Source organism: Buteo buteo, chromosome 19 (genome assembly GCF_964188355.1).
Source record: "Buteo buteo chromosome 19, bButBut1.hap1.1, whole genome shotgun sequence".
In the NCBI taxonomy this organism is placed as follows: Eukaryota; Metazoa; Chordata; class Aves; order Accipitriformes; family Accipitridae; genus Buteo; species Buteo buteo.
Genome location: NC_134189.1, coordinates 2,039,748 through 2,161,643, shown reverse-complemented (window position 1 = coordinate 2,161,643; position 121,896 = coordinate 2,039,748). Strand labels below are relative to the sequence as shown.

The 121,896-nt window shown below is 53.1% G+C and overlaps 7 protein-coding genes across 17 annotated transcripts; 1 reads left to right on the top strand and 6 right to left on the bottom strand.

Moving 5' to 3' along the window:
• The first annotated feature begins 205 nt into the window (after positions 1 to 205).
• Positions 206 to 20,231, top strand: GTPBP1 (GTP binding protein 1). 2 transcript variants are annotated; one of them, XM_075051372.1, is made up of 12 exons: positions 206 to 437; positions 6,047 to 6,158; positions 8,698 to 8,878; positions 9,931 to 10,279; positions 10,720 to 10,843; positions 12,816 to 12,930; positions 13,398 to 13,542; positions 13,684 to 13,866; positions 14,671 to 14,806; positions 15,389 to 15,567; positions 16,082 to 16,279; positions 17,420 to 17,867. In XM_075051372.1, exons 1-12 carry the CDS (start codon positions 246 to 248, stop codon positions 17,615 to 17,617), a joined length of 2,112 nt encoding a protein of 703 aa, XP_074907473.1. In that variant the 5' UTR covers positions 206 to 245; the 3' UTR covers positions 17,618 to 17,867. The 2 variants fall into 2 exon arrangements, with proteins under 2 accessions (XP_074907473.1, XP_074907474.1); XM_075051373.1 differs by lacking the exon at positions 17,420 to 17,867 and adding an exon at positions 17,903 to 20,231 and having other exon boundaries at positions 207 to 437.
• Positions 20,232 to 21,777: 1,546 nt separating this feature from the next.
• Positions 21,778 to 33,055, bottom strand: SUN2 (Sad1 and UNC84 domain containing 2). The gene is made up of 18 exons (XM_075051371.1): positions 32,982 to 33,055; positions 32,535 to 32,687; positions 31,648 to 31,820; positions 31,385 to 31,519; positions 31,102 to 31,197; positions 30,817 to 30,910; positions 30,526 to 30,596; positions 30,158 to 30,282; positions 29,563 to 29,793; positions 29,397 to 29,474; positions 29,266 to 29,309; positions 28,626 to 28,791; positions 28,323 to 28,550; positions 27,191 to 27,275; positions 26,964 to 27,079; positions 26,615 to 26,782; positions 26,078 to 26,170; positions 21,778 to 25,966 (listed from the first exon to the last, which is right to left on the bottom strand). Exons 2-18 carry the CDS (start codon positions 32,657 to 32,659, stop codon positions 25,853 to 25,855), a joined length of 2,142 nt encoding a protein of 713 aa, XP_074907472.1. The 5' UTR covers positions 32,660 to 32,687; positions 32,982 to 33,055; the 3' UTR covers positions 21,778 to 25,852.
• A 2,167-nt stretch (positions 33,056 to 35,222) lies between these two features.
• Positions 35,223 to 43,497, bottom strand: LOC142041929 (extracellular serine/threonine protein kinase FAM20C-like). The gene is made up of 11 exons (XM_075051181.1): positions 43,046 to 43,497; positions 40,383 to 42,498; positions 38,706 to 38,881; positions 38,540 to 38,618; positions 37,951 to 38,043; positions 37,650 to 37,765; positions 37,164 to 37,344; positions 36,933 to 37,042; positions 36,153 to 36,234; positions 35,957 to 36,016; positions 35,223 to 35,869 (listed from the first exon to the last, which is right to left on the bottom strand). Exons 2-11 carry the CDS (start codon positions 40,859 to 40,861, stop codon positions 35,635 to 35,637), a joined length of 1,611 nt encoding a protein of 536 aa, XP_074907282.1. The 5' UTR covers positions 40,862 to 42,498; positions 43,046 to 43,497; the 3' UTR covers positions 35,223 to 35,634.
• Positions 43,498 to 46,248: 2,751 nt separating this feature from the next.
• On the bottom strand, positions 46,249 to 50,210 carry DNAL4 (dynein axonemal light chain 4). The gene is made up of 4 exons (XM_075051219.1): positions 50,155 to 50,210; positions 48,722 to 48,951; positions 47,815 to 47,898; positions 46,249 to 46,559 (listed from the first exon to the last, which is right to left on the bottom strand). The coding sequence occupies exons 2-4, from the start codon at positions 48,791 to 48,793 to the stop codon at positions 46,395 to 46,397; spliced, it is 321 nt and encodes a 106-aa protein (XP_074907320.1). The 5' UTR covers positions 48,794 to 48,951; positions 50,155 to 50,210; the 3' UTR covers positions 46,249 to 46,394.
• Positions 50,211 to 56,344: 6,134 nt separating this feature from the next.
• Positions 56,345 to 67,090, bottom strand: NPTXR (neuronal pentraxin receptor). Its single transcript, XM_075051111.1, has 5 exons — positions 66,361 to 67,090; positions 59,387 to 59,609; positions 59,029 to 59,273; positions 58,520 to 58,699; positions 56,345 to 58,136 (listed from the first exon to the last, which is right to left on the bottom strand). Exons 1-5 carry the CDS (start codon positions 66,943 to 66,945, stop codon positions 57,912 to 57,914), a joined length of 1,458 nt encoding a protein of 485 aa, XP_074907212.1. The 5' UTR covers positions 66,946 to 67,090; the 3' UTR covers positions 56,345 to 57,911.
• A 3,978-nt stretch (positions 67,091 to 71,068) lies between these two features.
• CBX6 (chromobox 6) lies at positions 71,069 to 89,157 on the bottom strand. 2 transcript variants are annotated; one of them, XM_075051112.1, is made up of 5 exons: positions 88,834 to 89,157; positions 88,603 to 88,646; positions 88,359 to 88,424; positions 88,080 to 88,146; positions 71,069 to 79,970 (listed from the first exon to the last, which is right to left on the bottom strand). In XM_075051112.1, the coding sequence occupies exons 1-5, from the start codon at positions 89,089 to 89,091 to the stop codon at positions 78,999 to 79,001; spliced, it is 1,407 nt and encodes a 468-aa protein (XP_074907213.1). In that variant the 5' UTR covers positions 89,092 to 89,157; the 3' UTR covers positions 71,069 to 78,998. The 2 variants fall into 2 exon arrangements, with proteins under 2 accessions (XP_074907213.1, XP_074907214.1); XM_075051113.1 differs by having other exon boundaries at positions 71,069 to 79,916.
• Positions 89,158 to 89,163: 6 nt separating this feature from the next.
• Positions 89,164 to 110,638, bottom strand: CBX7 (chromobox 7). Of its 9 annotated transcripts, XR_012653580.1 has the most exons (9): positions 110,343 to 110,637; positions 108,816 to 108,859; positions 104,692 to 104,757; positions 104,107 to 104,173; positions 103,152 to 103,491; positions 100,955 to 101,089; positions 100,368 to 100,487; positions 91,761 to 91,919; positions 89,164 to 90,540 (listed from the first exon to the last, which is right to left on the bottom strand). XR_012653580.1 is itself a non-coding variant. In XM_075051115.1 (8 exons), exons 2-8 carry the CDS (start codon positions 109,162 to 109,164, stop codon positions 100,453 to 100,455), a joined length of 756 nt encoding a protein of 251 aa, XP_074907216.1. In that variant the 5' UTR covers positions 109,165 to 109,176; positions 110,343 to 110,638; the 3' UTR covers positions 93,971 to 100,452. The 9 variants fall into 9 exon arrangements, 7 of the variants coding, with proteins under 7 accessions (XP_074907222.1, XP_074907216.1, XP_074907217.1 ...); XR_012653581.1 differs by lacking the exons at positions 89,164 to 90,540; positions 91,761 to 91,919 and adding an exon at positions 93,971 to 99,475; XM_075051115.1 differs by lacking the exons at positions 89,164 to 90,540; positions 91,761 to 91,919 and adding an exon at positions 109,096 to 109,176 and having other exon boundaries at positions 93,971 to 100,487; positions 110,343 to 110,638.
• Positions 110,639 to 121,896: the final 11,258 nt, after the last annotated feature.

Here is a 121,896-nt window from a genome sequence, read left to right as displayed (position 1 = left end):
GCTGGCAGTAGTTCTCCTATTGGCTTCGCGCGCTTCGAGGGGGCGTGGCCCTCCCTCATGAATAACAACCACCCCTCCCGCCGTCGTCATGGCTACAGGCTAATCGCCCCCCCTTTCTCCGCCGGTGATTGGCTGGCACCGCCTTGGCGGGCGGGAGGCGTGGCCGCCGCACCTCCCCGGGGCGGAGGGGCGGGCGCGGGGAGGGGAGGGGAGGGGGTGGGGGAAGGAGGGCCGGGGCAGGGAAGATGGCGGCGGCGGAACGGAGCCGATCCCCTATGGGGGGGTCCCCGGTGCCTGCCTGTATGTTCGCCCCGGAGCCCGGTTCCCCGGGTGGGAGACCTCGCGTAGCGGCGGCCGCCTGTCCCCTCCGCGCCGCCTTCGACGCCGAAGACGGCGAGGCGCTCAACGGCGAGCCCGAGATCGACCTCACCAGTAAGGTAGGCCCGACCCGGCGAGCTGAGGGGAAGGGGGGCGGTGGGTCGGGCGGTGGCGAGCGCCATCACCTCGCCGGGCCCCGCTCTGCCCTCTCTCTGGCAGCCGCCTTGCCCGTGGGGCTGCTCTCCCCCCCCGCCCCGGCCCGGCCGAAGCGGGACCAGCCCCTTTCCTCACCGCTCCCCCTCACCTCAGGGGCCGCCTTGCCTCCCCGGGCTGGGGGTGTCACCTCAGGGCTTCCCCACTGGAGCTGGTTCCCCGAGGGGGAACCAACATCACCCGGCCGGGCGACAGAGCCCGCCGTGCCGTGGGGTGGCGGCCGGGAGAAGGACGGTATTAAAGTTGAGGTACGAAGAGCTGAGAGCGAGAAGTGCCCCGGCCGGGGAAGGAGGGTGCTGGCAGGCTTGTCCTCCCTGCTCCTTCCCCTCCTCGGCTCCCCCGGGGAAGCACCTGCAACGGGTGTTGGATCCTCTCAGCAAGCGCAGGGAGGGTTTGAAGCTGACAGGTGCTTTAACGTCTCGCTAACGTTTTTCCTCTGCGATGGTTCTCTGTACTTATCTCTGCTGCCAGTCATACAAGTTCCTGGGGCTTTCTTCACAATCTTAAAAGCAGGTCAGAGCTTGTAACTTTTGAGCACAAGGGCTCGGCAACAAGGGTGCCTTGCTCTTGCAAACTAGGTTAAGTCAACACAAAAAGGTAAAGGTTTGTTCACGTTGTGCAGTTCCTTTCTAGCATCCAAGTGACAAAACTGTGGTGGTCTTATTTCTGCCAGAATCCGTTCTCATTTCCGTCTTGCAGGAAGGTACATTGTAGTAATAAGTGCATACCAGAGCCTGCCACAGACTGCATTAGCTGCCTTTTCACACCATCTTCTATTTTTTCCCAATTGGCTGATCTCTTTAACCGTATACCTTTTGCTGACAAGGGTTTGATGTATTGTGATACCATCTCCTGCTCTAAAGTCTCCTGATTACTTGGTTCTGTCCACTTGTAATTATGTGATCCAGAAGTCAGCATAGCTGGTGTTGCCTTCCTGTTCTTCTGCCATCCCTCCTCTTCACACTTCCAGCTGGAGTTGTTCCAAAGTCCTGGATTTTCTTGCCCTCTGTGGAGAAACAGAGAGAGAGGAATTGTGGTGTGTGGATGTGGATGTGTTTGTTTTTGAGGGGATAACCAGATATTTTACAATGTGGTACTGTATTAAGATGTCTTATAAGAAAGTAAAGAACAGAAATCAAACCTGCAGTATTTATTGAGCCACCTGTTCGTGCCTTAATGAGCTGGACAAGATTTTGATACAGGATGCCAATATCGATCTGTGCTTTGTCTTGGACGTGGCTGATGTGGAAGAGGGCCCAGGAGGACGCCAAGGCCTGCGTCACTGATTCTTGACAGCCAGGAACCTGACCAAAAACTCTGACGAAGAGAGAGGAATGCTTTTCTCCCACAACCTCCATTTGTGTTGTCAGCCTGTCTTCCATTCCTAGAAATCTGCAGGCACTATGGAGGTGATAGGTAAGCATTTTTTTGACCTTTATTACAAGTTACTTTTCCATACAGCAGTGTACACCTGCTGTCTTTTCCCTAGACCTTTCATTCATCCCCATCTTGGATGAGAGCTAAGACTGTGATCTCTGCCCCATCTCTCCAAGTTAGTCTCCTGCTGTGTGCTCAAAACAGCAATCCTATATGGTGAGAATGCAGTAGCTAATGTGTCCCCCCTCCCCGGTCCTATCCCCCCATCTTGTCTGTCTTCCCAGTTGAATTGCTGCCCTCCAGTTCCGGCTTAAAATGGTGATTCCCACTGCAGTCAGTTTGTTTGCTAGTTGCTACTTCTGTCCTGGTCTGACCCACCCCCTCACTGTTCTCCCAGTCCTCCCCCAGTGTGTTCATTGTAAGGTGTGCTCTTTTTAGAGAGGAACACTTTGGGATTCGGTTGTCAAGTACACCTTGTCAGCTGGTCAAGCAAACAGTTCCATTCATCAGCACAAATTCGTTATCATGTCAATCTTAATGGGTGTTTGTTTTCCCTTCAGTACTAACACACTGCAGTAGCAATCGTCTTTCAGGTCAAAACCATATCACGCAAGGCTATTAGTGAAACTGATACTTATATTACATCTACATTGATAACAGAACATTAATAGCACTTGAACTGTGTCTGTCCACAGGACATAGAAAGCAAAATATGACATTACAGAAGGTGCCTTTCCCCTGACTTCACAATGGCTTGTGGTGGCCTTCCAGCCATGCAAAACGTCAGGCTGTGTTATTCCAATAAAGAGCAGCACTACGTACCACATAGTATTTGGTTTACCCTTAATCTTTATGGTTTGTCTGCCTCATGGATATGGGATGTTTCTTTTGTAAGGACTGCCCGTAGTAGTGCTGATGTAGCCTGAGCTCAATCTCACTAGTGTCTTGAAATTGCTGTTAATTAACGCAATGGCCTCTTGCTTGCTGTTAGGCAGTGCAGAATGGCACAGTCCAATTTGTCCCCCTGGAGTAAGCTCAGACAGCTATAGCTATTACCCACCTCCGGTGTTTGTTAATCCCAAAACCGATCAGAGGAAAGGTGGGAAAAGCCACCTCTCCCCAGAGATTGGGAAGGGACTTTAGAGATGGCATCTCAAACTTGTGAGATGTATTTCCTTCTGCTGTCATGAGAATAAAACAATAACTGGTTGTTACTTTTTTGCCCTATAGGAAATCTGAGATTGCTAGACCCACGTGGCTCCTACTGTTAACTGCTCAATGCCTGGCAAAGTGGAAAGAACAAAAGTGAAAATTTTTGACTTTGTGAAAACCTCTGAAAAACACAAATACGTAGTGCAAGCGTGGAGGGGATTGCTCAAAGGTGAAAATCAAAAAAAGCAGGGAGGCCGAGATGGAGGGCCTCTCTCCAACCAGGGAGGTGGCAAAGAACAGGCTCCCTCTGTCCAGGGAGCTAGCTAAAGAGATCTTCAAAACAGAAGTAAAGTCTTGCAGTGACCCAGGAAACTGCCAAACTGGCTGGGGGCTGTGGCCTGCAGAAGCAGGCATTAGAAATACTGAACGGCATTGGAAGGCGTGGTCCATGAAAGCTGCTATTTGTTCTACGCATCCTTCTCTTGACATCCCACTATATGATATCAGCTGTAAGCATCGGTGGCCCCAGGGTAGGCTCTGGAGGCAGTCTACCACTGGAACACCCTTCAGCAGCACCTTTGCATGGCAGTGAAAGCAGCAGGATGGCAGAACAGTGTTTTGAGCTGATGTGTGTGGGTACCATGCTGTTTGAGCCCCCAGCCCTCCTGCCTGGCACCATGAAGAAAGGCTACAGCGAGCTGCTCAGCTGAAATGCCCCCTGGTACTTTAGACAACACCCTGCCCACTCGCACTGCTGAAGCATCTGAACTTGTAGAAAAATGAAGCTGGTGATGAGACTTGAAGAAACTGAAGTTAGTGTGCCTCTGTGCTGGTGGCCCCTGTTATTTTATTGATCTTTTATGTGTATGACAGCCTATTTAATAGATCTTCCTGAGTCCCTGACCTGTGCTGGTGCACTAGCCTAAACAGTGAGCCTGTCTGCTGTGCTTCCAGGAATTCCTGAAAGTGCTTGCTGGGCAAAGCAAGCCCTACACATCAACACACAGCCTTCCATTCCTGTCCCAATCAAGCCTCTGAAGCATTGCTGATTTCCCTCTCAATACGTTTACATCCGGTGGTCTCCTTTAAGAAGAAAACAAAACCAAGAGAACAACTAATAAAGGCAAAACTCAGTCCTTTGTAGCATGAAGTAGAAAGACCATGTGGCCTTCCAGATCAGAGTGCTTTGCTACCCTTTGCAGACCATGCCAAGTAGTTAAAAGGCTTAGGTAGGGCATGTGTCTAAAAGAGGCGCGTGAAGGTGATTTTTTTTCTCTTGTAGCTGTCCGGTCCTTGCAGACACATACATGCTCTATGTGACCCTTAACATTTGAAGAAAGACTTGGTTTGGCTGCCTTAAACCTTCTAACCAGCACTTGCTGTCTGTGCTTCAGTTTTCCAGATGCAAGCGTTGCGATAGTTTTGAAAGCTGCTTAAGTGTTATTTGTGGGGTTTTGGGTTCCCTTACACTAGATTTCTAGTAAAGGTCTTCATCCACTGTGTACTAGTAGTAGGTGGTCAAGGTAGTTACTCCTTGAATACATGTTGTGTTAGCTGTGCTAGCAAGTCAGGCTGTGTTAGCAGAGAATGTTGGGCAGGCTTGAAGATGTAATCATTGTGAACCGCTGTAAACCATATGTTTTAGGCAAATCTAGCACAGATTTCAGACTGGCCTTAGTGCCTAGTGAAGGGAAGTACATCTTTCTGGGCATGATTTTGGAATGTGTATGTAAGGACAGCTAGTGGAAGTATGGATTTCATTGAGTGTTGTAGCGTGGCACAGGCCTGCCTACTCATAGGGCTATCAGTAAGTGATAGCCTTTACAACTCTTACTAAAAGTGCCTTTTTAACAGAAATGTGTATCTCAATTGCAACAGCTATTGAGCCACTGTACCAGGGTGCTTGGCCACCAACAGATTTGTAACCATGGAGGCAGCCAGAGAGCAGGTAGCCAGTCGGTCCTGAACGGCTGATGAAGGTCTCCTTGGTCTGCCACTGCCACAACACCATTGTGGCCACTCTGTGCAAGCATCCTCAGCTGTACTGTATGAGCGATACAGGTTTTTGCAAGAAATGGTGCTACACTGTTCTGTTCTAACGAAAATCCTTCCTGAAGCACTGTCTTGTCCTCATTTTCTGCTTTGTTTCTGTCTGCTTTTTCCTTCTCTTGATGCCTCTGCAGGGAAGGGCAAAGGAAGTTGTGGTTGTTGCAATAACTGCAGTCAAAGCTTGTTGGTAACACAGCTGCTTGTTTGTAAAACTGCAGGTCTCCACTGGTGAAACGTTCAAATATACTCGTACAAACTGCTTTGTATGTCTGTCTCGCAGCACTGTAGCGTGAAGTACCTAAAGTTTTGTTAGGCGTTTGAAAATAACGCTTATTCGTGTTCTCTCCTTCCCCTCTGCCCCCTCAGAAGGTAAAAGGGGAGATCAAGTGTGTGAAAGACTTATGAGATGCTTTTAGGTTTTGATGCCTAGGTGTGCTCTGCAGTGAGGTCTGGCTGGCTTCCTCTAGCTGTTCCGTCATGATCTGGAGGAGCAGCAGCACTCTGTGCAGCGGAGACTGTGGAGTACCTCGCTAAGGAATTTCTTTGGAGAAAACACCTCCTCCCCTTTCTGTTTTCCTTGCATGGAAACATGTATTACACAGAAGTAGAAGTGGGATGTTCACTTAAATGTGGCTTTTAAACACTGGTTACTTCAAAATGAGATGCTTGGTATTCTTACTTTCTTTGAAGTATATCTTCCAACATAAATGAACTCTGAGCTCAGACAAATAACCTTCCACAGTGTCACAAGGAAATAGCTGTCAGCAAGGCTGTTTTTAAAAAAAACCAACAGCAAAAACAAACCACCAGAAAGCGGTCCTTGAAAAAGAGCCCTTCTCTTTCAATAAAGCACATGAATTGATTGTCATTGTAACTGAAGCTGTTTTTGATATGGTTTGCTTGACATCTGCAAATGGATATTTAATCTTTTTTCCAGCTGGTGATGGTGAGTCCAACTTCAGAGCAGTATGACAGTTTGCTCCGGCAGATGTCAGAGAGAATTGATGAGGGATGTGGGGAGACCATCTATGTCATTGGTCAAGGATCAGGTGAGTATAGCTTCCACAGGAAAACAAAAAAACCCATTAAAATTATAAGAAAACCCTAGTTCATCTAACCGGACTGCTGCTGAAGCTAGTAGTTATGTCTCCAGAATAACTTGGAAACCTCCATAAAGTATAGCAGAACACGTGGGACAGATTCTTTTGTTTTATTCCTGCCAGAAACTGACTTATGTAGTGGAGCTAAACATACTTTTTTTGTACAAAATCATACAAGTCTTTTTTGGAAATAAAGCATAAGTCATCTGGGCACACTGGGAAAAGACAAAGGATCTGAAATGATAGTAACAGTTTTAGTACAGACATCCTCAGTGTCTGATGGAGGTCTTGTTCTGTCTGGTTTTGTTCACTCCTCCCTTGTAAATAACAATATTTTTACCCTGCAGGAATGTATTGGAGATACTTCAGATAACCAAAATGTATGCTGCTGCCTTTCTTTGTTAGTGTGTGGTGTGTGTCTGTACTATGGAGAGAAAGGTTTTCTTTTTCTCAGCGTGAGACCTTTACTGTTATGTTAACTCGGGTGTGACTGCAGTCAGTTGCCTTTGCAGATTTTAGCAGTTAGCATGGATTACCTTTTTGTTCTTTTTCACAATTTGAATATTTGCATCTGACACTGGTAGAATAATATTGAATATGGCCTTGCTTTGAAATTGAAATTTCTTTTCTGAATGCAAAATATTGTCTATGGCTATCATAAGGCTAAAGGCATGTTTCAAATATGTTAGATATCTGCTGGATATCAAGTTGTTATGATCAGACATTCTACTAGTTACTATGTTTGGGGAAGAATACAAAACCCTGATCATCAGTGCCAGGGTTGGCTGAGATAATGGAGGGAGAGACTAGCATTACCTCAGAAATGTCTCCTTTTTGGGTTTTCTTGGTGTCTTGCAACGCAGCCAACATAGAAGAGAAGCCAGGATTAGATGGCCAGTGGTCATGCAGCCAATATCATGGGGATAATGCTCTCGCTTCCAAGCGAGCTTCCCACACGTAGTCTGAATCCTTGGTGTTTGAGATAACCACATCTGCTGCAGAGATCTAACTAGTCAGGCTAGTAGCTGCTTTCTCTTCTAGGATACCTTGTGAGGGTGTTAACTGGTAGTTGTTGCAATGATGTACTTAGAAGTAGGCATTTGTTTCTTAAAATATGAGCTAAAACTTCTGACTTCATTTTGGGTTGCTGCATAGTCAAGGAAGGTGGGGATCTTTTCTGTAAATTGGAAACTATAGTCAACAGAAAAAAAATCTTGATATCCCTGCCACTGTCACTCCTTCTCATTCATTTTGAGTGTCTATGATTTCAATCATCATGGATACCCAACTTGGATGGCTGAGAAGCAAGTGAAGACTGCCAGGAAGGTCACTGCTTCATCTGTAGTGACCCTTCCCTTTCTTCCTTGGCTCTTACCCTCTCCTGTCCCCCTACTTCTCATTCCCCTTTTATGACCCAAGACCCCAGATGTGGTGCTTTTTGTTTTCCTCACCAGCTTCTCAGCCAGCTTATGAGCTAGGCTGGAAATCACCCAGCAACTCTACTTGTGTAGAGCTGTGTAGTAAGTTAAAATGCTGATTAGTTCATGCAAACTGCAGTTACTGCTTACCAGCTGATGAGTCAGCCATGCGCATGAATACGGGCACAGCAATAGCTTTGGTCATCCAGGTGCTATGTGGCTCTCCACCTTTGTTTGTTGTTTTTTATAATTTTTTTTATTCATAGAGGAGATTCTGGCCTGAAATCTACAGCTCCTCTGCACCTGGGTTAGGAGAGAAGCTGAGAACTGTGTTGGCCTTCAAACTGTCTAGATAGTTGCCACTGGCTTGCTCTGACTGTCAACTCTTTCCTTGGGTGGGCTGTTCAGAGGCAGCAGTGCCTCCTTGTTTTTTTCTGGCCTCATGTGCTGTCAGCATTTCTTTCAAGTGCCAGGACGAAGGCAGTGAGACATGCCAAAAACATTGTTTTAACTGGAGTATGTGGGAGCTAAAGAAATTGCAGTGCAGGCCAGACTTGCAGAAAATGTGCACTTGGGATGTGGCTTTATAAAATAAGCTGACTGTTTAAATTGGTCCCCCATTCACTGGTTAATTGTGGTGATATTTCAGTCCAAGCTTTCCTTTTGTTAATGCTTCTCCCTTTACTGCAATGCGAGAGGAGATGTTGTATCAGACTGAAGGATATTGCATTCAAAGTACCTTCAGCATGTGAAGTAAAGGAATTAGGCAGAAATGTGTCTTTCTTGCTTATCCCTAAGTATTTGCTTGTAGAAATTGTGAAGAAAACTCCTCTAGATGAAAGATGGTGCTAGATGAAAGATGGTGCTTTTCTAGTATCTTTTAAGACTTAGAGCGAAGACCGTCCTTTTTTAGTGTGGGCAAAGGGTGCTTATTCTGTTTATGTGTCTGACATCTCCAGTCCACATATAAATCCCGATCGGTGTGAAAGTCCCAGGCAGAATGACATTGCTGCTGGCCGTTGCAAGGTGGTGCTCACCGACTGTCCTTTGTCTCCTCAACGTCACGCTAGATGGGACTGAATACGGTCTGAGCGAGGCAGACATGGAAGCATCCTATGCCACGTTGAAGAGCATGGCAGAGCAGATCGAGGCAGATGTGATCCTCCTGCGGGAGCACCAGGAGGCAGGGGGCAAGGTGCGCGACTACCTCGTTCGGAAACGTGTGGGTGACAACGACTTCCTGGAGGTCAGGTGAGGAGCCGGGTGGAGACAGGGTTAGTCAGCAGCCCAGCTGCATTTTTACCGTGTGAGCAGGCCGTGCTGCTTAGCCAGCAACGCTGATTCGAGTCTGGGTGTTGTAGCTACGCAACAAAGGGAATCGAGCTTGACCACTCCTTGCTAATGAAATCGCCTTTTTGTTGTTGTTGCTGTCTCTTTTGTGAACAAACTGTTTGTGGAGATTTGCCTGTGTTTAGCTGAGGGATGTTGCTGTCTAGGTGACAGCTTTGCAGTTTGGGGATCTTTTGTGGGCTGGAGTCCCAGTAGGGAGTCACCTGTGTACGTGTGTCTATATGTGTGTGCATATACTGCTGGAATACAATACTTTTGACTAAGGGTTCGATTCTATTCCAAGACTGTGATGATCCAAGTCACCTTTTAATGGACATATAATAGCTTGTGTAATATGACTTGAGAGTCTGCCCAAACCTGGATGGAATGGATTTCCAACATTTGCCAACAGCCATAATAGCCACCTTTATTGGACACAAGGAAGAAGATTGCTCTAGGAGAGTGTTTTCCCCTAAAACATTTCATTGTTGTTTGAGCTTTTCCTCTTCTGTGAACAGTAATTTAAATTTCTGTGCTCTCCCTAGCACATGGTGCTCTTGGAAGATGAGGAATGTGAGAAAGGCAGAGGTATTCTAGACCAAGTTGGGATTTAGTCTTTCTTTTGAATTGCCACAGTGTATATGTTAGATTGCAGAGACTAGGGGTTGGAAGAGAGATACTCTGTATGGCATCAAGCCATGTGGGGTTCAGATGATGGTGTTCTGGACACCAGTGACATGTTTCCACTGTCTTCCACATCCCGGTCCCCAGAGTGTGGGATCTCTGCTGTTAACTAATAGCTGTGAATCTCTGCTCTGCTTGTGAAGGTCTAACATTTTTTGAATCTCTTTTTGAAGATTAGGGAGAAAAAGCTAGTTATTAGCAGGAGCAGTGGTGTTTGGGATTATTTTGATTGCTTGTTTGTTTCTTCGGGTTTCAAATTTTACCAGGTTCCTTTTTCCTTTCCTCTCCAGGGTAGCAGTGGTTGGCAATGTGGATGCAGGAAAGAGCACATTGCTAGGTGTCTTGACACATGGCGAACTAGACAATGGCCGAGGCTTTGCTCGGCAAAAGCTCTTCCGCCATAAGCATGAGATCGAGTCAGGCCGCACCAGCAGCGTGGGCAATGACATTTTGGGCTTCGACAGTGAGGGCAACGTGGTGAACAAGCCTGACAGCCATGGTGGCAGCTTGGAATGGACGAAGATCTGTGAGAAATCCACCAAGGTCATTACTTTCATTGACCTGGCTGGTCATGAAAAGTACCTGAAAACCACCGTCTTTGGCATGACTGGCCATTTACCTGACTTCTGCATGCTTATGGTAGGTAGCAAGAAAGATGTACGGTACCAGTAGGAGCGGGGCTGCTCACAGCTGTAACAGTCTCAACTTCCTTCCTATTGCAAAGTCCCTGTGGGGTTGTGGAGGGAGGCAACATCTCCCAGAGGTGGAGAGCAGCAGCCACTGTGCATATCTAGCCAGGGCTCTGAGGCAAGTGCCCCAGGACTGTCAGTCTCAGACAGGCCCAAGATGCATGGTTCTTGAAAAGTGAAAGATTTCTAAACTCCAGAACACCTTGCTAAATCAATGAGTCCTTAGCCAGTGTCCAACAGCATTTGAAATGAGCTGGGTCTGCTCATACAGTCTCAAAGACGTGTCTACAACCTAATCGCAGCCTACTGCACGTCTGACACGAGACCCTCTCTGTAACCCAGCTCGCTGCAGGAGTGTTTCCATCACCTTATCTTGTATCCCTGGTGTAGGTTGGCAGTAACGCTGGGATTGTTGGAATGACCAAGGAGCACTTGGGCCTGGCGCTTGCACTTAACGTTCCCGTCTTCGTTGTGGTGACCAAGATTGACATGTGCCCTGCCAACATCCTGCAAGGTGAGTCCTACAAGCTCTCTTCAGGGCTGTTTCTTACCTCCGTATGTGCTGTTGTCCTCTGCTTCGGTTGAGGATTTACTGCTGCAGGAAAGCTGCTTTATCTGGTTTTGACTGTATCTTAAACACCTTCCAGAAGTGTATCCTTTTCCCCTGCCCATTTTGCAGGCAGTTCACTCATAGTCACCATTTCAAAATTACTCGACTTGGGGGACTCAGCTGGGCAACCCAAAAGTGTTCGCTACAGGGTTTTGCTTAATTGAGTTGTAAGGGGAGAAGCATACAGTCGGGGTTGTGGCTTTGCTTTCTCTCTGGGTGTTTAAACTTGGAGGGAAGGTCTGGAATTTCTCTTGAAAGCTGCTTTCCTCCTTGCCCACAGTTTGAGTGTGATCTTAAGCTGTGATCAAACTTGTTTCTGGCAGCCACTAGGTGAAGGGGCAGCTGCTTTTTACATCCTGCTCACCTGGGCGCTTCTCAGGTATGCTGGCATAACTGCAGCAGCTCCTTCCTCTGTCTGAACAACCAACCAAAGCTTAATAAATCGTGGTTCAAAGCAGCTGCATATGTGGGCTAGGGTAGCAGGACTGGGCTAGACACAAGTGGGGATGGCAGTAAGCAGCAGGGGCTACTGGATTTTTTGCTCAGCAGCAGTTAAAGCAGCACCTCTAACCCCAGCAGTGTCCCTTTAACCTAAGCTTGATGTTTTTTCAGGCTGTGACTAACTCTCACCTTTAAAATCCCCTTGATGTGTTTCTCACACCTTCAGGAACATGATGTGATTAATTGGAGCAATGGTTTTTTTGATAATCAGCCCTAAGAACTGGGAAAGTGAATGCTCCCAGTACTGTCTGCGGTTAGTTCATTATTGTAAAAATCCTAAATATGTTTCGGGTAAACAGACGCATAGGATCGGAAGATAATCTAAATGTCTCTATAATAGATGTTTGACAAATAAATGTAAGGCCCGACCATAAGATAATAACTGGGAAGGAAGGAGAACGTTTGGCTCGGGGTGAGGAGAGAAGAGCTGCTCTTGGGAGAAGCCACTCCTGTGTCATGTTCTGTTTAAATTAAATAGACACAAGATTTGGCTCAAGTGTGTCTGTGAAGAGCAGATGGCATGATTAGATGTTTGTGTTTCTGTATGCAAAACATTACTTTCCTGTAGGCAATCATTTGTTCACAAAAACCATCTAATTGGATGACAATTGTAGCATATAAATGATTTGCTCTTTTAAGCCCCTACAAGCCCTTTTTCTCCCCTCATTTATTGTAAGGCTTTTTGCAGGAGGCTGATGCTAGTGCATCAGGTAATGCCCCTGCTGGCTGATAGGTATGAAGCTTAGAAAATAAATTGAAAAGAGGCAAAAGGTCAAAGTTGGGAGCCATGAGATTTGTTCCAAAATACTTATTTCTGGATCCGGTCCACCTACACTGTCCTACTCTGTGATGGTGATCTTTACCTCTTTCATGCTTCTCTAACCTTCTAGGGCAGGTTGATTGCCAGGGAAAGTGTGTTGAGGATTGTTTGGTCAAAATTGATTTCTAATTCATGCATTCTCAGATATTTCAATTCCTGAGTGCTGCTAGTTTTCATTGAATTCAATATGAAAAATCCTTCACAGGAAGAGGATACCTTGTATACTGCTTAATACCTTGTAACTGCTTAAAGCTACTTAATAGACAGCTATAAAATGTCTACTTCACAGCATTGCACTTGTAGATGCAAACATGTGAGTGTCTGCTTATGTATGGTGTCGCTTGGCAGCAGGCTAGCTGGCATGAAATGGAAGATGGAATGGCTCCTAAGTCCCACCTGGGCTGCGGCAAACTCAGTCTCACTCACACACCTTTAGCCATCTTCTCCTGTCTATTTGTGGCAAGAGTGCCAGTATCCCTTCGGGGAGAGACCCCACAAAAGCGATTTGTAAAGACGGGAGATGCTGCCCTAACAATATTCATTTCACCCTTTAAGAAACCCTGAAGCTGTTACAGCGACTGCTGAAGTCCCCAGGGTGCAGGAAGATTCCCGTGCTGGTTCAGAGCAAGGATGATGTCATTGTAACAGCCTCCAACTTCAGCTCAGAGAGGTAACGGGAGTAGAAGAGAGTCGTTTCTCTTTCGATCCTATTTGGAGACTGGGTGAGAAGATTCAGAAAGAGAGTCCCATTGTCTAGATGTGTGAAGGTTGCATCTGCCATGTGGTGTGTTGATTCCATAAGAATGTGTTGATTCGGAGATTGACCTGCTTGTGTTCCCCTCTCTGAGACAGAAATGAGAGGCTGCTTCTGGGCAGTCTGCAGAAGATGGCAGGGTATTCGGCTTCCTTCAGTCCTGGAACCTTACTTACACCTACCTATTCCTGAATGTCATTAGAAGGCAGAGGCAATGTTGCAGGTTTTCAAACATGGGGTGTTGTGCATCTGACTGCTTGCCAGGCTCTCCCTTCCTAGCACTGTGTATTGAATTCAGTCCCAAGATTTTGGCTGTCTCCCCACATGTGGAATTCCAGGCAGGGAGGTGAACTAACTCCATTTTTATCAATTTTCCATTACAGGATGTGCCCAATTTTCCAGATTTCAAACGTCACTGGGGAGAACCTAGATTTGCTGAAGATGTTTCTGAATCTCTTGTCTCCACGGACCAGTTACAGGGAAGAAGAGCCGGCAGAATTCCAGATAGATGACACTTATTCTGTCCCGGTAAGGGGCCTGGTATTTGGAAGAATTGTCTGCTCCTTCTTTCAGGTTGAAGAGGCATCTTCCCTAGAGAGGGGAGTTCTAGAGCTCTTCTGCTAGCACGGTCAAGTAACCCCAATTACTGTTTTTTGTTTTTTGGCATAGGGTGTAGGAACAGTTGTGTCTGGGACGACACTGAGAGGTCTAATCAAGCTAAATGACACCCTGCTGCTGGGGCCAGATCCCCTTGGCAACTTCCTACCTATTGCTGTCAAGTCCATCCACCGCAAGAGAATGCCTGTCAAAGAAGTGCGGGGAGGCCAGACTGCCTCCTTTGCTTTGAAAAAGGTGAGATGATCTGCTCTGGACTCCCAGAACAGGAACCACCCTCCTAATTTTAGTGTGGGAGTTCAGCTGCAATCAGACTGCTGCTGCAAACCTCAGCTGCCTCACTTCACAGTGCATTAAAATCCCATAGAACCTCTGTGGGTCCTGCGTCCCGGTTGCTCCACCTGACAGCTGCCAGGTAATAGCAGTGGGACCCAAGGTAACAAGGAATAGTGTTGGAGATGCGTAACAAAGCAGAGGCATTGCAAGAAGAGTCTCCTCTTGTGCCACAACTGCATGGGTGGCCTAGGCAGGGTATTTGCACTATTCCTCTCAACTTGTAGGACTAGCTGCATGATTTGTGGTTTAAAAATTAGCAAAATTTGATGTGATTCCTCTGGTGAAAGGTCAATAGAAGCTGCACTGATTTTAAGGGGATATAGTTTAAGCTATACGAAACTTCACGTGTTCAGTCTTACCGTTTTGTGTTAACAGACATCATGCTTTTCAAGAGATCATCTGCTTGGGTAATGTGCAACCAGGATCTATGTTTTGCTTTTAAAGGATGAGTTAAAACTTATGTGTCGGTGTCCAGCATTCCCAGCACTATAACTAAGGCGTCCTTAGAAACTTCAGCTGAACTTGAGTTTTGCAACCTTTGCATAACAGCATTACATACTGCTAAACAGCTCTGGCTTCGCCTTTTGGTGAGCACGAGTTTATATCTATGAAATCCCTTAGGATCCTTCTGGATGCAGTTAGCCAGAGAAGCAAATTTCTTCCCTGGAGGATCACGCTAAGGTTTTTTGTGTCTCTGCTTTTCAGATCAAGCGTTCTTCCATCCGGAAGGGCATGGTAATGGTGTCACCCCGCCTGAATCCACAAGCATCATGGGAGTTTGAAGCAGAGATTCTGGTGCTCCATCATCCCACCACCATCAGCCCACGATATCAGGCCATGGGTATGTGTCTCAGTGTTGTCTCATCTTTGTTCCCAGTGGTAACAGTTTATATCAGCTCTTGCCTGAGATCATTTTTCTCCTGATGGCTCTGTCAGCCTGGATATAAGCTATAGTTCCTGGTTTGACCTTTCCCAGCAATGCATTAGAGAGAGGGGAGGGAGCTGACAGAGGAGAGTGGCAAAAGCTGTAGGTAAAAAGGAGATGTGTGACTCCAAGTGTACTTGGAGCTTGCCTGAGCCAGATCTCCATGGTGCAAAGATTCTTCAGTTTCAAATGCTGACTGAGAGCCTCATTTGAGGTCCTGCCCTCTAGCCCAGCTGCTTGGCCTGTAGGATTCTGTTGAGGATGCTTCAAGAAAGTCTCCATTCGAAGGCAACTGTTCTAGGTTGTATGTGTTTTCTTTTTGAGGACTGAACAAGGGCAGCCATGTGACCTGTATAGTCCTTGGTACACAGTAGATTTTTACGTTCCAGACTCGGCACTGTTAGCTGTAGGGTAGCAAGAGCAGCGTTAGATGTCTGTCTGAAGCTTATTCCACTAATGGCACTGGCTGTTGAAAGCCTTTGTGCATTACATTCGCAGTGCATTGTGGCAGCATCCGTCAGACGGCCACAATTCTCAGCATGGACAAGGACTGCCTGCGGACGGGGGACAAAGCCACAGTGCACTTCCGCTTCATCAAAACCCCGGAATATTTGCATATAGACCAGCGTCTGGTCTTCCGTGAAGGACGCACCAAAGCTGTGGGTACCATCACTAAGGTAAAGGCTGAAGAGTCCGACTTTTTTTGCCTATTAGCTACTTTTGGTGCTGAGAAGCCAGCAGGAGAATCCGGATAGCTCTGGAAAATTGAGGAAAAAGGCCATCTTTCAATCACAAACGTCAGCTCTGGCATGGGTTGCAGATGACCAATGTGTTTTGTCATGTGGTGGGTCTTTAGCTGGTGTGAATGAGGGAGTGTGAAGGTGGGGGATGAGCCAGACACCTCTGGTTTTTACAGTTTGGTCTCTTTCTGACAGCTTCTAGTTGGTCTCTTCGAGTCACATTGAGGAGGTCTAAGTGCTACCTCAGCCGGGTGGCCCTTTCCACCCTGTCAGGGTTCTTTAGGGCAGCTCAGAGGCCTCGATTCTTTGAACAGCTGCTGCTGCATTCTTCCCCTGATGGCTATTGGTATCAATTCTCTCAAAACTTGTTGTTAAAAAGCAGCATTGAGCCTTGCCATATTGGCCTAGCTGTTTTAATGCTGATTTTGGCCTTTCCCTTTGTAATTTGCAGTTACTCCAGACCACCAATAACTCGCCAATGAACTCCAAGCCACAGCAGATCAAGATGCAGTCAACCAAGAAGGGAGCTGTTACAAAACGAGAGGATGGTGTTCCCCCAGCTGGGACAGCAGCTGGGGGCCCACCAGCTGGGGACGAGGCCCCCTCGACAGCCGCAGCGCCACTGACACCTACTGCTCTGCAACCATTGGTAAGTGAGGAAAATATCATGTCTGTCCTAGCTGTTTGCATTCTGGTTTCATCTGTTGGAGGAAGGGCACTCTAAAGCACAAGCATTCTCCCCTCATACCCTTGAACTCACCTTAGGGGTCAACGTGCAAGAGAAACAAATAGAAATATAAGTAGTCTCACAGCAGAAATCAAAATTTTCTGATGACGAGATGACTCCTCATGGCTGACCTTTCAGCAGCTAGCAGCTTATCATCCTGGTGCAATTCAGGTTGGACCTCAGGAAGCGTCTAGTCTAACCTTCTGCTCTAAGTAGGATTAGCTGTGAGGTCAGACCAGGTTGCTCAGGGTTTTATCCAGTCATGTCTTGAAAAACCTCCAAGGAGGAAGACTGCACAACCTCCCTTGGCAACCTGTTTTGCTACTTGACTGTGCTCACGGTGAAGAAGCATCTCCATATACCCGGTAGCTGAACCAGTGAAACATCTAACAACCAGTCACAGAATGGGTCTCTGCTGTCTGAATGAGAGGTGGAACATCCCTACACTAGAGAAATTACAACCTAAGCAGTAGTATCAGACACAGGTAGTCTGCCCTGTCAGGGAGGGAGGATGGAGACGTCCAAGGGGGAGGAAAGGCTTATCTTTCTAGAGAAATTTATCCAGGTTGTTTTGTTGGTTAGGACTTCTCAGCTTAGTTTTTCTAAGAAAGGATACCTAGCCTTTCTGGTCTGAAAGGAGCAGAAACTCAATTCTAACTGCAGGCTTTGGGAGCTATTTATCAGCTTTATTACTGATAGGAGAAAGGTCTTCTCCTTTTGGTATATTTATCTAGTAAGTGAAAGGTTCAGGAACTGACTCTGTCAAGAGACCTGGTCAGTGTTCCCCCTCTTAATTTTAGCTATCTTAGTTGCCTTTGGTCAAATCTCACCCTCTTGAGCCAGGCTGGCTGCTGAAAGAGGGCCCTCTGGCAGGGGTTCTCTCCCTTTGCATAGCCTATGGCTTCTTACTGATCCCCCATCTCCTCCTTGTCTTGTTGTAGCGTCACTGTGGTTGTAAGTAGGGGTCCCATCTTGCTTTTTGTTTCGTCCCTCCCCCTGAGACTCTGTGTTGCTTTTGTTCTTGCTTACCTCTGCCTCTCTCTCCTTGCTGCTTCCCTTCAGCCTGCACTGGATGAAGAGCCCCACATCCGCGAGGGCAATAAGGTATTTGGCTGCTTTAAAAGAGAACAGTGGGCTTGCTGGCCTGAGGCTGGGAACAGAGTCAGGTTAGCAAGAGAGCCCTGGCAGGGTGGCGGGGGGTTCTCCTTCTATTCTGCACAAAGCCAAGGGAGCCTGAGGCTTCGATTTCTCAGGTACTGAGCCCCATGGCACCTGCTGAGTTTCATGGGAGTGAAGCGTTCAGAAAAATGGGAAAGCAGGTCCTCCCCAGCTTTGAAGGGCTGAACTTCATGGTGTATCTGTCTCTCCTCCTTTCTTCATGGTGTGCTTGTCTGCCTTATCTCCTTCCTGCAGTGGTAGGAAGCTGATCAGTCACAACTGCCCTCCTGCTGTCTGGATGTGTGTGTAATCCATCTGAACTCCTGCTGTGTTGATATTCTGATTCAGAGGTCACTGCGCACTGAAGTGTATCTTCTTGTTTTTCAGTCAAAAGTCGGAGGAGGAGGCCGGCGACGTGGGGGTCAGCGCCATAAAGTGAAGTCTCAGGGAGCCTGTGTGACTCCTGCCAGTGGCTGCTGAATTTCTTACACCTCCTCCCTCTGAGGAATTCCTCCCCTTCCCTTCATTTCTTATCCAAAAGATCCAGAGCAGCTTAAACCAAAACCCATCCCAGCTGATTGGCTGCAGAAGAATCGTCCCTCCTCCCTGAAGGAAGCGATGGAGAGGAGCATAATTTATAAGCTAATGAAGGTGATAAGACACACAGAACTGAGTAACTGACACCTTCCTCCTCCCCCTATTGACACGTTTTTGTACATCATGGGCTTAGTTTTTATTCTTATTAGTTTTTATTATATTTTGTGTGCATGAAGATGAGAGGAGAGCCTGGATAGAACTGCAAAGAGCCAGTTAGCTGCCTCCCTCCTCCCTCACCCCATTCTGTCCACAGGACTTGCTGCTCTCCTCCTATTTGCTGTCTCAGATCCAGGGGTTATCAACCACCTGTAAGTTCAGACTTGCAAAGGTTAAAACATGTTGCTTAGGATGGCTCCATAGGGCATTGTTTCCTCACCACTATGGCCCTGTGCCAAATAATGTTTCTGGATTCCCTCCATCTTAAACTATTTCTAAGTGGGTTTAGTTTAATGTTCTAGTGACTGAAGTTTGAAGGAGTGGTAAGAACGTTCATTAGTTGGAGATCTAAGAGGGAAACAGATTGGAAAGCAGTTCTTGATGTTAAGTTGAGGAATCCTATACTAAATATCCTTCTCAAATACAATGATGATAGCACTTAAGATTTCAGTTAGAGACAGAATTAAATGGGCAGTCATTTGCTCATCCTGTTCCCCTTCCCATCATGCTGCTTTTCCTATTGTTTGTTCAGTGCACGTTGGAGCAAATCTATCCTGCCTCTCAAGGCTGCGGCAACTCAGTTGACAGTATTAAGAATATAGTGCAGGAACACTTGGTCCGTCCCTTGAGCCAGAGAAAGCCTTCTCACCTCAACGGACAGAGATCAGAGGTGGTAATACACCTTTGGAACAGAGACACCAGGCAAACATGACCTCCCCTTGATTTTGTTTACTCTAAGATTTCCCAAATCTTTTCTGGAACTCACTGGCCAAACTTTGCCATGGCAGAGGTAGGATTTGTCTTCTCCCCTCTTGGCCAAAGAGGGCAATGATGGATTGGTACCAAACTTAGCAAAGTGCTTTCAGGTTTGGAAGTACATGGTAATTTTTCTGACTTTCATTTAGGTTTTTTTTAAGGTTGTTTTTTTTTTTTTTTTAATGACAAATTCTGGCTTCTCCAGGAAGGCCCTGCAAGGACAGTCTATGAATTAACTTTATTGTTATCATGTTTTTTAACCATGGGTTGTGCAAGCGATCAATTCCCTGTTTATGTTGATCTCGCTTCTAACCTTGCCTCTTCGCTTGGCTCCCATGAGGACAGGAGTTGTTATCCTCGGCCGGTTTGTGGTGAGCTGTGGGAGCGTGGTAGCATTTTGAGAGAGGAGGCGGCATACTCAGCAAATCGTTGCTCTCCCCAGCAGGTGCGGTCAGCCTCAGTTTTCTGTGAGGGCTTCCTCCTCCAATGAAGGACTTTTTTATTTTATTTAGAGGGACACTGAAAAGTTTCTGTCCCTCCTTTAGTGGGTTGTTCCTGGTTCTCACTCTTGTGGCACCTGTGTGGAGTTCAGTCCAGTTCCCCTTGTGATTCGAGGTAGGCTTTCAAGCTGACTGAGAGACAGTAGGCTCGGGAAACGGGGGAGGGCGCATCTCCCGACACCGGCACCAGCACTCCAAGAGCATTAAGCAGCATGGGAGAGGCGAGGAATGTGGTTTAGAGATGAGGGTACTTTGCCTTAGAGACTGCAGTGGCCCGAGCATGGGTGGAAGGGGGAGTTCAGACAGTCCTTTCCAAGCTATGTGCCTAAATACCAGCACTCTCCTGGCAAGGGAGGAACTATAGGCGGCTACAACACTAATAGCACCCGCATTGTGAGGGGGTGTGAAGTGTGGCTAAGCAGGGCACGAGGGCCTGGTTTGTTTGTCTTCTGGCCCTGTAGCAGCATCAAACTGCATCTGATTTCACTGCCCTCTGCTTCTGAGGGGAGCAGGGAGCTCCGGGCGGTTTTCTCTTTCTCCATTCCTTGTGCTCCAAATGAAGGAGACACTGCCGAGACTGGAAGAGGGTTTACTTCAGTTCGTGCAAAGGAGGTGGTGTGATCTCTCTTTTGTGACCAGCATTCAAAGATCACTCAGGCTGGTGTGATCTATAAAATAAATTTTAAAAAAGTTTGTTCCAAGTTAAAGTATGTCTTGTTGCTTTTTGTCCTTCTGAAAAACCAGCGCTTGCGGCTTTAACGCTGAAAGCCAGACCAAGTGGTTTTGCCTGGCACCGTGCTCCTTTGCTGGCTATGAGAGGAGGCTGTGTTCGTAGTGACAGCAGGGGAAGGCATGCCATGCCGCAGGAGCGCTGCCGGTGAACCTCTGCACAGCCCCGACAGCTTTTACTCTGCCTAAGATTTAGTGCTTCTCAGTGGTGGAGTGGTGAAGTGAGATTGTTTGCATGGTGTAAGTTGTGCTGTGTAAGTATGTATGTGTGTGAAGAGCTGCTACAGCAAATCATTTGGGGCCAGCTCTGTCAATTGATCAGAGACATGTTGCTAGAGGATGCAGTTTTAGCACAGCACTTCCACTGCCTGCATAAGCTTGTGCTCCCTGGGGCCTTGCAGTGATGTGCACCTCACCTCTTTCTGTAAATACAGGAGGACTTTTCAGGGTGTGGAATGGGCCTTCTCCTGCCTCCTAGGTTCATCTTGGAGGGTCACGAAGGCTTTTTCTGCCCTGCACCACACTTTCCTAACACAGGTAAGTGTTGGGCTGGGAGCTGGTGGTAGCCTGAGCGAAGACCCACCTGGCCCCACTACTCCTGGTGTATCAGATGCTACGGACACCTGCGGGGAGCAGAGATGCTGCTGGAGGTGTGCTCACCCCTCTGCTCCTGTCTGTCCTTGAGCCCTTCGTCCTGAGCATCCAGTACTCCACCCCTTCCCATTTGTTGTCCAGATAAGTTTTTTCTGTTGGTCCCCCTCCCCATTCTTCTGTGTCCCTCCCCGCGCTGGGACAGCCATGTGCCCCGCATCCCTCCCCCCAAGGAAAACCGGTGAGGGCAGGTCCAGGGCCAGCAGAGAACAAGCCTTTCCCTAGGGCAGCCACCTGCAAGGAGCTGCACAGGCACTTCTCACCACAAGCCTGTCTCCAGCCCATCCTGGTTAAGCGGACACCCGTATGACCCTCCTCAAGCCAGTCCAATTTCCCTTTTTGCAGCCTTTTTTTAATGCTCTAGGTTTAAATTCCTCATGGTGAGGACAACTATTTCCTTTCTACTTGCTCTTAGCTGCCTGCTGAGTAATTTACAGCCCATGGTAAAGAAAAGAGAGCAACCCGCAGCTACCCTTACTTGTGGTTTGTGTCAGGCTTTGTCTTCACCATCCCTGCTGCCCCAGCCTCATTTGCCACTCCTCAGGTCCCAGCGAGGCTCTGCTCATGCCCAGGATAAGGCAGAGGATGGACTGATACCCAGGGATGGCTTAGAGGTCACAGTCCTAGAAGTCACTGAAGTCCCAAGCAATTAGAGTTTTTAAAGCGTAAGCCTTGTTTTCATCATTGGTCCAAGCAGTTTTTGCATCCCAGAGCCTGCTCAATGACAAGGTGGAAACTGCTGACCCTAGAGTGAGGATGTCAGGCTGGAAAAATAAGGATTTGCCTGAGAACACATAGACAAAGCTATTCTTGTAGTTCTTCTATCTACTAGCTGTATATCATTCCCATCAGCAAATTCACCTGCAAAACACAGCAGTTTTGATATTTTATTTGTCTTGGTCTTTTTTTTTTTCTTGCATAGGCATAAATTACAATCTGTTGATTAAAAAATAAAATGAACAAAACAGTGCAGCATTTGCAACAGGCTACAGCATCAAATACAAACTTGTCTCCTGCCTGTAACCATCTGTTTCTGCAGGGCTAATTCATAACACATGTGTAGGGCAAACCGAGAAGGAGGGAGAATAGAGGAGGGAAATGGAGTAAATGAGGGAAAGCTGCTCTGACAGCTGTTTCACATTTCTCCTGCCTCCCCAGGTTCATCCTCTGCCTAAATAGCCCTGGGCAGAGATGCACCATGCTGAAGCAGCAGTTTTATGTGTCCTCTTTTCCTTTGCAGCTCAGGAAAGCGTTACGGAAATGCTGCAAGCTGCTACTGGCAAGAGGCAGCTGCCTGAGTACTTGCTACAGAATTTGGGGGCTGAAAAACCACACATAACCTCAACATGCCTTCCTGGGGATCCTCACGCAGTTGGCATCATGAGGCCTCTAAAACCAGCACTGTCCTCTAGAGAAGAGCACAACCCCCCCCAGGGTGACCTCTTACTCGTGGCTCCAGGGGTTTTTACCCCAGAACAGCAGAGACTTTGGTCTCCAAAGGACAGGGCAAGCTCACGCTGGAAAGCCAAAATACTCCCTGCCCCACAGCCAGTAGTTCACAGCCCTCCCAGGAGGAGGGGAGACCCCCGCTCCCCCTTTCCCACCCCTCACCAGCACACCTCATTTACCAAGAGATCATCCACCCCGATAGCCCAACCCAGAGGCCAGGGAGCCAGAAGGGAGGTAAGAAAAAGGGGTTTTCCAGCCTTGTGGTTATGGCATTTGCTCCAGCAGCCAGAGAAGCCCTGGGGAAGGGGGAGAGCTTCATCTCTGCTCTCTCTCTTTACCATACAATTAAATACAGGACCCATTCTGCTGAGCCCGGGACAGGTCTGGGCATTCACAACAGCACAAATCTGTGCACGCAGGGCACTCATGGACATGACTCCAAGGCAAGCAGGCAGCTGTAGACAAGTTTAAAATAACTTTGGCTGCAGATGCCAAGAATTAAGACTACGCTCAATATAGGAGAGAATTTGTCGTCACTGGATCTGGCTGCAGGTCTGCTTTCTCCCGGCAGCCCGGCCTCCCAGCTCTGCAGGAGGCTCCACAGGGTAATTTTAACCTGTTGGAGATGGGGTTGCCCCCTTCAGGCTCGCCGCCCTTGCTCGGAGCAAGGAGACCCCTCTAGAAGGAATGTGTCCTATGTAATTATCCCACATCACACCTATAGCCTGTGTCCTGGTGGTTAACACTCAGAACATCAAAGGATGCTTTACTACAGCCAGGTGTTTACTAAGAGGAGCCGGACGAGCGCTTGTGGTGGTATGCCACATCCAGGCACGCTTGCTAAGGAACCATCAGGTTGTTGTGAACCACTATAGGTGCTTGTTAATAAAGCACACTTGGCCATTGATTTTGGAATCCTGCGCCAATCACTGATGGGTTGTGTATAGGTGATGCTCCTGTTTGTAAGGCAGCACACTTGCTGACGCTTGCTGAGGGTCACTCACGAGCACAGTGAATCCTTCCCAGCCAAGGCCCCTTGACCTTACTTCCTGCACTACTAACTCGTATCCTTTGATAATGAATACAGAATTTTGTGTATTGGTGATACGCTTTTGCATTGTAATCGCTATAGCCTCTGGCTGCTTGCTGGCACATTGATTAAAGTTGATAATTTCTCAAACAACTTTGATGACTCATTGTCAATCGCTCGACACTTTGGGTCCATCAAGTCAACTGAAGGTTGACAACCTAGAATTGGTAAGTGTGCAATAATCTGGTGGAATTGAGGAGCTTCGGAATGGTATTTTGAGTACTCAGTTATCAGACTCCACTCCCACCCGAACCGTAACAGACACCCCATCCCGGTTTATCAGATTGTGACAATGTGCCACCATCGCCCTCAGCCCCTGGGGCTGGCACGGAGGGACACAGGGCTCGGCCCCTCTGCCCGACACATTTCAGGGCGGGCTGGAGGGAGAAACCTCTTCAGCCCCTTCCCCTCCTCTACACCCCTCACCCTACAGCGCTTCAAGCAGAGAAGACCAAAGCAGGACTCAACTCACGGTGCTCCCCCCGCGCTCGCGGTGCCGGGGGAAGACGATGCCAACATCGAACGGGGTTGAAACGCTAAACGCGAGCCCTTTAGCTTTTCTTTCAGCAAAACGCAAGACGAACGCGGAGGTTGTAAACGCCATCCAAGCACAGAAGCCAAACTAAGCGTGCTGCAGGCAGCCAGGAGGTGGAGCGGCCAGACGGCCCTGGCACTCCTCAGCCTGGGGACTGTCCCCACGCATCCTTCCTGCGGTCCCCTGCCACGGCTTCCCCCATCAAACGACGGGGACCGGCAGGATTTACGTGCCCCATGCAGGCAGGGCTCCCCATCCTGCTCCGGCACGGTCCTCTGCAGCCAGGGCTAGGGGAGCTGAGCGATGCCAGCGAGGAAAAGGCAGGAGGGAAAGAGAATCCTTCCAAGAGAAAGGAGGTCAGCCCGCGCCAGCCATCTGCCATTGGGGACCCGGCGGTGACAGAGACAGCCCTGAGCACCGCAGGCGGGGGGAGGCCCTGTTGTCCCCCCCCAGAAGGTGAAGCAGCATGCTGGCACCTACGAGCCCTGGGGAAGGACATCTCCCCTCTGCCCCGTCTCCCACCCAACAGACCACCGAGGCAGGGAAAAACTCATTGCAGAGCACCGGGGCGGCAGCTCCCGCTCGCTGCCAACAGTCGCCTATATACAGATGCGGCCACCGGTGAGCATCCCCGGCCACGCGTTGCAGTCTTGGAGAACGTCTCCGGAGCAAGGAGGGCAGGAGTGCCTCCAGCACCCCGCCAAGCAGCAGTCCATGGAGGACCTGGTCTCCCAGGTCCAGCTATCAAGCCACCGACAACTCGAGGCCCGTATTTTAAACGGCTCTGCTCATCTTATTCTAGCTTATCCTACTGTGCGCGCTATTCTCCTACTAAACAAAGCTCTAGCCCTCTCCGCATCTAAGCCACTCACCCAAGCGGCGCCACATAACATCCTCTGGTTAAGTAGGAATCACATGGAAAAAGTCTTTTTGCCTTTGTTACTACAAAAAAAAAAAAAAAACAAAAAACAAACCCTAATTCCCCAACTGGAAAATAACCCCCCCTCCCCACCACCCTTAAAAAAAACAACCCCCAAAAAACAAAAAAAACAAACTAGAACAAACCCAAAAGGGAAGCAGGCAACAGGAATTTTCAATAGCATTGTCAAGCTTAACACCAGGGAACCGGCCAGCCGGGGAGGCCGACGGCATCGCCAAGACCCAACACAGCCGCCGGCAGCAAGAGGGCTCGAGCGGACGGACAGCAGCACCGGGGCGGGCTCCACCACCGTGTGCCAAGTTTCTCCCCTCCCGCCGCCCCAAACCGTTGGGTTTATGTTAATACTCCGTTAATACTGTCTTATTTCCCCTCTGCTGGCCCAGCATCGGAGGTGTGGAAAGCTTCACCTAAACCAACACCAAGGCAGGAGAGATGACCCTGCACAGAGGGGAGAGACTCGGTGGCCGCGACCGGTGGCTCCTACCTACTCTGGCAGCACGGAGCCAGTCACCGCGGTCCCATACGCCATATCACGCCCAAAAGCCCGCGTGAAGCACATCGCAAAATTACATACCCCTTTCCCAAGCCCCGGCAACGCCAGGCGCGCCGTCAGAAAGAAGCTGGGCAACGGGGACGAGGGGCTGCGCAGACCCCATAAAAAATTAGCTTAAAAAGTTAAAATGTCCGATACGCGCTGAAAACAAGCCAGGCCGCGCTAGGACCCACGTGGGATGCTCTTGCCTCACCACCCCGGTCCTTGGAAGAGTGAAAGCCTCACCCCTTAAACACCAGCTCTTCTCCTCCCCCGAGGGGAGCAGCTCCCTGGGGCGGCTGCTGGCGCATCCCGGGATTTCTACGTATGAAGCAGCGAACCAGACGAATCCCTTCTTGCTGTCGGCCCGGCAGCATCCTCGTCCCACGCGGAAGCCGGGGTTCAGTGCGCCGGCTCCCCGTGCACGCGGAAGCGGTAGATGCAGGTATATTCGGGGTGGCCCCAATTGCTCAGCACCCGGAGCTCCACCAGCTGGTACGTGCCCACAGCATCACCCTTGGGGAGAAGGAAAAACCTGAGCCCTTGAGAGCTCTTGAGGGCTCAGAGACCCCCAGGGACCCCATTTCCTTCTTGGGGTCGGGCGTTCCGAGGGCAAGGCTTACTTACCTCCAAGTAAAACGTTTGGATGGGGTCACCGTCGTGGTTGTAGGTGAACTGCCCAAGGAGAAAGCCCTCCTCCTCTCTCTCCTCCTTCAAGCCCTAGAGAGGGGCAGGGAGGCAGAAAGGGAGAACCGGGGGGCGATCAGAGAGGGAGACCGGAGGCGATGAGCGCACCCGGGTGGGGGGAAGAGGGAGACAGAGACCGAAGCGCGCTTGGCCCCTGCTCCTGCTCTTCCAGGCCAAAACGGGCAAACGGGGACAGGGGCCAGTGGGGAAGGATGGGGGGGGGGGGGGAAGACCGAGAGAGTTACACCTACTCGATCCCCCCTCTCCCAGTGTCCCCCCAAAGCCCCTCCTGAAGCCCAGTGCTTCCCCTGTCCCCCCCCCAGTGCTTCTTTCTCCTCTTCAGGATAAGAGCAACCCCCCAGAGCACCCCACAGCCTGGTACGGGGCTCGCTAGCCCCCCCCCCCCACGTCCTCCACCACGGCACCCTCCCACCGTGTCCCCCCACTCCTCCCTCGGGTCCGGGCGAGGGCACTCACATAGACAGCGAAGTCCTTGGGGGCACTGGGGATGGTCCCCTGGGGCGAGAGGGCTTTTGGGATGTGCTCCAGCGTCACGGCCGTGGGGCGGATAACGCTGGAGAGGCGGATGATGGCAAAGCCCTGGGACCCACGAAACGCCCAGCAGTTCCCGGGGTTGACATCTGGCTACGAGCGGTGGGAACAAGACACCAGCAACGTTATCACCATCAGCGCCGCTTTTCTCCCGCCCCGACATCAGCGTGGTCGCTTGCTTGGGGCGACAGCCCGATAAAACCCACCGAGCCCACGCGAGAACCGGCCCGCCCGGTCCTCCCCCTCAGCGGGGTCTCGCCCCGAGGGTGCCCACCTGCAGGATGACACGGGGGGACTGCGAGTGGTACCACAGGGGGATGCCGAACAAGCTCAGCAGCGCCGTCCGTGTCTCGTAGGTCTCCGAGCAGCGGGTGTTGATGACGCTGGCCCCTGGCACCAAGAGGGGATGGCAGCAGGGTAAGCTGCGTGTCAGCACCCTCTGGTCCCCTCCCCGGGATGGCTGAGCTCGTCCCGGGTGGGCGAGAGCCCCCCATCACCTACCCGCCGACTCCAGAGCGTAGTCAACCATCCCCACGCGGTCCTCGCTGTAGCGCTTCAGGGCCTGGCCCACGATGAGATGCACTTGCTGCGGTGGGAGCAGAAGGCGTGAGAGGGGTGAAGGGCCAGGGCGGGTGTCCCGTCCCCAACCCGCCTCGGAGAGGGCACAAGGACCTTCCCACAAAACAGCCGAGGGATGAATCACCGTGGCAAAAACGAGAGGACACGCATTTGGCTGGGAAGCCTCGTTAGAGGTTGCTAAAAATAACCCAGACGAGAGGAGCTGTGCAACGAAGGGGCAAGCGCCCAGGCACGCTGGGCTCACCCATCCCCATCCCAAAAGAGGGGCTGGCCCCAGGGGAGGAGGGGTATCCCTCAGCAGGTACCAGACACAACCTGACAGCCCACCAGTCCTCCCCAACATTATCTGCTGGCCCCTCCTGCCCCATCACACAGGATCGATGGGAGCTTCCCTCCTGCAGAAAAGGGGGAGCCGGCCAGAGCATCCTTCTGGAGCCAAACCCAGCCCCAGGAGCTGTGACCCTGCAGCACCACTACGGGTCTAAACTTTACGGCGTGCACACAAAGCTTACACAGAATGCGGGGACTGCTAATCCCAGCTTGATCCCTCCCTCCGCTACCTCCACAGGGAATTGCCAACAACTCTTTCCAAAGCAAGCAGGCTCATTTTTTCCCTTGGTGTCATTCTGCTGAAATGCTTTGCCTCAAATGACTCAGCGGCGCTGCTGAAGGACGGGGGTAAGCAAGACGCTCAGCCTGTGGAAACCTTGCTGGCACCTGCCCCGCTTTCTCGGTGAAAGACACACGAGCAGAAACGTGGATTTTAAGGCAGCAAGAGCCTCACGGGCACGTGGATATCGCCACCTGTGACCCCTTCCAGGGCAAGGCACGGGCACAGCCCAGGGGAGGCTGGCGGCAGAGAAGGGATGGAAGACTCTCAGGGATGCTCTTGCCAGGTGGGATGTGAGCCCCGGATCGATGTCCCAGCTGTAAGGGCTGTCTCCACGGCTCTGCCACCTGCCAGGCATGCGTGCCAGCCCCCTGCCCTCCACACAGCCCCCGATCCCACACCCGTGGTCACCATCGCGTCCCTGGGGCTCAGGTCAGCACTCACCTCCTCCGTCACCCCCGCGGTCCCCCCTTGCCGCAGGGCCACTCCGATACCGGCTTGAGCGTCCCGTGCCGACAGCCTCCGGTCCTCCAAGACTTTGGCCAGGATCTTGCGCTCCAAGGCCTGGAGCTCTGCTTGCAAATCTTCCCGGTGGAGGATGAGGCCAGCGGCACCGTCCTGCCGGGACTGCGACAGGAACCGACTGACCCACGCCGGGAACTGCGCTTCCACCTGAAAGAGTGGGGACAGAGCTCAGCTCCGGGGCGGGGACCCTCGTGATGAACGGGGTGGGGACCAGGGACTCACATCAGCCCGCACAGCCTTCAGCTGCTCCAGCATCCCCTCCATGTGCTTCCCCATCACCTCCTGGTCCGACTTGAGACCCGCCAGCTCCCTCCTCAGCGCTGCCACCTCCTGCTCCAGCTTGGCCACCTCTTGCTGGAAGCTCCCTCGCAGGCCCTCCTGCGCGGAGCTGCGCCAAGAGAAAGGCAACAAAACCTTGCGCCGACAGCCCCAGCTCCCCCCTCTGCGAACTAGGGGAGGGGGTTCGTCCCTCACCACCTACGCTCAACCCCATCTCCAGCCCCAAAGGGTTTTAATTCCTGGGGCGATGACCTCTTCTACTGCATCCCGTGGGAAAGCATCCCCGGCTCGCCCCTCGGCTGAAGGGCCACGCTCCCCACGGTGATGCGAAATGACGGTGGCGAAGCTCGTTTGCTGCAGTCGCTCTCTGAGCTCTGCTGCCAGCCAGGGCGCTTTCTTGCCAACATACCCACATATCCATCCCTCCTTTCCCCCCGCAAAACTGTACCTCTCAACCAACCTCTCCTTTGCCCAGAGCAAACCAGACCTGGAAACCCCTCCCAAGCCTGGCTGTGGGGATTTTCACCCTGCTATTTGCCTGCCCCTAGAAGAGCTGCGGCTCTGCCCGGACAGCCGGCGTTACCTCTGCCACTCCGAGTTCAGCTCCAGCAAGCGTGCCTCCATCTCCTGCCGGGAGAAGGGGAAGGGGTGAGACCCGCGATGCTGGTGGTGAGGATGTCCTGCCCGGGTACCACCGCACGCTCGTCCTCTTACCTGAGAGGCTTGTGCCATCTTCCCCAGGCGCCCATCTAAATCCCTCTGCACCTGGGCTCGGAAGGCATCCAGCTCGCCCTGCAGGGTGAGAAACAAGGTGGGGGGGACATCAGAGCCTGGCCCCATATGCCCCCCTCTCCCCCTGTGCCCCCTCGGCACCCCTCACCTGGAGATGGCTGGTCACATCGGTGCGGAGACGCTCCTTCAGCCCCGCGTCCCGGCGGTTCACCAGCCCCTCCAGCAGCGCCAGGACGTCCCCCGGGGGCGGCTCTCCCTCCGCCGTCACCGCTGCCGCCCCTCGCCGCAGCTCCCACCGCGATACCTCGGCCTCCAGCGCCTCGAAGCGTTTCTCCAAGGCCTGGAAGCGAGCCAGGAGCCGGTGCTCCCCCCGCAGCCCCTGCGGCGGCAAAGGCAGGGCACGGTGCAGCCCCCCGGGGGGTTATGGCCACCCGGGGTGGGGGGGCACCTGCTCCCCAGGGATCCCTGCGAAAAGGGACCCAGGACCCCCCGGTTCCCAGAGTCAGCAGCTTCTTATTCATCTGCTGCTTCCCAGGAGAGGGCAGATGCCCTGCGACACCCCGAGAGCGAGATGGCCGCAAGCTGGGCGAGCCATTTCCACCAGCACGGAGCCACCTTCTGTCCTGTCCACCACCTCCCCATCCCCTGGAAGGGCTCCTTCAGCCACGGATCACACCGTCCCAGCTCTCCCCGCAAAGCGCCCGTCCCACCCGGACCACCGCCTCACTTTTGCCGAGGCTCACCTGGTCCAGCGCGGTCAGGTCCCCTGCCCCAGGCACGTCGGAGGAGGAAAGTTTTCCGGCTCCCCACCATGGGAATGACGGGAGGTTGAGTGTCGACAGCCCGTACGGGTAGAAGTACCAAGCTCCTGGGCGTGCAGCGGGACGAGATGGTTAGAACGACAGCGGTGGACGTGCAGAGACTCGGCCGTCAGCATCTCCTGGGGTTACCAGGAGGCCCCAGCACAGGGGTGCAGACGCACCAGGGTACCAGAAGCCACGAGAACGGAGCTCGGGGCCATCCCATCCGTTCCCCTCCCCCGGGTACGGCAGCGGGATGCTCTGCACTGTTCCCAAATCTCAAGGCAACGGATCGAGCCAGGCCGACTCACCGTAGGCAGCAGCAGCGAGGAGCAGGAGGAGCAGCAGCAGCAGCAGGGACCTCTTCAGCCACGGGTAGCGCCTGGAGCACGGAGAAGAAAGAGGGGTCTGTAGGACAGCACCCACCCTCGCCCACCCCAGCACCCTTCTGGATGGGGCCAGAGAGAAAGCAAAGCCCAGTCGGGCTTCGGCACAAGACACCCACCCCACACGTGCCGGGCTCTGCGGGGCAGCCCCTCTCCGGGGTCCGGCGGGTTTTCCCCAACGCTTCCCCCATCCCGGCGTCCCACCACCACGCTCACCTGGAGAGGGGGATGCCGCCCGAGCGGGGACCCGCGCCGGTGAGGCGGCGCCAGGCAGCTGCCAGCCCGGAGAACAGCCATCCCACGAACCGAACTGCCGGGAGAGAAACCGAGCCTCAGGCGGGGTCCCGGCGGAGATGTCCCCTCCGTCCCCGAGGATGCTCCCGCAGCGGGGATAAAACCCCTCCACCCGATCAGGGAACAGCACACCCGGCATGTGGGGAGCGGAGATACTCCAGGGAAGAAGGGTGCTGCGGGAAACCCCCCCGCCAGCCCTCCACTCACCCGGGGAGGTGAGGACCTGCCAGAGGAAGGAGCCCACCCGGGAGGCTGCGGTCCTCAGCCCCGACCCGGAGCTGCTCTGGCCGGAGTAAAAGTGACCTGGAAAGGAAGAAGCGAGGCGGTAAATCACCCAACGGAGCCCGCACCCCCGTGCGTCACCCGGGGCGAAGGCTTTGCACGAGGGGCGGCAGGCAGCACCCCGGGCACAGCCGGGTCCTGGGCTGGCCCCCTCGGGGACATCTCCCCCAGCATCCCCGCCGCCGCAGAGAGCCTGGCGCATCCCTACCAGCGTAGTCGTCTTCCGACGAGTACCCAGACGACGAGGCGTAGGTGTCGTACGTCTTGCTCTCCAGCAGCCCGTTGATTTTACTGGACTCGGTGTCCCCCGTGCCTCTTCTCCTCCTGGTGGAGAGCTCCCCACCTGCCCCCAAAACACAGAATCTCCCTGAAAAAAAAAACCCACAACCCCACAGGGGGCAAGCCAGCCGGCCAGCCGGCCTGGGGGGCTTCCCCACCACCCCGGTGCCCAGGGAGGGAGGGAGGGCTCACCCCAGTACGTGCTGCTGTCCAGGGCATCGTCCAGTACGGAGCTGCCCAGGGCGGCGAGGCCCCGGCTGCCCCCCAGGTAGGACTCGCTCATCATGGACTCGCTGTAGTAGGAGGTTTGGGTGCTGGGGGCAGGAGACAGGCGCTTCGTGCTGCTCGATTTCCTCCTGATCGTCCTGCCGGGGGTGCGGAGGGGCTCATCAGCCACCCGTGGTTATGGGGTGGGGGGGGGTGTGTCACGGTGTGCCCACGGGGGAGAAAACGGGGAATTCGCCCCAATCCCTTGGCCGCCATCACTTCCCTCCGCCTCCCCCACGGCAAGTTTCGGAAGGTGCAAACCGCCGCTTCGTCGAAAAGCCCTCCCGCTCGTCCCCGGGGCAGCTGCCGGCACCGCTTCCGCTCGCACCGCTGCGGTTTTCCGGCCCGGCACTTGCAGCGCATCTCCCTCCCGCCATCGAGACGGAGGCGGCTGCGGCCGGGAAGAGGCACGCAGCCCCCCACCACCCACCCACCCACCCACCCACGGCAGCCGGGCCAGGGTCAGGGTGGGTGGTGGGGGGGAAAAGGACACAACGAGGTGCCAGGGACGGCGACCCCGGGGGTTTTGCTTGGCACAAGCAGCGCCAAGGTTGCCGGCGGCCATGACGAAACGCGGCGAGCTCGCCCTCGCGCTCCCTTCTGCCAGCCGCCCCGCTGCCCCCACCCGGGGAAAGCGCCCGGTCCGTGGTGTTGGCACTGACCCCCCCATTCCTCCCAGTAACTAGGGGGACCCCCCCATTCCCCCCATCAACTAGGGAGGACCCCCCCAATCCCCTCCAGTAACTAGGGAGGACCCCTGTATTCCCCCCCCCAGTAACTCGGGCCCCCCCCCGCTCCCCCCAGTAACTCACCTGCTGGTGCTCTCCTTGAAGGGGAGCTGCTGCCCCCCCAGCAGGGACCCGCTGCCACCCGTCGTGGCATCGTCGTCCCCGGGGTAGTAGCGGGAGGTGACGAGGCGCTGGCTGCGGCGGGACATGGCGGCGACACGGGCTGTCACCCTTCACCTGGGGGGGGGGGCGGCGAGGAAGGAGTGGGTGGGAGAGCACCCACCCGGGGGGGGGGGACGGGACCCCAGCCCCGCGGCACGGCTCCCGGCGGAGCCCCCCCCTCCCACGCAGCCAGCCGTGGGGTGCCCGGTGCGGCCGGGGGGTGCTCCGAGCCCCCCCCCAGAGGCTTATAAACCTCCTTCCCCCCCCCCTCCACGGGCCACCCACGCGAGCACCCACTCCCCGATCCCGGTACAACCCCCCTCCCCCAAACCCCCCCCCCCCCCCCCCCGTTCTCCCACGCCGACCCACCGGCACGTCCCCGTCCGTCCGTCCGTCCCCGCCGCTCCGCTCCCTTTTGTTTTGCAGGGGAAGGCGGTACCGGCCCCCGCCCCCCCCCCCGCTCCCCCCCCGGCCCCGCCCCGCCCCGCCCCGCCCCGCCGCACCGCGCGCGCGCGCCCGCCGCCGCCCCCCCCCGGCCGGTAGGAGCCCCCTGCGCTGTCCCCGGCCTTGGGAGCGGGGGGGTCATTAGCGTTATTAGCGCCGCTAGTGTCGTCGGTGCGCTTTTATCTATTTCACCGCGTTTCATTTCTTTTTATTTTGTTTTGCTTTGGTTTGTTTATTTTGTTTCATTTTATTTTATTTCATTTCATTCAGTTTCGGGGTTTTTTTATTTCATTTCGTTTATCTTATTTCATTTTATTTAGTCTCATTTTATTTCATGTCACTTAGTTTCACTTCATTTAGTTTCATTTTATTTTATTCATTTTAATTTTTATTTTATTTATTTTTGTTTTTTTTTTCATTTTATTTAGTTTCATTTAGTTTCATTTTATTTAGCTTCATTTTATTTAGTTTCATTTCATTTAGTTTCATTTTATTTTATTTTTTAATGTTATTGATTTCTATTTTATTTCTATTTTATTTATTTCTATTTTATCTATTTCTATTTTATTTTGTTCTATTTTATTTTGTTTCATCTTATTTAGTTTCATTTCATTTAGTTCCATTTCACTTCATTTCATTTTATTATTAGCAGCATCACTTTTTTTTTGGAGGGGGGGGGTGATGGGGAGGGCCCATCCGCACCCCCTGGCCGCCCGCAGGGACCTGGGCACCAAATGCCTCAGCCCTGGCGTGGGGGGCTTCCCCCCCCCCAGTCCCCCCCAAGGGCAGCGGGCGGCCCACGCCGCTGGGTCCCATGGGTGACACCAGCCCAAACTGGAGGCTCCCCGGCCCCCTTTGGGTTTTGCCCAAACGTACCAGCTCCGGCGGGGCGGGAAATACCCGGCACCCCCACGCGCCGACCGCCACGACGGCACAACCGAACCCGTCCCCGCGGCGCGGGCGGCCTCGCTCGACGCCTTGGTGGCCACGCCGACGCCACCGGGCCAGCAGGTTCCGCCGGGGCCCGGGGCTTCGGCCGCCCCGTTCCCGCCCCTCTCCCCGCCGCCCGGCCGGTTCGGCGGCGGAGCGCCAGCCAAACCCGGCCGCTCCCGTGGGACCTCGAGCGGGCGACGGGCACGGCCGGGACGTTGTGCAAACCGGCCGCCGAGTTGAGAAAACAGCCGCCCTCCCACGCTCCGGTTACTAAATCCGACGACGCCTCGGAAAAAGATTTGGGTGATGGGGGGGGGGGGAGGGAACCGGCTGCCTGTGTCTGGACACGGTTGGGGGGGGGCCACGTCCGTGGGACACGGGGCGGGAACGGCTCTGCCGGGTTTGGGTATGGTGTTAAAAAGGCATTTATAGAAAAGGTTAAAAAATATGAAGGCAACAGCAGGGGAATAACCTGTTGCAAAACAGCCCCGAAACCTTTTCTTCCCCATGCCGGGGTTCGAGGACGTGCTGCCGGTGTCGGGGGGGGACGACGGGGGGGTCACACCGCAACAAACCCCGATTCAGAATCCCCAGCCCCGTTGTGTAACACGGACAGATCCTCTTTGTCTCTTTTTTTTTTTTTTTTTTTTTCCTCTCCCTTTCGAGCCCATTTTTTGTTCCGGCCTAAATCTCCGCCCGGCTTTCCCAGGGCAGCTCCATCTCCTACTGTGCCAGCCGCCCTTTTTTTCCGCCCTTTCCTTCGGCTTCCCATCGCCCCACGGATGACGGGCCGGGACAGGGGCCAGCTCTCCTCCCCCCGTGGCACCTTTATCTCTGACCGCGCCGATGCCAACCCTGCGCCACGTAACCTCTGCCGCGGATTAACCCCCCCGGGGGGGGCTCAGGGGATAAGCTGGGTGCTGAGCTACCGGGCACTAAATAGGGTGCACGGTCCCGGGTCAATCCGTCCCCTCTGAAGAGCCACTTTTTTGGGTGAGGAGGGAGCTGGCGGCGGTTCCCCGGGGGATTTGGGGGGGATGCTGGGGAGGGAGGAAAAAATGGGGTTTGCCCCCCCCCCCCGCCTTGCTGCATCCCCGGTGTTGCGACAGAGGCGGCAACGCCGGAGCCGTGGGGGTTTTTGGGTGGGAGTGGGAAGAGCGGGGCAGGGATAAGCGGCGAGCGGTTGGGTGCCTCAGTTTCCCCACACGGGCAGTGGGGAGCCTCAGCTCTCTTTTTGGGGGTCACCGGGGCATCGCCAGGTGGGGGGGGCAGAGAAGCACAAGGAGCTTGCCAACCACTCCAGTTTGGCAGGCCTCGCCGGGGAAAGGCAGGAAAAATCCCTACCCTTTCCTAAAAGGCTTTGGAGGGCTGAAGCGACGCGTCCGGGCGCGCAAGGACAGGCCGGGGCTGGGAAAACCGCGCTGGTGGGGAGATCCCAGCTTGTGTGTTCTCCACTAGGCCAACATTTTATTTAAATACCCTCCCCAGTCCCGGCTATCCTTACATCCCGCTTTCCCAGTCCATCGCGCCGCCGAAAACCGACGCCACGCAGAGTCCGAACTGCACGCCGGTCCCCGTATCGCCCTCGGCACCGTTCCAAAACACCCCAGCCCGGCGGGGTACCGAGCCCCCCCCCACCCCCATATCACACCCACGACCCCACATCATCCACCACCACCTCATCCCGGCGAGCCGCCCCGGCCAGGCAGCGTCCCACCGTCGCCAGCACCTTCCCCAGGCGACGGTCCAGCGCCCGCAGGTGGGGCTCGGTCAGGATGGGTGCCAGGGGGTCGGTGGCCAACGCCTCCCGCAGCAGGTCGCTCAGGCGGTAGGGTTGGGTGGCCAGCAGCTGTAGCCGCAGGTAGGTCGACTTCTTGATGCTGTCGAAGATGAGGAAGGAGAGGTCTCAACGCCGGGAGCCTCTCGCCGGACGGCAGCTCCGGGATGGGCGATGGGAAGCCCTTTACCTGCAGCATTGCCGGAGCGGGGCCAGGATGGACGGTTCGTCGCGCGAGTGCGTGCCAAAACTGGAAGGGGGGGGAGAAGCCCGCCGGTGGGTGTCGGGGTGGTATTGCCCCATGTGGGACACGTTTCGGCAAGACCCGTGGTCTCCCCCTCGCCCCTTTGCTGGGATCGCTTCCCCCCGCACCCACCCCGCTTTACCCGCGGCCGTTGTCCAGGTGGAGCAGGAAAGTGTCGTTCCCAAATTTCTCAAAGGTCTCGTAGTGGTGCCGGTCCATGTTGCCTGCGGCGGGGCAATAAATTTGCCATCGGGTGGTGGGTCGGGAGGTGGGAGCAGGGACACGGAGCACCCTCCCGGTGCGAGACCGAAACCCAGAAGCTGGGGAAAAGGGCTGGGACCACCGGTGAGGTGCCCATTTGGTGGCCATGGCCGTGGGGGGGGGGACCCGAGCAGAGCCCCCGGGGCCTCCAGGCCCCTTCTCATCCCGGCAGCCCCGTGGAGGGACAACAGCGGCAAATGGAGCAGAAGTAATGGCAAAGGCACGGCTGGGCGGCCGGGGACGAGGAGATGGGAAGCTCTCCAAGTCAGATATGATGGCGGGGGGGGATGGACAGCGCGGGGAGGAAGGAGCAGCCCCGGGGACGGGAGAAGTGGCGTGGGTCCTGGGGAGCATCACCGCCGGCCCCGGCTCCCCAGGTGCTGCACGTGGGAGCTTGCCAGCAAGCGCTTCCCGTGCCCGGGGTGTTCAGCTGGGATCTCCTCCCTGGCATCTCTCGTCCTTCGGCTTCTGCCTGGGATGCGCCCTAACGGCACAGCCCTTTGCTCTCGTTTTTGGGTAAGAGCTCAGCTCTCTGCGGCTCGAGCAATGGTTTGGCCAACAAACCTGGCAGGGCGCCGTACTGCGGGACACGGAGCCGTTTGGGTTTCCCGGTCCCGAGGGACCCCCCCGCGGCCCCCAGCACCGGCACGGCGGGGCTCACCCATGAGGAAATCGAGGACCGCCATGTCGATGAGGTCGAGGAGGCGATGGCCCCTGTCGTAGGGCGGCGTCTCTCGCACCTGAGCGCAGTAGTTGGGGTTCAGCTCCCACCTGCGAGCAGAGGTCGGGGTTGGGGGGGGACGACAGGGTCATGAGAGCGGCCGTGGGGCGGCCCCCTCCCATCCCACAGCTCTGCTGCCCCACTCCCCCCCTTCCCCATGCCCCGGCTCACTCAGCCTTCTTGCTCTTGTGGTAGGAGCGACGCCAAGGGCTGCGCCAGGAGCGGCGCTTGGCCAAAGTCTTGTCGGGCAGCAGGGCGGCCATGGAGCCCTCCAGCCGGTCCGGCTTTCCGCAGAGGGCGTGCTCGGTGGAGCAGTAGTAGGAGCACTCCCCGTAGAAGCAGACGTTGCCCGCTGGCCGTGGGGACAAAGCAAAGGTTGACGAAGAGCGGCGAGGCAACGGGCTTGCTACCCCCATGCGGGGTGAGGCCGTGCTACCACCACCGCCCCGGGTGAGGATGCTCCGTGCGCTGTTGCCACATGCCACCAGTAAAGCAATGGCAAGGACGGCCTGGAGGAGCAGAGCTCCTCGGGAGCTGGAGCTGTCCCCAAAGGGATGGTTTGCCCCGGTGCAAGGGGGAACCGGGGCAGGAGCAGCCGGCTCCAGGTGAGTTCCGTGTTGGTGGCCGCCGGAGAGGATGAACGGCATGAAAGCTCACCTGGGGAGATGAAGAAAGTCTTGGCCAGTTTCTTGTCGGTGGTGATGTCACGGATCTCCTTCGTTATATTGACCAAACGGCCAGAAACCGGGGGGATTCGCCGGAAATCCAGGATCCTGAAACACAGAACCTGGAATCATTGTCTTGCTGACCCCGGCTGGTTTTCACAGCAAGTTATTAAAACCGCTGCGAGACGCAGGTATCCCTTGCAACGGGGAGGAAGAGGTGGGACGGAGGGAGTGCTTTCTCTGCCGCTTTGCTGTCACGAGAGGGCAGAGTCGGATGCAAAGCTTGCCCTCACCTGTCCAGGTGGAAGGCTGCAATCTCCGCGTTGTGCCGCTCAAAGTCCGAGAAGTAGAAGAAGTCGATGGGGGTCTCCTGGTCCCGGGTCTGCCTGGGAGGAGAGGCGAGGGTTGCGGGTGATGGCCATGGATGGGGTCACCCCAAGCATGGGCTTGGCTCCAAACCACCCCTCACCTTGTGTCCCTGGTTCCACTGGAGACACAGCCAGACCCAGTCTCCTCCAGTTGCTCCCTGCTGGGTGGTGTGGCCCCAAACCCCCAGCCAGGCTGCCACGCACCCCCTGCTCCCAACCCAAGGGCTGGGAAGTCTTCATGGACTGAATGGTCCTCAGGGACCATCTTCTCCTTTCCACCACTGGAGGTCACTACCCCATCACAAGCTGCGCCCAGCCTGCCGCAAGCACCATCAAGGAAGGCGAGGGGAAGGGGACCACCCCGCTCACCAAAATTTTGGTGTGGGGGTCTGAAGCGAGGCAGCGCACGAAGCATTTCTCCATTTCTCCCTCTTTGGTCTCCTCCGGCCACTCCTCACCACCTAATGGGACCATGCGGGTGGGCTATGGGGTTGTCCCCCCAGGCTCTACTCACTTCATGGGCTTGAAGAGGGCCTGCCCGTAATTCGGGAACGTCATGATGAGCTTGAGCTGGGTCCCGCCGGACTTCTGGACTGAAAGGGGGCACAGGGGGATGAGGGAGGTGGGCAGCAGGCAGCGGGGCAGGGGTGCGGGCAGGGGTGCAGGCAGGGAGGTGGTACCCGAGCTGACGATCCTCTGCGTGGCCAAGTCCCGGAGGAGGGTGGGCATCAGGGGGTCCCGGCGGGGGTACAGCTCGTAGCGGTTGATGCCGACGTGGAATTTGAGCCAGGTAGGGTAGGTGTCGTAGGCCGTCTTCCCTGTCGGGAGGAGCGTCTCGGCTTTACTGCTGCTGACCCTGCAGCCCGACAGCCACCACCACCCCAACAACAATGACAGCGTTTAGTTGGGACGGGATGGATCCCGTGTCCCCAGGCCCTTCCTGGGAGCCGGCGCATGGAGGGTGAGGTGGGGCAAAGCCCAGAGCAAGCCCTGGATGGTGGCAAAACGCCCTGCCCTGTGCACCCTCCTTGGGGCTCCTGGCACTTGGGCAGATCCCACCCGTGGCTGGTGGCCGGGAAGACCCGCCAGCACAGCCGGAGGGGGCTCAGTGTCTTCCCCCGCAACCCCCGCGGAAAATCTCTGGGCTGATCCTGCTCCTCTCATCCGTGCCTTTATTTCCCTGCCGGAGCAGCTCATCTCATTGTTTTTCCCCAAGGGATTAGCTCCTGGGAATACAGCCGGCTACAGCCGCCCCCCCCAACGCTCGCTGGGGACACACACGCATCCGTAAAACAAGGGTGGAGGAACTGGGGCTTCCCAGCCATCCCCAGCACCGAGCTGAACTCTCATCCTCAAAGTCCAGTTGCCCTTGGATGGGTTTATCACCCACCCCTGGTTTCCCCAGGGAGATAAGTTTGGGTTAGCACTATCCCTGTCTCTGTGCCTCTTGCAAATCTGCAGTTTGCTGGCATTCAAGGGGGGCTCCTGGGGGTATCTGCCCCCGCTTCTGCACCAGCGCCCACCTGCACTGCAATGGGCCAGTCTGGTCCAGGGCATCTATCACCCAAATTCACGTCTCTCTCTCTAGGAAAATGCAGACTGTGCCCCAATTTCATAAAACCAGACTCATCTCCCATGGTTATCCATAGGTGAGGTGGTCCTCAGAGACAAGGCAAATGCCCATTTGCAGAAACCAGCTCTTAAACCAGCTTTTATTCTCTCCCAATTTTAGCAGCCACCACGTTTGGAAGGTGTGCTTTCCATAAGGAAGCTGCTACGTGTTATTGACGCTAAAGCTTTTAATATCTTCCCTCCTAATTAGAGGTTAGTAGTCCAGTGATAAAAATAGGCAGCCGGCAGCGGTGAGCTCACCATACGGCCAAGCCTAAAGAGGTCAGGCGATGTCCTGCGAAATGCAGGACGGGAACGGTCTCATGGTTAAAGGTAACCTACATTGCGGGCTTTGCATCTCCAACATGTCAGAAGAGGGAGATAAAACCAGTTAGAAATCTGGAGTGGGGACTTCCTCAAATATATAAAGAGAGACCAAAGGCTAGAGTCTGCATTGGGGAAGAAAAGGAGACGAGGAGATGGCCTAAAAGATACCCTACATAATACTATGAATAATTCAAGAGTCTCCTTTGGCGTCACCGTGTGCTACAGGCTCCCGGGTAGCAGCCCAGAAATTCAGAGTTAAGAGAAGACTTGAGGCGCAAGAAGAGCGTGCTCAGCAACTGGGGCCCCACCAGGGTGGGACGCTGGTTTACACAAGGAAACGACAGGTATTCTCCCTGCCGCTTGTCCCCTCGAACCCACGTATTCCCCAAAAACACGCCGGGCCTGAGCTCGCTCCTCACCATTCGTCACTCCCGCTGCTGCGCAGGCTGAATTTCTCCACGGGGTTGACGACAAACAGCTTGTCCTTCTCTGTCACCTCCAGCATGGGGATGTTGTACAGAGGATGCTCGAAGAGTGCTGCCAGCTTTGATCCCTCGGTCCGCCCCGCATTCCCCTCTCCGCGCTGGTGCCGGACCCCCGGCTTTCCATCCCTTGCTTGCGGCCTCGCTCCTTGCAGCTGGGAGCCTTTCTCCAAGGAGCCATTGCTGCCGCTGAAATCCTGAAGGATTCGCAGGCTCAGCTTTTTGGGGCCAGCCAGCACGGGGTTGCCTGAAGGGACGCCCGAGGCTTTCGGTGCTTTTGCACCGCAGCCGCAGGGCCCGCGGGCTGCGGGGAGAGCCAAATCCATCGCCAGGTGTACCAGGAGGGCCAAGAGCAGGAGGAAGAGGAGGCTGGCTTTAAATTTCCTTTGGAAAAGCGTTTGCAGCCGGCGCCGCATCCTTCCTCACCCGAGATGCTCAGCAAGGGGTGGGCACCCACCCGGGGCTAAAAGAGAGTCCGTGCGGCCGCAGCCTCTGTGCAAAAACAGGAGCGAGGCGTCCCGGATTTAGAGCATCGCAGCAAAAGAGCAACCGGTGCGAGGGGAGAGTCGTAGGAAAGATCTGTCACCGCAGCACCTCACGGGGTGATGCCGCTGGGCCGGGAGGTTGCGGCGGGGTTTATCAGCGCTGATAAGGGGCGAGTTGGTACTGCCAAGGTTAGCGTGAACGGGGCAAGTTCCAAATCAATAGCTGCAAGGCTGGCTCGGGGACAGCGATGGCTGCAGATAACCCCCCGCACCGTCCCGTCCCTCCGTGCCGTCACCCGCACGGGGCTGCAGAACATTTCTTGGTATACAGGGCATTAAAGCGGTTCTGCCCCTCTGCAGCACCCACCCTGCCCAGCACTACGCAGCCCCATTCCCCGTGTCCATCATATCCACACACTCGTAATCCAGGAGAGTTTTTCTCCTGCTGCTCAGCCACAGCAGTTTTATCACCCTTCCCCACCTATTCAAAATCACTTGTACTCAGCCCCCCTTTCAAAAAACACTCAAATTAGGTAAAATGCAGGGGATGTGGGTATCAGCATCCCTGGGAGGGGAAAAGCTGGGCTGGCAGTGTTAAGGAAGGGCTGCCAGGCAGGTGAGGTTCACAGGCAGGGATGCTCCCAGGGCCTCTGAAGCAGGCAGGGGAGGCAGGCAGGAGCGGGGTTGCTGCCTCTGGCATCGGGAGAGAGGGGCAGCGGGACCCTTCAAGCGCTGGGGAGGACTGGCAGCTTGCGGAAGGGAAGGGCAGCCCATTTCTACAAGAAATTCACTTTTCCAGTGACACCCAGGGACACAGAGCTGTGTTGGTGACTCGTAGGGAGGGAGCTTTGGATTCGTTAAGGGACAGAGAAGCACGGGATCACCCGCAACAAGCCTGGGCGCTTGGGTACAGAGTCCGGAGCGACGTTTTTCCTCTTTTTGATTTCCCAAAGGACGAAGAGGGCACGTGAAATCCCATACATCACACAGTCCTTCCTCGCTGCATGATGTACCAGCAGCCAGCTTGGACATCCTCGCTCCAAGCCAGGGAGGGTACGACGAGCGGCGAGCAGAAGGGGGGTACGCTGGAGACCCCCCTCCCTCTTCTGCTGCCATCCCTGCGCTACCCTCTTGCTCGCGCTGCCCTCTCCGCACCGTCCCATGCCGGCTCCGTCCGCGTCGGGCTCGGCCCCCTCCCAGCCGGTGCGGCGAGAACGCGGTGTTCCCGGTGTTCTCGGCTCGTCGTGTCCCACGGCGCGACAGTTGCCTGGAAACCGCCTCCGGCTGACACCATCAGCCGCCCCAGATTCAGCCAGCCCTGCGTTCCCTTCCCGGCGTCTTGCGCTAACAAGATGGCCGATGGGAGCCGGGGCGAAGGGGAGGAGGAGGAGGAGGAGGAAGAGAGCTTTCCAAGCCGGCTGGCGAGCTCGAAGCCCTGCAGAAGGAGTCGGGCGGAGGGGAGCAGATGGCTTCCCCAGGGAAGGGAACACGGCGTCTTGCTCCGGGAGGTTTGCTGGATCCAGTCCGGACGTACGGTTTGGAATGAAGGCGCCTAGGAGGGGCTGTAGCTGGAACACGGGATCGTTAGGTCATTGCTTAGCAAAAAAAAAACAACAACAAAAAAAAACCAACCACCAACAAAAACCATGTGCTAACCGCTCGCATCAAAGGAGCTGGGCTTGGCTCCCGAAGCAGGGCCACAGATTTCTTTATTCCGGAGCCAGCCCTGGGAGGCTGAGGGGAGAGTGAGAACCCCCGCTTCTTCCAGTGCTCCAAACCAGCTCCAAACTGGACTGAGGGGATAGAGACCTCCCTCCCAAGCCCTAGAGCCAGACGGGGACAGGGACCCTATGGGCTGAAGCCACTCTACTGACCGAGGGTCCCATCCATGGGCTAGGGGATCTTGCAATCCTACCCCCGGCCCCAATTTAGCATCCCGTCAGAAAGTGGAGGCAGGGGGATTAGCTGGGGCGCTTGCCACCCTTAGCGCTTCAATGCCGGCATTAAATATTAACCGAAAGATTTTTCAGCGAGTCAGACACGAGCCTGCAGCAACGGGGAAGAGCCGGAGAGCTTCAAAGCCTGCCCCAGTCGCCTGACAGCATGTCGACATACCTTGTTGCCATGACATCATCGCAGGGAAGCGGTTGAGTTCGCACCTCTTTCTTCCCGTCTCCCCCCTCCTCCAGCTCTTCCTCCATCTTCCCAGCGCCTTCCCCACTTCCCAGCAGGTTCGAGTCACCCTTGGGGCAGAGGAGGAGTACATCCGAGGACATTTCCACTGCTGGCACTGAGTCAGGACTCCCTGGCAGCTGATAATGATGTTGCCCATCTCCCCTCCGCGGGGAGGGACGAAATCATGAAGCGCAGCCCTCTGAGCTGCTATCGCAGCTTTCCGAGATGAGCGGATAGAAAGGGTCATTTTGGCTAGCACCGATGCATCACCCTGCGTTTTTCATCTGTTTTTCTACATCTGATTCAGCCTGAGGCTTTGATGGGTAATGGCAGCAATAGGCAGGGGGCAAGAAATGAGAGGGAGAGGAGAATGCAATAGCAAGCCACCTGTTGCCAACTTCCCCAGCTTTCTGCTGAAAATTTGTAAGGTAAAATCCTTCAGCAAGGGACTGCAGCTTTATAGTCAAAAGTAGATAGGCCCTAGAAGCTCCAAAGCATCAGCCACAGAGGGGGCTTTTTTGTGGGAAAACACAGGACAAGGGACCATCTCTGATCCATAAACTGTACTCGCCCGAAAATTACAGGCGTGCCCCAAAATGTGCCAGTTCAACAGCAAGAGGAGGGCAAAAGTCTTCTAACACACAGGGGCCAGTGCAGCATGGCTCAACTGGCAACGGGTCTGAAAATTGAACACTTGCCTCAGAGCAGGGGCCTTGACATGCACAGCTGAATTTGGGAAACTGAGGTGTGCGCTTTCGTGCACAGTGCCGATGATGGGCACGCAAACCAGCAAAGACAGGTTGGCTTCTTTGTGGTAACTTCTTGTGGGAAAGCTGTTAGCCTTGGAAACAAAAATAGCCTGCCGCTCTCCTGTGAGCCACCTTGCACTTACCTTGGGGGAGTTACAGTGTGGGAGCTGACTTGCTGCAAATTCACACCTAGCTCACCTCAATCTGTTTGCACGCCCGTGCTTCGAGAAGGCTGAGGAGGGGTCAGCGTTCGCTTATTGCCGATGCAGGTCACAGAGACATCAGCTTTGGTCAGCCGGTGGCCAAAGAGATAACAAACTGGCAGCAAGGCCAAAAGATTGTGTGCTGAGGTAAGCAGCTTCCTGCGATCATCTGTGGGTCACCACGACCCTGCAGAGATACCCATGACCAGCGTGTCTGTGCATACGCACAGAGCAGTTAATTATTCATTAGTGTGAAAGAGGCACAATTAAAGTGGCTGTGGTATGTCTGAAGGGTATCATCGTGCTCCAATGCTGGGCATTCCAAAGACGCTGGTTTTACCTTTTCCTCTGAACCTAGAGGAGACAGAAAGTTGTGGAAGAGAAAATAATCTTTTACACCTGCCAGCTGCAGGAAGTGCCAGTCAACAGTGCTATCTATCTTCACGTAAAGGCAGCCAGCTGGAGCAAGACAGAGTAACCACACCAAGAGACAGCTCAAAGGATTTGGACTCTTCTACACTGCACAGCAATCCTGCTGCTGTGGTCCACCTCACATGGCGCCAGCTACCTTATGATACCAGTTAAGTGTCCTCCCCCTGCCACCATTCCCTTCCATCTGATTGATAAGGAATTATGTGAGAGCATGTCAGGCCCAGCCAGCACAGATGGTCCAAATTTGAAATAATTTCTAGCTGTCTTCATATTACTCTAATTCCTGGCTTGTAGAAGAGCTCCTGACATGATGAAACGGAGGAAGGACATCTCTAGCATCACACCGAGGTTCACAGAAGGAACAAAAGGAATTGGAAGACCCTCCACCAGTTTGATCCACCACAGGCACTAATGCAGAAAGGTCCTTCGGAACTGAACTATGGGCTAGAGCGTGGCCTTTCATAAAAGACAAGGTGCCAATGGTACTGCTAGCGACATTCCGAGAAGGAAGTCTGAACATCAAGGATGCCACAAATACGAGACCCTGAAGGTCAGAGCAGAGGCATGCTGGCTGGGCAGAGGACACAGGTACACTCCCTTGCTGCTACTGCTTAGACAGCGGTGTGGACTGAGGACTTTGGCCAGCAGCTCTGGGGGCCTGGCAACCTTCCTCAGCACCACAGCTTGCACTGGTGAAAGGAATTGAACGGGAGGGGTGACAGCGTGTCTCTGGCACCGACAAGTCACCCAGGAAATATGCGGGATGGAGACTCGTCACTGTCCTCCGCCTAAGCTACATCATTGCTTGCTTACTTCTATGTTTCCTGAACTACCTTTTCTTCTTGTCCTCCACTTTGGGATTTTCATTTTAGAACACACATAGAGAAGAGCATTTTACTAAATTTTTATTGTAAAAACAGTTCCCCAGATTTATATAAATAAGCCATATACGTAACATACAATTACGTTCATTCCATCCTCCAACATTGACAGCTTTAAAAAAAAATGAAACAGGCTAAAAGAACACAAGTCCAAAAAGACATTAGGTTTCCGATGACCAAGTGATATCTCACATGGAGCCTCCTTCCTCTACCAGCCTCCAAACAAGATGCTGAAAGTACACAGCACTTGCAACACCCCCAAGAACTGACAGGGAGGCATTTGAGCCTTATGAAGAGTTCTCACCCACTCTGCAGGCGTCGTCAGCCGCCTGTGTTTTCATGCTATCTCAGCGTGTGGTGGGTGAGAAAGGAGGGGGCAGTTTGCATAGCAACCTCCTACACCCAGACAGCTCAGCTGTTGTGCCCTCCCAAAAGAAGAGGGGAAGGGCAAGCCGAGTCTGCTTTCCCATGGCTAACACCTCCACAGGCAGCCCAAAGGGAGACCCTTGGCACTGCCAGTTATGTTTGGACATCTTAGAAAGGGGAAGAAGGTATTCTCGGCATTTGGAGGGAGGAGAGTCAGGTGCTGGTCAGAGCCGTACCACATGGTAGTGGGGATGGCAGAGAAGAGAGGACACAATGTGGAACAAATGGGAGCTAAAAAAACCCGTAGGGCTAGATAGCACCTTTTCTCTTTTGCTTCCCCCTCCTAGCACTGCTGTATGGCTCTACAGTGTGTCGTGAGATTACCTATTCCCCACCTCCTTCCTGCTTCGGCTCAAACACCAAGGAAAGAGCCACAGACAGATGAGAAATCCCACGAGCAAGGACAGGACAGCTTAGCAAGTTTATACACACACACGCACCAAGTATATGTATCCCACGGAACTGTTACGTCAGTATGAAAAAAAAAAATCTTGACGTTTAACTATTAAAAATAAAGCCCCACCTCCAGATTGTACAAAACCTGTCAAGAGAAGGAAGAAATCTCTTGTATGCAGCGAGTCTGGGACCCGGCCAGATGTCAGGAGCACTTCCAGACACACACGGCCAGGCTGCCACCAAAGAACATGTACAGCAGATTCTTCACCTCGTGAGTGATCTCAAAGCCAAAACCTTCCCCAATCACCACATGCCAGGAGGACCCAAATTTCTTGTCCATCATCTCTTTGATCATCTTGGCAGCACTCTGGAGAATGTTAAGGAGGAAAATGTTAAGGAGGAAAGTGTAGGGTGAGACAGAGCAAGCAGTGAGTTTTTATGCAAACACCCCCCTAGTCATCTTCTCCCTTTAACAGACTACTCAAGCAATGGGCAACAGGTATAGCAGCTGCACGGCAGGAACTGGGAGCTCCCCAGAGCTACACCCAAGGGTAAAACAGGTATCTCTGTTTTCAGCAGCCTCTGACACAGCAGCTAGGAGAAATTAAAGAACTGCATCTAGCAATCACTTCTCTCATTCACACAGTCTGAAGCAAGAGTTCTGGTGTAGATGCTGATAGAGTTATGCTGGGTGCAGTGAGCATGAGAGGAGATTCAGGTCACTAAGCTGCGGCTATTTTTACAGGAGTCCATTTTTTTCTTTTTCCTCCAGCTAATTACCAAAACATTGAAACTAGGCTGACTTTTAAAAGGCTTGATTCTCTCAGATCACACCCTGCTTGATCTAAAAAAGGAGAGAGGAAGATTTTGCAGTGACATGTGGTGTCTCAGGCAGGATGGGACAGAAGGAATCTCTGGCTTCGTAGCTTTACCTTGCTCCAACACAAAACTGCTCTGGCAACAAGCAGTCTGTGCCCTGCCCATGGAGCAAGGTGCGTTTTCCTTTATTATTAGTTCTCAAAGGAAAAGGCAACCTTTCCAAAGACCGTAACTTCTGCATCACCGCCCATTTATACAGTCTCATCATTTCATTCAGGAGAAAAAGGGAAATTCAGGAATTTCTTTCAGGAAAGCCAAAAAGGAAGACTTAACAGACTGTACCTAAAGGTTCAAAGACTTTCATGTACTCATCCCCAAAACAAAAGTCTCTTCCCCACCTCAATGGGGACGGCCTTGCTCAATGCTGAAGAACAGACGGGAAGGGCCTGTCTCCACACAGTTCTGAACCAAGCCCTCAGGACACAGGGCATTTTACGACCAGAGTGGAAGCATGCCACAGGCAAGGCAGGATCAGGAAGGAGGTAAGGTTTGGGAGGCAGCATTGCTACTAATCTCTGCTTCCTGCAGGAAAGCAAAGTGCTATTATGGATCTTGCTGACAAAGGGAACTGAATCGGAGATCCAGCCAAGCTCTTTGCCTTCTTCTACCATTGCTCAGTGCAGAAAGAGAGTAATAGGATGTCAGGATCTGACACCACACTGTCCTGCACCCTTAGCCCTGCTCCTGCAGGTACCCTGAGCCACAGCAACTGAAGGCTGCCCATTTTGGGATTTGTCTAGTACCTCGTTGTTGGTGGCATATTTCTCACATGCTGTGACACACAGCTCCATGGCCTCTACACGCATCTCCTCCGGCATGTCTGTGTGCTGGAAAGAGCAAACAAACAAGAAGAACTAAGCAGAAAAATAAGAGCTAGGCACAAGACAACAGTAAGTAGCCCTTTCGCGCAGGCTATAGCAGGGACCTAGACTGCTGGGTGTGGGCAAAAGGCAGCTAGTCCCTGTTAATGCTTGCTTCAAGGTGGGAAGCATCACCAGCAACAGGGGCTTGTCCGTACGCCAAGCATTTCCACTGTTTCAGAGAACAGTAAATATGAACATAGCTTACTGCATTGCAACTGACCCCTTCATTCCTTTGTTCCAGCCAATGCGGAGTGCTTCTCTACCTAACACTATGACTAGCACTAAGGAAGCACAGCTTAAAGGAGGAGATAAACACACTTGTCAGTTTTTCTGTTATAAAATGAAGGGAAAGCACGTTACTACTGCTCCACCCACAGTCCCTAATTACTGCTATAAGTATAACAAAGAAGTCTAAATTACACAGCCTCTTCTTCCTCTTCTGCTATCGGGCTGGCTAGCAAGATCTTTAATACCAGCTCCTCTAGGAAAAAAAGCAAGCTGCATCCAGAACACAAGAGAGGGCTCCAAAGCAGCACGTTCAGTCTATTAGACAGATCACTTTGTCCCAGGCTTCCCGTGGCTGATGTGGGGAACAACAGTGCTAATACATGACAGAGGCCAAGGACAGGGAGAAAGCAGCAGCGATGACTGGGATCCTTCCACAGGACCATCAGTACATGCGTTCTCAGGGCAACTACTCAGTGGGAGAAATTCTAATGTGGAAGGTTGGTAAGAATGAAGGTAGAATTTTGTATCTGTAACATGCGTAATCCATGCCTTTTCTTACCCTAATCAGTGGAAAGCTGTGAAGTCTTTTATAATCAGCCTCCTCCTTTTTCCCCTCCCCGGTGTCTGCCATGGCCCTTCCACAGTGACCCCGGGAAGGGGCAGAGGGGCTGCCCGGAGCTCGGCAAGGTGCTGTAGTGCAGACAGCTCAGGCAGCTGAGAGGAACACGGCTCTGTGAACACAGGCAGAGCAGCTTCAGCAGGAGGGGAAATGTCTCGGCCCAGAGGACACTGTTTAAACAACAAGAAACACAGGAAAGAGAAAGAAAGCTTTCAATTAAAACGGAAGGCAAATGAAACTATTACGAGAATATTGTCCCATGCCAGTTACTTACTGCTTCTCAGTACCATCTTCACATGCCACGCACTTAGAGAGTTATCTTACTGACCATTAATGCAAAGAAATTTTAAAAATGTATCATTTTCCATAAACCATGCTTCCAGAGCCTTTCCCAGAAGCACCAATCGAGCTTGAGGAAAGAGCCGAGTCAGGGTACAGCTTCCAACAAGGGAGGGGAGAACAATACATCAGCCGTTATGTCTATTGATTAATTCCAAAAGGATTTTCCCAGAACGCTATTAACTGCGAGGGTTTCAAAATGCACATGACAAGCGAAGGGTATGAGTATTTTAGGAACAGAACCAGCGTCCATGTCTGGACAGAAATATTTAACAGGAACATCTTGGTCTGGTTTGTGCACTTGCTCCTCATGTCCCCAAGTATTTGTCAGCTGGTGAGGACCGTATGGGAAAACGCCGGACCATACCTCTGGGCCTAATGACCAACCAGCCTCTAGTTGGGCAACATAGAGGCACAGCACTGTCTGACTGGCAGATTCAGAACGTTTCACCGTGGTCTTCCCCCTGCTTCTCTTATCCAGAACAAAGCACCTTCCTCTCCTACCCAGGAGAAGCAAGGGTGATCCCATATTAAAGGGAAAAACAAAACAAACACAGCATCAGGCAACACGGACCAAGTGTTTATGCCAAGAACGCAGAGTTGCTGGCTAAAGCACTAACTCTGACAGACTACCGGCTCTCACACAAGGGACCGTGGGACCAAGGCAGGCCACTGGGGCCTGCCCCACGGGCCGGTGGCTGTTTCCCCGGGGAGAAGCCACCGACGGACGGCTGCGTTGGTTAAAAAGACAGGGCAGGGAGATGGTCTGGGAGCAGCCCGCCGGCTGTGAGTTCGGAAAGACACACCACAATCCCGGCGGCGACCGGAGGTAGGGTGGTGGAACAGAGATCGGAACCACCGGGCACCAGCGGTGGTGGAAGACGGTCCGAGCGGGCCGCACACCCGAAGCGGCCCCCTCAGGCCGGCCCGCCGCCACGGAGGGAAGGAAAGGAAGGGCAAGTAGGCTCGGGAAGACGGCCCTCAGCGGAGCAAGGGGGAACGGGACGAGGGGGCTCCGGCGGCCGCCGCCTCACCTGCGCCGCCGCCGCGGCCCGCACCGCCGCCCCAGCGCCGGTTGCTAAGGAAGAGCCGTGCTTGTCATAGCAACCGGCTCAGGAAGTCCCACCCACCTCACCGTCCATTGGGTGTGAGTGCGCGGTCCGGGGCTTCTGATTGGCGGGCTGCCTTGTCGGCTACCTCCAGGGGGCTTAGGCGGGCGGTGGAGGTTAGGGTGGCCGCGCGGCGCCTGTTCTTCGCCGATCTCCCCCGCCGCCGACCCTGGCCCTGAGTGACAGGAGAAGGGGATCGCCGGGGGCTGGGGGGGGTCCCTGGTTAAACAGCCCCGCCGTGGCGAGCGGGAAAGGCCCGTAGGAGCCGCAGCTGTGCCCCCGTGAGAGCCAGGCCCGGGCCTGTGCTGTTCCCCTCGGTGGGACGCCCTCAGGGCTGGGTCAGGAGCTGCTGGGAGGGGAGGGTGTCCATCCCGCCGGCCTGGGCTTGGAAAAGGGGATTCCAGGAGGATCCCGGCCTTCCTGCCCTTTCCATCTGACGGTGGTGGGGTGGGTTTCGGCTGGGCAGGCTGCAGGGACAGGCTCTGAGCTGCAGCCGAACCGCTTTGTATGTGGAGACGCGGTATTTTTCTGGCTTAAAACCCTTTTGGGGCCTCGTTCTACCTTTTGGGTTAAACAGCAAGGATAAATATTGAAGCAGTTTGGGGCAATTCAGTTTTTTTTTTCTTTAGATGTGTTTTTATTGTATGGGAGAGGCAACCGCTCGTGTTTGCATGTTGGTGCAACTGGAAAGAAGGTGAAGGTCTGTGAGGATGGGTCATGATTTTGCAAACAGCTCCTATAACGCTAGCCCCCATCCCCACTGAGCTCACTGACCCCCTCCTGCCTTCCATGGCCTTTATATTTGTAATGTCTGTTTGCTTTGAGGTTTTCCTTGACTCTCAGCTCTCTGGGAAACCTGTGTTGTCTCTCCATCCTGCTAGCCAAACACTGATTGCCTTTAAAACAGGGCTTAAGCAGTTTCTTGGGGGGTCTACAATTGTATTCATCTGAAATTAATACAGGTGGAGAAGCAGCAAGCGCCACGATAATACCGAGGGGAAAAACTTCTCCTGTGCAAAGCCCTAGTTGCTGGGCATGATGCCTGGGTTTCCATCAGGGCCCTTCACTTGTCTTGCAGGGTGGCTCATGGGCTTGATCTTTCATGCAGTCTTTTGGCTGGTGTATGTCTGAAATGTCCTCATTGCTGGCTGTCTGCTGAAAGAATAATTGCTTTCTAGCTCTCTGAGAAGGAGAAGAGCGGGGGAGGAACAAGCTGGGCACTCTCCTGCCCCTGCCAGCTCGTGAAGAAGTCCTCTTCCCTCACCATAATCTCCAAGCACCCCCCTCTGCCCTATAACCATAGGGAAGACATCTTGTTGTCTCTTTTGCTGGTGTAACAGTCAATCAGACCTCCTGGTTGTCGTTTGCCTGACAAGGCAGCGGTGGAGGCAGCAGAGCTGGCTCTGGGCTCAGAAAGACAACGCTGCAGCGATCATTCATCTTTCCCTTTGCCTTCGCTGCTGGTGGTGACAGAAATGAAGCACTGCCTCCTGTCCCCTCGTTCTCCTACAGCTCCTACCTCCTGCGCTGATTTCTTCTCCTTTCAGCAAGCATCAGCCTCTTGCAACAGGGCAGGCGCAGAGCTAAAATCTGTCAAGAGACAGATAAAAGCTGGGAGATCTTTTTTTTTTTTTTTTTTTTTGCAGAGGAGATAATTAGGAATAGAATCTCTGTGAGGAAGAAGATCTTTCCATCATCATTACTTTATCTCCAGGCAGCTACTCTAATCTCTCTGGGGACACAGCACTTTCAAGCATCATATTCTTGCTGTGGTTTTTTTTAATGCTTTAATCCCTATGTAGTTCACCCACTTTTGCTACTAAGCAGCAAGTCGGCGCGAGCTGGTGTGTTTGTGTGCGTATGCCTCTGTTCGTGTGTGTGTGGAGGCGGGGTGAGCGCGCATGTGTATGTGATTCTGGGTTCAATTAAATGTACTTTGGTTTTGATCAATGTGTCCCCAGGGAGTGTTTCCCTCGGGAAGTGCTGGGACTGGTTGTAAGGATTATTCATCAGCAGCTCCTAGGTGAAAAGCTAAGGAAAGATGGCCAAACCCCCAACTGCAGAGGGCCCAAAGATAGGAACGCCGTGGTTTCTGTGATTGTGGTGGGTGATGCAGCGGGGCTGCAAGGTAGAGATACTTCCTGAGGAAGCAGAGCATCCCGCTCGCCTGTCCCCGTCTGCTATGGCTTAGCAAAATATGGGCAGTTCTTTTCTGGACCCTCAAGTGCAGGGTTTCCACGGGCTGCCTCTCTACAGCACTGCAAGCTGGTCAAAGCCTTGTTGGGCCAACACAGCAAACATGTGCCAGTCCCTTAGCTGCTAGTGCAGCGCAAAAGGCAGATACACGGCTGGCTTCACATCACCTGGTCTTTAGTTTCGATATTGAGTGACAAGGTGCCTGTCTGTAGGTGAAGACGAGTCCAGAGCAAGGGTCTGATTCACCCCTCTGGATCTGTACGGAGCTGTAATCGTTGTTGTGCTCTGGCTGGTCCTTTCTTATCTGGCACTGATCACAGATGGAAACTGTTTCAACCTTTTGCCCTTGGCAGCCATGGTGAAATGCGTTAAAACAAAGAAGTGCCGTTTGCCGCCCGATGTTAGATTGTGTTGTACTCCTTAGCTAAGAAACAGAAATGTAACCGCTGACTGCAAAATATAGAGATATATAATATACATACTGCCCCATGCTTGCTTTTAGCCACCTCCATTGTTGATGGTAGGAGGAGACCAGACAGCAGGCTGGCTCTTCGTCAGGTGGAGGGCACCCACAGACTTTTCTTGGCTTCTTCTTGCCAGGTTTTGGGACTTCCCCGTTGTCCCCGTGGGCACAGGCCCTGCTGTGCCCCCTCTCCTCTCTGCGATAAAGCAGGGGGGCTCGAGATTGCTGTCAGCCACAGCCCAGGGGGTAGGCACTGCTCCATGCTGCCTTGGGTAGTACCAGAGAGCCCAGGCTGGGGACTTGGGGCACGCTGAAGTCCGCCCCGTAGCTGCCCCAGGGTGGGTAAGATGGTCGCAGCTCTCTGGAGGCAGGAGGAGCTCTTAGGAGGCCCCGTGGAGATGCTGAAGCCGCGTTTTGCTGGGATCAGAGACCCACCGTGTTGCGTTGAGCTGAGGGAAGGCAGAGACGGGGGTGCTGGTATGTGGGGAACGGGCGGCAGCCGAAAGCAGCCCGGCCCTCTGCTCCAGAGGAGAAAGCAACCCGCTTTGGGACAGCCGGATCCCCTGGTCTGCTGGTCAAGGCGATGCTCCACGTGTGGTCCCATAACTAGTACCTCTAGTAACTGCTGCTGCCGCAGCACTAGCAGCCGTGCGGGGGCCGTTCCCGTGCCAGATGCTCTGGAAGCACGGCGCGTTCCCCGTGCAAGTGCTGCACGAGTCTTAATGAGCCTTCCTGGGGAGGGAGCGGAGGAGGCTCACGGCAGGACGGAGAGGCGCAGGAAGGCAATTAAAGGCAGCCCCCCCATTGCTAGGGCAGCTTGGGTAATGGGGGCTTCGGAAGTGTCACCTCCGGGGGACAAAGCGTGGCCTGGCTTGACCTGGTTTGAAGGGACCGGGAGGTTGACACGCCGCAGGGAGCCGTGTCCCGTGAGCCCAAAGCTGAGGCTGCAGGTGTTGGGGAGCACAGGAGCTCCCCAAAGCCCACCCCGAGGTGGGGGTCCCAGGGCTGCCCCTGTTCCCGGGGAGGCAGAGCCTGCACGGTGGGTGGTGCCCTCCAGAAAGCCAGGCAGGGGCTGGAGGGGTTCAGGAATTGCAGCGTTTTTCTTTTCAAACCCGATAATAGCCATCAGGCCTGAAGGTTTCCCGTTGCCATGTTTGACCTGGTCTTTGCTGCAGGACAAAGCCCTTTGCAGGGGCGGAGGAGTGGGTTGAGTCCGGCTAAGCCCTTGGCCCGTGGAAAGCCTTGCAGCAGCGAGTCCTGCGGATTAGGAAGGGAAATGGCAGGCCCTTTCTTCCCCTTGAAGCGTGTTAATTGCCCCTTGGCGGGGAGATAGAGGAGACCACGCAGGGGGTATCCATCGCATCCGCCTGTCTCCCCTGCTGTCTCCTCTCGTGCCAGCCCCTGCGGAACTGCCATAGCCCGACGGTGTCCCTGCCTCTTGGGTTTCCTCCATTTCCTTCCCTCTTCCCCCCCCGCCCCTCCCCATCTCAGGTGTTCGGACACAACGCAGCATCCCAGCTGAGCGCACCTACCCCTTCTTCGCACCGTTGTTAAAATTTTCCTTCTTTAACCCCCCCTCCACCAAGGGTGACTGTTGTTCTGCGTCTCTTCTGCACGTGACGTGTTGTTTTCCAACCGGCTGCCCTTAGAGAGATGCAGGGCTTCTCCTGAGTGCTCCTGGTTAATTTAGAAGCAAGCAATATGTGTAAGTCATTGTAATTACTCCTTCCAGCCAGCAACGCCATTGATTTGTTGTCTCCTCCACCTTTTAAGCCCTGTTGCAGGTTTGCAGCTCTTGAAAGGCTCAGCTTACCAAAAATAAATGGTCCCGTCTTGCTTTCCTCCTCCCTAGATGGGTGAGAAGCAGCCGCTGCTTCCTGCAGAGAGCCAGGGCAGGATGGAAATCAAATATTTATTCCTACTCTTGATTTTCTGTCTCCCAACGAGTTTCTAATCTCTCCGTAATGCCTTCGGTTCCTGAAGAGCCTTACACAGAGATGTTTGCTGTAAGCTTTTAAAATGCCTGGATAAATTATATCAAGTTTTCCCGCATGCCCCCTGGTCTGTCCAACTGGCTGTGAACCTCTGCAGGGAGAGGAGGTTGCCCTGCAGAAGCTGTGCCGCCAGGCTCCCCCCTTTCTCCCATCCCAGGAGTGACAGATCCACACGTCCCGGGGACACGGCTGGAGTCGGGATCGCACCGGCATCGTCTGGCGAGGAGGCGGAGGGCAGCACCGATGTCCCTGCCCGAGCGTGTCCCGGTGTCCCCTTTGTTTCTGCTTTTCTGAGCGGGGGTTACACAGATTTCGGCGTGGGATGGGTTTCCGGGCTCCGGAGGAGACGGGTTTTGTGCCAATAGCCTAGAGCAGTGGCCAGGCTGTTTCCATCCTTGTTCATCCTCCCGCATGTCTTCTGCCTTGGCTGGCAGCCCCGAAAGCCCCCCTCGCAGGGCTCCTGCGGTTTTAATAGGAGGGTCTTCTGGACCAGTTCCAACCCCCCATTTCACCTCCTAAGTCTGTGACCCCCAGCAACGGTTTTGGACATTTCCTCCTCTAAAAAGTGTTGTCCTTCCTAATTATGCTGCTGTTATTTGGGCGCAGGAGCAGAGGTCACCTGTTGAGCCCCCTCCTGTTAGTGATGTGGGGCTGAGCCTCCAGCTCAGCAAAGCCCTTAAGTGTGTGCTCCAGCCGATGTACTCAAAGTTATTTTTTTTCTTCAAAAAACTCTGAACTTTGAGAAGATGTGCCAAAAGACTGAAGGTGAGAGCCCCAGGCTTTGTCTTATAGTATTAAATACCCTCCAGAAGGAGAAGAGGGAGCTGGGGGGGGGAACGGTCCTGGCTCAGCATGCCAGCAATGGCAGGGCCCTGGGGAAAACCGGGTCCTCTGGCTTTATGCTCTGTTTTCCCCAAATATTGGTGAGGGTGTGACTTTCCTAGGAGGGACAGGACCCACTGAGGGGCAAAAGCATCATGCAGACCTGGCCGGGGGTTGCTCGAGAACAGGCGGTTCCAAGAGCCATGTTGAGGGTGAATTGGCTTGTGCCTAGCTAGGTCAGGAGCTCATTACTAGTACTTAATTAGATTTATACCTGATGTGAGCTCCTTGCCATCACGGTCTGACCTGGAGGCTGTGATTTCCCACTGGTTTCTGCTTCCCCATTGTCGTCGGCACGGGGGGGTTCCTCCTCCATGGAGAGGTGCTTCCCCCAACCCCTTAGCAGCCACCTGTACCCCATGGAGCTTCATGATGGGGTAGATGAGGGATGCCCAAACCGTGACACCACCCCCCAGCCCCAGAGGCAACGATACCCAGACCCTCGTGATGGTATTTCTGTAATCGCAGCTACGGGCCCGGCCATCTCCCTCCAGGGATGCCACCCTGAGCGTCCCAGGGAAGAACACCTCGGTTTGGGCCGGCCGGTCCCCTCAGCGACCTCGCACGCCCCGCGGGAGGCTCGAACAGAAAACGTCACGTTTATTGTTCACGATCAGCTTTACAAAAGAAACGTCCCAACATGTGCGCGCGTCAGGGGCCCCTTTCACGAACGTGCATTAGAGAAAGCGCGCGAGCGAGCGAGGAAGAGGAGGAGGGGGGCAGCTCGGTGGGGTGCACGAAGGTCACGGTGTTTCCCACTTGGCACGAGGGCTGCGCCCCGTCCCCGCCATGTCCCCCCCAGGTGGGCTGAGCTGCCCCACCACTGGTGGGGACCCTGGGGGGGTGATGCTGGGTGGTGGGGCTGTCCCCCCTGCCCACTTCACACACACACACCACCCCTCCCTGGGTGCGGGGGCAGCCGTCGCCAAAATCGCAAAGTGGGACTTGGGGTAGGGGGGGGGAGCGCTGGAAGCTGGACACCGCATTGAGCAACCATGAGACCCCCAAAATACACACACCCCCCCTCCCGCAACACACACACACACATACACTCATGTATTGAGACGTTGGTGACCACGCAGCGTGGAAACAGCGTATTCTCAGGCACTCCACGGGGAAAATACCAGCCCACCCCATCGCCCTCCCAGTTCCAAGGCCAGCGGTGGCCCCATCCCTGGCCAGGAGCAGCTCAAAGCAGGGGACCCAGGTGGAGGCAAGGGCAGCAACCCACTCCAGCGCCCAAAAGGCCAGGGGACGGATGGCAGGACTCCTCCACCCACCATCATCCTCTGTCTCTCTTTTTTTTTTTTTTTTTCCTTGCTTTCGCTCCCTTCAATGGCAGTGCTGTACTCCTTCCCCCTCGGCCCGGGCTGGAGGAGATGCTTTGCCCCTTCCTCCCCTGTTTCTTCGGTGGCCAACTGACCCCAACAAGTTTGGGGGGGGGGGGGGGGGCCTGCGCTGCTTCCCTCTGCCTCAAAAACCTGACTCCCCTTGGGCAGCCCTGCTCAAACAGGCAGCGGAGGCAGGGGAAGGGGGACGTGCTGCCCTGCCGACCCTCCACCATCCTCCTCCAGCCCTCCCCAGGGCTTCTCCTGCAGGGAGGCAGGAGAAGAGGGGATGGAGCCGGAGGGGAAGATGCTCCCGGACGAGCCTTTGAGTTCATTTGGAGTACGGGCTCACAAAACCAGACAGCAGAGCACTAGAAATAACTAAGGAAAGAGGAAATAACTAAGGAAAGGGGATGTGCTCAGGGGATGCCCACACGCTGGCATCCCACCGAGGCTGGACCACACTTGGGGCAGAGGGAGGGCTCCTTCCCACTCCCCGTTGGGGCTGATAAGGCAGGGACCCTCACCATACCGGAGATGCCTGCGGGTATGGCAAGGTCCTCCCAAAACAGAAGTGGGGCAAGGCGAGACCCGGGGGCAGACGTGCCGGGAGCGGGGGGACAAGCCGTGCCGCTGGCACAGGAGCAAGAGGGAGGCTGCCAGGGCCCCCCCCGTCCCTCCCAGGACGCCGGCACGGGGGGCTTGAGCATTGCCCTGGCGTGATGGCGAGGCTCGGCGGTCTGGGAGGGGAGAAGGGGGCTTCCCTGTTTCGGGGCTGCCACCGGGCTCCTTGGCACTGGGGAGGGGGCGAGGGGCCGCTCATGCCTTCCTCCCTTCCTCGCAGGCGGCGAAGCCCCCCTTGCTGGCACCCCCGAAGACCTCCACCGCCTGGTCGTCCCACTGGATCACGTTGCCTTGGAGGTGGGAGGTGCAGTTGGCCAAGCCCAGGATCTCCGCCGGCGCCAGCATGTGGTCCCACACGCCGAACTGCGCCAGCTCCCCCACAAAGGCCTGCGTGGCATCAAAGCGGCCGCCCAGCGTGTCCTGGGAAAGAGCGGGAGAGGGGATGGGACAGGAGAAGGAACACGCATCCAGTGGGCAAACAGGGCAAGAGGGAGAAGGAGAAGTTTGGGGAGAAGCGGAGCGAGATGCCCGAAGGCAAGGAGGGGAGGGGATGGATGCGTGGTGGAGATGCAAGAAGACAAGGCGGGGAGCAAATGGAGGACAGAGGGGTAAGGGAGAAGGAAGAGGAGAAGAAAATGAACGCGTGTGGCCGCACGGATGTCAGATGAGCAGGCAGGAGATCCCCTCGCCCAAGCTGCCAACACGCCACGCTGAGCGCTCCCGCCCACGCCACCCTCGCCCCATTTCGGCTTCGCGCCGGAGCGATGCGAACCGGCGGGTTTTGGTGCCAGGCTGGCACGTACCTGCTCCTGGCCCAGGATGATGACGCCCTGGGGCTTGATGGCATGCCAGGAGGCCAGGTTCTCGCCGGCGGCCCGCTGCTCGCCGTCCTGGTACGCCGACCACTTGCCGTCCCGGGTGGTCCACGCCACGCAGACGTGGTGCCAGGCCTTGTCCTTCAGGCTCAGCGGCAGCTGGGCAACCTTCGCGAGAGGAGCAAGAGCCCGGTGCTCGGTGGGAGTGCTGGGGGACCCCGGTGTCCCCCCAGCCCCTCGCAGAGCAAGCGCTGCACCCCCCCGGCGGCACCCCAAATTCTAGACATCCTGATGCGCTGCTTCTCCCTCTCAACCCCCTCCCCAGCGAGCCATCCTCCCCATCCTCCTCATCCTCCTGCATTCCCCCTCCACCCCGGGCCCCTTCCTCCCAGCTCCCCCACACCGGTACCCCCAGGAGCATCATTTTGCTGGGGGGGTTGAAGCAGGGGAGATGAGGGCAGGGGCTTCCCTCCCGTCCCCCCTGCCGCTGGGCTGACCTTGTCATTGATGAGCAGCTCCAGGGGGTTGGTGCCCCACTCCAGCAGCACGATCTCATTAGCTTGGCTTGGGACAGAGTAGGAGAAAGGGGTGCCGAGCCCCGCCAGGGCCTTGGACTTCAGCCACATGCAGATGGTGAAGGCGTAGAGCTCCGGCAGGCTCTTCTTCATGCGGGCGTACATGTAGTTGTTCTGCACCGGGATGGTCACCTTGAAGGCATCAGGAGGGCTGTAGCCTGGTGGTCCTGCGTGCCGAGGATGGGGAGGAGAGCGGAGGGTCAGCACCCATCATTGGGATGAGGGTGGCTTGTCCCAGTACCCCCCCGTGTCACCTCCATCCCCGTCGGGCAGGGCTCACCATGCTCCAGCTCCTTCACCCGGTTCTGGAGGGAGTTCAGCTCCTTCTCGATGTCGTGCTGCTGCTGGCTGCGGTCGGTGCTGGCGGCCTGGCGCTCCTTCTGCAGGGTCAGGATCTTGGAGAGGAGCTGCTCCTCCAGCTGCTCCATCTTGGTGTGGAGGGCATCGCGGGCGAGCGCCGGGGCGGTGGGCGACGAGCCGTTGGTGCGGGCTGGCAGCTCCTGCTGCACTCAGCAGCAGCCGCAACAGGGGAAGAATGGAGGGAGAAAAGAGAAAATTCAGCGTGGTGTCACCGTTAGAGGTTAAATAAGGACGTGCCCAGCCCGCACCGCCACGGGGAGCGCTGGGACCACAACCCCGCATCTGCAGCAGGGTCTTCCCCAAGAGCCTCCAGCTGACTTTGTACCTCCCCTCTCAGATCCCCCATTGAGTTCGTTACTGTGAAACGAAGCTTGGCTGCTCCTAACGACTTTCTGCTGCTTCGGAGACAGAGCAAGGATTAGATGCACGGGCCCTCAGGCCATCCCTTGGCTCTGCTCCCACAGGCAGCCTCCCACGAGGAGGGGACAACACGGGAAGGAGCTTGGAGTTCCCCTTCCCCACCACACGTGAGGCTGCTTTGCCACGGCCAGCACGTTAACGGGGCTGTAATCCTCTTAGCCCAGCTCAGACGGCACGCGGGGGTGCGTGCACTCATGCCAGGTCGGGCAGGTAGCTCTCCATAAGCATTAGCCAGCCTCTCCCGGGCCATCGGGATGCCACAGAGAAGTGGGGCCAGCGGTAGGTCCTCCGGTCCTCAAGAGGTGACCCATCACTTGAGGATATCGAGCACGTCTTGTCCCATCAGGGTTAAAACCCACACCAAAATTCTTCCCTTGGCTGATCCAAAACCGGGCACCTGGCAAGGATGCTCCCAGCCACTACTGCACCCTGCAAGGACCCCAGATCCCACCTCGCTGGGAGGCCCCATCCTGGCTGGAAGAAAACCAGGCTGGAAGGGAGAAGGTGGCCCTTTGCCATGTTCCTGGGGTTTCTCCATAAATAGCAGCCCTCTCCCTTCTCCACATCCTTGGGACATTACGCTCTCTGCCACGGGCTTGGAAAGATGGTGACCACCTTTTCCACACTGCCAGACCTTCCTGAAGGTGCCAGAGCAGCCATGGTGGCCTCTGCCAGTAAAAAGGTGGGACACGGAGTGATGCCATCCCTGCTGATCTGGATAGGCCCCCCCGGCCTTGGAGCTGGCCTGGAGGAGGTCACCACACTCATCTATGGTTGTGGCTTCCAGCTTTTTCTTCTTCCCTATATCCTGCTTTTCCAGGATGGACAGGACCTAATGATCACGCACACAAAGACGAAGGGGGGGATGCCCGCCGATGTCACCCCCAGATCTTTGCTATCCATCATGAACAACAGAGGGAAGGGGAAGGTTGCAGGAAAGCTGGGTTTGGCCGGGCAGGATGCAACCTTGGTGGATGGGAACAGCAGGGAGAAGGTAGCAGGGAGAGGGAGAGCAAGAAGATGGTGTTGGTGTGAGCACAAATGGCCCCACACCGAGCAGCAACATGCTCAGGCTGCAAATAAGAGGGAGGGTGCAACGCCCCGGTGTCTGGAAGAGCCTCCAGCGGGGTCTGCTGGGGCAAACCCACAGGTTTTGCAAGAAAAAACAATGCAGAGAACCAAAACCAAGCAAGAAAAGAAAGGTTGTGCAGGGGACATCTGCCAGCCTTGACCAAACGCCAGCTCTCACTGCCGGCTTGCTCCGGCAGTGCTGGGATGCTCTTGCGGAGAGCAAAACCTCTCTGGGAAGGGAAAAGCGGCCAGCAAAGGGCGTCCTACCTTTGGTCTCCATAAAACAGGGAGGGATTTAGCTGATGGGGAAGGGGCTTTAGCCATTTTTTTGCGGGGGGAGGAGGGGTTGGTCTTGGGGACCCACTGGTGCAGCTGGCTGAAAGGCAGGGGAGGGATGGCAGGAGGGAAGGAAAGGTTAATTCTCATCCTCCTGGCAGGGATAATTCCCACCCGGGGCTGCCCACGCTTGTATCCAAGTGGAGCTGGCTGTGTTAGTGGGGGCAGCGCAGGTGGGATGGGGGTCGCCTTCGCCTCTTCGTCCGCATCCCGTGGGCTCCGAGAGCTTTTCTCATCCCTTCAGGCCGCCTGGCTGCGGCGGAGGCTGGCACGCTCCTGTCTGCCGCACGCTTTTGATTGCTCGAGCTGCGGGTTTGGAGCCTACGTCCCTGCTTTCATGCACGGCTCCATCTGTTAATGACGAAAAAAGAAAAGGCTGGGAGCTTTTGTCGCTCTCGCTAGCCCCCGATAGCCTGCCCTACATTATTCAGTAGTGACTGAGCGCTTTTTTTTTTCCTCCCCCTTCCTCCTGCTTTTCTCCTTGTTGCTACTTTCTTCCCTCTGTAACTTTTCTCCCTATAGGTTTTTAATTTCTCTGGCTTCAGACCGTCTCCTCCTGATGATCCCCTCCACGCACGCACACACTGTCTCTCCCCTTTTCCTCAATTCCTTCCCCTTTCCTGTTTTTTTTCCCCATCCATCCCTCTCTCCAGCTCTCCCCGGCCCCTCCAGCCCAGCAGCCGGGGCACCGGCAGCCGGACCCACGCAGCCGGCTGAACCACCGCCGACCCCATCTTCCTCCTGGCAAGGGATGCAGCCGGTACCCTCCCCTGGCAGAGTTTGGGGGCCACTCCATCATCCCAGGAGCATCCCAGCAGACACCATCCCCATCCCCGCAACCAGACCACAACCGGACAGGAGACCAGACCTCCCCATCCCACCCCACCGCAGCTGGGACGTGCCGGGTGGTCCCTCCAACGCCAAGCTGGGCTGCATCCCCTAACCATCCTCCTCATCTCCGAGCTGCCACTTGAGCATCTTTCTCCCAAATCAAATTATTTGCCAAATTATTAATGCTAGCTGTGCAGCTGTTATCTACCAGTGACCTTTGGGGAGGGGAGAGTGGGGGGAAGCGCCTTCTCCCCGGCTGTTCGGCAGGCACCCGGCTTCCCATCTGCTGCCGCGCAGGCAGCAGGGGAGTGGGCAGCGGGTGCGGGGGAGGCTCGCTCGATGCTTTTTGGCCATCGGAGCCAGCAAAAAAAAAAAAAGATTGAAAGATGCCAGGTAATATTAATCATGTTAAATGTCAGCGGCTGGCAGGGGGGTGGGGAGGGGGAGGCGAGGGGCCATGGGGGCCACGTCGGCACACGCTCGCTCGGGTTGTAGCCCTCAGTCAGCAAATGCACTTTGATTTATGTAAGGAGATCAGAGCCTCATTTACTAATGCACCGGCAAATCTGGGCCCCGCTGCTCCCCCTCGGCTGCCGGCACGCGAGTGCCCACCTTAGCTGCTGAGCCGGGGACGATGCTGACGGGAGGATGTCCCGGCACATCCCGGGGGTCACGGTGCTGAGCTGGGTGTGCACACACAGCGGCTCCATCCTCTTCCCCAGACCCACGAATCCTCCCCGCATCGGCTCACATCATCGGGATGCTCGCTCTCCGTGCCAGCGTTTTTGGGACCCTGCCACCTTTTCGGACCCAGGCAGGAGCTCAGGGGTCGTTAAACTCCAGGAGGGACCACCCGAGGTAGAGGACAAGCAGGGATGCATCGGCCTTTCCCTCCTCCTCGCAAGAGGAGAGCTCGCCGCTGCTCCCATCCCCTTCGAACCTCTCTTGGGGCTGTCACGATCTGGGGGTCTCCATCTCCGCCCTGCTGGAGAGGGAAGGGAGGCAGCCACCTCGCTTCCATTCCCACGTCCATACCCGAGGGTCTCCTGCCAGCAGCCAGGCCACCAGCCACCACGGCACGGCCGCACGCCGGCTGAGGAGCAAACAGGCTGTTACAGCCTTGCTGAGGTCGGGTCCGTCAGGCTGTCCCCCCCCTTCACCCGCTCGGCTCCCCTCCGAGGGACGATGGGGACAAGGAGGGCATCTGCACCCCGGCACAGCCCATGGGGCTGAGGCGATTCCCTCCCCCCCCTCCAAAACCGCTCCGTTTCCATTTACAGCACTAATTAAAAGCGTGGAAAAGCAGCATCTGGGCCCCCCAGCTCTGCGTGCCAAGATGCACCCGAGCATACAGACACGAGCACGTGCGGAGAGCGGGGGACACCCCCCCCCCCCCGTCGAAACCGGGAGGAAAAAGCTCAGCCAGGCTGCTGCGCACGAGGAAAAGACGAGCGATGCCTTGGGGGGGGTCAGAGGAGGTAAAGGAAGATGTCCCCGTGTGAACACCATGCCGGTGCTTGCCCGTCCCCATCAAAACAAGGAAGGGCAAAGAGCGAGCCCGTGGGGGCCCTCCCTGCGTCCCTCCCCGGGCCACCATGCTGCTACAGCTAAGAATGAAATGACTTAATAGGTTTTTCGACGCATCAATAAATCTTGTTATGCCTTACAGCTGGGGCCGAGAGCATCCAGATTAGATCAGCGATCTTCTGCCAGCCCCCTCCCCGCAATCCCAGCTCCGGAGCCTCCGGCAGTAATCCCTGCCGGCAAACCCGCTGCCCGTTGGGAGATGCCCTGGGATGCAGCCTTCCCGGGGGAGGGGGTTCCCGGCATTTTCTGTCATCCCTCTCCCGAGACTAAGCTCCCCTGGGGCTTCGCCAGGGTTTTCTCTCCTTCATTCCCTCCCGCCAGGTTTCGCAGAACCGCCGGCACGCTGTCGGTCATCCCGGGACCGTCCTCATCCAGATCACCTGCCGGGGCGATCGCTGCCTCCCTTTAGGAGAGCTGCTGGGGCTGGGGGTGCCCCCCATGCCATGGGGTACCCCAGGAAGGTTCCCAGGCCTGACTGATGGAACTGCATGGGATGGGGCGATGCAAGCACCCTGTCGTCAAGTTTCGGGGTGTCTGCTCGTACACGGAGGGGCAAAGACAAGCCGGGGAGGGGAGGACGGGCAGCCCTCGCCTCACGGCCGAGGTACGACCCCAGGGCTCGGCTGTCACCGGGCCGGCACATTACGGCAGGCTGGAGCCAGGACAGCCGAAATCTAGCCCACCTGTGACATGCCGCCTTATTTCTTGAGCCTGCAGGGCTTGCCGAGCTGTGGGGTGCCGCGTCTCCCCTGCCGAGCACCCTTGGGACCCTCAAGTCCCCGGCAGCACAAAAGGGAACATTTTTGGCGACGCTTGTCTTCCTCATCAGTGTGTATGTGTGTGTGCACGAGCCTTGACCCAGCATCGCTTCAGACTCCCCAGGGGCACGGGAGAGCCTCCTCCAGCCCTTGGGAGCTTCATCCTCCTCCACCCCAAACCTCCTGCGATCGCCAGAACCCCCAGGAGAGGGGCCAGGGCAGCTCACGGGTGACACAGCCCCACAGGGAGCAGGGAGAGCGTGACCAGAGAGCAGCTAAAGGCCTGATGCTCCCCGAGGTTCAAACTGCTGTGCCGGGCACCATCCCACTGTGCATCACCCGGTCCTTGTGCACACATGTCTGTGTGTGCAGGGGCTTATTTTTTCCCCTCCCCATTATCTCTGGGTGAGCACATCTGCTGTCTGCACACGCATTTCTTAGCTCTTTTGTATGATCCCACCTGTGGGAATCTGTTTGTTTGGGGCTGCAGGGGGGGTTGGGGGTGGCTCTGTCCTCCCTTTGGCTGCGTGGGGCTCCAGGCATCGTGCTCAGCCGTCCCTCGCTCCCCACGCGTGCCTGTCTGTGTGTTTTCGTGCGTGCGTATGCATTACCCTGGCAGCTCACAGGTGCTTCCTCCAGTCTCCAGCTCTTTCCCTTGGCGTGTGCCTGTGTTTACTTGCCTTTCCCCGTCTTTCTATCTCCATTCATATCTCATCCATCACTATAACCCTCCCTCTGTCTCATTTCTCAGCCTGTGACCTCAGTGGCTCTGAATTCTTCCCCCGTGGCCTGCTGCTACTGCACCCACATGGCTGTAGTGAGGGGGGGCAGAAGAGCAAAACTGGGGAGAGGGACCCCATGGGGTGCTGCCTCACCCCCCCTGCCCCAGCTCCATGCCCCAGGAAGGAATGGAGAGGGGCAACAGGGAATGAAACGGGAAGATGAGGACATTGAGGACTTGCAGGAATCTCCTTGCAGGTGGCTCTGGCCCCCGCCAGACCTCAGGGGACAACACAACCCCCAGAAAAGATGGGGGATCTGGAGCAAACCCCCCAGGGAAACCAGATAACTCCCCTCTGGCAGCTCTCGTGTGCCCAAACCACTGCCCCGGCCGTCTTCTGCAAAGCCTGCCGAGGTCCGTGTGACTGCTGAGCCCACATCGACCCAAATAAATCGACACGCACGTGCACGCTATGATGGGTCCCATCGCAGGCGTCATGGTAAACCTTTGGTGCTGCTGGCTCGCGGCAGGGCCAGGGCTGAGCCTGCCGGGCACACGCTGCCGGGCTGCTACAGAGCGGGGACCAGGGCTCCGCATCCCAAGTGCCAACAGCCCGATGCCACTGTGATGGGCACGGCGAGCGGCTCCAGCTGCCCCCTTCTCCCTACAGCTCCTAGGGACCGTGCGGGGAAGGGGTGCTGGGCTCTGAGTAGGTAGCACCGGCACTTTACTTTGTGAGAAGTTCCATTCATAACCGCGACGGCGTCGGATGGGATTTACCTTTCTGCTAAAGGGCAGGATTTGGCCCTGAGCTGACGACCGGCTCCGGTGGAGGCCTTGGTGGGTGCTACGGGGTGAGCGAGGTGCCCTACCTGGGTGCAGATCGGGTCGGGGGGGGGGGGGATAGAGGACAGCCCCAGCCCCTTGGGACCACCCTGCATGGAGGGAAGAGAGAGGGGCTGAGGGCGAGCCCCCTGCCCCTGGGCAGAGACCTCGAGGAAGAGCGAGGCAAGGACAACCTTCCCGAAGCCTCGCGAGGGGGACGAGCTGGTTTTGGGAGGGGACGCAGGGCCGGGGCGCGGCACGTGCGGGAGCACCCCCCGACCCCCGGGAGCATCTTTCCCCCGGGAGCATCCCCCCCCCCCCGCTCCCCCAGCCCATCCCTCGCACCTCGATCCGGTCGATGCGGTCCTGGAGGGCACGGACGGCCTCCTCCAGCTCCCGGACGGCGGGGGGCTCGGCGGGGGGGTGCCCCATAGTGCCGGGACGCGGAGCGGCGCGGAGCCCGGCGGCGGGGACGGCGGCGGCGGCGGCGGGGGGGGCGGTTCGCAGCCCCCCCTCGCAGCGGCTGAGCTTGCCGGTGAGCTCCCGGATGGTCTCCTGGTCCATCCGGATCCTTTCCTTCTGCTCCAGCGCCGTGCGGCGCAGCTGGGCCGCCGCGCTCCGCAAAGCCAACAGCTCTTCGGGGGCGGGAGCGGTCCCGGGGCCGGTCACCGGGCACTCGGCGCTTAAGGGCGTGCAGACGAAACGGCTGAAGAGCGGCGGAGGAGGCGGCCCCCCCGGTAACCGAGGCCCGGCGCTGGCCAGAGCCTCGGCGGGGCCGTGCAGAGCTCCCAGCCCCTTGTCGGCGGCGGGCAGGAGCGCGGCGGCGGCCGAGTCATTGTCGGCGGCGGCGGGGGGAGCGGCGGGGGCGGCGGTCCCGGCCGGGTGGACGCTGGCGATGATGCAGATGATGGCCCCCAGGAAAGCCAGCATGCCCGCCGCCAGCAGCACCGCCAGAAACTTCAGGGTGGCAGCGGCGTGGGGGGCCCGAGCCCGCGGACGGCGAGAAAAGAAAGCGGGAGGGGTCGGGGAGGGGACGGGCCGACGGGCGAAGCCGGCGGGGAAGGACGGCACCGGTAACGACACCGGTGCCGGGGGGGGCCCCGGCGCGCCGCGCTTATAGCTGCCGGGCGGTGCCGCACGCTCCGCCCCTCCGGCCACGCCCTCCGGCCACGCCCCGGCCACGCCCCGCTCAGGGGGACCCCTCCCTCCCCGACCCTCGGCGTCCTCCTTCCCCGGGCTGCAAGTGCGAGGGGTCCGGGCGGTGGGAGGTGAGCGGGCGAGGGGCTCCGGAGATGGGGAAGAGCGGGGGGGGGACACCCCCGGGACCCCCCGGGACCCCCGGGGACGGGGTCAGCCAAGGCTCGGGCTCGCTGAAATCAGCCCGGGGGGAGCCTCCAGCGAGGGGATGCTCCTCCGGGAGAGCCCAAGGGAAGATTTTTTTTTTTTTCCCCTACAAAATGCTTAGGCTGGAAGTAAAGAGCCTCTTGTTACCCTGAGGGTCAACACCTCGCAATCCGGCATCCCCCCCCCCCGCCCCGTGAGGGTCCTTCGGGCTGCCGGTGGGCCTTTCCCTCCTTGCCTTTCTCCTAAAAATTAAACCAGCAGTCTTCCAGCTCGTGGAAATGCCTCCTCCCGGAGGGCGGCTCTCCTGCTCTCCCACCCCAGGCACGATCAGCAGCGGGACGCTTCGCCCTCTGCCCCGCACGCCCACGCCATCCATTCGGGAAAGAAATACCTACGTTTAATCTTCCCCTACCATCGCTTTATCCTAAACCGCTCGTAAAGAAGATAATTCAGACACCCGCTTTCTCCTGGCTCCGACAGCGCGCTCGCCCACCCGACACAAGCCGTGCCGTGCCCCCTCCCCTCCGCAGGCACGCCGGGGCCTCGGCGTCACAGCCCGGCCGAGCAAGGAGGAGCGGTGGAGGGAAAGCAAACAAAATCGATTTTAAGCTCTGCTCAGCGATGGCAGGAAATCCTTCCTAGCCAGCAGGGAAGCAGCAGCATGTGTTTTTAACCAGCACTGGATATGACACACCAGTAAAGATTACATCTTCCCAGGCGCGTTTGAGTGGATAGCAAGGGAGCCAGAGCTACAAAGGGTCCTCAGATTCGGCTTCGTGCGAGCAGGGAGCGGGATGCCGCTGGCAGGGCACGGTCGCGGTCACCCTCCCTCCCCATAGAGTGCATTGCACCCCAGCCCCCCAAAATCCTCACCCTGGAGCCAGCAGGAGGCCTGCCTGGCTCACGGTGCTGGGAGGTTGCGGGGAGGAAGTCGGATGGGGAGGTTTAAGGAAAAGAGGGAGACGAAGGGAACCCTGAGGAGGAAAAAGGGGGTGGGCATGGAGGGGGGCGAGAAGGCGGATGCAGAGGAAGCCCAGCGACAGGTATCTGGCCCCGGCGGCGAGGCCAGCGAGCGCTCCAGGCAGGTGAGTGCTTGGAGCACTTGGACGAGCAGGCGCTGGTGCAGAACATAAAGAAAATGGAAGCCCGTGCCCAGCGGCATGAAGGGAGGCCGCCGGTCTCCGACCTGCCCCTTCCCAGCGGTGGCAGGGGACTGCAGCCCCCCGGGTCACCCCCTGCCTGCAGCGTGCCCCCCCTGTCAGCGGCCAGGCTGGAGCATGTTCGAAAGGAACCCATGTGGGTGCTGGAGCAGCCCACCCTACCCCACGGTGTGCAGGTCAGGGTGGGAGGGGAGTCCTTTACCTGCGACCCCGTGAAAAAAATGCCATACCCCTCTACGAGGCTTTTCGGGTCCCAGGCTGGGGGAAGCGATGCTGCGCCAAGGACTTCACACTGGCCCGGCCATCCAGATTTTATTGCCAAAGGCTGCAGGATCGCGGTGGCAAGGTTTATCTCTCCGGCTGATGCCGCTGCGGCAGCGAGTGGGGTGGGTGAGCCCCTCCACACCAGCCCCGACCCACTCGCCTGTGCTGGGAGGTGGAAGAGTCGGGTGCTGCAGCAGGGCAAGGCTCACCGCTCCCGGGGTCCCGACCCCTCCGTCTCCCTCAGCAGGGACCACAGTTTCTTCCCGGAGACAAAGAGACGGCAAAAATAGATTTTCGCAGGGGGTGATGACTCAGGCTGGTGAGTAGCCAGAGCAACCTCCCTGTCCCATGAATAACGATTCAAAGATGCTCAGTGGGCAGCCGGCTCGGCGGGGATGCTGTGATGCCGAAACCCTGCCCTCCTGCGGGCGACGGGGTGGGGAGAGGCGACGGGGGGGCTTTGGGGAGCCCAGTTTTGAACAGGATTGGCGACAGAAGCTGGTTTTAACAAGAGCTCACAGATTCAGACCAGAGGGACGGGGAGGGAGCGATTAAGGGATTTTCTTCCATTTAATTAACACCCAAACGGTGTCTCGAGCTGGCAGCTGTCCTGAAGGGGCTGCCATGCAGCGGCCTCCGGGCAAGAGGGACATTTTTATGGGCTGCTGGTATGAGGGGAAGGGCACCCCCTCCTCTGAGCTGGGCAGACATGCTGCCCCCCCCCATCCAACCTTCCCTGTGGGAATGAGGCAGCCTCTCGCCAGCTGAGGGAAACCCTGGTCCATTCGTGATGCTCAGGCCAGCAGGGTAGTGGGGGTGAGGAAATGGGAGAACTCTTACCTAGGGGAGATTCCCCCCCCGCCAGGGCTTTTGCCCAGCTTGAGGGTACACCCAGGGCCACCCTAAGGGGGCAAAAGGGCTCCTCTGCAGCTGCCACCCCATGGACCCAACCCCACCTTCTCCTTAGACCGAGACCCTTCAGCCCCCCTCACTTGGGGATCTCCACGTAGCATGAAAATCCTGGCTTCTTTTTGGATGTATCTGGTCAAGGCTGACGTCCGCCTCTCCATCCTTCCACCAGCTCCATAAAACATGGGTCAGAGGTGGCTTCACGTGCTGTTCTCAGGTCTAGCTGAAAGCCGTCTCCCCTCTCAGCAAAACCAGGGTGCTGGGGCGAGGGAGAGCGCGCCGGCCCCACGGGCATTTTTGGCACGCGGCGGAGGCAAGGCGAGCCTGATGGCACGACACGAACAGCAGAACACCTTGGCCGTGCTCTGCTTCGCTGGGCAGTGTTCCCTGCTCCCGGCCAGCCAAGACACGTCACCGGTGGAGAGGGCTCTCCTGTGGCTTGCCGAGCCTCGGATGCTGGAGAAGCATCTCAAGCACCCCCAGCCTTGGCTCACCTTGACTCTTCCCCAGGAACTGCCAGCTCAGCCCAACCTCTCCCTCTCCAGGCAAGACCCGGATCAGCGTGAGACCCGGATCAGCGTGAGACCCGGATCAGCGTGCCGAAGGGCAGCCCCGGGGGTGTTTTGGCTGGAGCTCGATGGTGACACCCCACAGCTGCGCCCGGTCACTACCCCTTTCCCAGCACGCAGAAGCAGCCTTCCTGCTCCTCTCCCCTGCCCGCCCGAGGAGCAAGTGCCTCTTCACCCAAAACCCATCCCCTCGCCCCATCACATCTCTCGCCAAGAGAGCTTCCCCACCTGAAATTCTGCTGTAACCTTTTTTTTATATGTTTCTATAGGTGAGGGACTAATGGAGTGCATTTGGGGCTTTGATTACACACATTAAGAGTCTTTTTCACTCTATTTCTTAGACAGCACATCATAAAGCGCACTTAGGCACGCGTTTTGGAGTTGGGAAAACCCCAAGGCATTTTTCAGCCACCGCGTCCTAGGTTGTGCTCGGATCTAATTTCATTTTTAAAAGAAAAGGATGCGGGAGACCCATGGGAGGTTCTCCAAAGCCATTTGGAGGAGCGCGTTCAGGTTCTGCTTGCTACAGTTTGACCTTCCCAAAGTGCCCCCCCCTTCCCTCAGCATTACAGAAGTCTCCCTTGTCCTTTGTCAGAGCTTCTCTGTGTCCAGAAGGGTCTGAAGACCCAAACCGGAACTGACCCACAGTACATAGGAAGGTACTAAGTGTGTTTGCATTTGATCGCAGAGCTGATCGACGCTGGTGTAGGGCAGGCGGTGCAGTATCCCCACCACCAGCTCCGCAGGTCGCTCGTACCCAGAGCGGGTCACAGCCCACCCAAGGAAGAGAAGACAACAGGTTTTGGAATGTAACAATTTATTGGGGTTAATTTTTATTTTTTTTTAATCTTTAACTCCCCATTTCTGGCATTGATACAATATTCAAGAGCAGCAGAAAGAACAAAATGTACAAGAATACAAGAGTAATTAGCACAACCCCCACCCCCAAACCTGGAGCAAACCATTTTCTTGTGGGAAGCGCCAGGGGAAGGGGTGATTCAATCGCCCCTCCAGTGGCTACGCCTCCCACCCATCCGCTCTAGACAGAGTTTAGCCAGCTGGGAACTGGATTAAAAAAACAAAACAAAACAAAAAACTGAACAAACACTATATTTAAAATGAAAATTGCAAGACAAAAAAAATATATAGATACAATTCATCCGTGCACAATCCTTAAATGCATTTTTTCAAAATAAAAAAATTACAAGATACATATTTAGGTTTATTTTAAATTAAAAAAAAAAATTCACCACCTTCACTCTGTATGCCAAGTGAGGGGAAATAAAGAGACAGATGGGTTGCACCAGAACCATCAGCACTCTAGGAGTTAGGTCTGACCTTCTCTAAGAGAAAGGAGAAGGCTCTGATGCTGCCAAAACTCAAGCACAGGCAGAATCTGAAGCACCCAAGTACCACAGAGCTCAGTGGGGTAACTCGCCTGCTCAAAGTTCAGTATTTGCAGGAACCTGCAGGATTTGAGCCTAAGCTTGGCACTGGGGAAGGTGAAAGGAAGGAACAGATGAGGCGGGCCCCTGTCCTCCACCACCACCGGACAACTTTCTATCCAAAAAAGAAAACAAAGGGGGGGAATATCCCAAAAGAGAGAGTCCTCTATTCTTAAGGAGCGTACAAGGCTTAATGGCAGGGGAGAGAAGAGGAGGAGAGGATACCAAGTTGATTAGCCTGGGGGAGGCATGGGCACGACAACCTTTTTCTAAAAAAAGTCATCACAATGAGTATTTTGTTGTTGTTGTTCTGTTTGAGAACTTGACCTAAGACTACATCCCCCTTTGCAGCCGGGGGGCTGGCAGCAGCAGGCTCCCTCCAGGACAGCTAAAGAGCAACCTACCTGCGAAAGAGCAACCCACCTGCTGCTCTGCCCAGAAGGAAACCCTCGGCACCCCCGAAGAGCAGGGCACAGCCGGGGGGCTGCTCGCGAGCACGGAAGGGCTTTGCTAGTCCTACGAGGCCCCGAAGCCCCCCGAAGTGCTTTCACACTCCTGCAGTTTAGTGCAAGCTCTAAGTGCTCAGCTGAAAGAGGAACAAAGTCAAGAACCGGGGCCCTACAAATGGGAAGTAACGCTTCAGCTGCTCGTCCCAACCGTGCCCCTTCCCTCCCGCCAGATAGATTTTCTGAGCCGCTGCCAAAGCTGGCATCACCCTGACGGCACCTAACCGCTCTTCTGTCACCCTCCTTCCTCCCTACGCCGCAGCACGGTGCTTGCTGCCCGCTTCCCTGCTCCACTCCGCCCGGGAGCGCAGAGGGCATCCCCGCTCCTCCACCCCCGGTGCCGTCTCTGCCGGCACTCTCGGGTGGGTGCCTGGAGGGAGAAGGCTCAAAGCACAGCGCTCACCTGAGGTGCAGGGACTGTCACCACAAGGACCGCGCTTTTGAACGGTCCTGGAGACATTTTGTTTCCCACCAGAGAAGCTTTAAGGGACAGAAGAGCTGCCAGAGGCAGCCCACGACCACAGGAAGGGCAAACTGACTACACCTCCCTTCACTCCCAGAAGGAGAAATTTAAAGAAAGGGCGAAAGACGAACTCGGGGCCCTGCAGTATCCTTACAGGCGAAGCAGGCGGGACACAGGGCACCTTAGATGCACGATGCAGAACACGTGCGAAGCTGCTGGTGCCAAGGCTGTCGGCCCTGCACAGACAAGGGTGCAAACCCCACTAGCCACGTCAGTCTGATGCAGGGCAACATCAAAAGAGGAGAGAAGTAGAGGACGGAAGGACAAAGGTGAGGATGGAGACAGACTCCAACATCTCCTCCCATCTACACCCCCAAAAAGAAACCATACACATTGCGCTCTGGGGAGGGACCTAAAAAAAAAAAAAAAAAATCAAAGTAAGAAAAGAAAATAAAGCCACTTCTTTGCTCAACTCCAAAGCATCAATGAAATGAAGATACTTGCTGGAGTTACCTGGGGAAGGAAGCACGGACAGGGAAAGGGGGATTTCTGAATCAATACTCGGCGTTCCTCCGGCGCTGTGCAAACACCGCGGGAGTCGGGCTGCCAGCACCCTCAGCAGGATGGTCCCCTCCACCCCCCACCCCCTCCGCATGGGGGAGACGGAGGCACAGGGCAGTGACGCAGCTGGCAGAAAGGCCACGGCAAACCAAGAAGGAACAGAACCCAGGAGGCACGGAATCCCCGGCCTCAAATTAACCCTCTACAGCACATCACCTTCAGAGCAGAGATCAGGAAGGCTGCGCACAGGGTGGTGGGTGAGACGGGGGAAAGACGGGAGGGGGGAGGGTTTCTTTTATATTTATATATTTATATATAAAAAGTAAATAAGATCCCAGCTCTTGCACGATTATTGGGCGATTGAAAAATGCAGCAAAAGCAAGCGACATTGGAGTAAAAGGATGCGCCAGGCAAGGAGGAAAAGGTCTTGTCAGAAGGTGGGGAAAGAGGCAAGGGGAAAAAATAAGCACTTAGCCAGACACGCACTCCAGGTTTGTTACACCTCCCTGGGAAGAAGGACCTGCTCCCGAGCAGCCCCACTAATGCCACGACCTGGGGTGGGCAGAAGTGTGGAGGACTTGGGACACCATCCTTCAGCACGGCAACCTCTTTCTGCCAGGAGGTCCCCAGGAAGGTGATCATCTCCAAACGCTGGGAGCTGCCGAAACCTCCTCTACAAAGAGGGGCTGGGAAAGGGAGTGAAATCCCTAGGAAGACTCAGCTCAGAGACAGCTCCTACTTGGTAAAGAGCAGGATTGGTTTTTTTTGTTTTGTTTACTTCACAAAATCTCCCTGGGAACTTTGGTAACGGGGAGACGCGGAGAAATGCTCCTTTTCTTTTGAAAACAGAAATTAAGTAGTGGCTCACCACAGCTGAGCCTGCTCGCCACATTCTATTTCTCCATTTTCCATCTCAAAAGGAGCTTGCATCTCATTAGCTTCACGCCTCCCCAGTCCCACTCTGCTCAGCGAGGAGAAAAGAGAGCACAAGACAGGAGGCTGCCACTCCAAGCTGAAGGCTGTGGGAAGCACTGACAGAGCTCGATGGGCAGAGAGAGAAAGAAAAAGTTCCCAAGAGCAGCCCAGGCTATGGGAGGCATCGAGACATCCGTCACCTGCCACTGCAAAGCCAAGGGCACCAGAGAAGTCCAGACAAGAAAAGCTGTCCTAGCATCCCCTGCCTGCCACCTTCTGTTCAGACGCCAACATCTGGTGGCTTCCCTCTTCCCTACAGTCACTCCCACGCACCAGATGAATGCCCAGCAGAGACATCTTGGAAGGGGAAGCCAGGACGCAAGAGCTGCCTCCTGGCTTTGAAGAAACATTCAGGCAACTCATCCCCACCACCCCCCAGGAAGCCGGAGCAAAAGGCGACAGCCCTACTCGAGCACAGTCCTGTCGAGGTGTTCCTGTCCCCTCCCCATCCCAAAACCTCCAGCATTTGCTGGCCTCAAGAAGAGGGTATGCCTCACCCGGCAACACCTTCAGAGCACAGGAGGCAGCTCTCTCATCTGCCTCTGAAGATCCGACTACTGTCAGAGATGGGACGCCAGACTACATACAGATGGGACTTGGTTCTCTGTCCTGATGTGGTGAATCCTATACGGAAAAATGCCACTCTCCACCTGACGCTGGAAGAAGTTAAGAGACCCTAAGGAGGGGAGGCGTATCTGTGTCCCGGGAGATAAGCCCACCGTGTCTAATCCTGCTTGGATACAGGGGAAGGAAAAGAGAAGAGACAGTGACTTGGCAGGAAAGGTACATGCCAACCCCAAATCTTAGCAGCTTGCTGTGCATGCAAAGTAAGTCAACTGTTTCCATGTTGGTGGCCCGATCCACGTTCTGGCAGAACGCGACCGGCCATTTCTGAGGGCCGCTCAGCCGGAAAACCACTTGGAGACTCCACCTTAGCTCACAGGAGAGGTATGGGAGGGAAGGGAACTCACTCCAACACTTGGGAGGCAAGGACGGGAAGGGTTTGTAGACAGGGTTCCTCCAACATGCAACTTGCCTTTTCAGCTCAGAGATCGCTGCTTAGTCCCAGAATGCCTTTCCCTCCAGTTCAAGCAAGCCAAACACCATCCCAGACACACATGCTTCGATACTACAAAATACTCTTTTCTCTAAGGACCATCTAATACCACTACAGTTTGTGCAATCACTGCATTTATTATTCATTTTTAAACTCTCTCTCTCTCGCTCTCTCCCTGTAGAAATTTTTTTTAAACTTTTCTTTTTTTATGCAAAACTAATCATTTCACTTTTTGCACTCCATCATAAAATCTCCTCTAAAAACACGACGACAAGAGAACAAACATGGCACAGACACAGAGAATATTTCCCTGTTGTTTTTTTTTCTAGGGGTTATGGGGAAGGGAAGGGGATACTTTCAAAATAAACTCCTCCCTCAATCCCATGCCCTTTTTAAAGGGCATGGATGGATCTTCTTTCCCATCTCCATCTTACGGAGCAAGGGCAAAAATTCAGAAGGAGGAGCATAACCCACGTGAATACGAAGGTAGGTTAGTCAGCCTCAAGTGGCTCGTCCACCTAAGGGAACTTGAGGCTGCTGCTGCCTTCAAGTTAGCAACTCTCTAACTCAAAACAGCACAGGATCCTCATTTCGGATCCAGAGGTTCAGGGTTTGGTTCCCACCTGGTGACCCACCCAGGGAGAGATTTGTCACACAAGCAGTCGAGCTGTGTCTGCAAGCCGGATCATACTCCTTTCTTCCTCCACAAAGAGGATCTACTGCATGAGTTCCTCTGCCGCAACAAGTCCTCTCATCTCCTCGCCACAGGAAGAAGGTCCTCACGGAGTATCCCTACAATGACCCACTGTTTTGCTCTTCACAGACAGTCCCCTTGCTTGTCACTCTGGAGAAAGGCAAAACCCCTTCGATTAAACAATTCCTGCCCCCTGCCCCCAAAGAACACCATACAAGAGACACTGGGGAAAAGAATTCTGCCAAGTGAACACATCTTGGCCAAAACACATCAAGAGTTTCCTATTAAAGTTCCCTTTTATCTCCCACTTAAACGCTTCATTATTTTTTTTTCCAGAACCTCAATACCACGAAACAAAACACAGCACCACATACACACCAAACAGTAACTTAACAACCTAAAGTGACTGGCCGGTTTGCATCCACCCCACAAAGAAGCTCCTCTTATCTCACAGCCACAGAATAGTTCTTGTTGAGAAGGGGGGGGGGGAAAAAAAAGAAAAGAAAAAAAGAGAGAAGAATCTCCTCGCTATTTCCCTAAGAGCGAGCTTTTCCCTATGCCTACAAACTGCTCATCTTTGAAGCTGCAGTCAGATGGATAGGCTATGCTAAAATAAGGGATCCCTGGGTGTGCCAGGCACAGGAAAGATGCCAAAAAAAAACAGACACAAAAAATACAGGCAGGTATTAATACAGACACGCACACAAGTCCAACAAGTTATAGGAAGCCTTAGCTTGGTGAATGGATCGGGGAAGTCTCTTTCTCCCTGCCCCTAGCTTCATCTGTGAATGCAACTGCATCCCCAAAGAGTCCACTAAGCTCTTTAACCAAGGAAAGAAAAAAAAAAAAAAAAAAAAAAAAAAAAAAGAGGTGTGCAAAGGGTGGTGCTAACAGCACCTGGAATCCCCCTCGGACTGTCTGCACAGACACCCAACCGCAACTGGTGTGAATTCACCATGCCCCACAGCTTTGAATACCACTTGCTGCGAGGCAAGGCTTGTGGGGAGGGCAGCAAAGATTTTATTACAGCAACCCAGGCGCTGGAGGCAGGGAAAAGACAAGCTTTGGGCACAGAAGCCCTAATTAAGGTCAGAAGCCGGTCTATCCCTTTACCGCCCCGACGACACCCCTGGGGCAGACAAGCATCACCTCTCTCCCACAAACTGCCTCCCTTCTACCCTCGGACCACTTCAACCACAAAATCACTACTCCGCACGAGAGCACTCCTCGGAGCCAGCAGCTCCCGAGCATCCTCGTGTGGAAGCACCAGAGGGGATGATTCCACTCGTGTTCACCCGCCCAGGGCAGGTTTCTAAGTAGGCGAGCCCTGGCGCAGGGAATTTTTTTCCACCCTTTTCACCTCTGCAGCATGTTATGTAGAAGTGACACCACTCTGCCCCATCCCAAATACCAGGGATAGGGCCGAGAGGCGAGGCTCTCCCACTGATTGATCAGCACCTCTTTTCCTTGCCCCTACAGGCTGAGTCCTGTGCGAGTAGGGGGGAAAGGGAGAGCAAAGGAACAGCATCTCACTGTGAAGCTTAGGACCCACACAGAAATGGAGCAAGCCAGAAACGGCAGGCAAAAGAGAGAGCTTATTCTGGATGTGAACAAGGGGTGGTCAGGGAAAGAGGGAACCGTGGGTAAAGAACAGCAAGCTGTTGTCTCGCTCGCTCCTACTTGCTAGGGGCGATGAGAAGGAATTTATAGATCAGCTCACAGGAGCTCTGGGGGAAGAGATCCAGCGCACATGCATACGATGTCAGAGAGACAGTTATTTCTTATTAGCACCTTTGGTTGACAGTTGTAAGGGCTGTTTCAGATCCTGCAAAGACAGAGGGGAGCCCTCTTCCAGGCCATCCACCACAGGGAAGGGAGAGCAGGAGAGAAGAAAAGAAGCAGGAAGAGCAAACGACCCATCTTAGCATCCCTCCCTCCCTACTTCCAAGGGAGCGGGGGGAAGCAAAAAGGGTCGGGGGAAGCTTACGCGCAAGGCAGGAGACCAGCCTCACCCGGCTGGGGCAGCGTCATGCTGTCAGCGTATCTTCCCCCAAACTGAAGGATGGATGCATGGCCCGCTCCCACTTCCACCACGGAAAGGCCAGGGAAGGGCATTTCATGCCCTCTCCCCCAAGCAAGTGCAAGTGATGAACACCAGGAGGAAGATCTGGGCCAGAAGCAGACTCCCCTTTTCTTCCCTTCCCCCTGCAGAGCTGAGCAAGTTGGAAGATGCAGGAGAAGAGGAGGGACCAGGGCACCTGAAAGCACCCATACAACTGCCAAGGTAGCACCAATAGTCAAAGGAAAGGGGAAGCCAATATGGGGGCGTATGCTGCGTGGGGCACTCCCCACCACCCCATCTTTGTCTCAAGCACCTTCCAGGCATGACGCTTCACCTGCCCCTCTCCCCCTCGCTCTGGGGGCATCTGGATCAGCAACTGCCACGAGGACAGCAGAGGAGAGTGCAGAGCCAGGCCACAGGCCAGGAAGGATGGCAGGATCGGAGTCACGGCAAGGGGGAAACAGGAATGAAAGAGACTGCATGCACACTGTGGGAGAAGGCTTGGGGGGGGTGTGGGCAAGGGCTCCAATCCTCTTACATCCTCCCCCTCCAAGGGTCTGGAGCTCCTCTTCACTTTTTGTCAAAGATGGAAGGGGAAGGAAGAGGAAGAGCACCTTCCCCACCACCCCCACAGACACACGCTCTCCCATCCCTCATCCCCAAAGGCTCCACCGCCCGTTGGACAACACCACATTCAAGGACAAACAACCACTCCCCAGCCCCACCACGACCCTCCCTGCCTCCTCCCAGCAGCAGCGACACCCAGGAACGGGGGGTGCCCCTGCTCCCCGCCACTGACACGCTCCAGCCTCCAGGCAAGAGGGAGCGGGCAGGGGGAAAGGAGGAGGAAGGGTGGTAGTGAGGGCAGAGGGACAGCCAAGGGGAGAAGGAGAGAACTAAGGACAGCCATTCGCACCACGACTTCTCGCAGGTAGAGCTCCCCCCATGCCCCTGGAGCGGGGGGACCTGGCTGCTCACTTGCTGCCTCCGCCGCCGCCGCCCGCCGCCACCTTCTCAAAATCTTCCGCGTTGCAGAACTCCTTGATGGTGACAGTGAGGAGGTTGCTGGTGACATCCGTGACCACCACGTTAGAGCAAGGGGACATCTCGGGACGCCAGTCGCCGGCCTCCTGCTCCGGGTCAGAAGACGAGAGGGACAAGGAGGGCGTCTGCCCCCCACTGCACCCTCCTGGGGGAGAACGCTTGCTGGTGGCGGCTGACTCGGGTGGAATTGAGAGGTCGAGGACCTCTGACTCGCGCCAGTCGGGGATGGCTGGGCTGAGGGTCTCGGGCAGCAGCTTCGGAGGGGAATCATCAGGGTCAGAGGAGGAGTGGGGGGCGGGCGATGGGCAGCCAGAGGAGCTGGAGCTGGGGGCATCATAGGGGGTGGAGCTCATAATGAGCCCACAGGAGGCTGCCTGGGAGCCTTCAGCCTCCCCTTTGCCCTCCAGAGAGGGGGCAGGCGCAGCGGACGGCTTATTGTAGAGCGAAAAGGCGCCGAACTTCATGTGGCGGATCTGGGTGCGGAGGACACTCTCGCTGAACTTTTTGCTCTTGCCAATGACACGGTTTCGGGACGGGATCTTGGGCCGAGCCAGGCCCCCGGCCCCGTTGGCTGGCTTCCCACCTTTGTCAATGACTTTGAGGTTGAGGATGATGCGGCTGCGCTTGGGCTCACGGGGTTTCACCTTACGGTTGATGATGCGGACGGTCTCCGAGAAGGGCGAGACGGGAGGACGGATGCCAGCCCCGCCACCCACGCTCCCGCCGTTCTGGGGGTCTGGACGGGGCAGGGGTCTCCGGGACATGCGGTGGCATCGCCGGATGTCTTTCTTGAGCCGGTGCACCGCGGCGCTGGAGTGGAGCTTGGGAGAGGAGGTGCTAGAACCAGGCTTGACAGAAAAGTGTACATCCCCAATGTGGAGGGCCTCCGCTTGGGCCCGAGCCTGCGGTGGTGGGGAGAGAGAAAAAAAACAGGGTCAGAGAGGCAACATAGGTGCAGCCAAATCTCAAATTGGGCATCGCTAACATCAGGACATGCACTTACCAGCAATGCCATGTCACATTTATACCCACATTAATGACAAGCACACGTACACACCTATGGACTATTGATAGCTATGGCGCAGCGCCATCCAAGCACAGGGCACTGTCTATATCCTTTTTGGGCAAATTACTCCCTAGGCTGCGCCCCTGCTGGCACGTGCTTTCCCCAAGAGGAAATGGCCACCCTCCAGCCATGTTTTAGGATTACAGTTAATGGTTTCCAAGGCCCCCCCCTCAGTCATCACCAGCCAACATACACAACCCTCCACTGCCAGCCAAACAACCAAGCGTCCTCCTAGGCATTGGGGCTGTTAGTGCTGAGTTAGCATCCAAAATTACGTACGAGTCCCAGGACAGGAGACTGTATCAGGTCCTCTATGAAATGAGCACAAGACAAGGGGGAGATGAAGAGTAATGCATCCAGTTTGCTCTTCCCCTCCCACAACCAGACTCATCTGCTCTGGAAAGCATGGCAGAAGAGGGTCTTGAGGAACACAACTGGAGGCGGGTGAGAGTGGTCTGTTGGAGCTGTCTTAGCTAAACACAAGAAACGCAGAGATCTGAAGCTTAATTTTAACTAGAGACCACAAGCAAGTTGTTTATCCTTACTCTGCTGTGGCAGCAAGGCCCAGTGTTTAAAGCCAGAGACTAGGTCAGTTGGAACTCAAGTCAAGTTTAACTGCATGACCAAAGAAGAGATTGCCTTGTCCTTTTGAACACCACACTTGTTTGAAACGTACTAATGAAACAGAGCAGGAGCAGCACCAGTTCAACTGCTCGGTGTCAGCCTTCCCTGAGAGCCAGAGCAGGGGAACAAGACTTTTAAGCTCTTCTGGAGCTTGGAGATAGTGCCAAAACCTGCCTTGGTTCACGTACCAGGGACGGGAACATTTTCTGGCAGCAGGAACAACAGTTTCATTGGTAAATTGAGGCAGTGTGACCCAAAGACCCTGTGGGCATGGAAACCCAGAGCATAGTCTTACACCACGCCTTGTCAGAGCACAGTTGCTTGTAGAGCTCAGCCTGCCACCTGCACCCCACTCCTTGCCCAAACAAACCCTCCTCCTTATTCCCTCTCAGCAGCGGTCACAGGCAGAAGTCACCCAGGCCTGGAGGGGACAGGTGAGCCCCCCCCTCCCATTGCCCATCTAGTAAGCAGCTTCCCCCACCTCGTGGGCACGACAAGAACTGCAGTGCTAGAAGACGACAGCTGCTTTTCCTCCCCAATTTTTCCATCCCGTTGCCCCCTAGCCAACATCGGGATGGCTTCTTGCCAGCTAAGAGCTTAAGCACTCCAACACCATCTCCTTTGTCACCCCGCAGGCTCTGCCTCCTACCAGAGAAATGCCTGGGGAAAAAAAACTGTGCGTGTGAAGGCAGGAATCTAACAGATCGAAGCGAGGGGCCCAGGCCAGCTCTTGCACAATAAGCTTAAAGCCCTGGCCCTACATCCCCAGAGCTTTGCTGTCACCCCAGTGCCCCTATTCTACCGTCGAGATCCCCACAGGAACTTCAGAAGATCCTGAATGAGCAGAGAACAGAGACGCGAAGACATTTTGTTCCTCCCTGGATAATGTTGGATGATCATGCCCTTCAATATTACTTGTATCCTGGCTTTAAAAGGACTACAAAGATGAGGCCTCCTTCCCTGGTTGTTATGTGAACACACAGACCGGAGGCTCATCTGAACCAGGGACTCTAGGCTTTGTATTAGCCAAATGACAAAGAAACAGGGACGAGTAATACGACTGCCAAGGCAGGAACAGACACTCTCCACGTTAACCCTGGGCTGTAACAGGGCTGTTTCACCTAGTTAGAGGGAAGCGTCCCCAGCACAGACAAACCCAACACATCTTGCTATAGCAGGAAGCATCCCAGTGTCCAGCTAGTTTCTCTTTGCTCAGCCTCATGCCTTACTCCATGCCTTAAACTGTTCAGAAAACAAATAGGTAGACACAGTTCCTGTCCTAGGCATCCTACAGGCTGGAGCACAGCAGCAGCACCAGATGAACTCCCTGCACCACATATCAACTCTCCCCCCCCCATCCTACTGATCCACAACTTAGAGACCCCGCAGATCCCATCAGGAAGTCACAGGCAGAGACAGATGCACATCTAGGGCTGTGCTCGCTCCCTCTCTTCACAGGTCCCTCTGAAGCAGATGGTAAACACCAGGACAAGCTACTGTTTGCTTTCTGACATCACATACCAGCACAGCCTGGATTAACAACTTTATTCTTCCTTTCCCCCCTCTTTCCCATCACAGTCAGCCCTTCCAGCATTGATGCTCTTGTGCTTCGGGCTTCTTGCCAATTTACCACTGTTCAGCTGAGAGCAAAGTGCAACGCAATGTCTGGTTCCAAAACGCAGGACAGGGAAGCCAGACAGAGGGTACAGACAGATATGCCAGTAAAAATCCTTGATCCACAGCTTCAGCGGATAGACACAGTCATCCTTCAGGGCTTCCCGGGCTGCCAACACCGCATGTCTTCTAGATTAATTCCCTACCCTGTAATCATGCCCCCTCTGTGCCACTCTGCTCGGAGTCGAGTCTAATTGCCACCTGCCCACATTGCTGCCTTCCATTACCTACATGAGAAAAAAGGCGGCCTCCCCTGAGTCTGGGGGAAGCAGTCACAAACACCCACAGTTGCCTTATACACCCCAAAATTCCTCAGCAAAGCTTCCCATCAACCACATTAAATGAAAAGTGATAATGCTGGGATGGTCACTGCCCAGCCACTTCCATAGTCCTGCTGATTTTAGTTGCTCAGCCTGTGCACGTTAATCAGCTCCTGTCCTGTTTTGACAGAGAGACCTGTCTTGGTTTTGTGCTTACACAGCAGCTAGCACAGAGCCCTGGTCCATGGCTAGGACTTTTCCAGTGTGCCAGAACCAGTAGGTCTCCTTCACTTGCTACGTGTCTACGTTTCCAGTTAGTTCTGGGGCACTTCCTCAAGTTTAAAGCTGCTTCTACCTCATGTTTCAGCTCTCTGCATTTATCAAATTACAGTTTCAGTAGTCTCCGGGTAGACTACACACAGCATGAATCTCTTTGGCCAGATTATTAAGAGAGAGGGTAAGCTGGGACCCAACACTCCTCCCCTGGTGCTACACTGCTATCCCCAGTGGCCAGCTTCAACACAAGTTCCAAAGAGCAATATGCAAATATTCAGCTTACCTCGAGCTTGTTTTTCCAGGTAAGGTTTCAAGAAAAATAGTATCAGATGCTTTATCTAAGACCAGCCCCCAGAGCCCTCTCACTTGCAAAGCTCAGTATTCCTACCACAGGATCAGGTTTATTCAGGCATCAACTACACGAACTCGAGTCTCTTCCCTGCAGAGGACAGCACATTTTCTGGGCTCTCCTTCTCCTGCTTCCAACTTCACATTAAGTAACTTGCTACTTCTGGTTTGGAGAGGACTCGGCATTCAGTTTTATCTGTTGGAAACGCACTTCTCCCTGCTACGGATCCATTACTCGATCACACTCATGAGCTGTATGAGCATAAGGTCTTCAAAAAAACAAACCCGTTTAATCCTTTCAGCTCTGTCACCACAGTTTGCTACTTAACTCAGAAGTTTTCCAAATGGAAACTGCCTCTCTGGGTTTTGCTGTTTTCACCCGCAGGATTTGCTCACTGCCGAAGAGGTACTCGGCATGTATACGAAGTAATTCACTCTCTGCTTACAGCTCAGCCTACATCAGGATGCAGCTTCTGGAGGCTTGCTGCAGTGCTCTGTCACGAGAGCAAGCCAATTGCTAGGATTGCTTCCCTTCCCCCTCTTCCCTTTTGGGATATGTATCACCTTTATTTAGCTTGTACAGCTCTCCCTCATTGCCCCTGGGAACTAGTATAGCTCCCCTGTTCCCTACTATTTCTGAATAAATGTCCCTTGAGGCCCAGCAAGCATATTTGTTCATTCATTCCCTTAACGCACTGAAGCACACAAGCACGTACATGGACACGTGCTTAGAAAAGCCTTTCTTACCTGATTTGTATCAAAACCTCTGCAATTTGGAAAAAAAAAAAAAAAGACAAAAAGAGACCTTGTAAGGCAACGGATTTCTAGTTAATTATTTCAAAATCAAGTCATTTCCAGTAGCGCTGCTGCACCATAGTAGCGCTACTCTCTCATAAATTACTGGTTCTGCTTTGTCTTTTATTCTCCACCTGCATTCCCACAGTCCTTGCTCCAAACAGCATTCGCAAGAGCTCTTCTTTCCCCTTTTTGGCTGCCATTCTGCCTTTTTATCGCCCTCTTTCTTCTGCAGTCTTCCAAGTGACAAGGCAACAGCAAGCCAGTTCATAGCACAGTTCACCCAAGCAACACTGCCATAAACTAAAGTTTCCCTACTGGATGGGGAACAAAATGCTACAAAGGGGAACGGTCTGTTTTCAAACCGCTCAGGGATAATTTACGAATAGGGAGGAGATCAAAAGAAACCCAACTCCAACTTTAGAGTTCAAGGAAGGGCAAAGCGACAGAACACCATGCTGCTCGGCCTCTTCTCCCCCCACAAACCCCCACCCACTAAGGCTCTTCTTTACTCTCCCTTACTTCTTCCTTCCCATTAACCTTCTCCAGTCTTTTCACCTTAGTATTTACAGCCACTCCGACTAGGGGGCTTTGCTAGCCACCCACTGAGCTTGCAAACCGGGCTCTGTCTCTTAATAGCACTTGCTAGACTTTATTAGATTAGTTGGCGAGTTTTGCATTCCACACAGCGCAGTGCTGAGGGAAAAGCAAAATAAAAAGAGCAAACCGAGCAGGGGAAAAAAGGAATATCACTATAGCATGCACTACGTCTCTTTCTAACCTTGCACCAGCTTCCATTCTGATCTACAGCTGAAGGTCCTGTCCTCAAAGATGACTTCTGCCAGACACCTAAGTAGTAAGGTAAGAGCTTTACGTACATTTCAGGCCAAGGACTCCACTTCCCATACACTCAGCACAAAGCTTGCAGCATACCAGCAGCCTCCCAAGAATTACAACCTCCCGCCAAGCTTGATCTCAGCTGTGGGAAAGTTTGCCCCTAGTATGCAGAGGATAAAGACCCATTTCCTGCCCAAAACTTTGCAGTTGAAGTTTGCAGGGGTCACTTTCAACACCGGCCATCTTGATAGTGATATTACAAAGCCTGGACTGTAATTTCCCTTTGCAGTCTGATCGAAAGGGCAAGTGTTAGCTCTCAGCAACAGGAGCCTGGCTTACAAAGGCAGCAGGTGGCCGAAGATGCAGCTTTTCAAAGCTTTTCCAAAGGCGTGGGCCACTAACCTGCTGGAATGCTTTCTGCAAATCCCCCTGGGTGCCTATCTGCAGCTTTTGAGAACTAATCCCAGGATAAACCTAGCCCCAACTGCAAACTACAACACCCACACAAGGCAGGGAACTGAGTGGCATATCAGGACATTTACTTCAATGCCTTACTGGAGACTCAGAAGCCTAAGTTTAATGAAAAATCCTAGCAAGCCTCTGAGTCGAGGGCAGACTAGTCTACCAAAGCAGTCCTAGGCCAGACTCCTGCTTAAACATCACTGCATCCAGGCCTAATCTGTTCAGTTAACAGATCAAAAAGAATATTGTTCTAACTGCCAACTCCAAAGGCTCCCTCTGGGATGCAAGAATCAAATTTCTTCCCCTGCTTCCGAAATTCTCACTGGCAAGAGATTCTGCAGCTGAAAGAACTGAAAACATGGTTAGCAATGCACGAGGCAGAACCAAATCCCACTCCTCCTCCCACAGCAGCACCAGTGCTGCAGGGCTAGCAGTGGTCAAGCCCGCATCTTCAGCGGGTCAGAAGAATTGACCAAGAGATACACACAACACAAACTATCACGGTCTCCATCACATTTCCAGCCACAGCTAGTGGGTTTGCCTGAACAGAACTCAAATAAGTTCAGATAGGGCTAGCTGAGATAGAGTTACTTCTTGCTGCCTGGCCTAGGGTGTTATTTTTAGGGTAGGATCTGAAGTCACAGAAAAATGGCAAGTCAGAGCACTAACAGTTTCACCAGCTCCGTTTCCCAGAGCTGCAAACCAAGCGGCAGTGGTAGCACTCTGCCCTGCCAACCTCTCCCACAACGTTGCACCAGCCTTCAGGAGAGCTCATCTTGCTCCCTATCGCGATCCATCTTCTACAAAGTACCAAGCCAGCTCCGCAAGCCTACAGGTTTTCAGTAGCGTTTGAGTAGCTGGCAGAAGGAAGGTGTGCCACAGAAACGTGTCAGGGACGTGATTCAAAGGACGCTGTTGAATAATTCAGGTTCCAAGTTTAGGAGGGTTTTAAAGGGCAAGGGGAGAAGAGGAGGAATGAGTGGATTTTATTTTTGAGTTTGGGAGTTGGTTTTGTTTTTTCTAAACGAGTGAAAAATTGACAATGGATTTTGCCATATCACATTCAGAATCAAAAAGAAACTGATTACATACAGTAACATTAAAAGCACAGCATAAACACTTCTCTACCACGCTGAACAACGTCAGGTGTTACAAACACCAGTATTTTTTAATTCAAGCAGAGAACTATTTTAAGCTGGTGGTTTCCCTTTAAGCGTTCCTCTGCATTGTTGGAAACCTAAACACAAGGGTTTCATTTAATGCATGACTGCCAGAAAGAGAAAAACCAACTAGTCTAGTTTCCCTGAATAAAGCATAAGAGGTGGTACATATCAGTTATGTTTGCAGTTCTCAGTCTGCAGATACAGAAAACTGTTTGCAGAAAAACAGGCAATGAGGGAGAAGAACAGTTCCATCAGCAGGACTTTCCGAGGATTCCCAGGGTCCCCTGGGTTTTACTCAGGGCATCAGAATACGCCTGTTCCTGCATTTCTTCTGTGTGCTTCATTATGTCCTCTTAAAGCAGAGGAGAGGTGACAGCCTAGCCCCCACCACTCTTTCTGGTGCTCATACAGTTAAAGTGCTGCGCTGACTTGAGTAAAGCTCCTACTGCTGTCAGGCAAAGAAAAGTATTAACCTGTTTCACAGATGGGGAAACATGCACAAAGGCTAAATGACTTGCCCAAAGCCATAGGATGACTTAGTGATAGCGATGCGTTACCACAGGGTCCGCCCTGGCTGTTCCAGGGCTTTATCAAAACCAGGGAAGCTGTGAGCTCGCTCATCTGTCTTAATTGTACAAAAGTGTGTTGTTTCTACATTCATTTGTAGTCTGAGATTGAGATAGTTGGAGAGGAAGGGGGGCAGGAGGGGAGCAAAGCGAGGAGTTTTGTCTGTAAACTAATAAATCCACAGAGCTCACGCAGCAGTCATGCAGCTACCAGATTCCTTAATTAAAAAAAGAAAGAAAAAAAATTGGAGAGGGACTGCACTAGGGAAACCTTCCTCATTCTTCGCTGCAAGCAAGCAGAGATGCTACAACACCACCTTCTTGCAGAGGTGCTGGGTCTATCAGAGGGGAACTGGAAACTTCAGCTGCTATCCTACGCAGAGGTGAAACACTCCTCCCCTCACCCACCCCCAAAAAAAGCGAAACAAGCCTACAGTTTACAGATCAAAACATAAACCCTTCACAAAACTCCTGTGGAGCACCTACACCCTGAAACACAATCGGAGGAGCACAAGTGGCAGCGGGATTCCCGCCACAGCTGCCCAATGGCTCAGCACGCTGCTAAGTTGCAGGGCACAGGCTGGATAGAGTAGGCTGCTGAAGAAAGAGGGAGCGGGGCTGGCTAGCTCTCCACTGCGGCAGCAGAAGGCCGTAAAGAGGGAGAGGGTATTGGAAAAAGAGACTGCAGCCTCACCGTGCACATCTGCGTGTGCCGACCGTCCTGCTGGGGCACCCGTCGCACGCACACACATTCTCCCCTCACATGCTACTGCGTCCCTGCCTCCCCCCCCCCCCCCCCCCTTTCCTGTCGGGTTGTCCCCGCGTTCCCAGAGCCAGGTGGCCAGCACAAGTCACTTGAAAGTCCAGTCTTTCCAAGGGCACGCACCAGCGAGGTTTGAGAGATGTTTGGCTAGGCCTAAGTTATTTAAATAAGAGTTACCTTCAGGAGAAAAGTTTTAGGCTTAGGTCCTCTCTTCTTGGGCCCATACAGCTCACGCTCTCGTTCCCTTTAGGGAGTCAAATTTGTCAAGAAGTTAAAGCTTTTCCCAAAGGGAGAAACAGAAGCATACAAGTTTAAAAAAAAAACAGAGAGAAAGAAAAAAGAGGAAAAAAGAAAAAAAAAAAAAAAAGAAGAGCCTGGACACCCTTTCCCGCGCACCCACCCCAAGCCAAACCTGCTGCAGCCCCCCCAGCCCGGGGCGGGGGGATGAACACTCACTTCTGCTCGAAGGCGGCGATGAGGCGGGAGTCCAGGATGTTCTCCTCGGGTTCCCAGGTGCTGTACCTGCCGGGGGCACGGGCAGCGGAGGGGGATAAGCGGCGGGGATTAGAGCCCGAACCCCCCCCCCCCATCCCATCCCATCCCATCCCGTCCCGTCCCCCCTCCCCAAACCCCCACAGCCCCGGGGGCCGACCCCCGCAGGGCGGCGGGCTCCCCCCCCCCCGCGACGGGATGCACTCACTTGATGGCCCAGCCTTTCCATTTCACCAGGTACTCGATGCGCCCCTGCAACACACACGCACACACGGGTGGGGGGTGAGGGGGGGTGTGTGGGGGGGGGGGAGCGGCGTGAGGCGGGGGCCCGGCGAACGGCTCGGCCGGGGCCCGGCACTGAGGAGCTGGGGCGGGAGAAGGGGGCTGTCCGGCGGCCGCCCCCCTTTCCACTCCCCTCCCACAGCGGTCGGTCCCTCACCTTTCGGATGCGCCGCTTGATGATGGACTCGGCGGCGAAGACGCGCTCCCCCACTGCAGACAGCTCCATCTTGCTCCTCAGCGGCGGCGGCGGCGCCCACAGCCCATAATAATCCCGCCCGCCCGCGCCGCCCCGCCCCCCTCCTCCCTCCCTCCCTCCCCGCCGCCCCGCCCTCCTCGTGCCGCCGCCGGCTCGCGCACGCCCGCGCGCCCCCTCCCGCCGCGGCCGCGCGTGACCCTCCCCCCCCCCCAACTCCATCGGGGAGGGGGGGGGGCGGTTGCTAAGGGAAGGGGGGTCGCGCGCAAGCGCCGGCCCTTAAAGGGGCCGCGCAGGCGGGTGGTGTGAGAACGGGGGTTCCGCCATCGACACCGCCCCCCCCGCCTCCGTGAGGGGAGACCCGCCATTTCACCCCCACCGGCCCGGGGAACGGTGTCGGAGGGCAAAGGGAGCAGCGACGGGGGCGGGAAGCCCGCCCGCCGCAACCCCTCGGCATGGCGGCGGTGCTGCTGCGCCTCCGCTGCCTCAGCCCCTTCCCGCCCGAACGGCTCCTTTTTCTTTTTTTTAACTTAAAACAATGGCGGCAGCGGGGGCCGCGCAGCCTCCTCTCCTCCGTCTGTACACGCAAGATGCACCGTCACCTCGCTCCGTCACCCACCTCTAGCCGGCGGGGTGGTACCGGGGGGGGGGGTAAGTGGGGAAGCAGGCAGTCTTAAAAGTACCTACCAAGACAAAAAAACTAGCAATAAAGGCGTTTAAATCCTTTTTCCCCCCCCCACCCTTTTTCTTTCCTTTTGGCTGGTACTTGTACGTGCCCTCATTTTTGAGCCAGTATAAGGTACTGCAAGGTAAATGGGCCAAGCATGCTACATAAACCTTAAAAAAAAACAAACAGAAAAATGTTAAGTCACTTAAAGGAATTCCCTGCCCTGAGTATTACTGCAAAATCCTATTTAATTTGCAGTGTGCTTTACACTCTCTTGCAGGTGCTAAAAAGACAGAAAGAAAAAACCTCAGTCAAAAAAATCATTCTCTGTGATTCAAAATGGAAGCTCACGGCCCTGCAGCCGTCTTCACATGGAGCTCACCGTCCTGTACCCCCCGGCACAGCAGAACAGCATATTCTCCTGCTTCGGCTCCATTTTTAGGGCGAGGAGGGGGTGCATTTTGGAATTATACCCTCTGGAAAAAAAGGGGAGCTGCTCTGAGGGCCGAGACAACGGCCAACTTGGTTTTGCTGCTTTTTCGACCCACCACGACCACACCAGCACCCCTCTGCTACTCCCTCTCCAGCCGGCCTGGCAGGGAGCACCCACAGCCCCTCTGGCCTTTGCTAACCCTGTCTCCATTTGCATTCGTCTCCCCTTTTTCCGCCTCTGGCTCAGAATTTCCACCCAGGAGGAGGATATTCTGGAAATGGCTATATTTATCAGTACCAGCAGGGATGGATTTCCCAAAGTCAAGGTGGGCAGGTAGGAGAACGAGGGGTTTCCTCGCTGCCTGCGATTCAGGCAAGATCTGTCACGGCGTTTTGTTCTTTTTCACCGTAGCAGCTGAAACGTTGCAGCCACCACAAAGCGCTCAGACCAGACGAAAAGTGACTCAAGAGAGGACACGTTCCCCGTCGCCCTGTCCTCATTCGAAGCGGGGGGGTGGATGGAGAGGCTGCTGAATGCTGACGGAGACGGCAAACGCCGAGTCACACAGACCCTGGTTCAGGAGATGCGAACAATTCAGAGAACAAGGTGTTTCTGTGGTCAGGGAATGAACCGCAGTGTACTTCACCACTGATAATTCTGCATTTAGGTCATATCACTCACCTCCAGAATAGGCTGCAAGAGGCCCTTTTTCAGGTATTTACCATCACAGGCCAACCGAGAACAAAACCCCAGACAGATCACTCAAGACTTTCACCTAGGATGCGACAATTCCTTCTGGACTGCACCATTTCTCTAGACACCACTTTTTTTAATCTCAATTCTTCATACGCTTGAAGGTGACTTCAAAAGAACAAATCAATCACACCCATTGTGTTTTGCTCTTCACTTTTTAAACTACTTTTACCTTTGCACATTAAGTGTTCATCAACAACATCCACATTTAAATTGGCATATTTGTTCCTGTTCATTTTGTTCAAACAACTGCTTTTACACTTGTGGCTAAGCATCAAATAATTGAACTTCCAACCATCAGTATCATCCACTCTGAAAAACAGGCACTCCTCAATCAAATGGGGGAAACATCCTTACACAGCTACGCAAACACGCGGCAGCTGTGACTGACGGCCTCGTCCCCAAACAGACATACGGGTCACAAGCAGCTCACCTCACCTCAGGGCCGGAGCACAAGGCACCCCCGATCCACGGACCAGAAGGGACAGCAGCATTTCAGCACATTTCATGTGCTCTTTCTAGTTATTTTCTTCTTCCACCTGTCAGCAGGACCTTCTTTCCAGCCACAGCGACTGCTCAAATCACTGTGAGCAGCCATTGTACAGGTATTGCCCAACCCCAGGCTCTTTCATCTAACTTTTACTCTCACAAAGCAAAATAGCAGCAGAATATCCAGCTGTTCGGAGCATTGTTGGGTATTTCCTTTGTTTCATTCACATTTCCAGTAAAACACTTTAAAAAAACCCCAAACAACCTGGGAAGATGGCTCTCCCGGAACAGCTATTGTTCACTACAGACACTGAAATAAAATATTTTTTTGGTGCCTCACTGCCCACAAGACCCAGGTGCTGCGGGATACGCCGTAGCACTCCTTGCTAGCACTGAGAAGCCAGCGCAGGGAAGCAATCTTTGGGGGAGCAACAAGACGCTTTCTCCCTAGAATCACTGGCAAGCGGTGTACGAGCTCCGGGGGAGAGCAGCAGGTGCAAGAACATTTTTATTTATTTTTAAAATGACACTTGATAATGGGAAACTCACCTGCTCAAAGCCAGTAGCTGCCTCCAGCCTCATTTTTTTGTGGACCTGTGACCTGGCAGGAGTAGCAGCTCTTATCTCCATTAGAACAACTCCAAGGGTTGATCAACCGACTCCATTGCTGTTCGCTCCAGGGAGGTCTCTGTCAGGAGCAGCAGATTTCTGTAAAGAAATGGTCATTCCCTCGCCCACACTGGGAGCTGGTGCAGCTGCACACACCCCAGCCCCTCAAGCAAATGCTGCATCATTTTTTAAGCAAACCCTGGGCGCTATGGTCATCCATGCCAAAACACGGTGAGATTTCCCAACTGCAACTCTGAAACATGCAAGAGCAAAGACAGACCCTCAGAGCTGACCTCCTCGTGCAGCAGTTACGGGTGGCTCAGCGTGGCCAGAACAACCGTCCCTCTAGCCCACTAACTTTTTGATGTAGCGGAGAGAGGAGAAAGCCCGTGGGGTTCACGCAGCGCCTACACCACTGGGGTACTACGATATCCCTGGAGCCTGCCTACAACTGCCCAAAGCAGGCCCAGCTGCCCAGGCTTCCACTGGATCAGGGTGATTACACAAGTCCCCCAGGTTTCTTGCATCTTTGCTTCAAAAACGGTCACTTGCCGAGCAAAACGCTGTGAAGAGAAAGACCAAAAGCAAGGAAGACAAGTGGCTGTGAACAGACGGGAGGTGACTGCCAGCTTCCTGACAGCGCTTGCCATCGTAGGGGCCACACACGCTGCATTTCACTCCACACTTCTCGGAGAACGCAGAGCTGCTCAAACGGTGCGGGTTTGCCTTTCGGCTGCTGCCTACCGTAGCAGGAGCCCAGGGGCACATCCTGCGGCGCAGCTGAGTGCCCTTGTTCTCAGGCGTCCTATCGGGAGAGCTGCGCAAGGCAAGCTGGCTGCACTGCACGGATCAGAGGGGTGGCATAGCAACAGATTATTAAAAAAAAAAAAAAAAGTAGTAGTATCCAGATTAACCTTTAATCCAACCAACACATGCATGTGAAAGGACAATCCGTTATGAGTTTCTAGTGCCAGCCAGCCTCTGCAGCATTGGCAGGGGCAGGAAGACACAATCTCCAGAGTAGGCTTTCCTGTAACTGCACTGCAGTTTCTTACAACTTCACCTGACTCGCTAGCTGCTGCCAGAAAGTAAGTGGCTGGCTGGAGTCCTGCTCCAATGCCATCACTCAAATCCAGCCTCCCTGGCTCAGGGCAAGCACGCTGACTGCACTTTGGTAACGCAGGCAAGACCTAACCACGCTGCCTTGAGCCATGACCGACTCAGGAAATGCACCCCATCCACCTCCGCTTTTGCTCCACGTGCTTTTGTGATTGACGTCATAGCTGCGTTCGGACGCAGGGCTCACCCCCACGTTACATCTAAAGACACCTCAGACAGCCCCATTCGCTTGCTGAGGTACCTCATTTAACAGCTAGCCTCCCCCTCCAGAGGACGGGGAGGCACACACCTTGAGGGAGCAAGTCAGAAACCAAAGTGAACTAAGTGACATTTGGGATTCTCTCCATGGAGCATCAGCAGTTCCAGGATTTGGGCTCCTTGGCTAAAGCCCCGCATCACCTGCAGTGAATCGGGGGCCAAACTCCACCCAGGAGCTGCTGTGCTCCTGGGGAGCTCCTCGAAAGCCCTGCGGGCCAACCCACTGGAAGCTTTGGCTTGGAGGACAGCGGCTTCCCTGCTGGCAACCAGCGCGGAGTGTGTTTGGCAGCCTAGGCCTTGCCTCGGATTTTCTCCATTCCCACAAGAGACACAGGACATGGGGCACACCAGTGCCGTCCTGGTGCCAGCAGAGCTGTCCTGGCACCGCAGCATTGTGCTAGGACATCAAGAACTCCCTAAACCCAGAGCAGCAGTCACCCTGCGTCGGCATTTTCCTCTTCAAATTCTAATCCATCAAAGACCAACTGTCCCAGGTCACCTCTGTACAGCTCTAGCTTACCCAGTGGGTTAAAAATTAATAAAAACCTAACCTCTTCGAATCAAAGTAATGAGTAATGTCAGAAACAGCCTTTTGCAGGCTCCATTTTTCATCGATACTTCTTTACTGATCTTTCTCACGCACGCACATGCATTTTCCATTCTTTTTCCAGCCACACTGCATGTTTATACCAACAGAAGGGAGTGGCGGAAAGTAATTCAGCTGTAGAATTAAAGCAAGGGGAGGTAAATGACCACACAAACAGACCATTAGGTAAATGTCAGTTCTCATATTTAATATTTTAATAATTTTGTTTGCAACATTTACCACATAAATCATCTAAATAAATAGATGCTGTACAGTCTCTTATCCATATCAGTACAAAAATAAAACCACACTTTGTGTCAAATTATACTTGAGCCTGCCCTCCCGTTACTATTACAATCTCCTTTTACAGCACATACTCGCTCAGAAAAGGCATTATACTCCAATTGGTTTGTTTGGAATTGGTTTACTCCCTATTCCCCCCCCACCCCAAATACATTCAATTAGTCTGTACAAAAGCTAGAAGCTCATTCTGTGCAAAAGGAAGCTTTCTGTGTGCAAAGACTCAGATACTCTAGCGTGCTGACAGGAACAACAGCAACAACTGAAGAGACAAGAACAAAAATGATCGGGGACCCTCCCCTCTAACTGACCCCATCCCCCGTCTTCACCCCCCCAACAGAAAGGAAGCATACCAAATTCAATGAGTCAGTGTGCAAAAGAGTCCAAAGCATGTGCGTACGCTGAGGGAAAAGGTTGGTGCTGAAAACCCAGCGAGCGCTGGGGTTCCCCCAGCTGTAGAGCTGGCTAGGTGAGGAAAAAAGATTCTCTCATCTTAGCCTGCTCAAAAGGTTGTTGAGATACGCAGAACAAAAGCTTCATCTAAATGATTTTAGTTCTTTTGTTGCCGTTCTGTTGGAGATGAGGTGAGGAAATGGCCTCTGGAAAAATCCAGCAGCTACTGAAGACAGCTCCTGGTTCACCCTCCCTTCCTCTCCCCACTCCCTGCAGAAGGACCGATGTTTCCCTGTTCCTCCACTAAGCTAATAAGGTGCAATTTTTCAGACAGGAAGCTCTGCAAGATGTCTCCAGAGCTGGAAGAAGTGGTCGTCGTTCCAGACTAGGACCACTCAAACTGAAACTCAACTTCATTTTTCCCTTTCCTCAGACAAAGGAGGTGGGGAGGGAGGAAACCAACCCGCACCCTGAAGGCAAGCGAGGGACTTCGCAGGTCTCCTCTCCTCCCGTAGGGAGCCCTCCTTTCCTTGGCACGGTGGAGCACACTCCCCCTTCAGCCATGGGAGGGAGGCAAAGGGCTGGGTGGCAGCTCTGGAAAAATGATAAGGAGCAGCCAGCGGCCTGAAACAGATAGATCTTTTGCTTTTCAAATGCCACTTTTAGACAGACGATAAGGAGTACTTAGCACTCCTAGTACTTTGCATTTTCAAAGTGCTTCAAAACATACTTCAGATTTAAAAGCAAAAAAAAAGCTGCTTAACATTTTGACAGATTTGCAAAAAGCTTCTTTGTGCTGACACTACATTTTCTGGTTAAAAAAAAATAATAATAACAATAAAAAAAAAAGGCTTTCCACCACCTCCTCCAAAATCTCCCTCCCAGTCAAAACTGTGCTACCCCAGTAACGAGATAAGCTGTGATAGAGGTTCTGAACTGTCTGATGAGCTCTCCCTTTCAATGTCCGACTGGCACTCTTGGACAAGACTCCCTAGCATCTTCGCAGAGCCACTCACAGCAGATAGAAACAATCTCAGCAGCAAAGCTTCTACCCCATCCCAACTTGGTAGCAATCCATCTCCCCGCTATCAGCCATTACGCACTCCCGCTGAGCTCTGCTCCTCTCTACAACTCCCATTTAACTAGGAATCATCTCCCACCTGCTCCCAGCTAAGCCACTGTACTTTAAGAAATTAAGGGTGCAAGCGAAAGAGAGGTGGAAAAGAAAAAGGGGTCATCACTCCAGGACTGCTTGTTACAGAAAAGTATTTCAAGGGTCTGAATTCCATTTTAAGTGATTGCTTCTCTCTCCTTCCAATTGTCCTGGGGCTGTTTTGTAGGCCTTCCCATCTTGACCAGCTACTTGGGTGGAATTCAGGTGGTTTGACACCCAGAAGGTTCATGCTTTCTCTGCAAGGACAGTAAGTTCAGCAGGCAGAGGGCAACATGGTCTCTTGAGCACACGCTATTGTCTCAAAACAAGTTTACTATGCCCTTGGGGAAAACTGTTTTATAACAAGCATGGCAAAAGCAACATATTCCCTTTACCTGTATGTGCCATGGCTATACATTCCCATGTAGAAGTTACCCTATGCAAGCTGTTAATGTACACATCTCCCTTGCTTTCCCAAATGGTAAAAGACACATAAATGCAGCACTGACCATCTCCTCTCCACAGGGCACACTCAGAACTCCAAGGGGCATCCGCCCACTGATGCAAGGGATCAGCTTCACTACAAGTTCTTTGCACTTCTAACGTGCCTTCTCTCCCAACTGGCAGCTCACCCAAAGGCCTATCCCCAACCAACTAGCAAGAGCAACTCTGAGGCAACTCCTTCCCTCCCTTCTATGACAAGCAGCTGCCCCTACTATTTTCCTACAAAGGCCCACTGCCCTCTTCTTCCTAGGCTGCAGGTAAGCAAGGGAGGACCAAAAGATGGGTAGATACCAATTATCTTTAGAAAAGGAGGTTTTTGCACCTTCCCTACTTCAGAACGCACAAACTTAAAGCTTGAAAGGAAAGGAAGGGGTGGAGACGTGGTGGTAGATTTAGCTTTGCTCAAATACATGGATGCAGCTGACAGCCCTCACTGTTGTCTTCCGCACCCCAGTCTCTGTTGGGGCTACCACCAAGGGTCATGCTACCCTGCCTGTTTTTTGACCTGTGCGAGGCCTCCCTCCTCTATTCCAGTGAAACCATCAAACAGCGCTAGCTGGTGCACAGCAGGAAACAGTACTGGGGCCAAGGGCCCCCTGTGAGGTGAACAAACAATTTTATACATTCAGTCACAAAACACCAGAAGAACAATTCCGGACAGTTTCACAACACTTAAAAAAAAAGCCATTCATTTCTCACTAAGCTTCTTCTGTCTGAGGTTCCGACATAAGCAAGGGTCAATTCACTAACAAACTGGGGTTTTTTTGGCAAACGGAACTGCTTTTGGGTGTTCTCATAATAATATCCTGGCCTTGCTTGAAAAAGAAAAAAAAACAACCAAGAAACTAAAAGAAAACACCTTGGTCTGACTTCACAAGCAGAAGGACCCCCAAGCAAACGCAAGACAACAAGGGGCATGCAGGAGCTACGAGGCTACTTAATGCCACTATTTATGTGTTAAAACTTGCTGTTCCAAGGCATCACCTATATGTCAGAGCAATAACATCTAGTTTATAACCATCCAGGAACAGAGGCAGTCCTTTCCATTTTATTTTTTTTCTTTTAAACAGAGTGATAACAATAAAGGTTTTCCAATCTCATGAAGCCCCTCAGTTCTGTCATATATACAGCGAGTTCACTGTGAGAAGATCTATGAAATAAAAACTTCTCTCCCCCAAACATGGCTGGTAAATTCTCACATGGAAACAGTTCTAAGAATGACTATTAGAACAGTTCTCTGAGAATTTTGTTTCTTCTGTACAGTTCAGTAATTTCCACTGTCTGAAGTTTGTTTTTCTTGTTTACAGCCATGGAGCCAAAAGAGGTATGGGAGAGTTAGCCCATTTCTATTCTCAGCTTGTGCTTCAAATAGAATTATTAAACTCAGCTTCAGCTGGATGCTATTCTGGCTGGTCTAATCAAATGGAATGCTTAACGAAGCTCCGAGCACAGCATCTGATTTTCATGGTATGTTAGCCCAAGAGGTTCCAATTCAATTTTCAGATTTTGAGTTGAACTGGCAGATGGACAGTATCGGGGAGGAGAGACAAGTAAACCCAGACAACTTCTCTTGCCATCAAAAGTAAAAACCCCTATACATCTCTACACCTGCAGAAGTGGAGTAAAGCTAATTTCAAAGTCCCTGAAGACCAGCTCTACCAAGGAAGTTTACAACGATATGTCACCAGACAATATGGAACAGAGATACATTTTGTAAAGATCAAGAGAAAAGTCTTCTCAAAAAGATCTAAGATAAGCAAGAATTCATGAATGTCAAAAAAAAAAGTCCACCCCAACACAGTAACTGCTTAGTTTCCTACCACAAACTCCTCCTCACACACACAAACCAAACCCACGCACATGCAACTTGTTGCATCTTAACCCGATAAGGGTAAGCTCCTCCTTGACCTGTACACAAAGCAGCATGGTAGCCAGGTACTTTGTTCAACACTTCGTGTAGCAAGATGATTAGTCACCAGCAGAGCACAAGCTAGACTGATCCAAAAAATGACTAAGATATGAAACTGTGGGTGGATCCTCTTTGAAAGACCACCACAGGTCTTTGAAAACTCCACTGCAAGAGGAAGAAAAGAAGTTTAAAGATAAATGCCAAAACAAAACATGAGAAGTCTCAGCTGGTGAGTGGAGAGAAAACCAGACGATGGAAATCCAGTTTATTAGGACAAGCTCTTTCCTGCCGCAGGACTGGTATGGCTTCCAATGTCAGCCAAAGCCAGGAACCTTAGTAAATAGGAAGCTTTTTTTTTGGTGTATTTGTATACTTAGATGAAGACAGGACAAAAGCAGCAGTAGCTGCATTAGAATAAAAAAAAACAGATCCTACAAATGCCATGAAGATTTAGAAGGGTGAGCTGGAGTTCAAGACTTTTTAAAAAATAAGGTAAAATATTATGCTTCTGCAACCATAACTACCTGACCTGCTACAACCCTCAGGAGTGGACTCAGCCATGTGGTGTGTTCACAGGTCACTCAAAAAAAAAAAAAAGAAAAAAAGAAAAAAAAAGAGAGAGATGCAGGTATTCAGCACATTTGGCAGGTGTTGGGAAGAGGGGTTGGGGCGGGAAGGGGGTATGGGGTGGTGACAATGACAACACTATCTGACCCCACATCCTGCAAAAGAGGGTGCAACTCCAGATACAGAAGCCTTGCTCTGGACACCCACATTCAACAAACATCCTGAACCTGTATGCTTACCTCATCAGTTTGCCCTTGCTAGCTATTGCAAGCTTCTTTCCCACTCACTCTTCCTCCCACCACATAACTCCCCCCCCCAACTTCCACTTTTCACCCTCTCAGATTTCTCCACAATACAACTCCCATGTCACTTCTTTGAGAGACAAAAGGTTAGTCCAGAAATTCAAGATCTTCCCAGTGGTTCTGAAACTGCTGTGACACAGGCCTGCTCAAACAGCTCCAAGATTGAAGGGGAAATCCTAGGTCTACACTGAGCTGCCATATCCTATCTGAGGTAAAACTTGCTTTTAATAAAAACCATAGGGGCAGTCCAAGAACTTTGCAAAAAGTAGGTGTTTGGAGGACCAGAAGCCCCAGAGCTCCCAAATTTTGCAGGCCAGCAGCCAAGCCATTCAAAGGAACACATTGAGGATTTCCACAGGTGTCTTTAGCTCAGAGCTCAGAAGGCTCTAGCTTCGTTTAGAATAAATACAGCAGATAAGAGATGCTTCAGGTGGGGTGGGGAGAGGAAACAAAAGATTTAAGGACAGTAATCATGACAGCAGCCAATCTTACCCTGCAGCACTCTGTCCTGCAGTTCCCACCTTAGACTCTAGCTCACTTGTCTTGCTTTCCATAGGAAAAGGTCTGTATTTAAAAATTTAGGTTATTTAAATAAAATTTGCTTAAAAAAAAAGAAGAGAACATGCATGTGCAAGAACAGATGCTATGCTAAACTACCAACTCAAAGTATAGCAATTCTTCAAAAACCTCAAAGTGTCACAGGCAGTCCAGCACAAGGCATTTTTAAGTGCAAGATCAGGCAGGGTCTATTGAAATCCAGACCGCTTTCCTTGGCAAAGATTTTTAAGCCTTCCAAGGGGAAGTTCCCATCAGTAAAGTAGTACAGGATCACAGATACTGTGAGGAGACTGGAGTCACAGAAGAATATTACTCAGGCAGTACAATCCAAGAATTCTCATTGCTAAGAATTAAGAACTTTTTTTCCCCTCCTCAAATCTAATACATGCCTTCCCCACATGTTGTTTACATTGGATCTCTCAAAGGGATCCAGGAACAGAATTTGCTGCTAATCAAGGTCCAGATCTAGCTCAGTTCTGTCCAATTCCTGTGTCCTGGGCCTGTGCCAGTATCTTGGATATCTTTGCAGTGCCAGGCAATGCTTGGGTTGTCCTATTAGCCCCTCCTCCCAGGGCAGAGGAGTCAGTTTTCAACCAACTTACCACCACAGATTCAGGGCAGCATTTGTTATTAACACTGAATTTGGCAAAGGATAAGAACACCCCACTTTCCATAACGCATTTCTCACACAGCAGAGCCGAGCCTGGAAATGCTGTTTAGCATATACAGAATGGTATGTCTCGACTGCGCTGGGTTTCTGAGCTTTTAATGAGGGCAAATTGAATTTATGTCGCCAATCTAGATTTCAGAGATGCATTTCAGTCTTTCCGCATGATCAACAATCAAAGGGAGAAACCTCTGCTGTCTATATGGACCCGTGCTGCAAAGACTGACTTACCACAGACAGGCAAATATGGTTCTGAAGTCCTGACAGCAGGCCACAGGGAAAACAGCACTGGAGAGAAAGTCTTAACAGCCTGGAGTTATCTACACAGGTAGGATCCCTCGCCTCTCACTGCTGCAGGAAGAGAGGGAGGAGGAAGGTGGGAAGAGCAATGCACAGGGAAGTATCTTTATCCAGGGGATATCAATTGCAGAACAAGGCGGCAGGCTAGAGATCCAGCTCTCCTTCCACCTCCACATGCCCTCTCCCCACAAATGCAGCTGCCGCCACTTAACAGGATAAAAGGCGAATTGTTCAGCTTGCTGCTTTCACATCTAGGAGGGGAGTCTTTGCCAGGGAAAGGGCTGTCAGTTTTTCAGATGGACAAAGCAACAACAAACACACACCCCGTACACTGCCCTTTTTTGCGTATCTGAAAGGGGAAAAAGGAGAAAAAAAAAAAAAGAAGGTCTCTGTAAACATTTTAAGAGGAGACATTTTGGATTTTTTTTTTCTTAAGGGATAAAATAACCCTTCCCTAGCCCCACTGTAAAAGCACTGGTTTTGGGGACCACTGAAAATGGAGATTCAGAACTGCGCACTCCGGTCTCGGAAGAAGCCCTCAGCCACTTGTGCTTCTCTGAAAGTGACGGTAATGGAGTTTGCCGTGATGTCTGTCACTGTCACTTCGCTGGGGGGCACAGTGGGAATCCAAGGGAGACTGCCATCCACATCTGCTGCAGAAGGAGAGGCAGATAAGAGCGTATTAGTGAGAGGGTGAGGGAGAAGGAAGGAGGAATAAGAGACGGAAGGGAAGGATGGAAAGGGGCTTCCTTTCTGACAAACGGTGGATGAAATCAGCCTGTACTGAGTCTGCACATACAAGGCAAGAAAGAGCATGGGCAAGCCCTCCCCTTAGAGGCTAAGGGAAAATGGAGGATCACTGCAGGATATAATGGGAAAAGGAAAGAGTAGCAAAGGTGTCCAGACACACACCGGCATCGGAGCAGCCTACACAGAGGTCAAAAGACCCTGTAACACTACCCAGCTCACTTAACCATCCTCAATTCCCTGATACCTCTCACCCCATCTCAGCCCACAATTTGGCTCTGTGTCAGCCAAGCACACTCATCCAGGTGTGAGCTCACCTGCTTGTAAATGGCCTATCCTGCTGAAAAGTCAAAAATCATAAACTCTTACACACACTCTTCAGATACTCCTACGGGAATCAAAGGGATCCAAAATGGAGGGTCTTCCTTGTACTGCACCTGCAACGCAGCCTGGGTGTGATTCTCTCAAAAATCCATTAACACTGCTTCATGGAGAGGCTGCTCTCCCTTCCTCATATCCTTCCTTTGCTCCCAGATAGCTCCATACAAGAAACCCAAGCATCCCTGCACTGTAAGAATAATTACCAGTGCCTCTGCCACCCAAAGCTTCACCTCCCCACAACGCCCAGAGACAGCCACAAAAATAGAGAGACAGAGGGGAAGGAAAACACACCCTCTCTCTGTCACTATACCTGTAGTATATACCTTGCTGTCCCAACCTGGGCAAGAAACGAGGGCTCCTTAAGAGTGTATTTCCTGGCCTCTGTCTCAAATACCTGGGGTGCCTACTTTCACCTCAGAAAGAGTCAAATCCCCCCTTAACAATAACTGGAATTCCATGCAGGCCATGTGTCAAGGCAAGAACAAAAACAGTTTTACGTTTCTGTAGTGCCATTCACTTTTCTGACCCCCAAGCACTTCAGAGCCCAGCGCTTCTAGGGGCAACAGCCCCACACATTTGCCCATTGCCAGGACGCAACACTGGGTTCCTCTGTGCTACCCCCAGTGCTGCCTCCTTGCATTTTGGGCACTGTTCGAATCCCTCTCAGAAAGGGGGAATAGCGTTGATTCCCAGAACACAGCCCTCTCCCCAGAATCCTACCTAATCCAGCCTGGCTAACAGCTACTCCTAGCAAGGAGTAACAGGATTCCCTTAGCTGCTACAAGCAGCACAAGCCCCGGTTTTCCGCTCCCCAGGAAAGCTACGCCTTCAGAAGCTCTAATAATGCAGGGATAGAGTTTCCCTGGTAACTCAGAGCAACACACACATCCCACAGCCCTCCTGCACAAGATGCTGGTATCCCTCCCCAAAATGCCAAATGTGCTTGGACATCTCCCGTGCCTACACTCGTGCTGCCTACTCAGTGGGATCAGGCAGGAGTTACCATCCTCACTTCATCTCTCTCATCCCCCTCTCACATAACCCTACAGCAAGAGACTTTATAGGATGTGGGGTGTGGAGAGGAAAGGGAAGGAGGGGGCAGAGGAATGCACTATGGGATCCTAGTGGCATTCCTGTACACTCCTTGGAGCAGCACTGAGAGGAGTGCTGGTGTCCAAGCTTGTCCACTGCCAGCCAAGCTCCTTTTAGCAGAGCAGCAGGCTGAACACGTGTGGATATGTGGACAGAGGCAGAGTTCATCACTATCACACCTGCATGTCACCTCTGCTGGGAGGAAAACATAAGAGGCGTGTAGCTTGCAGTATCTTCCACGTGTTTTCTAACACCAGGAGGGGTGTCACTGATAAGACTACAGAGAGGCAACAGCACCAAAAAAGCAGATTAATCTGTTATTCATCCAAACAAGAAAGGAACTTGCAGACAAGAGGACCACAATGTGAGACGGTGAGAGCTGCTCTGAGGACCTGACCTAAATCACAATCCCAGGATGGGGCAAGCAAGGAGGAAGCATGCATAGCATCCTTCGCATGCCCCAGAACTTCACAGCCAACAGGTGTCTGGCCTTACCTTCTTTGCTGGTGTGCTGCATGGCCTCCCAGTCCTCAGGGCCCTGCCTGCCCTCTAGGTCCACTGCATCATTCAGGAAGAACTCATGCCTGCAGTTTCGGCTCTCCAGGCTCGCCATGCGGGGGAACTTCTTCCTTGACAGTCGCAGGTACTTCTGGTTTTTGCGTTGCTTCCGGAGAGAGAATGGCAGGACTGTTCCCCCAGTCTTCTCTGAGAACTCTGCCTGCCCTGGCTTGGCCCCTGGCAGGCTACTGTCTCCTCCTCCAAACCTCCGCGCGAGAGAGAAACAGAGCTTCTCCTTTCCCTTGTGGGCACTTCTCAAATCCATCCCATACAGCCGCTGCCAAGGTATCAATGTAAAAAGGGTCAGAGCAGAAATCTGGTAATACAGTCAGGGCTCCCACCTGGGAGCCAGGAAACTATTCTTTGTTCAGTCCCTGAACATCTAGATGAGCTAGGGTAAATTCTGCAGCTTCTACAACACTGTTTCTCTCACCTCTTCAAGTGTCATCTAAGCTCTTCCTAACATGTAGTTCCTAGGATTGGCTGCTTTGCTTGGCAACAGTCAAAGCATGCTGGAACTCTACTTCCAACCAGTGGCTACCTTTAACATGATGGAAAGTCCCAGCCCAACATGAAATTGAAAGAGCACACAAACCAGGTAACCTGCAACCACGCAGCCCAAAGTTTATAAACCCCTAGTTCACAGAGCAAGAGCTGTTATTGGTTTGGGGTTTTTTTTGGTTTTGTTTTGCTTTTTTAAATACAAGTTAGCTGGCTCTTCAGCTAACAGTTTAAAACCATCTGCCTACTCACTGATTTCATGTTGTTGCATTAGCTTGTTACCTCCAATTTTGTCCATGCAACAGCAAACGGACAGTTTCCACCTCCCTGTGAGCAGAGGAGCAGCACAACAACTAACGAGTTAGAAATACACAGAAGAGCAAGAGGCTACCTGCAGTAGGAGGCGCTTTGGTTTGGGGCCTCTTTTCCTGTACCCCGATGCACGGTCTCTCTCTTCCCTGTGAAAGAGGAACACAAATCAAACCGATTACTAAATACCACAGCACAAAACCTAGTCAGGACTTCTACCTTTTGCAGCACAGCTCCCTCATTTCCTTCACTAAAACCCAACAGTGACCAGTGTGGACTTGGAAAACATCCCAAAATTGCTTCTTGTGGGAGTGAAAGCCTTGCAATAAGGGAATTTCTCTGACTCAGCTGATCAAGGATGGGTTAGAGAAACTTATCACCTTGCATCACTCCAGTCCAGCCCTGGACCTGATTAAAACCTGAGACTGATTGCTCTTTGGCACAATGCTGCTTGTTCTTGGCCTCATTTCCTGAACAGTGTTAAGCTGCTTTAACCCTGTCTTGTCCGCCTCAGACAACACCAGGGTACAGAGGTCAAGCAGGGTTCATTGCTATAGATCTCACCTTTGACTGAAGTAGGGACAACAGGGGCACTTTATGCACACTATGAAATAAAGACACTATTTCCTTTCCTGTGTCCAGGGAGAGAAAGAACATGCGCCCTTACTTTTCTTCATAAGCCACTACCAGGCGAGGGTCCAAGATATGATCCTCTGGCTCCCATGTGCTGTATCTGAAGAAAAACATAAGGAATATAAAGTAAACAATACTTTAACGAAACATTCTCTCTGCAGGCTTGCTACCAGTGTGCTGCGGCCCTGGATACTCTCTTCACAAGGGTCGGTGGGGCCTGTCACAACAATTGCGAGAGCTCTGAGGAATCCCAGCCATTCCCTCCCCAACTTCCCACAGACACCACCCCCCCTTCCCAAAACAGGCAGGGTCAAGCATCAAGCAGCTCTTTGTAGGAGAACAGGGAAGACTTTCCTCCCCAGGGCCCCCTCCACACTGTTTGCAAAGCCTGCGCAGACACTCACAAACTGACTTTAAGTCAATGCCTAAACAGGTCTCATCTGCAGCACTCCCTCATATCCAACAAACCCCATGGAATAATGAGACGTGATCCGATACAGCTTTCTGAAAAATAGGTCTCTCTTAATTTAGAGTGCTCAAAGAGTAAGTACGCTTTCTCACCTGCATTATTAATTACCTCTAATCACTGGAGCCGAAAGTATTCATTTAAGAAGAGTTTAATTTTTCTCCACTGATGCCATTCAACTAAACATGTTTAGACCTGGGCCCTGAGGCAAGTTGATGGCAACTTTCCAGCTGCTTCTCCTCTTGCTCGACTCCCCCTGCAGGTTATTTCCATTTGGCAGAGGTCATCAGTGACTCTGTACCAGCGCAGGAGGAACCCATCTGCATTGTGGTCACAGCTACCAAAACTACCCAAAATAAGCTTGATGCTCTGAAAGTAGCCTGTGAACGGTGTCACTCACTGCCCCATCTCCCTCCTTGATTGCCAGACAACTGTGACAGGGGTCAGGTGCTCAGGAAAGGACTGAACCCACCCAGCAGGCAACACCAAAACCAGTTCCCAAAGGGCACAGCTACACTTAATACCAGGGAGAAGCAGCCAAAACCTCCCATTGTGGAAGGTGAAAGGATCACAAGGTGGTCCTCGTGGCATGTTTGTTTCTAAGGGGTCATGTTTGCCCAGGAAAGGTGGGTGGCATGTCTCTACCATACAAACTCAAAGGCAAGAAAGCAAGGCTGAAACCCCAAATGCCTCAGAGCATTAATTTTCCTGGAACGTGAGGTCCAGGGCCTGGGGCAGTGCCCCTCCCAACCCGTGGGGAGGAGGGCCAGAGAGAAGCCACATGCAGGTGGGCAAGGGTGCATTTGCATCAGTGCCTTTAAACAGGCGGGAAGCCGATGTTTACATTTCTGGATGAAGCACAGGCTGCACATGAGGGCACGTGATACATGCATATATGTACACAGAGGAGATGGTTTGGAAATGCTTTTCCCTTTCATCTCTCCATTAGATAGAAGAAAGGTACTGAAATACGGGAGCATTCCGGAAGAATGAGTCTAGAAATGAAAGTACAATTATTTTTATGAAAAGGAAAAACAAAAATATGAAATCCAGATATCCCAAGGCGCACTGTACATCAGAGAGTTAAGAACAGACATGTCTTCATAACCAGCTGATCCCTCCCTCTCTCCTTTGCTCAAGCTTCCTGCAGCAACCTGACCGTGAGCTGTCAAAGCCAAGATGCTGTTTGAACAGAGGAAGGCTTCCTCCCAGCTGCAGGGATTCTGGCACTCATTCTACAAATTTAAGAAAATAACACAAGGGGAGAAAAAAGACATCAGATTGCTTTTCATGGGCAGGAGAAGAAAGGGGATTTGCTTTTGAAAAAAAACCTGGTGGGTGTTGCCTTTTTCTCTGCAGCTCAGTTTCTGGCTTCGCTGCAGTGGCAAAACACTGCATATAAAAAAACCATGGTTCAGTTTGCCACGCGCGCGCGCACACACACGCACACAGAGCTATATATACGGGTACACGCAGCCCAGGCTGCAGCAGAATTGCAGAGAGCAGGCACTCTGGAAAACATAGATCATATGATCTTCCTTCCCCCTCCTTCTACTCCTCCTCTTCCCCCTCCCCTCTTAACTCCAACACAAGTTGTAAACAAGCTTGTAGCTAGAATCAGATTGTAACGCCTCTGTTCCCTGACTACAGCAGTACAATCCAGAAATGTGAGGTGCAGGACATTAACAAGAATTTTTTATTAAAAAGAAAAAAAAAGAAGAGTTAAATATCAATTATGTGGGAAAGCAGCAAACTACTGACCTATCCTTACTCCCTTTCATGAAGTCTCCAATGGGAATGATGGGATAACTGGTACAGAGATTACAAGGAGCAATGCGACAAGGTTGGGGAGCAGAATGAAGAGAAACACGACGTGGGATGAGGAAACGGATTATGTTGAAAGATAGATACAAACAGCTTGTGGTGCTGCATGCCATCACAGGCATATGTATGTTTAGAAACAAGGAACAGAAACTGCTAGCAGGATGAAAGTGACTTCAATGCTCAAAAGCATGTTGTTTTTAAGCAACTCAAACCACTGAGTGAACAGTTAAAATGGAGGGGAGGGAAAAAAAAAAGGAAAAAATCAGTGCTCTTCAGATTTGGAGTTTGGGGGAAGAGGGAAGGTGTCTGGACATGTCACAGCATCAAAAGAAGGGAACCCTGCTCCTTGGGCAGAAGGCTGTGCTTTTAATTCCCCAAAGAGAGTTTCTGGCTCCCCCAGAGTTCCAAGGCACAGGGCAAGGAAAGGCAGCAGTAAAAATAAGGGCTGCTCTGTCCAAGGAAACATTACACCATGCCTCAGCCCACCTTCTTGGCAAGTGACTTTACAAGCAAAGGACCTTGATGTGTTTGTTGAAAGGAGAATGGGATAAACATCAGTATTCTGGCCGAAAGGGAATAGTGCCTCACAGACTACAAATGCATTTCCCAACCTCTACCAGTGATTAAATTAGGCTTGGCTACTTAGAAGGCTGAAGCAGTCCAAGAACTGACCCACATTATATGGCAACTGGTGCTCAACAAGTGCACAAGGTTACACTGTGACAGCAGAACTTAAGAACCAAGAACAAAGTCACCCTCTCCCACCACCACCAGAGAGGGGAAGCTGCTTATATTCACACATGCTCTATAAGCATAAGGATTAGGCACGAGGATTAGGCATGCAGAAACAGATTTCAACTTCTTGGACACCACGTACGATCCATCAGGACCATCCTAGTGGGTCCCGCTTTGCAACCACAACGATGAACCCGTAAAAGCAGCCCCCTTTGCTTAGCAACACGCAGTGCAACTGCATGTGTAATGTAGTTCTACCCACGCACATTGTGTATATACACACACACAGTTACAAACAGAAAAGCAAAGACAGGGCCCCATATGGGTTGGCCAGGAGGCTGTTCTACTAGACTGCTAGCTAACATAGTAATATTCTCCAGTTACCTAATCCTTTTAATCTCAAAGCATTTCACAGACAGTTTAGGCACAGAGCAATCACTCTTCTTCAGCGGCAGCAGCATTTTAATAAGAGAAGTATCTGTAAACAGTGCACAGCAATGCTGAAAAAAAATTTTTTTTTTCCCTTTTTGCAACATAGCAACTAAAGCAAAAGCAGAAAAGGCACTCAAAATAGCAGAAGTTTTCAGACAAGGAAATGAAGGCATGGTGGTAATTTTCAAAGGACAAAGATCACCTGCATTTGGCTACAATCAATAAATCTGAAACACTGCCCCTTTCCGTTTGTGAATTGCAGAGGGGAAGTAGTAGGACAAGACAAGACCATCAACTTGTTTTCTATTTTAAAAGACTGCATAGAGCTCTAAAAATAAAGTGGGGTCCTCTTGGTGCTGACTCAGAAAAGCAGGAGCCATTCCAATTTCAAAAGAATCAGGGTTCCCTGTTGAGCTCATAATGAATTTAAAAACATTTGTCTCTAGAAAGCATCTCAATGGAGTATTTCAGTGGTGGCAAAAGCCAGTCAGAATAGACTGGCACACAGTTTGTATCCCTCAGCTGTCAGTCCGGAAATAGATTTGGTTTTGGTTTGTGGCTCTTCATTTTTGTTTATCGTTGTTGGAATGATGCACAAGAAGTTACCCATTAAGAATGAGATGCTCAGTTGCAGAGATACAATGCAAGCTATTACTGAATATTAAAGGAAAAGAGTAAAAGACAAATAAAACACAACTTACTTCGGGGGCCATCCTTTCCACTTCACCAGGTATTCTACTTTACCCTAAGGGCGGAAAAAGGAAGAACAGGTGAACTCCGCAACCAAATATGGGCTACAGTAAGAGATGCAACCAATCAACAGGACTAAACTCTGCAACTGAAAAGCTCATTTGCCATCACTTTATTTTCAAAACAAAGCCACTTCCTCATTCAACTACACTTGCTATACCTTTCTCCCCAGAAAGTGGGCACACAGGGGTATTTAAGCGTGCTTGAACTACCATCAGCTTGGGATCATACCTTTGCAGAAGCCTTGCAGGCAGAACCCCAAAAGGCAACTGGAGAGCAAGACTGCAACCATCCCCACATTTACAGGCAATCCTACAAGAAGTCAGCAAGGATAAATGCGAGAGGGAGATGTATGCCAGGAGCAAGTGTCAGAGGAATTTTTTTTGAAGCAGAGAGAAGAAATACAATATTTCAGAACCTATGAAGCATCTCTTGGGCATGTTCCCCTCCAGTTGCTACACGCTTTACTCAAACACTGTTCCATCCATCACAGTCACTCAACCTTTCAACCCAAGCAAACAGCAGCTCGCAGCTGAAGTTCAGAGTTATACATTCATTTGTTCACTCTAAGTACAAGATTTAAAAAGGAAAAAAAAAAAAAGAAAAAAGTGTAGTGATTGGAAACCATGTTCAAGGGCTCCATGAGCAATGTGCACAACTATTAAGATCTTTAATATTATACTGAGGGGCTCGTTATGCACTTCCCAAAGCACAGCAGAGGCCTTCGTGCGTGCAGGATGGCCACCCCTCGAAGTGCCACTATTGCAGCTGCAGACACCTGTACACAACAGCGTAGCAAGCAAAGCACTGGGGTGCTTCAGCCAGAGAACAGGTTTCATTTTCCTCATGGGGGGCTCATCAGCTTCCCAATGTTCGAAAACGCTGCCCTATAAGGAACTTTCCACCAGAGGATCTCTACATGCTGCGTGCTTACGGGTTAATCCTCACAGCACCCTGTGGGGACCGAGAGCGTTTTCACTGCTGGGGAAACCGAGTCACGAAACTGGCCGCCAAATCCTTCCAAACCCTCTCCCGATTCGGGCTGTCCGTCATTGTCCGGCCTGGGGGTGTTGTCACCAGCGCCGACTTTGCAGAAACTGACCAGCCCCCCCCAAGGGCTACCCCACAACCCCACCCACGGAGATCCCCGAAGCACCCACCTCACCAACAACTCCCGCCAACACGCGTGTCCCCTCACCCGCCGCTCCTGTGAGGGTCGTGTGTGTCCCGTCCCCCCCCCCCCCACCCGGGGGGGCAGGTGCCGCCCCCGCCCCGCCGGCAGCGCGAGGGCTGCCCGTTACTGCGCGCGCGGGGCCGGGGCGGGTGAGAAGGCGGGGCGGCCGCCTTTCCCGCCGCCCTTGTGTGAGGCAGAAGCGGCGGCGGGGGGGGGGGGGGGGGGGTGTTGTCCCGGTGCCCCCCCCCTCCTCCTCCTCTTCCTCCCGGCGGGGCCCGGCCCGCCCCGCCCCGCCGCAGCCCACCTTCCGCACTCGCTTCTTGCGGATGCTCTCCACAGCGAACACCTGCTCCCCGATGGCCGACAGCTCCATCCAGCGGGCGGGACGGCGGCGCTAAGCGCCGGTCACCGGCGACCCCGCGATGGCGGGAGGTGGTGGGGGGGGGAGCCGGCTGTGGCAAAGCGGAGGGCGGGCGGGCTGCCTCCCGCGGTGGCGGGTTAGGCTGGCCCGGCGGCGGCGGCCGTTGCCCGTTTAGGCGGCCGTTACCCGCCGCTCCCCCTCACACGCCCCCTTCGCGCGCGGCCGCGCCCCCTCCCCTCCTCCTCCTCCTCCTCCCCCCCCGCCCCGGTTTAGAACCTGCGCAACGTTTTCCCCGGCGCGCGCGCGCGCGCGCGCGGGAGGAGGGAGGGAGGGAGGCGGGGCGGGGCGGGGCGGGGCGGGGCTCGGCTTGGGCGGGAACCGCCTGAGGGATCGCTCCCGCCTTCTCCGCCTCAGCTTCCCCCCCCGCGCGCTTCCCGCCTCACCTCACCCGGCCCCCGCTGGCACCCCGCTTTCCTCACGGGAAACGGCCGTCGGTTTCTAAACCTCCGGCGTTTTCGAGGTGTGTGTGTGGCGGAAGCGCGGTGAGGAACCTCTGCCCGCCGCCGGTAAGCGGTGGTATTTGCGAGCGTTTTCCACAGGAATGGCTCTCGAGGATCGCCTGTCGTGGGCGGCCGGTGGGAAAACACCAGGTGACAAAGTGCTGAGGCAGGAGGGGCAGGCGGCACGGACCGGTGCAGAAGAAATCCCGTGTGGCTCGTCTGTCCACGCACCCGCTTCAAGTGCCTCATGTTGAAGCGCTGAGGGATTTTATGGACGTAGCACACACATAGCTATTTGACATCTTGAAACAGGCAGGACCCCAAGGCCACCTCTTCAAGGTGGCCAAGGCTTTCTTGGGTAAAGCACGAGAAAATAGGTACATCACGAGCAGGCGTTCAGCACCAAGGCGTCCAGGCTCCTTTGCGCACCAATCGGCTACGCAGAAATGTACTTTTGCTTCCCGACCGCTGCATTAAACAACAGATTATTTTTTTAAAGTCCCCTAGGACATTTTGTCATCAGAGCAGGGACTTATTTCTACACGTGTAGCTACCTTTCCTCCCACAAGTGTGCTCAGTTGCTCCTCCACTGTGGCTGCATGTCACTGGATGCTGTTTGCATGCCAAGTTTGAGGCGGGATGAACCTTACTGTACAAATGGTAAATATTATACAAAAGGAAGTCTACAGTGAGAGCGAGTTACTGTTAGTCATTTAGTTTGAAAGTGTTCATTTTCACACAACATACCCAATCTGTACCTGTGGATGCGGTAACTGACAGGGTGCTTATTCTTGCTGCTGCCATTTAAGAACTCAAAGTTCAATCATGTATTGTGACCGTTGGGCTAACCATTAAGCAGACCTAGCAGTTCATAACATAGTTTTTGTTCTGTAACAGCATAACCATTGAATATTCAAGGGTTTTGTACTGTATTGCAAAATAATAATAAAAAGCTTTGATGTTTTAAATCCTTCCTTTCTCATATTATGCTTCTATGTTTTAGAGGGTATAGAGAAAAATATTTAAGATAAAATTCACTTTGTTTCTCAAAATTAAAACCTTCAGAAAAAGCGGAGACAAAAGAAGATCAGAACGTTTCTCTGAATTGCAACGACCTGTTTGTAATCCCTTTCCTTGCACTTGAATCCAATTACTGTGGTGCCAAACTGGAAAATGGAAGAAACTGTCCTCCAATGACCACCTGAGGATAAAATAAAAGAAAGAAATCCCATAGTCACAACAAACTTGCAGACGAATCCATTACTGATAAACTGTTATGCTTCTTAGTATAGGATATTCACAACTTGTTATTTAATATGTGTCTTTTTAAGGTCAATTGTATATATATATATTTCAAAATTAAATAAACTTTGTTAATGAATACTAAAAGAATTCTCAGAACGAATCAACATGCATTTTGATCTCAAGCTATAATACTCTTTGTATAAACAGAGGTATACTAGAACCCACACGCTTGATATCACCAGTATAATTTCTGCAGTTATTCCTTTCTTTCTTTCTGCTTTTCCCTTTTCTCACACCAGCAACTGACCCATGTGAAGTTTAAGCAATATTTGCATCAGTTACGTCACAGCTTTCGAAAAAGCTCTCCTTTGCCTGGGAAGGATGAGTGATGAACTCTGTCCACAAGATGACATCAGCATGCAGCAAAGTGCCAGGCAAATCCCACGGCATAACAAAAATATGTTTTCCCTGCTTGCTGGGGGATTTTTCCATGCAAGTCCTCCATCCTCCACGGGGGCTTTACTCTTACCTGCGGTTGTCCTGGCTGCGGTGAAACCTGTGTGAGTCAGGACTGCTGAGATGACAACGCTCCCCTGGTTCTTCAAGTGCCTTCAGTGCCAGAACAAGCAGCTTATGCCTCATTTTACTTTTCAGCAATTGCTACGAAGTGTCTCAGGATAGTCTGGTCAGGTTTTTGCAGCGTTTGTGGGGGGTGGTTTTGCAACATTTTGGACAAAAAGGGTACTTTTAAAAGCTGCTACACTACAGTTACTTTTCATTCTGCTAATGGTTATAATGTAATTTGAGAAGGGTTTGTTTGGTTTGGGTTTTTTTTTTTTGCAGTGACAACCAAAAACTGAACACTAAAGATGAAGAGCAAGAGCATCTCCTTTCCTCCCTCCCCATCTCAAGTTCTGAGTTACCGTTAAGTGAATGTTCCTAAGCCATTTATAGGGACTAGAAATGATTAAGACAAACAATTTAAGCAATCAAGTTTTTCAGATCTTACAGACTGTTTTAGCAGTAATTTAAAAGCCATTCTGTGATAAAAGACCTTTTCTAAAGTATATCAAGAACTAGATTACAGAAATCTTTATTGGAGTTTTTCTTGTTATGACTAATTGTACAGTCACACTAATATATAGCAGTGAACTCAATGTGCAGAAAACCAAAGCAAGTATTGAACCTTCCTTAGTACAAATTCAGAGCCCCAGATCCAGGAGCCTTTAATCAAAATTCCAATTAACTTCAAAGAGTTTTACTTGAGTAAAAATTGCAAGCAGAATCTAGTACAGAAAAATTACCATTTTAATTACTACTAGCCTGATTAAGCGATTCAGCTTCCAGTTCATACAAGCATTTACATTAACACTAAAAATTTATTAATGGTCATTTATATTCTACAAAGCCTAAGCCTGCCAAAGATTTTTTTATTTTTTTTTCTTTTCAGAAGACCGCAGCAAAGATCAGGATAGCTTCAAAACAACCCAGCACACATCCCTGAAGAAATGCTGCTTGATGAAGCTTCAAGAAACAACCTTGCAGCAGAAGCAAGCCTCGGCAGCCCACGAGCACGGTGCTGCCACGACTCGGTAATGTCACGGGAGCTGGCAGCCATGAAGACCCAGCTGTACTGCCGATGCACTTCGCGATATATCACTGACTCGATGGGTGAACCGGCCTCTCCCTCTCTGCGGTGCTGTATGTTTAATTATCAGTAGATGGCACTCATCATGCTGCTGTGCAAGTGCAGGTCCATTTTATACGCAGATCACGGTTTTCGGTATGCAGCCTGGTAACTCATCACAGAAATAAAGGACAGCGAACGGGCACGGTGAGTGCTGCCCCGGCCCAGGAGAGCAGCCCACTCAGACCCCTGAGCTGGCTCAGCAAGCAGAATGGGCTGAGGCACAGGCAGGGGATATCAGTGCAGTTAATCCCAAAGGCATCAGAAAAACTACCCCGTTGGTAAGCCGATGTCAATTACTACTTTTAATGTTAGTTTCTTAAAACCCATGGAAAGAATGCAGCTGCTCTCTTCTGCCAATTGGCAGCTCCCCAGTTTACAAGGAGCCCTACCGAGAGCAGCCGGTGAACAATGTGTTTAAAGCCGCACTTTCGCTGTGCGTACCTCACCTGAGTCTGCTCCTCTCCCAGCACAGGGATTTCCCGACAGTGGATGGATGGCCAGTGAACCACAACCCCAGCACAAAGTAGCGCTCTGCCTCCGGGGCTTACACAACACACAAGGAAAGCAAATGTGCAAGTCTCCTTGCCTTGGCCAAAGGAGCTAGTCCTAGGGGACAGAAGAAAGATCACCTGGCCTAAGCTTAGGTCCCTCTGAGAGCTCTGGTTGGGGTCTGCCACGAAGAAAAATACCTCCTGTAGGTTCAATGTCATTTCACTTCCCCATTGAGCCCGTTTTTTCCCAGCATCAGCTTTCTCCACCCCTTACAAGACATAGATGATCGTTATCTACTTCAGCCTTTCAACCTCTTTAGATCAGAGCACCCAGCATTTCTCTTCCATTGTGGCCATGCCTTGGGCACAGGTCAGAGGCACCTGGGGTACCTGGTAAGGACTGAATCCCAGACTGTGATCCTCTAAACCACACAGCTGGCACTTGTCCCTTCACGTCACTTCAACTTGGTGGTGGGCAGCTCAGTTTTCCTCTGCACCTTGGCTCACACCTGGGTGTGACTGGGAACCACCAGGTAGGTGTTTCTTCCCAGTCTTCCCAGAAGAAGATCAGTGCAGAAAGCAGCAGCTACCATTTTTTCTTTGTAAATGCCGCTGGAAGAGGACTTGTTGTTTTCCTACTTGTTAAACGATAGCGCAACAGTTATAGCACACACCCAGCAGTGCTGGTGATCAAGGTCCAGTCCCTTCTCTGTCTTCAGGGCCATGAAATTCCATCTTCGGGGGACTGCCCCCAAACACCAGATTATTATCTGTCTCAGGAGCAAGGGGAGTACACATTCACACACTAAAGTTATCTTGCTTGGTGCAAGACAAATTCAGAGTTTGCTGGGCCAGGGAAGAGGCAGCCGTGTGACACATCTCAACTTCACAGTTATTTTCCTGGTCAAGAGAAGATCTGTGTCCTGATCCCAATCGCTGACTGTGTGTACATGTTGTCCAGTGCCTGACTCATACCTAAATGGGTCCTGGTGAAGGTGCTGAAACACCGATCTCTTTCCAAGATAAACATTTAGCTAGAGGACAGTCTTCCTTCTCTCTCAGCCACTTTAACTGCTGAGTAATTCTGTGTCACAGCAAGAGGGAAGTATGCTGGTTTGGTACACAAAGTACACAGTTCAGACAAATTCCTCTACGGGAAGCTGTAGTAGGATTTTCAGTGCTCTGAAGCCTAGATTTGAAGTGTGGGTGGGCAGGGGAAAATAAGTGCTTTTGTGGTTTGTTTTTTTAAAAAATATTTTTGTGGTTTCAATGAAATTGAGTTTTGTTGTTTCAATTAATTTGAGTTTTGTTGTTTTAGTGAAAGCCTACCCATCTGTGGACATATGATATGTCTTTGAAAAGCCTTGGCTCCCACATGCTCTATAGAAACTTCTTCAGCTGTTCATTGCTTAAAACTTCCAAAGACTCCCACTCTCATGCACGATGCTCTCGCGGCACCTCCTGCCTGTAGAGCATCCAGCCCTAAAAATGTTTCCTTTCACGGAGGACCATTTGCATGTGAGGCAGTGCGTGTTCCCCTGTTCTTTCCACTGTGAAGGGCACAGCGTTGCAGTGCTCGCTTTCTCCATGTCTGAAGCCCCTTGAAAATCTTGAAAGACTTAAAAACCAGGTACGGGGCCAGGGAGTCTTTCACACTTAGCTGAGGGTTCAGCATCTGTGCAGGCCATGAGGCGATTGGCATTTGTGTTCAGGTCTCCTGCTCTGGTGCCAGAAGCAGGCAACCAACCTTCAAGGCAGGACATGTCTGAGTTATTCCCTTGGGATGCAGAGCTAGGAAGCCTTCATCCGTACTACAGACATACCATATTAAACCATGCCCTGCCATGCCAGGCTAGGCAGAGCAGAGCAGACTAGGCTGGTGGAAAGAGTGCGTGACAGTCCCTCCGGGCTGAGGAGAACGCTTAGCTCAGACCTTCCACTTTCTGGGAGAGGGCTCTGACCACACAGTTACCATTTCCACGCATGCTGTGCTCTGTGACAGCACCTTTGCAAGATGCCTCTGCTCTGGTGGGTGCCTGATCTGAGATCACGACAGAGAAAGTAAATGGAGAAGGAGGAGGAGGAGGAGGAGGAGGAGGAGGAGGAGGAGGAAGAGGAATGCACAGCCCTAACTCCTAAGCTCCAGGGAGGGATTGAGCTCTCACACGTTTTCTGCCTTCTGCCTCTAGGCAGCTCCTTGTCCTGGGTGACAGTTTCCCCTTTGGGCCGGCTCCTTATATCAGCAGCGTCCAGAAACCTGAAGACAGTCCTGGGAGGCACCTCGGTACCTCAGCATCTTGCTCTCTGGGTCTGAGAAGGCAGTTGTTGCCACAGGCACTGAGCTTGTGCTTTGTGTGGAGTGTTTGTTCTCCTCCTCGTCGATAATTTCCTATGTGAAAAACAAGCACCAGCTGGTTTCTTCTTCCTGAGGGAATGTCCTTTAGGCCCTTTAGAGCCATTCCTGATCCTCACACCTGACCACTGTCCTCGCCAATCAAATGGAGCCCAACCTCTGCCTCCTGAAAAATGGGAGTTCATAGCTTGTCACTCGGGAGGGTCCTGGTGCTTCACGGGGAACAAGCTGGCGAGTCCCAGGAGGACGGTGCAGGTTGCAACACTCTGCACTGTGTCACCTCTCTGCCCTGCCCCTTGGAAGCAGTATTTCCAGAACTAACACACAGAAAGGAGTTACTCTAATTTGTTACTCAACTACTGTTGACTTGTCTTGTGTATTTGGGCTTGGCAAAAAGCTGTTCTGTGACTCGTCTGTGGAACAGGATTAGTATTACCTGCTGCCTAATGGCTGGGTTGCAAGGATCGAATAAGTAATTTTTGAAGTACTGGGAGAGGGACGAAAGGCATTAGAGAGGAATGAAGTGCCCTGACGAAGCCTTTGCAACCACCTTTGCCTGATTTCCCTGCACAGGACAGCAGGCGTGTGGACTCCGAACGGCACTCATTCATTAGGTGGCACTGCAGGCCCAGGATTTCACGGGCGAGCGTGGTCTCCAGTGGGCTCCTCTGGGTCCGAGTGAGGTTTTGTAGGCTCAGACACTTCATTGCCCTGCTTGCTTTTTTTTTTTTCCTGGGGAAACATGCTGTCCTGACAAATCCTGGAAGAACACAGAAGTGGTATTGCAAAAGCAAAGCGGCAGCAATTAAGACTTCCGATACAGCCGCCCAGAGCCTGAAGTCGCCAGAAACTGCATAGGGGGGGCCTGGACCTGCTTGGGATAACACCCGTGAAAAGGGGCTGCGTCCAGACGTCCGCCCTGCCTGCACCAAGGCAATGCAAAGAGCAGGGCTGCAGGGCTGCTGCTTTCCCCTGAACTGGGAGACGGCAGAGCCGCTCCTCTCAAAAACCTCGTCCTTTCTCCAACGGCCTGCGGAGAGGTCTCAAAGGCTGCTAGCCGTCCAGAGACAGGGGTTCTTTGAGGAGAAGGCACCGTGCCACTGCTCCTGTGCCTTGTGCAGGGCTGGCAACCGTGGCCGGCACCTTGCCCCGGGGCCTGGAGCCTCCCGTGCTTTTGAGTAGCAGATATGCAACACGTCTCCGGTTGTGTGCCTCTTCCACCGAAATGTCCTGAGCTGAACTGGGGCAGGGAAGGTGCCCATGTTCTCTTACAGCCCTCCCAGCCACCTTCTTCCTCACCTTGATTTCCTTGGCATTTCCTTGGTTAAATGTTTATACAAGTTTTCAAAGCCAGGGAGTGTGCGGGCAAAGATCTGGGAGTGTTTCCCTTGAACGATTCGGTTTGAGGTGTTTTAACTCCCTCTCCCTGCACTGCTGGTTATTCCCAGCCTGGCGCAATCCTCGCAAAAGCCCGGCTCTACCGAGGCACGCCTGACTTGGCTGGCAACTGCCACGGCTGTTCCCGTCCCAGCACCCTGCCAGAGCCGGGCCTGGGCTCCTCCATCCCAGCTGGCAGCTTAGTCATTCTCCAGCCGCGGGTCAGCAACCTGCAGCCTACTCAGTGCCCCTCTGTCTGAAGCTGAGAGATAAATGCCCTTGAAATCTGAAGTAACCACGATAATTTTATTTTGAACAGGAAAATGGACTGTTTTTTCCCCTTATCTAATTGATTAGGAATGTCAAATATTCTTTTCTGTACACCGTGCATGCCTCTTATTTATGTAGGAAGCAGCTGGTCTAGGGATGGAGCCAAACACTTTTTTTTTAACTAGAAAAAAATTAAGCTTTCTTTTGGGGCTGGGGGGGCTGTGCATGTCACTGTATTTCATCACGGGTTGACAGATAGAATCCATCTCTCTGCTTTTTCCTCTGCGTCCTGACATGTCTCTGGGAAACGCTCGCCATGTCCCCGCTTCAAAGAAAACTGCAGGTGTCTGGGAGAATGGGGGAGAGGAGGGAGCGCCGGCACACGGTCAGGCCGACGGGATGTTCGCAGTTCAGGAGCCACGTCTGGGTGCCTGAATGACATCAGAAAAAAAAATCTTGGCTTTTGTCTGGGTAGATTTATGTCCACTTCTATTTCTGCACATTGCTGAGCAGTACTAGATGCAGCAGTTACTATCTAGAGGATGATATTAGCTTTGCGTCCGCGTGACTCTAAGTAATTCCTTTCTGTAATGGGCTTAAAATGGAGCATATGTTCCCGTTTTTCTCAGTAGGCAGTTACGCTTCCCATCTGAAATTATACAGCCTTACACTGCACTTCAGAAAGTTTTCTTAGGAAGAGCCTGAAATTGCAGCATAGTTACATTTGTTGCTGAGGAAATATGTTCATTCAGCCTGATTGACAGATACAGCACCGTCTACTTGCAATCTCAACAGAAAGATGGTTCTTGATACAGTTTGGTCAAATGGGTAACTGAACCCCCCTAAAAGATGTAGGTAGGACTCTGTAGAGTCACTAGTCATCATAACACTCAGAAGTTCATGCAAAGAAAGTTGCCAATCAATAGAACTACGTAAATAACTTAAACATAAGGAAAAAATAGACAATCGACTTCATAGGTGTCACTGTAAAGCTGTCACTATAGATGTGCCTCATCTCAAAGCAGCCTGTGGCAGCTCCACGTGACCACGGTCAGTCATTTTGGGAGTGGGCAGTTTGTTAAGGGGGATGTACAGAAGAAATGCTAATGGAAACACTAAGAAAGGCCACATACTGCATGAGGAACAGAAAAATGTATCTGCAGTAACACTTCTGTTCCCAGAATGAGAGAGCAGTGATGGGTCATACATTGGTGGATCGTTGAACTAGCAGTCTTTCATTCAATGTAGGGCTGGTATCATCTGCAGGAGTTTTACACCTCAGTGGAGAGAGCTGGGAGATAGCGAATAAACGGAGTCTTACACCTCCTTTTAAAAATGTTCACGTGACTTTTCATCACTCAGCCATGGCTGATGTCACCACCATTGCTTCCCACTTTCTGTGATACAGATCAGCTTGGAGGGTTTTCACCACACATCCCAGCTGTGTACCTGCCTCCATAACCCAAACGGGATCTTGCTGGACTTTGCCATTGTAGTTAGGAGAGCGGCCACAAATGGGGTGCAAGTGAGGGAGAAAATAGAGCTAGAGATGGACTTTCCCAGTCAAAAGAGCACATATTCCCTGTGACAGGTTGCTATGGGAAGCGATCATTCTGATAGTCACCTTGAAAATACCTCAGTCTGGTGAGCTGGAATGACGTTGATGCAGTGCTCAACAGGCTCACACGTGAGGTCTCTCCCATGACCAGCCAAGCCCACCACTTATCTGCAGAGGCCTCCAAGCTTGAGTCCTGAAGACGATTAAAAATGGTTTGAAGAGCACATTCACAGCAATATTGAGACAACCTGGACTATCCTGAGGCGAATATTCCCCTTCCTTTATCCTAGTTGTGCAGCATTCCCAAGAGCCATTTCAAAGCTGATCCTGTGGTTGTCATTAGGGCTATGGCCAGAATGGCACTCTGTGCCTCAAAGCTGAATATTCAGCAGTAACTGAGCTCCTGAATGCTGCTCGATGAGGTCATGGGGACGAGGCAGCTGAAAAGGCTTGACTTCACCTGGTCTGGAAGGAAACTCTGGGATTTGTTTAATCAGCTAGCCAAACAACCTCCAGCACCTGCTCCTTTAGCAGAGGAGGCCAAGCAACAAACATTTTGCAGGAGAAAAGTTTCCACCAAGTTCTCACCGACGGGAGGGAGACCTGCCGGCAGCCCTGCTCTCCGTTGCCGAGACCTGTTCGCAGGGGCTGACCTGGACATAGAGGCAAATATGGTCAACCTGGTTGCCTCCACCAGGCGTGAGGAGACATACACACAGTAAATTGGGCTAAATGTTTGGGTTTGGCTGTTCCAGGTTTTTACTTGTGTTATCAGGAGCTGGTGAATTGCCAAAGGTTTGGCAGCTGATAAGAACAAGTGCCGTGCCAGATCCAGGGAAAACCTCACGCTCAGAAGCAAGTTGCTAGCCCCAGCAACTCTCTCCTGCATGTTTCAAGGTCCCCGAGGGACATATTCTTTGACAATGCTGTTGGAGGACGAGGCATGCTCTGCACATTGAGCAAGCTGGATTTTGCTGAGGCAGTGGTTCCCATGATCAAATTTTAGCGCTAAGTGTAGTCATTAAATAATTCAAGACAGGAGCTGTGTTCCTGGACCTGCCGCTGCTTGTCATACACTGGCACATTGTTCTCCTGAGGTGGGATTCACTGTGCTTGGTGTTTGCCAGCTAAAAATTAAGCACCTTAAGTTGAGCTGACTGAAAATGAACCAGTCAAACGCTAGCAGCCCTTGTCTCCTTCTCTAGACAAAGGAGAGCGTTGAGCACTGCCACAGCATGATTCATGCCAACCTTCAAAAAATTAAGCCAGGGAATTGAGTTGCTTTCTGGACATGCCCATCTTGCTCTGTTGACTATCAAGGGAGCCGAGACAGCTGGCTGAGACTTCAGAGCCAACGTTTAGATGTCTGCTGCGAGGGGAATCCCACTGTTGGCCGAGAAGGTGAGCTTTCTGCCCCAGTGAGTGACCAGAGTTGCCACCACACATGGACGGGTTTGGGTACGCATGGAGGGCACAGCAAGCACGGGGGAAGTACAAACAGGCAGCCCTCTGTGGGACCGCGTGCTGCATCCCAGCTCTGCCCCAGTTTCCTTCCTAATGACCTCCCACTAATCCGTCTCCAAAATCTCTTTGGCACAGCTAATGTTTGCTCAGAAACCAGCTTTCACTGACCAAGAGGTTACCCCGACTGCTGATGTGACTGACCCCATACACCCTGTAGCAGGGGACAGGCTTATCTTCTGGGTGAGAGAAGAACAGACTAATGCAGTGCCGGGAAGATGTCACCGTCACAAGGTATTTGTTATTACCCAGGACACAAATGATTCATCACCCAGAGGCAGGACCTGACGTTTGAGCCCAGACAATGCAGGTAGGTGGGACCTCAAATCTGGCGTTTCTGGATTGCCTCAAGAATGTCAGTGCACAAAGTCAATCCTTGAAACAAATGAATTTGCTCAACTTAGGGCGTCAGAGGACTTGTATGTCCAATGCCTACTTAGACCTGCCATCTGCTCCTCCACTGCCGAGTCTGGCCCTCTTTTCTTGTGCCAG

Bases quoted from the DNA above. Each gene is read 5' to 3' on its own strand.
- GTPBP1 (XM_075051372.1), top strand. From the start codon at position 246: ATGGCGGCGGCGGAACGGAGCCGATCCCCTATGGGGGGGTCCCCGGTG. The intron at 438-6,046 runs GTAGGCCCGACC...TCTTTTTTCCAG, and splicing joins AGATCGACCTCACCAGTAAG to CTGGTGATGGTGAGTCCAAC. The intron at 10,844-12,815 runs GTGAGTCCTACA...TCACCCTTTAAG, and splicing joins CCCTGCCAACATCCTGCAAG to AAACCCTGAAGCTGTTACAG.
- SUN2 (XM_075051371.1), bottom strand. From the start codon at position 32,659: ATGTCCCGCCGCAGCCAGCGCCTCGTCACCTCCCGCTACTACCCCGGG. The intron at 31,520-31,647 runs GTGAGCCCTCCC...TTTTGGGGGCAG, and splicing joins GGACAGCAGCACGTACTGGG to GTGGGGAGCTCTCCACCAGG. The intron at 30,911-31,101 runs GTGAGTGGAGGG...CTCTCCCGGCAG, and splicing joins GCAGGTCCTCACCTCCCCGG to TTCGGTTCGTGGGATGGCTG.
- LOC142041929 (XM_075051181.1), bottom strand. From the start codon at position 40,861: ATGCGGCGCCGGCTGCAAACGCTTTTCCAAAGGAAATTTAAAGCCAGC. The intron at 38,044-38,539 runs GTGAGTAGAGCC...CTCTCCTCCCAG, and splicing joins GCCCTCTTCAAGCCCATGAA to GCAGACCCGGGACCAGGAGA. The intron at 37,345-37,649 runs GTGAGCTTTCAT...CCCCACGGCCAG, and splicing joins GACTTTCTTCATCTCCCCAG to CGGGCAACGTCTGCTTCTAC.
- DNAL4 (XM_075051219.1), bottom strand. From the start codon at position 48,793: ATGGCAGACACCGGGGAGGGGAAAAAGGAGGAGGCTGATTATAAAAGA. The intron at 47,899-48,721 runs GTAAGAAAAGGC...TGCTCTTTCCAG, and splicing joins ACAGCTTTCCACTGATTAGG to CACACAGACATGCCGGAGGA. The intron at 46,560-47,814 runs GTACTAGACAAA...AACATTCTCCAG, and splicing joins AATATGCCACCAACAACGAG to AGTGCTGCCAAGATGATCAA.
- NPTXR (XM_075051111.1), bottom strand. From the start codon at position 66,945: ATGCTGGCTTTCCTGGGGGCCATCATCTGCATCATCGCCAGCGTCCAC. The intron at 59,274-59,386 runs GTGAGCCCTGCC...CTCGGCACGCAG, and splicing joins GGTGAAGGAGCTGGAGCATG to GACCACCAGGCTACAGCCCT. The intron at 58,700-59,028 runs GTCAGCCCAGCG...CCTCTCGCGAAG, and splicing joins AGCTGCTCATCAATGACAAG to GTTGCCCAGCTGCCGCTGAG.
- CBX6 (XM_075051112.1), bottom strand. From the start codon at position 89,091: ATGGAGTTGGGGGGGGGGGAGGGTCACGCGCGGCCGCGGCGGGAGGGG. The intron at 88,425-88,602 runs GTGAGTGCATCC...TGCCCCCGGCAG, and splicing joins TGGAAAGGCTGGGCCATCAA to GTACAGCACCTGGGAACCCG. The intron at 88,147-88,358 runs GTGAGTGTTCAT...GACTCCCTAAAG, and splicing joins ATCGCCGCCTTCGAGCAGAA to GGAACGAGAGCGTGAGCTGT.
- CBX7 (XM_075051115.1), bottom strand. From the start codon at position 109,164: ATGTGGGGATGGTTGCAGTCTTGCTCTCCAGTTGCCTTTTGGGGTTCT. The intron at 101,090-103,151 runs GTAAGGCCAGAC...CTCCTTCTGCAG, and splicing joins GCAGCACACCAGCAAAGAAG to CAGATGTGGATGGCAGTCTC. The intron at 100,488-100,954 runs GTGCGCAGTTCT...CTCTTCCTGCAG, and splicing joins GGGCTTCTTCCGAGACCGGA to CAGTGAGAGGCGAGGGATCC.